The sequence below is a fragment of the Crassostrea angulata genome, chromosome 1 (genome assembly GCF_025612915.1).
Source record: "Crassostrea angulata isolate pt1a10 chromosome 1, ASM2561291v2, whole genome shotgun sequence".
Taxonomy (NCBI): domain Eukaryota; kingdom Metazoa; phylum Mollusca; class Bivalvia; order Ostreida; family Ostreidae; genus Magallana; species Magallana angulata.
The window spans coordinates 53,758,697-53,889,461 of NC_069111.1; the positions used below are offsets into that span (position 1 = coordinate 53,758,697).

The 130,765-nt window shown below is 34.0% G+C and overlaps 8 protein-coding genes and 1 long non-coding RNA gene across 14 annotated transcripts in view; 3 read left to right on the forward strand and 6 right to left on the reverse strand.

Moving 5' to 3' along the window:
- Window positions 1–1,080: 1,080 nt before the first annotated feature.
- Window positions 1,081–11,852, reverse strand: LOC128183544 (tRNA-splicing endonuclease subunit Sen34-like). Its single transcript, XM_052852636.1, has 6 exons — window positions 11,663–11,852; window positions 6,763–6,900; window positions 6,440–6,540; window positions 6,061–6,274; window positions 2,122–2,280; window positions 1,081–1,703 (listed from the first exon to the last, which is right to left on the reverse strand). The coding sequence occupies exons 1-6, from the start codon at window positions 11,736–11,738 to the stop codon at window positions 1,516–1,518; spliced, it is 876 nt and encodes a 291-aa protein (XP_052708596.1). The 5' UTR covers window positions 11,739–11,852; the 3' UTR covers window positions 1,081–1,515.
- A 16-nt stretch (window positions 11,853–11,868) lies between these two features.
- Window positions 11,869–21,680, forward strand: LOC128183222 (zygotic DNA replication licensing factor mcm3-like). The gene is made up of 20 exons (XM_052852201.1): window positions 11,869–12,026; window positions 12,949–13,061; window positions 13,180–13,302; window positions 13,447–13,532; window positions 15,138–15,268; window positions 15,431–15,589; window positions 15,815–15,894; window positions 16,047–16,155; window positions 16,380–16,510; window positions 16,822–16,976; window positions 17,260–17,468; window positions 17,744–17,833; window positions 17,972–18,056; window positions 18,470–18,596; window positions 18,889–19,042; window positions 19,284–19,424; window positions 20,130–20,245; window positions 20,449–20,546; window positions 20,755–20,869; window positions 21,160–21,680. The coding sequence occupies exons 1-20, from the start codon at window positions 11,958–11,960 to the stop codon at window positions 21,356–21,358; spliced, it is 2,490 nt and encodes an 829-aa protein (XP_052708161.1). The 5' UTR covers window positions 11,869–11,957; the 3' UTR covers window positions 21,359–21,680.
- A 305-nt stretch (window positions 21,681–21,985) lies between these two features.
- On the reverse strand, window positions 21,986–31,321 carry LOC128183483 (uncharacterized). Its single transcript, XM_052852517.1, has 9 exons — window positions 31,141–31,321; window positions 29,789–29,899; window positions 29,323–29,497; window positions 28,720–28,863; window positions 28,518–28,600; window positions 26,932–27,039; window positions 25,210–25,326; window positions 23,740–23,792; window positions 21,986–22,602 (listed from the first exon to the last, which is right to left on the reverse strand). The coding sequence occupies exons 1-9, from the start codon at window positions 31,234–31,236 to the stop codon at window positions 22,587–22,589; spliced, it is 903 nt and encodes a 300-aa protein (XP_052708477.1). The 5' UTR covers window positions 31,237–31,321; the 3' UTR covers window positions 21,986–22,586.
- A 109-nt stretch (window positions 31,322–31,430) lies between these two features.
- Window positions 31,431–42,349, forward strand: LOC128189420 (kelch domain-containing protein 10-like). The gene is made up of 10 exons (XM_052861027.1): window positions 31,431–31,568; window positions 36,063–36,193; window positions 37,174–37,258; window positions 38,201–38,355; window positions 38,713–38,855; window positions 39,015–39,099; window positions 39,262–39,328; window positions 39,741–39,788; window positions 40,119–40,258; window positions 41,273–42,349. Exons 1-10 carry the CDS (start codon window positions 31,481–31,483, stop codon window positions 41,474–41,476), a joined length of 1,146 nt encoding a protein of 381 aa, XP_052716987.1. The 5' UTR covers window positions 31,431–31,480; the 3' UTR covers window positions 41,477–42,349.
- Window positions 42,350–50,031: 7,682 nt separating this feature from the next.
- LOC128181754 (uncharacterized) lies at window positions 50,032–58,936 on the reverse strand. Of its 3 annotated transcripts, none has more exons than XM_052850273.1 (2): window positions 58,763–58,936; window positions 50,032–51,376 (listed from the first exon to the last, which is right to left on the reverse strand). In XM_052850273.1, the coding sequence occupies exons 1-2, from the start codon at window positions 58,908–58,910 to the stop codon at window positions 50,433–50,435; spliced, it is 1,092 nt and encodes a 363-aa protein (XP_052706233.1). In that variant the 5' UTR covers window positions 58,911–58,936; the 3' UTR covers window positions 50,032–50,432. The 3 variants fall into 3 exon arrangements, with proteins under 3 accessions (XP_052706233.1, XP_052706248.1, XP_052706241.1); XM_052850288.1 differs by lacking the exon at window positions 58,763–58,936 and adding an exon at window positions 53,572–53,701; XM_052850281.1 differs by lacking the exon at window positions 58,763–58,936 and adding an exon at window positions 53,138–53,234.
- Window positions 58,937–66,378: 7,442 nt separating this feature from the next.
- Window positions 66,379–81,362, reverse strand: LOC128181777 (uncharacterized). Its single transcript, XM_052850300.1, has 18 exons — window positions 81,323–81,362; window positions 77,807–77,866; window positions 76,554–77,723; window positions 76,048–76,307; window positions 75,711–75,797; window positions 75,240–75,623; window positions 74,739–74,891; window positions 74,342–74,551; window positions 73,842–74,050; window positions 73,085–73,147; window positions 72,602–72,878; window positions 72,330–72,479; window positions 71,758–71,941; window positions 71,242–71,426; window positions 70,375–70,632; window positions 70,207–70,231; window positions 68,064–68,160; window positions 66,379–67,812 (listed from the first exon to the last, which is right to left on the reverse strand). Exons 1-18 carry the CDS (start codon window positions 81,327–81,329, stop codon window positions 67,737–67,739), a joined length of 3,855 nt encoding a protein of 1,284 aa, XP_052706260.1. The 5' UTR covers window positions 81,330–81,362; the 3' UTR covers window positions 66,379–67,736.
- A 5,425-nt stretch (window positions 81,363–86,787) lies between these two features.
- Window positions 86,788–90,360, reverse strand: LOC128192995 (uncharacterized). The gene is made up of 3 exons (XM_052866152.1): window positions 88,975–90,360; window positions 87,294–87,448; window positions 86,788–87,103 (listed from the first exon to the last, which is right to left on the reverse strand). Exons 1-3 carry the CDS (start codon window positions 90,358–90,360, stop codon window positions 86,788–86,790), a joined length of 1,857 nt encoding a protein of 618 aa, XP_052722112.1.
- A 10,323-nt stretch (window positions 90,361–100,683) lies between these two features.
- LOC128158318 (uncharacterized) lies at window positions 100,684–104,026 on the forward strand. 3 transcript variants are annotated; one of them, XR_008239972.1, is made up of 4 exons: window positions 100,690–100,798; window positions 100,925–100,997; window positions 101,884–101,984; window positions 102,948–104,026. It is a non-coding gene; the product is annotated as an uncharacterized LOC128158318 (long non-coding RNA). The 3 variants fall into 3 exon arrangements; XR_008239979.1 differs by lacking the exon at window positions 100,925–100,997 and having other exon boundaries at window positions 100,684–100,798; XR_008239965.1 differs by lacking the exon at window positions 100,690–100,798 and having other exon boundaries at window positions 100,861–100,997.
- A 14,556-nt stretch (window positions 104,027–118,582) lies between these two features.
- LOC128187824 (serine-rich adhesin for platelets-like) overlaps window positions 118,583–130,765 on the reverse strand; it is a 25,003-nt gene continuing 12,820 nt past the window's right edge. The window contains exons 16-17 of one of the 2 annotated variants that reach the window (XM_052858444.1): window positions 130,262–130,361; window positions 118,583–121,028 (exon numbers count right to left, since the gene is read on the reverse strand). In XM_052858444.1, coding sequence (XP_052714404.1) covers window positions 120,908–121,028; window positions 130,262–130,361 — 221 coding nt within the window. In that variant the 3' untranslated portion in view covers window positions 118,583–120,907. Of the gene's footprint in view, window positions 121,029–127,309; window positions 129,319–130,261; window positions 130,362–130,765 lie in introns of those variants that run through there. The other variant, XM_052858453.1, reaches the window with a different exon arrangement.

A 130,765-nucleotide genomic window follows, 5' to 3' on the forward strand; every position in this document is an offset into this window, starting at 1 on the left:
TTCTGAGAGGAAGATTTTCAAAGATTTACTCTTTATATTCCTATATTAAACTTTGACCCCCCCATTGTGGCCCAACCCTACCCCCTGGAGTCATGATTTTCACAATTGTTTATCTACAATACCTGAGAATTCTTCCACACAAGTTTCAGCTTTCCTGGCTGATTAATTTCTGATAAGAAGATTTTTAAAGATTTACTCTATATATTCCTATGTTAAACTTCGACCCTCCCTATTGTGGCCCCATCCTATCCCCGGGTGTCATGATTTTCACAACTTTGAATCTACACTACCGGAGAATGCTTCCACACAAGTTTCAGCTTTTCTGGCTGATTAGTTTCTGAGAAGAAGATTTTTAAAGATTTACTCTATATATTCCTATGTTAAACTTCAACCCTCCCTATTGTTGTCCCATCCTACCCCCGGGGGTCATGATTTTCACAACTTTGAATCTACACTACTGGAGAATGCTTCCACACAAGTTTCAGCTTTCCTGGCTGATTAGTTTCTGAGAAGAAGATTTTTAAAGATTTACTCTATATATTTATATGTTAAACTTCAACCCCTCATAGTGGCCCCACCCTACCCCCGGGGGTCATGATTTTCACAACTTTGAATCTACACTACCTGAGGATGCTTCCACACAAGTTTCAGCTTTCCTGGTTTTATGGTTCATGAGAAGAAGATTTTTGAAAATTTCTCAAAATTGTTCATAAATTCCTAATTATCTCCCTTTGCAAAAGGGCGTGATCCTTAATTTTCACAACTTTGAATTTCCTTAGGCTAAGGATGCTTTGTGCCAAGTTTGGTTAAAATTGGCCCAGTGGTTCTTGAGAAGATGTTGAAAATGTGAAAAGTTTACAGACAGACGGACGACACAAAATGTGATCAGAATAGCTCACTTGAGCTTTCAGCTCAGCTCAATATATGTTTGTTATATTAAGAAGGGTCTGGATAAGGCTTGGTCCCTTAACATTAGTCTTCACAGACCAGTTTATTGGAAGTAAATCACGAAATAAAGTCCTCACAAATAAAAGTTGATTTACAGTATCTCTAATTATTAAATATAAGGTAGTCCTGGTCTAATGTTTGTTACACAGCTTTATTAAATCAACGTCATGCACAGCAATAATATCACTACTCTGTATAAATGTACAGACCCACTGAGTTCCCTGTCACGAACCAGTTCTGATTACAGCAGCCTCCTTGGGATTCCAATCTACAGTTCTTAACACTATATGTTAATTCAACCACTCAATATCTCAAAATTTTTAAAAATCTTCATTCTAAATAGAATAAGGAAAGTATTCACATGACATCTAGTGTTGTTCCAGCCGCATAAGCCATCGAGTACATGCATTCATTAGGATAAATGTTGTGGTAAATACTTTACAAAACCACAATGGTCATTGCTAAGTACCACTAACTAATAGTGAGATATCTTACATATAATTTAGCAATAACTCCACAGACAATGGTTGGATGTTGTCCTTTAATATATCAGATATTGAAGAGATATCAGCTGATCCCACTCCATTGCAGTGATATATAAGAAATCCTTTGATTGCAGTCCTGGGAACACATTAACACTGTTTTCCTTACATTGGATCCAAGTCTTCCCATTCTCACAATGTCCAGGGCAGACATTGGTTTATCATGTGGGATGCAAATTACAATGTAATGAGAATGATATCTAGAGGGGTCGCCTGTAAATAAAATCACCTATTTAGATATCAGTGAAGCTACAGCTGCTATTGTAATTTGTTAGATATCAGCTGAGGTAATAAAAAACAAAAACATAGATCTCACAGCTATTTCATTATATTTTAAAGGAAGGTTCATTTATAGATATCAAAGGTCCATTATATATCAAAAGGTTCATTAGATATCAGAAGAAGATTGGTAACACCGATTACAATTTACAACTGTACAAATCAAAACAATAGTTAGAAATAGCTGATTTTTAGTTATCAAAAAATCAATTTCAGTAATTCTCTTTTAAATCACTAGGAAACATAAAAGAGAGTACATTATCAGACATCAGTAGGTAGAGTCGGGTATGAGGATCAAGCCATACTAGTATGCTAAAACAGGATGAACCTTTTGGCCCAATGATTCCATTACCTGGGTAAACCAGAAAATCTCCTCCAAACTTGCTGCCATTTGAAAGGAAGAAGCCCTGGTTCCACAAGTCTCTGTACACATGATATCTCAGTTGCTCCTGCTTGCTCTCTGGATGTGACCACTCAGCAGGAATTTCTTGATCCAGCCGATAGGGGGATTCTGAAATGTTTGAAAACAAGGTCTAACTCATGCAACATATGGTATATGGCAACATATGGTATATAGTATAGGTATATCTCATGAAGAGGATGATTAATAATACAGTTGAACTTCGATATCTCGAACACTGATATCTCGAATACAATGGATATGTCGTAGTGATTTGTAAGTCCCAACCCCTTATATTTTAAGTATTTTACCCTCAATATCTTGAATACTCAGATATATCAAAGTTTTTTAACAGTCTCATCTAGTTCGAGTTGATGAAGTTTGACTGTACATGTTTTGCTTTTTAATTCATACCTAAAACTAGATGAGTCATTAGGCCAAAAAAAATTAATGATTTGTTTCTCAGGCACCGCCGCATCAGTAAAATCATCGCCGCATCAAACTTTTTTATCGTTATTTTTCCGGATTTTTCATATCTTATCAATATCGGTTTTCTCTTTTATAAAATCAATGTAAACAAACGCTCAGAATAACATATATGGCCAGAAATTAGTCCTGACTTTTACCCCTTTCTATTTGTAACCAGTAACATTGGTTACATCGGTCACAATGTTTGATTATGAATGATTTTCAAACTTTGATGTACTTTTGACAGGTTACAGTGGTTACTGGTAACATTGGTTACAAAACAGAGTTAGGTTTGGTTTAGGGTTAGTTTAGGGTTAGGGTTAGGGTTTTGGTTAGGGGTTAGGATTAGAGCTAGTTTAGGGTTAGGGTTGAATTAGGGTTAGTTTAGGGTTAGGGTTATGTAACCATTGTAACCAATGTTACCAATTTAAAAAAAGACCCCCTGTAAATCATGCAAATGACTGTCACCACTGTTACCCTATGTCACAAAGAGAATATAGCTGTTACCATTGTAACCAAATAAAATAAGACCCCCTGCTAAACAGAAAAAGGCTTGTCACCTCTGTTACCTCTTGTCACCAATAGAATATAGCTGTAACCATTGTAACCATTGTAACCACATAAAATAAGACCCCCTGCTAAACAGAAAAAGGCTCGTCACCTCTGTTACCTCTTGTCACCAATAGAATATAGCTGTAACCATTGTAATAAAATAAAATAAGACCCTCTATTAAACAGAAAAATGCTCGTCACCTCTGTTACCTCTTGTCACCAATGGATTATAGCTGTAACCATTGTAACCAAATAAAATAAGACCCATCTGTTAAACAGAAAAATGCTCGTCACCTCTGTTACCTCTTGTCACCAATGGATTATAGCTGTAACCATTGTAACCAAATAAAATAAGACCCTCTGTTAAACAGAAAAATGCTCGTCACCTCTATTACCTCTTGTCACAAAGAGAATATAGCTGTAACCATTGTAACCAATGTAACCAAATAAAATAAGACCCCCTGCTTAACAGAAAAATGCTTGTCACCTCTGTTACCTTTTGTCACAAAGAGAATATAGCTGTAACCATTGTAACCACATAAAATAAGACCCCCTGCTAAACAGAAAAAGGCTCGTCACCTCTGTTACCTTTTGTCACCAATAGAATATAGCTGTAACCATTGTTACTGGATGAAATTAAGCCATCCAGCTGAAAGAAAATAATCAGTTTTGTATTATATGTTACTTTTGTCACCAGAAAACAGTGCCTTGTTACTGGTTACAAATGAAATGGGGTAAAAGTCAGGACTAATTTCTGGCCATATCTACAGAATAAAGGCTTGACTATGTCAGTAAAAACGTTATTTTATCTGACACATCTACCTATTGACCAACCTAGGGGGCTACTTGGGCTAAATACAAGTTTATGTAAATATAAGTACTCGTTTTGTGGTCGGTAACTTCGCCAGAATTTCCTCAGAAAGAGAGGTTGAAGTTGCCCTGTATTCTGAGTTTACGATCGTGAAAGTTAACCCCAAAAGCAATAAAATGATAATCATCTAATTCAAAAGACATTTTCATAGCCTAATTTAAATCTTGTTGTGATTAATAACTAGCGACTGGCTTATTTTTAGAGGTTATAACTACGGTTGATGCATTCTCATACTGTGCACTGAAAATTACAACCGATGTTTATAACTTTAGGTGCTGATATTACAATTAGTTAGTAACATGTAATTAGTTAATAACTCTGCCAAGCTCGTGCTAAAATAATCTTAAAACCGTTTGTCTACAGTTATCTTTAAAATAAAACAGATCAAACTATATGACGGTTGTAATTGGGTCAAAGGGTTGGACTAATACCTCCAAAATACACTGAAACACATAGACTGATTTCGTTTGTCATTTAGCCAACACAATTACGAAACATTTCATCTACAAAATGTATGAATACATATAATGAATTAAATTTTAAAAAATGGATAAGATTTTAATTTTTTAAGGGGTTGTTTTATTTTTAATTGACTTGCTTTTAATCCAATTTAAATTAAGGTTGAATCTGTATATTCTATACATGTATTATCATTAGCATTATGCCATTTTCAAAGAATGGAAGTCTACCTGATTTCTCAAATTCCTCCCTACTTTTCTGTGAGGGAGAATTTCAGAAATGAAGTCTTCCTAAACTAAGTTTGCTCTAGGTAAATTGGTCCCTGTTAACACTACCACTGAAATTTCTCTGTTATCTTAAGAAATTGAAGCCTCTGTGATATTGCCTAATAGCAGGAATAAAGGACAATTGTATTGTTTGAGAATTTTATGATGACTAATTTACTTTTGCTTGATTTCTGTCCTCAAGGCACTGGAGATTAAAAAGAAAACACCCCAAATGAATGCTTTACTTGATAAATTTTTATATGGCAAATTCAACTAGTGAAATGCCATAGAAATTCCCCTATTTCAGTTCAGACTTGTGTTGTTATGTGGAGGGGAAAGATGGGCTGCAAAATGAAGCAGGGGCACAAACCATTTGTCATGTTTGTTCAATTGCAAAAACTCAACCTTTGATAAGGAAACAGAAACAGCTAAAAAGAACAAATTAAAACAAATATTTAAACTTTGCCAATGTATCAGCTTGATGAATATCTGCTGATGAGTACACAAATAAATCATAAAATATGGGTTAACGTCATTGTAAATTTTGTCTTTAAAAAAAAAAAAAAAAAAAAAAAAAACCCTGCCTGCCTCATCAAATTTTCAAAATTTTGGCCCGAGAAACTAATGATTAATTTTTTTTGGCCTTAATAATAATATTGTATTTGAGACACAAATGCCAACCCCCTCCCCTCTTTCAATTCGAAATACATATGTAAAGATTATCCTCACACCAGGGCAAACTTTTGTGAGTTGGGCCATGTCCAAAGAATGTATATGTATGTACAGCTAACGGTGGATTTCAACAAAACATATTACAAGTAATTCAGTCTCTCACAGAAAGACATTATTTGTACCATTTATATAGTAGTATTTACCTGGAAGAATATACAATATGGTCATTTATGGTACCTCACAATACCAAGACATGTTTTTAAAGACACTATGTCACAAGATGGCGATTAAAATGTTTTGTTAAACTGTTTGTATCACTCAAATCAGTTGTCTATCATCATAGCTCAGCAGTTAAAATATCGGACTTGTGAACTGCAGATCAAAAGTTTGAATCCGCCTGGGGCTTTTGTTTATATTTATTAAATCATTTTTTAAAAATAATACATGTACTTCTAACATGTATATCCAATTTTTTTTTCACCTATTTAGGTCATATACTTCTTATTCATCATGCTATCTTTCATAATCAAGTAATTTTCTGCTGGTTTGAGAAACTGAGCCACCTTAAAATCATATATTTTGTCATTCTGCCAGAACATGTACCGGTAAATATCTGGACAAGGCTGAACTTTCTGGGTATTGGAGGGATAGGCACTTTGTCTACATCAATACTGAAGTCCTCTTCTTTTTCCGATGGCTCTGTTGCTTCACTTGAGTCCTTTTTCTCTTCCTTTTGAGCCTTTGCCTTTTTCCCCTCTATTATGTTTGCCATGTTTTGGTAGATTTCCTTCTTCCTCTCTGCTCGAAACAGATCCACCTGTCCCAGATAACATCATATTGTGATAAGTACAAAGAAATCCATTATATCAAGGTTAATGAGTCATGTTTATAGAACCAAATTATCAAAATGATATGTAGGGCCCAGGAGATTGTGTTGTTGTTTAAGTTGGGATTGGTAGACATTATTCACTAGAGATAGCACCTGTGATTGGTAGCTGGCTTCCCTGTACTCAATAAACTCCTCCCGTTCCTTTTCACTAGGTTCCTTTAATCCAGTAGCATCATTCAGAAGCAATATTGCACCTATTTATAATTTTGCATGCATTACAAACTCATAATACATGTACAAATTACACAGTCTTGAGTGCCTTTGGATAACACTGATGTTACTCTTTCTGAATATTCAAAATAACAAGTTCATTATGCTTGAGTTTTCATACACTTCATTCAATTAAATTTTTTATTCTAATTCATTTGAATTTTAAACAATTTCTACAAAAATTACCTATTTATGATTTCATGTACCTTTTTCAAGCAAGAGAGTAACTTCTTCTTTAGAAAGTTGAAGGGGTAAACCAAGATGGTTGTTTTGTCTGGGTAGTCGAGGCAAGCATCCAATCAGACACCCAACAATCCTCCACTCCTCTCGTATTTTGACAGCATCTTTTAACATGGAAAATAAATATTCATAAATTTATGTTTTAGACCTTTTATTTAGAAATAAGAAATCAGTCTTGAGCATTATCATGATTATGAGGTGATAATTTTTGTTGCAGATGGATACAATCCAATAAAGCCAGAAAAGCTTATTGTGAGATTTGATCATGCCTCGACAATAATCATCACCTAATAGCATTCAATAATGATTTCTAATAGAACTAGAAAACTGACCAGTCAGGAAGGGCCCCTGGGATTAATTATCTTGCCTGCTGCAGAAAATTTAGAGACTTATCTCTATCTGTCATATGAAGATTAATGAACACCTTTGCCTGCAACTGATGTTTGTTTTGAAGTTGGGCATTTATTTTTCATCTTGTTAATATAAACAGGATGAAATTCAAAGTTTTTTTCACCTCTCTATATTAATATAGATAAGCCTCTAAATTTTCTGCAGCAGGCAAGATAATTAACCCATTTGAACGATAGAAACAGTTTAACAAGACATTTGAATCGCCATCTTGTGACGTAGTGTCTTAAAAAGTACAAGTCTAGGTGTAGTGAGGTACCTTAAGGCAGAAAAAAATAAAATAAATAATAAAAAAATAAAATAGTGAAAAAGGATATCTTAATATATATCTTGATTTTAGAATTCAATAAAATTATCATAAATCATTGTGTACGGTATTTTAACCAAAATAAAGTATGAATATTATATAATTTTAAATCCATATTTCAAAGAATGTACTCAATACTACACATCATTCAAAAAGCAGTGCAGTTATTAATCTCAATGTGACAGATAAAGATAAAGCTTAGGATTTTCTTCCTTTGGAAGGTAATTTAATCCCAAAGGACAAAAATTGCACAGCCTTCCATGTATACAATGGTAACATTCTCAGCAGTTATCTCTCTTTGCCCATTCATTCTCAGCAGTTATCTCTCTTTGCCCATTCATTCTTATGCATAGTTAAGGAATCTACCCCACCACCCCAGCTCCAAACCAGAAGACAAAGAGAACCAAACTTAGCACCAGAATATGTATTTCTGCCTACTGAACTACCATACCAAGTTTGAACTTGATTGGGCAACCATAAAAAAAGTTATTAGAAAAAACAGGGAATTTGTGGACGGAAGAGTGACAGACGGACGGACAGAAGGACGGACGGACAGAGTGATTACTATAGGGCACCCGCAAATCCTTGCGGGGCCCTAATGAATATTCCTTATTACTGGTATTATATTTATAAAACTTTCCTCAATTGTATTATAAAATTATTAACATTTTAACATTATTTTCATTTTGTATAATATTTAATGTATGATAGAGCAAGATTTTCATTAGATTAGCATCTCCTCTGCTTTTTTTTTGCACCTTGACCATCCTTCTGTCACAGAATTAATCATTTTAGTTAATTATTATTCATAATTACATTATTCATTTCAACATTCATGTTTTCATTTCCCATTATTCATATGTTTCCATTCACACTGCTTCATTCATACATTCGTTTATAGTATAAACGTACAAGAAGTCAAGTGATTGCGTTTGGGGGGTGGATAGGTGGTTTCTCGCATTTAAGTGAGTGCACATGTTAGTTTATATAAACAAATTCATATCATGAACTTCAAGAATTAATATCATGACGCCACACGAGACAGACGGTTGATGTCTGCTTTATAGCTCGTCAACTCGACTAACTACTGTATACGTATTGTATTTGGCGTGTACGATATTTGGCGAAAATTAGTTTTCGAACAAGTTGGCGTGGATTTGAATTAGCTTATTCCTGAATGTGACTATTCTTATACATAGATGTATGGCATTTAGCGATGTACTTGATTTAGCGGAGGGCCGCATTCCACCAAAAGCGCGAAATAGAATACACCGCCAAATGTAGTACGTTTACAATATTTATTAGTCCTAAATCCCTGTTATACATGGTGAGTTATTTTAGTTAAATTTATGTAATTCAAATACCATCTATCTAATGATAAATTTAATGAGTGAATGCAGAGAATGAGAGTGTTTTAATAATATTATAATTGTATATGATTATAGATCACTTGTGAAAACCATTTATACAATAAATTCAGGATCATTCTATAAAAGGCCTTGGATTTCTGGTTCCCAATGTAGCTCAGAAAATATATATATCAGCTACCCCTTTGGGACTCCAAGTTGGAAAGGAGAACTTTCGCACAAGAACAGATCAAAAGAGGTATGTCGCATTTAATATACAATTTGGCCTCAAATATAGCCTTTTGCAAACATCAGACATTTTCAATATTATACAATATTTAGTTTAAACATATTCAAAGAAACGCAAATTACACAATCACCATGCTCTAAGAGTCTTAATTATCTTACACGACATCATTTAAATATTCAGGTTTTGTTAGGGATATATAGGAAAGTAGTTAGTATACGATAAAAAATTGGATATTTGAAAATTTGAACCACTCTAACCCAAAGACACCCGATTAAAATTATGTTCTACAGGTATTGTAGTACACGTTTACATTGAATTAGTTTTGGTTTAACGTGGTCTTCTTACTGAAAATTAGACAAATATTTCAATTTGAGTCTTTTATAATACAATCATGTTTATAGCCATATATATTGAAAATGAATCTGTTGAAAATGTTAGATGCGTGGCCTAGTGGTAACGCGGAGGTCTTTTTGATTTTGTGGTCGCTGGATCGAATCCACTAAGTAGTAATTTTTTTTCACTTAAAATGAAACATGAACAGAATAGAGAAATTCAAGTTACACGTATCTAACCTTCTGGGTTTTTTTTTTTAAATTATCTTGTTTAATTCAATCTGAGTATGAGTACACCCAGTATAAACAGTTCTCTTCATTAACACTGTACATGTACTCTATTTACACTTATATCCATTTCACTTTGCTTGAACTTATCACGGTTCAGAATATCAACTTAATACTTTTATACACAGAGTTTTCCAAATTTATGACAAATCAGTTGATACAGACACCATTATAAAATCAGTACAGTCTATCAGGTTTCGAAAATTATATTGCGACAGCTAGGTACCTGAAGCTATTTTTAGCAACAGGTACTTTCCGTCTAAACACAGGTGTTGGCGAAATAATGGGAAAAGGCGCTATACTTCTTTCTATCCAGAAAGCAATCACGCCACTATGGAAGTTCATTAATAAGTAAATTATATTTGCATTTCTTATCCTTATAAACAGGATTTCCCTGCAATTTATACAGTTGGTATGTATATTTTTTGATTTTTGTGTCTATATTTACTCATCATCCTTGGGAAGCTAAACACTGGTGCATAAGTGTACATTGATGTACAGCCTTCAAACTACTCTCATTTATTCATTGTTTTTAAAGTCACAAATACACCAGGTAGACAAACTCATACCTGTTAACCCTCCCGCATTGCGCGGGAGACTCCCGCAAAACGGCTTTAAAATATAAGATCTCCCGCATCCAACCTATCTCCCGCGCGGGAGACATTTTTCTCCGGCAATCGTATGTGTCTTCCCCATACCCCCCCCCTCCCAATTATGAATCTTTACATGCAAATTTCAACAACCACTGCGGGTTTTTCTCAGATTTTGAGTTAAAAAAGCTGCTGTGTAGCTTGACTATATCAAAATCCATCCAAGTACTGTCTACCGTGATCATAGTATGACATGTTATAGTCCAGTTTACTTTTTACGATTACTTCCGGTTTTGACTTGAATCAGTTACGTATTTAGTTATGCATAAAAATAAGTGAAAGCTTAAAACATCTTGATTTTATTCTGTAACACCATAGAAAACAATACACAGCCAGTGGTGTCACTTAACAGGTGCACAGGTAAAGCACCCAAGCCACGTGCAGTGAGTCGTGACTAATTCTGTCTGGACAGCACGGTCGGTAAAAATCAAAGTGAGTTTGGAACACTGAGTGTTTATACAAGCTACCGATAAAAGTGAAGCTCGAGAAAAGGGTGTAAAAGCATTTCACAACAGTTTTTAAAGTTTAAAGTACCGGTACTATGAATTACAGGGATGCTATAGACATTACAACAGAGATCATTTTTAAAGATACTGGAGAAATACATGTTGTCTTGTGAATAAAAAATCTTTCCTACATATAAGGCAAAAAATAATTTTAATGAATATTATTTACTGGTATTTTCTTAACTGGGTTTCACTGCATATTCAAAATACGCAAAATAGATTTTCTGTGTTTACCCTAGATGTCAGCATGTAGTGATGGTTCAATACTCAACAATAAGAAGACTTAATATAAAAAGTGGCACTATTGACTTCTTGTATTGTACTATGCAAACAAATTAATAGTTTTCTGAACACAACACAAGTTGTAATTGCACACTGGTGTTCATAGAAATAACAAAATTTATAATGATTGCAAATGCATTAATTACAATGGTAAAATAAGGTATCTATAGCAGTATTTCACGTGAAAAAACGTCGTTTACGCAAAATCTCCCCCTTAGCCAAGTTGGTAAGGGGGAGATTCTCCCACATAGCAGCTTCGAAAGGTTAACAGGTATGCAAACTTTTGGAATAACCGTAGCCTACGTTTTGTCGGTGGAGAGATGTGCACAGGAATTGTTGTCAATTGCGATCAGATCAACTTGCTAATTGAGAAAGTCTCAGTGTAAAGAGATTTTCAATGATGGATATTTTCCATGTCCTAACCCAACGGAAGAGCCACTTAAAAAAAAGTATACATTGATATATGTTTTCATTTTATAAATACGTGTTAAAAATACCTGTAGAACTCCAAATTAGGGGCTTGTCATTTTGTAAATAAACTTTGATTGGTTTTGTAGCTGACATGTTACACATTTCCTCACATAATGCACTCTATGTTTATAATCAATTCATAAATATTGGGAATCTAAATAACTTCGGTATTTTCATGGGCGCAGCCATCTTGGAATTTCGAGCACCTGAGATAACGTCCGAGGTATTGCCGAAAAATAAAGTCACGTGATTGAAACGGCGCGAAAGAAGCACATTGTCAACAAAGCAGGGAGGGAAAAACTGAGTAAAGGAGAAGGAAATATGGCAACTGATATTGATCAGCGCTTGATTGATATCCAGAGAGAGTATGTAGATTTCCTAGATGATGGGGTAAGTGCTGATTTGTTTACAGGATTGCAACCATGAATTAATATCATACAACAAAACGTCAGTTTCCTGTGTACAAAAGTCTAAAATAAATGCTTACTTAATTTGCCTAACAATAGCAGCTGATTTTAACTTCATAACTCTTAAAAAAATATTAAAGCTTTTTACATGTTTTATAGCCATATTTTGGATAATTTAACCATGCAAAATAAAGAACAATTCGACATTGAGTTTTCCAGGGGGGAAACCTCCCCTCCCCCCCCCCCCCCCAAAAAAAATATAGATCTGCATATTTGACATATATTCCAGTCTCTTCAAATTGAACGTATTTGACTTTCTGATCCTATGTCAAATCCTAACCAGCTACAAACACTGCAAATATCTAATTTTGTGTTAATCTGCCATGATCACTTCTATACTCTGTCCCGAGTTTTTGCTTCCACCACTTTTTGCTTGATATTTCAATAATAGTAAATACCTTTGTGCTCAAACTAAGTTCATCCACTAATATGAAAAATGTCCAGATTATCTGTTTTGAAGCGCCCCCTCTACCGCTTCAGGTTTCAATACACATCCCAAAATTGAAAGTCTACGGAGATTTTGCATTGCATCAGCCATTAATAAGCCCGGATGATAATGTTTAAAAATTGTGCGATGTATTCCGAGTGTATACCCAATGGAGAAAAGATGTAAACATTTCCCATTACAAATCTCCGTAAGAAAATTGTTTTCGTTCCTGTGAAATTTTATGAGTGAAAAGGGATAATTGTTCAATGAAGATATCTTGGATATATTCCCTTTCATCGATTTCAATTGTATTTCTTTCACAGATATATGTATTTTAATTAAATATCATCAAAAATTGATGGAAGCAATAATTTGGGACAGACTATAGATAAAGATTATACTAATTAATTTTTTGTAGGAGGATCAAGGTATATATCAACAGAAGGTCAGAGACATGATTACAGATGACAAGTGCCGTCTCGTTGTTAACATCAATGATCTTCGCAAGAAAAATCCCAAACGAGCTCAAAGGTTGTCGTTTGATATGAGAATAACTTAACTTTCTGTGTCACATGAATTGAAAATACCCAGTAGCTGCATTGTGTACATTTGACTTTGTTTTTGTTCACAAATATATCTGTGATTACAGCTTGTTAAATGAAGCTTTCGAAGAGCTGGTGGCATTCCAGAAAGCCCTGAAAGAATTTGTAGCCTCCGCAGACCCTGTGTACAGCAAACAACATGAGGAATTCTTCATCGGGTTTGAGGGCAGGTAAAAAAAAATTCATTCTCTCTCTCTCTCTCTCTCTCTCTCTCTCTCACACACACACACACAAAGTTTGTCTGAACTTGGTTTCATGATGACTCAAAAGATTTGAGGTTTAGAACTTATTTTTAATTATTTTGTGTTCTATAGCTTTGGTGCCAAACATGTCTCACCTCGAACTCTAACATCCAGTTACCTAGGCAACATGGTATGCTTGGAAGGAATTGTCACCAAATGTAAGTTGGAGTCATAATCCATTATCGCAAATCTTACATGAAAGTATTCGCTACGACCGATGTTGCATTGCGTTGAGTGATGACACTTTCTAATCGGTGTGTATTTCAATCGTGATTTGAAATAAAGATTCTGATTGGTGCATTTTTATAGACCCGCCCATTTATCAAATGCATGTTGAGAACATGATGCTAACACGTGGAAAGATATGTCGGAGAAAGAAAACATCTCATAAAGTTGCACTAGCAAGTTAAAATTTACGTACAGAGTTATTTGATAACAAACGGGGAGATGTTCACGTACATGTGTAAAATATTAATGAAAAGAAAAAGTTCCCTAAAAGCAGGGACCGGCGCATATAGATTATCAGTCACAGAATAAGATTGTACTTATCGAATAATGTCATTCAGTTCATTGTGAAAAAAAATCGCCAGAAACTGTTTAGTGAACAAATAAATTTAACGTTACCGTTCATAATGTACCATATACTGTATATATGGAAAATCGCATGAGTTGAACTGTTTTTCCTCATAAAAAACTTGTTGCAAAATGTAGATCCACGGGAAAATTCGGGTTGACACGCTGTGAAATCCATTAGACGTTTTACAGCACATGTCTTCACTGTTTTATTTACAATAAATATGTACTGAAATCTTTGAAACATCGTCAACAGCTCCGCAAAATGAAGAAGTGTGGTTTGTTTATATACATTGAAAACTGTAAAATGGCGACTCGATCTGCACGTGAATTATACAATCCGAGGTCGATTAGCATGATTAGCGTGTCAGTGTCAACATCAGAAGTAAATATTGTGTGATTAATATCGAAGAACATATAATAAAATGAATGTTTATACAGACTAAGTGAGTTACAAAATAACGTTGATCACAGATCAGTTCAAAATTGAAAACGTTTACATGCCGTAAAATTCAATTTTTTGGTATGTTTGAAAACACATGCACACTTGTAGTTCTAAGTGTGTCATATTAATCAGTCAAAGTTCAACAAAATGCAATATAGGCTATGTAATATTTATTGTCAGTATCTGTTGTGAATTCTTTGGAATAAGCTACAACAAAATAAATATAGCCTCATCTTAAATTGATGCGTTTAACAGCTAAAAGGATTTGAATTTTTCGATGAAGTATGTATTATATTTAAAAATGAATTGGGGATTGAACCTGTTTTAACAGCGTGTTTTTGACAATTGTTTACACAAAAAAAGAAGATGCGATTATTGTGAGAACTCTTAGTCAATTATTGCAGAAACGACACAAATACCACGTCAGCAGGTATGGGTGGGCGGGTACTAAAACGGCCAATGAAAATGCTTGTGTATATAACTGCAACTCGCAATCCCGATAGTGTCGTCACTCAACGCATCAGTTTATCACTCGCAGCGAATACACCCGTATAAGATTTGCGATAATGCTTTTACGTTATAACATATACTCTGAAATTATCTTTTTATCTGTAATCTGAATAGCTAATCAATAAGCAAGATCAAAATTGAAATAATTGTATGTGTTTTGATCTACAAACAAATGCTTTCATTATTTCTGCATTTCAGCTCTACAAATTTTAATTTTAATCGTTTTTATTTGAAGGTTCACTAATTCGACCTAAGGTGGTGAGAAGCGTCCACTTCTGTCCAGTGACCAAGAAGACCATGGAGAGGCGGTACACAGACATGACGTCTCTGGATGCCTTTCCCAGCGCTGCAGCTTACCCTACAAAGGTATAGCCTTGTGAGCCAGAGTTTGAAATGACATGTACAGGTTAATAAAGAAATGTGCTCATAGTTTAAGGCTGATGTTAAGGTAGAGGTGTCTTAAATGATCTTTGCCACATGTATGTTAAATGTTGCGATGTCATGCAGTAATGATTGCTCTGTCCCCAGGATGAGGAGGGGAACCTGCTGGAGACGGAGTACGGACTGTCCGTGTACAAGGACCATCAGACCTTCAGTATCCAGGAAATGCCGGAGAAGGCTCCTGCCGGACAGCTCCCCCGCTCTGTGGACATTGTTGCCGACAACGACCTCGTGGACGCCTGCAAGGTAGGCAGGATTGTGTTCTGGTCAAGTCTGCTCTGTTAGTACAAGACAATCATTTCACAAGGTAGTATTGAAATATCCAAAACCAACACTGATGATAATGAAAGCATTTTTAAAAGTGCAAGTTTTGTTATAGTTTACTTGGGACATGTAGCACTACAAGTGCTAGTTTATGTCTGACATTAAAATGTATACATACAGTACAAGTTCTAATATATCTGTTTACAGCCTGGAGACAGAGTGCAGGTGATTGGAATGTACAGGTGTATGCCAGGTAAAAAGAATGGATTCACTACAGGTACATTCAGGTAAGCATTAAAATTATTGATTTAAAATCAATTGGTAAATTATTGTAAATTTCATATGTTCCACATGTACAAGAAAAGTTAAGAACTTCTGTGGGCTTCATATGTACCAACATGTATTTTTGATAAGACATCTTCCTTTGTTTTTGCTACAGAACAATACTAATAGCCAGCAACATTCAACTCTTGAGCAAAGAAGTCACACCCTCCTTTTCAGCAGAGGATGTTGCCAAAATCAAAAAGTTTGGCAAACAGAAAAACGTTGTATGTATTTCATTATACAATTCAAATTTTGGATTTCATAAAGAATGTCAATTTTCATGATATTGATTCATAAACAGATGCATATTTACATGTGTTTAGTTTTTATACATATTATTTTAAATCATGGAAAAAGAAATATAATATTGAACTGAATGCTGAACATAATTTGTATGAGCTTTCCAAGGATGTATGGATAAATTCAGTGATTGACTTCATGTTTTTAGGATGTGTTTGATGTTTTGGGACGATCCCTAGCCCCATCTATTCATGGCCATGAGTACATTAAGAAAGCTGTTCTTTGCATGTTGTTAGGAGGCACAGAGAAGGTTCTGGCCAATGGCTCCAGGATAAGAGGGTATGCTAGTTCATGGTTGATTGTGTACATTGAGTTTTTTTTTTATTAATTGCATAAGGATTTTCTGATTAAGAGTTGTATGAATAGATGCTTTAGGCAAGTTTGTCAACATTAAAAGATGTTGTGTCTACTCTTTCAAATCCAATGATATTCATTCAAACCAATTAGTTTTCTTCTGATTATGAATTTGTACATTATATTAAACATTTGATGAACATCAGTGTGCTTGTGCTAATATTCATGTAAATGCCAGCATGTCATTGTTCCAATATATATACAACCCTGTTCAAATATTTTCCTTTCCTCTCCAGTGACATCAATGTGCTCCTTATTGGGGACCCATCTGTTGCCAAGTCTCAGATGCTGCGCTATGTTCTCCACACTGCACCACGAGCTGTTCCCACTACAGGGCGTGGATCTTCAGGGGTGGGTCTGACTGCTGCAGTTACCACAGACCAGGAGACTGGTAAGCCTGCAATATTTTCTCTGCCATTTTGTCAAGGTCATGTACATGTATGTACTTGTTTTTGTATTTGACAATACTTCTTTGATTTCAATTCAAAAAAAATTTTTACATACAGATGAATGCACATATATTAATTGCATCATTTTTTATTAACAAATGGAAAAAGATGCATTTAATTCAACTTGTTTAATTGAGTGGTGAAGATACTAGGCAAACTATCTATTCCCTATTTTAGCAGATGCATTTTGCTTAAATCTGAAACATCAAATTCTCTCTTCATCAGGTGAGAGACGGTTAGAGGCAGGTGCCATGGTGCTAGCTGACCGAGGCGTGGTCTGTATTGACGAGTTTGACAAAATGTCTGACATTGATCGCACAGCCATACACGAGGTGATGGAACAGGGGCGTGTCACAATCGCTAAGGCTGGGATCCACGCCAAGCTGAATGCTAGGTGTAGTGTCCTGGCCGCAGCCAATCCTGTCTATGGGAGGGTAAGGACCTCACAAGAAGCTTATTGGGGTTTTCTTGAAGAAATATTTCAGCTGTGATTTTTATTATTTGTTACTTTTTAATATTATAGGTTAGATGGATATTATTTAAACATCCTTATTCTGTCATAAATTCAATGGTATGAATTATTTGTATGTTATTTAAGATATATTAATGGTATTGACTTTGATAGCTGCAGCAACAGTACAATTAACACCTGCAGATACTTTTCCTTGTTAGTCAGTGCTTGTAATTTAACATCCCCTCTCTATTACAGTATGACCAGTACAAGACGCCAATGGAGAACATTGGATTACAAGACTCTCTCCTGTCTCGTTTTGATCTTCTCTTCATCGTTCTGGACAAGGTAAGTTATTGGAAAGCACAAAGGAAAAAAATAACATTTACATTTCTTGGTATCAATGGTCAACTTAATAGAAAATATACAAATAGCAGCCAGGATAATTTATAATAAGAAAAGAATTTTTTAACTTGTTCATCACAGATGGACCCAGAACATGACCGCATGGTATCTGACCATGTGCTGAGGATGCATCAATACCGGGCCCCAGGAGAGCAGGACGGGGAAGGTACAGTTATAATGACATGTTGTGGGATTGGAAGATTTTTATGATATAAATGAGTATTTCGTTATTTTGGTTAAAGTATTTTTAATTGCCACCAAAGATAACTCTATAACTGTTCCATTGTTAGGGTGTTAATCATTTATATTCGTTATGAAGCATCCATTCTTTCCAGGAATTTTTGGAAATGGGATATAAATGCTTTCTTTATAAATCTACCTTCAATTCATTTAGATAGACTCTATTTACTGTCAGTTTCACCTATTTTTTAATGTATTGTAATTTAGTGATAATGAACATTGAAGGATTCTCTTGTGTATTGCAGTTCTACCTTTTCTCTTGTGTATTGCAGTTCTACCTTTTCTCTTGTGTATTGCAGTTCTACCTTTAACATTTAAGGATTCTCTTGTGTATTGCAGTTCTACCTTTTGGGAGCAATGTGGAGATCCTGGCTACATCAGACCCAAATGAAGAGCGAGAAGACACAGAAACTCAGATCTACGAAAAACACAACAAGACTTTACATGGTCCTAACAGAGGCAAAAAGTAAGTCATTTCTTTGTTAATTAACACATGTACCCATTAATCAGAAGAACTGTTGGTAGTTTTTCAGATGATTCATGTCCAGAGGGATTTTACATGAAATACAAATTGTGTAGACCTGCTCAAATAAATACACTATTTATATATGTAGAGGTTGTCATGTAACATTTGTAACACATTTATTTTCAAGAATAACAGCTTTGAATAAACCCTGAAACATACATGTACATGATGTGTACATCAGTGTCTTTAAAGATGTGTATCTTACGTTTGAAATTAAATTCTGTCTTCGCAGTTTTAAGATAGTCAGCATGCAGTTCATGAGGAAATATATCCATGTGGCGAAGGCGCTGAAGCCGAGCCTGACCAGAGAAGCTGCGGAGTACATAGCAGAGGAGTACGCCAAGCTACGCAGTCAGGACAACATGCAAAATGACAACATTGCAAGGGTAATAAATTTATACTTCATCACAATTCCCTGCCAGTCAGGTTCTATTTGTATGTGTATGATGAACCTGAACATAGGGAAATTAAGTTAACCTTTGATACCTGTTCATTGACCCATTGGTACCCGAGATATTTTCCAATGACATCAATGAATTTGACCACAATTCCACATCATTTTACCTGTAGATTGTAAATAGATGTGCATGGTTGTATATCTTTCATTATTTTGTTCGATTCTTGTAGACAACACCTGTTACAGCCCGTACCTTGGAGACCATGATCCGTCTCTCCACAGCCCATGCAAAATGTCGACTCTCAAAGTCTGTCGACATGGAGGATGCCCAAGCAGCCATTGAACTCATCCAGTTTGCATACTTCAAAAAGGTACGGGCATTAAAATCACATTGACTTTGCATTCCACCATAATTTGTTGCCTAGCTCAAAGATTAAATTTCATTTTAATTGGTTAATATTTTGACTGAAAATTTGGAATCATTTTATATACTACACTATTAATAGTCATTTTACTATATACTTGTATGTAAACTGTTGGTTTTGAACTGTGACTCTTTAAATTCCTACTCCACAAATTATGGCAATTTTCCTTATTTTAAACGAATTTGAGGATATCGTAAATCCTTCTAGACCAATTGGTGATAGTAGCTGCAATTTGTCACAGATGAAATAATCTGAAGAGGATGTTGAAATTTATTATCCACCTGTGAAGAACTGCCTATCTTAGATTATTTTTAAATTCAATCAATAAGAAAGATCTCTCACTTAAAGGGACTATTACAACATATCTATTTCAAATATAAGGTTGAAAGATACATATCAATTAAATCATGTGAAATGTTAAAATTTGACAAACAATGGTCAAACTGGAAAAATATTTTTGAAATTTAATTCTCCTGTAAACAATTAGAATGTGTTTCTGATATTTATGTGTGCAAGTGTATGAAAGGGTGTGTGAGTGCCAATAAATATTTGTTTTGTCTTTTTGAATTCCTTGTAATAATTATGAAAATGACAATAAAAATTTAATAAAAAAAAAAAAAATAATAAGAAAGATCTCTCTGGCTTCTGTAGGTCTTGGAGAAGAAGAAAAAGAGACGACATAATTCAGAGGGAGACACAGAAGGAGAGAGTAGTCAAGATGAGGCCCAAGATGAGCCAGATGGAGAAGTTCCCAAGAGGAAGAAACAGTAAGACATTAACTCGAACATTCCTATTAATTCAGACATTCCTCAAATAATTCAAATATTCATCTTAACTTGGACATTCCTTGTTACTTGGACATTTATCTCAGAATCCTGTGAGGAGTTGTCAATTGATAGATTGCACCAAGTCAGTAATCATGGTTATTAATTCAAATGTAAAAAAAAAAATTTGTTGGATTTTTTTCCAGAAAGAGAACTGCCGCAGAGAAGCGAGTGTCAAGGAAGGAAGGAGAGGATGGGTATGATCCGTACGACTTTGACGAGAGCGAGGCTACGGCCAGTGAAGGTAAGGAGGACTCTACAGACCAAAACAATGAGCCAGTGCTAGATCAAGCATTTTAATTATGGGGAAAATATGTATTTTCTTCAATATTTGATAAACTTATAATTTTCACATTAATTTGAAGAAACTTGGAAATTGGTAGTCTGGTGGAAGAATTGTTATTCTATCAGCTGCACACCAAACTTTAACATACATCATTTTTTTTTCTCAGATGAGTCTCAACCAAAGAGACAGTCCAGACAAAAGAAAGGAAAAGCTTCTACCCAGGAGTCAATGGACACGGATTCCCCTGCACCCAAGACAGGAGTAGCTATTGATGAAACAAAGTAAGTGTCTTGAGAAACTCCTCACAAAAGCATTTGTAGATAGTAAATTTTCTTAAGCAAATTGCTTTAAACAATTTGAATATCTGTTGCAAATTTTCTTAAGCAAATTGCTTTAAACATTTGAATATCTGTTGCAAATTTTCTTTAGCAAATTGCTTTAAACATTTGAATATCTGTTGCAAATTTTCTTTAGCAAATTGCTTTAAACATTTGAATATCTGTTGCATGTGTAAGAAACACTGATCAGCACATACAAGGATATTTAAGTTTATATACAATTTTTATTTTAGGATGAAAAACTTCAGAACATCGCTGTTTAATCTCTTCAAGTCGGAGCATGCCCAATCAGTTTCACTTGACAAAGTCAAAGGTCAAATCTCTAAAGACTATGGAGATCAGTACTCCGAGGATGAAGTATTTGAAGCCATCAACAAAATGATGGAGGCCAACCAAGTGATGCTGGCAGATGATGTTGTATTCTTAATCTGATCCAAGTGTTGTCGAGAACAGGATGATCAAATATTGTACTCTCTGGACTTGCACTGTGCCACCAAACATCTGACTGCATATTGAGAACTTATTCAAGTGGACTTTCTGACAATAAACTATGATTTAAACAGTATGTAAATTTGATTACAGATACAAACTCAAAATGCATTATTTGGTGTTGAGCTGGAAGTCGGAACTTTGGATGGGATTACAAAATCTTGCTGTACAAAATAAATGCTCGGTTTGTAATATTTATAGCAGATTAACTAATGTCCTTCATTTGTATAAAAGATATAAATTATTAAAGAAAAATTTTCATGTATTTGAGATTTTTTCCTCATTTTATTTCATATGTAGTGCATGTAGAACACATTTAAAAAATTATAATAATGGTGTGCAGTGACAAGTTTTCCATCATCTAATTTTAACAAAATTTAACAAATTTACATTTCATTCATGAATACACTTTCATTAATGGACAGGTCAGAAGTTGCATTAGCAGATGTAATTGCTATCAATGACAGTGTGGTGGGATCACAACAAATCAAACTATGCCAAGTCTTGTTCATACTCTGCCTGTCAGGCATATATACAATAGCATGGCATTTCGGGTGGCATGTTTGTGGATAAATGTACAAAAATGTTACTGTATATCCTATTTTAAATTTGCGAAGTAAAAAAGGAGATGAGCATACAGTTTTATAAAAATGGCGAGTGAAGCAGTTTGCTCATAACAAAAACTGTAGTCATCATTACAGAGCCAATATAGTTGAGATGTTTATCCAGCAGTCCCCTATGGTCAGTGATGTACACAGGCACTTGTTATAAAACAAAATATAGTTTTCATTTCACCTTCAAAGCCATAATAGAGGAGCCATTGGACTTCAATGGATTTAAAATTGTTGATGACCATAAAACATGCACAAACATGTTACATAATGCACTGATAGACTGTGAAACGTGTTCAAACATCATAAGCCTACTTGTAATGTGTACCGTATATGACAGAACATTTTCACATACATACTGGATGCTACATAGCCACAATTCTGTCTATATGTCTATTTATGTCATAAATACCCTAATATAATCATCATTGTCTCTTTTACACAAAGTCAAACATCAAGAGACGTTTCTATTGGAATATTTTGGAACAACCTTGTGGAGGTTCATAGATGAATTTCACAATTGACTTGGAGGGATCAGCATCAATATTCGAATTTAACTCTCATTTCATCCTGAGTCTGCAATTAAAATGAAAATTATTACTTGTCTAAGTTTCAAGAGACTTAAAATACAAAACACATATATTTAAAAATTATTAAGTCTGGTGGAAAAGTATTGCACTGTATCATGATTGGACTCAAGTTTTTTATTACAAAGCAATAGAGTGATAAAATGGATGTTCGAATCAAATACATGTACTTTTGCCTGAACTATGTAAAGTAAAAGGGTTCAGAGTCAAGAGGCCATGAATCGAAATGACTTAATCCCATAGTGTATTGTGTGTAAATATCAGAGAAGCAAGACACGTAAGGACCTAAAGGATGCCCTGTATAAATGATACAATCCTACAAGGGATTCACAGCCAGTGGCAGTTCAGAATTCTCGCCACCAAGCAAGGTACATGTATTGCATTTCTATTAGTAAAATGTAAAGGAGAGATATTTCCTAAAATTCACAATACATGTGAGAACAGTACAGGAAGGTAATTGTTGTCAAGAGAAAAATCAAAGGACAACTTCTTTGCTGAAATGCCACTGTTAATAGCTATAAGTCTTAACATACCGGTAGCCCTCAAAAGCTAAAAATCTTTTATTGTATCACATTAAAATTTTTATATGCATAATATTCCTCTCCACCCATGAATTGCATTTTAACAGTGATAAATTATCCAAGAGGAATAACTCTTCTCGCAGACAAACAATAAATGATTCTGATTCTGCTGCATGAAATGTGTGGATAGATGCAATAGTTTCTCACTAAGAAACAAGAGAAATAACTCTTCTCGCAGACAAACAATAAATGATTCTGATTCTGCTGCATGAATGTGTGGATAGATGCAATAGTTTCTCACTAAGAAACAAGAGGAATAACTCTTCTCGCAGACAAACAATTAATGATTCTGATTCTGCTGCATGAATGTGTGGATAGATGCAATAGTTTCTCACTAAGAAACAAGAGGAATAACTCTTCTCGCAGACAAACAATAAATGATTCTGATTCTGCTGCATGAATGTGTGGATAGATGCAATAGTTTCTCACTAAGAAACAATTATAATGTGTGGATAGATGCAATAGTTTCTCACTAAGAAACAATTACCGGTATAATGTGTGGATAGATGCAATAGTTTCTCACTAAAAAACAATTATACATGTACCTTTGTACTACTGATCTTCCAAAAAACATTGGGACCATATAGGACTGGAGGCTCTGAAAGAAATACATAAAGTTATGCATTTGTTTTAAACAACAAAAGTATATGAACAACAAACACCTATTATACCCCCATTTGTTGTAAGAAGTATACCGTACATAAATGATGGTATAAACCAGATACTGACTTAACACCTATGAATCGTATGGTTCTTGGTAATAAACAATACAACCTCAGTCAGACTGACAAGGTAACTGCAGTACTGCTCTTTTGCAGGGCAAAGTTTTAATTGCTAAGGTTCATTAAATGATACAAATAAATCTATTACTGTTATGTTCATATTTACTGTCTCATAATTACCAAACTCTGTTATATTTACTAAACTAAGTGATATTTAATTAATAATAATATGGCTAAGTAATATTTAGTTATGAATGCATACTTTGTTTCTATCAAACTTGTTTTGGAGTAGAAAAGCAGAATTTCATATAGAGTTTTTTTTTTTTTAATATACCCACTTACCAATACCAGTACAATTTCCTTCATCTTTTAAAAAAAGCTTATAATCTTTAAATGCTTACAAACATTACACTATCTTGTATATGTACAGGTAGTTGTAGATCTGAAGCTTCACATGAAAATAATTTGACTGGTTGTGTAATTTCCTTGCATGCAAAAAACTTGAAAATGACAACACAACATAACATGCATTTGTTTACATCAGTGATCCGCACATGATGAATTTAAAATGCATGTACCAATACATGCATATTTTTCACTTTCTGAGGTTGGTGAGGGTGTTTAAAAGACAGTCTGAGGCAAGCATAGAGAAAAGTTCAGTAGTAAAATGTCTAAACAGTTATTTTATATCAAATATTTCCACAGAAGTCTGAGTTACAAGCTAAATATTTTATCCCAAGTTATTTGCAAGTTGTTTGTTAGTGAGGCACTATAGCTTTTTAGCTGTCATCCTGAATTTTCTTGTAGAGCTACAGACCTGCAGCTATAATGAATACAGGGCTGTGTTCAAGATCGTAGCTGCTAGCCTAGCCACTAGGTCATTGATATCTAGGTCTATTGAAAGGACCGCTAGGTCTCAGATTTGAAGTTGGAAATATTCAACTAAAGACTAATTACATCGACCTAATTTGTTAATTTCAAGCGGAAATATACATGTTAAAATTCATTATAACTTAAAGGATGAACAAAATATCAATAAGTAAATAGATTTAATGTTTGTTACAAAGTGGTAACTAAGGTAGCCATCTTGAATTTGATGCTTAGCATGAAATATTTAGGCTACGAATATCTATGTAGCGGCTAGGCTAGCTTTCCATTAACTACGTAGCCCTACGTAGCAGCTACGATCTTGAACGCAGCCCAGGTGTTGATGGGTCAATCAATGCCAGGTGACTTGACCTGGCAAATGTGTACATACACCTATAAGATATTTAATAGGAGCTTGATACTTACTATCGGAAGGAGAGCTACAAATAGCGCAGGATACAGTGAAAAGAAAAGTGGGGCCCACCAGTAAACATTTCCTGTGGCGGCTATTCTTGGAGAGAGAAGCATTGAGGTCCACATCATCTAAAACAACAAATCTGGCTGGTTATGACACCAACAAGCATATATAAAGTACAAACCTTAACACAGATACCTAGATTTTATTGAACACATAAAATAAATTAATGCTTGGTAATTACTAGGTACATGTATATAGGCCGGCAAATCCTAGACAAGCAATGCTTTTTTTGTGTTTAAAAAGGAAAATTATTGTTTAACCTCAATAATCATTGCGTTAAAATGCAATTTTTTAAATTTAAATGCTAAGGATGTACTTTGTTTTTAAGGTGGCTCACTACACTGTGAAATATTTCCACAAATTAGCAGAAAATTACTTGATTATGATAGATATCATAATGGATAAGAATTATATAAGTCTAATAGGCCCAAAAATATGCAATTTTGGATGAAAAATTACATTTTCAAAAATTTAATTCAGTTAACATGAACAAAAGCTCCAGGCCGATTCGAACTCGTGATCTGCAGTTCAGAAGCCCAATACTTTAACCACTGAGCTACAACCCAAATGAACCATATAAACAGTTTAACAAAACATTTAAATCACCATCTTGTGATGTAGTGTCTTAAAAAGTATAAGTGTGGGTGTAGTGAGGTACCTTAAAGGTAATCATCTTCGCATTTTAAATCGCAAGAAGTACTTTGCTTACTAATTCAATCTTTTTCATTTATACCAGAATACTATGCAAATGCAAATGGTTGCATTTATAAACAACAAGAATTGCATTTACTCCAAAAAACATTTTCTGTTTAACTGGCCTTAATGAGTTTCCTTTACCAGTTAATATAATGATTATTGTAATCTGAAACAATACAGACCAGCAAACATTCTTTTAGCTGCAAAACTTAAGCTCCACAGGAAACTCAGTCAGGTTGACAGACTGTGGAACTACAATTCCACCTACACAAAAAAAATGTAACATTATTGCACACAAAAATTTGCGTGGATTTTTTGGTCTTATTAAACTAATTTAGCAATATATTCTGGAAAATTTTAAAGCCAAAAGATTCCAGAGACATTTTACTAAAGATGTCATTACTTTACTTGCCTCTGAATATCTTTTGTACACCCTCACCAGCCCAGTACAATGAAACAACATACTTCATTTCCCGACGTCGGTTAGGGTGTTTAGGAAAACATTTGAGGCAAATAAAATGGTTAATCAGAAGTAACATATCTCATGAATTTTTTGGTATGAAAATAATTACAGAATATAATCCTAAATTACTGTAGAAGCACAAATTTTTGTTGGGTCAAAATTTCATTGTTTTAAAACCAAATACAATTTCGTTGACATTTAATTTTGTGATATCGTTATCTCTTGTATTCATTATTACTTGGGTTAAAAATTAATCATGGATTTAATTTTGTTGATTTATACTGCCCACGAAAATAACGAAATTAAATCCTCAACGCATATTTCTGCCTCTACAGTAGTTTAATAAGCTCAAAACCATGCCCAACTTTTTAGGCGCAATAAATGTACAAATTTTTGGATGGATGGAACTGTAGCTCCACGGTCTGTCAACCTGAATTTCCTGTGGAGCTACAGTTCTGCAGCAAACATTTTTTTCCTAATAAAATTGTAATTGAGAGCTAAAAAGACTTACAATTAAAAGAAAACCTGACCATTCCCAACTCACTGTAGAGAAATAATCTAATCCCAGTAGACTGATGATTGATTGGTAACTCTCACAAAAAACAAAGAGAGCAGCAATCTACAACAACAAAATATTGGAATTATCATTAGCCTATATAGCAACACATAGAAACCACTGCAACATCTATACCGTATTATCCCTAGTAAATAATTTCCCTTGGCAGTTAGAAAATTGCAGAGAGGGGTGGTTTTTTGTATACAAATCTTCTCTGCGATATATTCTTACCTGTACTTCAAGAGTGCTTGAAAAAAATATCTACTGGTAGATTCAGAAAACTCCTTAGTGATTGTTATACTTTCCTTCACTAAGATAATATATAGTAACAATATAACAATAAGAAAGTCCACTCATGTCACATTAATTTATTTCCATGAAAAAAGAAATATTAATTTGTTTTTATGAGAATTGTTATACCGAGTATTTGTTCTGTACTTATACTTTTTTTTATCAGAGTATAAATTATTAATTTGTTTATTAGAATTTTCTTGGGGGGGGGGGGGGGGGGGGTTTCAGTGAAAGGTGCAAGTTTATTTGACATTTAAATATACTGTATAAATAATTGCACTAATTTATCTAATACAGTTGGGTTTTTTTAATGTTTGATACATCAAGCATTACAGCATTCCCTGCATCATTGGATGTGCGTCATATTTTTGTCTTCCATCAACTCATTTTAATAAAAGGAGAAAATGTATTATTGCAAAAGGTGGTCTCAAGTTAAAAACTAATTCTACTTTCTTGTTGTACCTGATACAAATGTAGGTGGAATTTCTGGAACTCTCAGAATCAAATTCCTATATACAATCAAGCACAATAATTTTGCAATATCAGTATACAAAATTATAATGTCTATTATTTTACATGTAATATTTTAAAAAAGTTTGCACGTTTGCCATATTTTGTTGAATTATTATAAGTATGATTTATTTTCAAACAGCCTTTAACGTACATCAATTTTAATTCACAATGAAATCTTTAAATTTCAAAAAAAATGCCTCTTTTCTCCATTCAAGAAATATTTGAAAAATTGGCCTAAAACTTAGTAGATAACGACTATAACGTTAACTTTTTTGTGATCCAAATACTTTGTGATCCAAATACTCAGTCTATACATTCTAATGTTGGACAAAACAAATACATTTGTCAAATTTTCATGCCTTAATTATTGTGACACTATTCAATTGGAGATGAATTATTTTCATGCCTTAATTTATTATGACACAATTTAGCTGGAAAAGAAATCTTCATTTTATATTTAGATGTTTAGCATGTACTTATCCTGGGATTCTATAGTCTTTATCTCAACTGGTGTGTGCATGACTTTTTTTTATTACTTTACTTCTAGTAAAACATAATGTCAAAACCACATTGAAATGATTAAAATTATTATTTCTTTTAATTTGAGATAGAAAATCAACTTGTATGCTTTCATTGAATTATAACAACACAAAAATGAATTACTTCCCATAGAAAGGACAGAATATGTAACGGTTCATGCAGGGCCCTGTAATCCTAATGGACACACTTCTACTAACCTCAACTAAATTCTGTCCTAATGTAAACCAGAAAGCATCTTTAGGACCATGATTAAAAATACTGTTGTTTAATTTCACCAAATCTGCAAGTAAAACACAAAATTTATTGGTGAGATTATCTAAACTGAAGTGCCAAAATACAATTAATATAACAAAAATATTGATATATAAAAGATTCATCCATACATTTAAGTTACGGTACCTGTCGTTACACCTCCTTTTTTCTTTTTTATTGCTGTTAAATTAACACTCCTTTTCATTGTTGATAAAACAAAAAATTTTCTTTTCTGCAATTTACTAAGTGCCAACGTTGCTGGTATGATTGCTAATCTTAATAAAACAGAACCTGAAAAATATGAAAAATGGTTTTATTTACAATAAATTTTTGTCACAATTGCATGTTTGTTATTATTTTAATTTCAAGTACTGGACTAATACAGGACATGTTCTAAAAAGACTTCCAAAATCTACAAACAGTCTCACACTGCTTGGTTTTTCTTGTTCAGATGAGTAATCCATGCTGTATTCCGATAGATTCCTTCACAAAAGTTCACTGTCAGAAAATGCATGCGAGACTGACCGTGGGTTTCTGATAATGTACTTGCAGGTATATCAATTGGCAATTTATATATTCATTTACCTGGTTAGTTTATGATGTTAACCATTCCTGTACAGTACATGTACATGTACCCAGTAAATGTAATTGTACCATCCCTGGAATTTACTATTGAGCTTACTGAAGGTCATCTTAAATTCTAAACTGTTTTCTCTCTTATAGAAAATATATTCTCCAAATAATACTTACTTAAAAATATTGAAATCTGCCAGTTTATGTCTAGGGATTCATGCAAGGTTTCTAGAAGATATATGTAAGCTCCCTTGGGAGTAAATGTACATAGTTCAAGGTCTGATGGCAATATTTCCTCTCCATTCTCCAATAACTCCAGAATATTTTTATCTTTGTGGCTTGAATGAAAACTCTGTAGTAAAGAAACAGATGATTATAAAATGCTGAGTGAGTGCCTGAAATAATACCCATGCAATTTGCTTCAGAGAGATGTGATGTTGCCATTTGCGAAAAAAAAATTAATTAATAAATACCAGTTAATAAAACTGAACAGCACTAAAATTTCCTCAAGCATGGGTAATCATATATTGTAGTCAACCACCAAAGAAACTCTGGGAACCTGAATAAGAAGCTGATTTTTACAGAGAGATGCTTGATGTCTACGCTACATCAATATCTTGTTTGTATATCAAATTATACTTACATGGAATGAGGTTGAAAAGGGTTGACTGGCACCACACAGCCAGGGGAGTCTGGTCCCTCCATGTGTGTTAAAAACGCTAGTCAAGGACTTTTCTGGCAAGTATCTGTGTTTCTAAAATCATCAAGTCTCACCATAACACAACTACACAGAATGCGAGGACAGAATTTTGGATTACATATGCACATTTTCAAAACTAAAATGTTTCTAAAACTTCCACATCTGTTTCAGATAAGGGATAGAGGTTGATATTTTACCATTTAAGTCCTCATAAGCTGTGCTTTGGCAAATGACTTTGAAACTTGTAAAAGTGATACAACATTGAAATGTAAATTGTGTTTTAGCAAAGGACTTTGAAACTAACCCCACCAAGTATAAAATACCCAATTGTGAAAATGATACAACTTTGAAATGACTTCAAATAATTGTTTTGTACAGTTTTATATTTTTTGCTCTTTTTTCATCAACAAGAAACCTGAAACTCTTGATTTAGCTATATAGCTTGAATTATCCACTTAGAATAACCGCCATTTGTTAATACGTATACACTCTTCTTAAAAGTGCAGGTATAAAAAGTCACACTTTAGTGCATTGGTAGTTTTTAACTTTGAACCTGTAAAGCAATGCTAGTAATGATCCCTATCAAATTACATCTCAGAGGCTTCAGCATGTTCAGATACTTTAATCTTTAAAGTGACAAATTGATTCATGACCCCATATTTACTTCTTGAAATATAAAATGAGGCCAATTCTGGTAAACAAGACTGATTGGTAATAATTTTGCACAATGGGAAGAGATCATACATGTACTTAATATCCATACCTCAAATAGTACACAGTGTAGTGAGCAGTTACCCCATAATGTGGTGTACATTTACACTATCATCAGAGATGGTAAATTAAGGTAATTGGTACATCGGTAAATTAAGTATGATTAATTTTCATGTGAATGAAAAAAAGTTCAAGGAGTTGGCCCATGATTAGAAAGCGCAAGCGTATGTGAGTCTGACCATGTATTTCCGATGATGCAGTTACCAAAACAATGGAAATATACCTTTGCTTAAAAGTGTTAAAAAGCTGCAATGTTCAAAATATCCTTGAAGTGGGTTCCTTTTAACAGTTCAGCTAGACTAATTGCAGTTATAATGGTTATATGAGTAGTCACAAACTTGCAAAATTTGTCTATTTCTGAATTTTGGTGAAAATGTGAAAGATTGAAAATACATAGTAATTAACTAAGCGTTATAGCTAAATCAAGATATTACACTGGACCTGGTTACACTTAACACAATTTCATTCTTACGTTCGAATTTACTCTGTTATTATTGCATATGAAATACTGTTATTAGTCTCACGTGAAAATGAATAGTTGAGAGATTCCGCCTACAAAAGGTCTGAGACAACTTAAGGAATTCGCTTAATATTCTCGTCTGCATCTTGACAAATGTCATAAAAAAATGGTTATCAAACGGCCGCGACACATGTTGACTGAGGATTACGGTAAAGTTGGTGCGATAAATCGTAGCCCCTCGGTTATTACCCACTCTGGTAAAGTAGAAGTGTAACGCCGGTTTTGAGTGGCTGGATTGATTAAAAACGTGCCAATCAGCGAATAGATTTTAGTGCTCGTCTCAGTTATAGAGATGCGTTAGTCACGGTTAACTGAGCGTTTTCAATGACAGATAAACAGAAAAAATGGCAGTTAGGGGACTAGTCGTAGAAAAAATAGGTTTGCCAGAACAGGATGACGAATCTACTGAAAATATAGACAGAAACAATTTAGGTAAGGATGTTTGTTTCAGTTTTATTTGCATGATATATTTGGTTACGTAGAAGATGTACAATTTGTTCGTGGAGTAACAGCTGATTTGACGGATCGTGGGTGAGGACTAATCGCCGGAATGGCGACGGAATAGACGTAGTGACATGTATAAAAAGGTCGATAACTTGTGTTAGGTATAAGCTATCATCATTCGGTTTTCAGTTTTTTAATCTGTGGATTGAGGGCTATCGAAATATGTAAAAACTTTTTTGATAGGTACATGTTTAATACATAAAACCTTGACCGGAATGAGCTATGGTCGCAAAAATCAGCTGCCGGAATGACGAAGTCGACTTCAGAAAACACCTAATATCTCAAAAAGTTTTTAATATTTTTTCATTCGGAAACGATTTTTTTAATCACAACAACCAGGCCTATAAAATGTGAAAAAAATTAAATCGATATCTTTAGATTTAGTATGCAAAACCTTGACCGGAATGGAAAATTTTCGTTAAAAAAGAATGCTGTAATCGTGCAGTCATCTCTAAATAATCACCTGTATCATAAAAACCATTGATTTTATTTCCATTCGGTCAAGATTTTTTTCATCCCTAGTTATACACCTTTCAGATAATATATAGTTTTATATATCAAACTGGATTTAAATGCTCAAAACCTTGACCGGAATGGAAATTTTACACTCAAAATTTACAAAATTTATTAGATGCACTCAGGTATCGCTCAGGTAAAGAAGCCGTACTACAAGAAGGTGTGAACAACACAAGTAATAAAAACACAGAGGGTTTATTAAAACAACAAATTTCAATAGAACAACACAAATTTAATCACGACAATGGTCAATACATAGCCAATCTGTACAATCATTATTTACATCTGCACATTTTGAATGTTTCCAAACATTACAAAGCTTTTTCCCTAATTTAAAATCACAGCCTACCATTTCATCCACCCAATCTGGAAATCCACAAGAACAACAGCAATTAATTGTTAAAATCTTATGTTTTAAAACTGTAATGTCAGGAGTTTGTGATGAATTTTGCGGAAATTGCGTAAATAAACCATTTTCTAAACATTCTACAAGATGGTTTCTCATACTTTCTGATTTAAAAGAGGTTTTAGTTTGAAATGAATTATCGGGATTAAAACAAAATTCTACAAGGTTAGCAATTGCAAATAATCCACAATCATAGCCATTTTCTTGTTGTTGAGAATCTAAAATTTTGATAGGAATAGAAGTCTTATTACGCCCATAAATAAGAGAGAGTTGAATTTCAAGAGATGGAGTGTTTACTGTTTGGTTCTTGCTCTTGCTAAGACTATCTAAAATACAAATTTCGTTATTGTTATTTTGAAAAGATGTTACCCAATGACTTCTACCCGTATGATGTATCTGAACTGAAGGTGGTTGAGTATGTTCAAATTTTTTATCGCATTTCCATGATTTAGTTTGTTCGTCAAATAGTGGTGCAAAATTTGTTAACTGTAACCCATGTATATGTTCAAACTGCTTTTTGATTATATGTAATGAATAATTCACAATATCGGAACACAACCACCCTTTTGGATCTAAAATATTTTTCTTGTGCGAAACTGTAAGCCCAGAAACCCATTTTTCGTCTTGAATAACCTTATCGGAAGCCTCTTTACATTCTAATTTGATTTTTTTAACGGGAATGTCGTCGCCAACATCCTCTTGTTCTAACGCGGCGGCGGCGGAATCCGGAGCTGGTATAACTTCCTTGTCGCAATCATTCGGTCGCGGTTTTTTCCTACCGGATTTTTTATCTTACTGTGATAAAGCATCGTTGATATTTATTTTTAATAAATAATATAAAAACCTTTTAAATAAAAAGTAAATAACTAATAACAATTTCATCTTAATTTCGCGTATATATTGTTTCTTTTTAAAATGATGTTTAAAAAAGCAGATGTAAGATTATCTACGTATACGAGTTCATGTAGTACATATATGTTTTTATTACAGGTGTTGTTCACACCTTCCTGTAGTACGGCTTCTTTACCTGAGCGATACCTGAGCGCATTAATAAAATTTGTTAATTTTGAGTGTAAAATTTCCATTCCGGTCAAGGTTTTGAGCATTTAAATCCAGTTTGATATATAAAACTATATATTATCTGAAAGGTGTATAACTAAGGATGAAAAAAATCTTGACCGAATGGAAATATAATCAATGGTTTTTATGATACAGGTGATTATTTAGAGATGACTGCACGATTACAGCATTCTTTTTTAACGAAAATTTTCCATTCCGGTCAAGGTTTTGCATATTAAATCTAAAGATATCGATTTAATTTTTTCACATTTTATAGACCTGGTTGTTGTGATTAAAAAAATCGTTTCCGAATGAAAAAATATTAAAAACTTTTTGAGATATTAGGTGTTTTCTGAAGCCGACTTCGTCATTCCGGCAGCTGATTTTTGCGACCATAGCTCATTCCGGTCAAGGTTTTATGTATTAAACATGTACTTATCAAAAAAGTTTTTACATATTTCGATAGCCCTCTATCCACAGATTAAAAAACTGAAAACCGAATGGTGATAGCTTATACCTAACACAAGTTATCGACCTTTTTATATATGTCACTACGTCTATTCCGTCGTCATTCCGGCGAATAGACCTGCCCCGGATCGTGCAATGTTAGGGGAGCAACTCCACGGTTTTAGAACGCAGCCCCAGGCGGAGATCTACGAGACGTGACGGAACTGGTCTTCTATCCCCACTGTAGAACAAGAAAAATATGCATGATGAAATAAATTCCTCAAATTTCAAATTATATTTACTTAGAGCTGAAAATAAATAGCGTAATCATGATAAAGATGTAGCGTAAAATTTTTTGTAATGCGTTTTAACGGTACAGATGACCATGAAATTTGATAAATCGTTCCCTTATGGAAAAGTACTTTGGGTTTAATATTTTTAGTTGCTAGGATTTACTTTCAATGAATATTCTAAAAAATTGGAATTATTTTCCAATTTGCTAACACATTCCATGGAATGTAGAAATTTTTTGGGGTGTGCAAATGTCTCTCTCCTTGCCTTGGAGATTCTTTTGATCACCCATCAGCTAGCTCATACACTGAATAGCTTAGAATAGCTTGGTTCAAAGATAATATAATTTAATGACTTTTGGTGTTATTAATACTGCACTTGATTTTAACACATATCACTTTGAGATGCAAGTTGTTAAGAAGTGAGAGAAATGTTTCATAAAGAAGCACAAGTTTTCCTGAAAAATTAATTATATGTTTTTTGTTTTTTTTTACAGAACTGCATTTACTGGCAGCTAGAATTTTAGAGCTACATTTAGTAACCACATTATTTCAAATTTTGTAGATTTTTATAAACATTTAGAACACAAACATTAGGTAAACAATGTCCATGAGACATTTATATATTGTAAAATGTAATATATGATTATATATTCATAACATGTAAATTCAACTTTATTTGGTAATGTTATCAAAAACAAGCTGGGTTTTTTTAATAATCCTTTCTAAGAATTTGGTTTGACTGTAAACTGAATTATTTTAAAATTTGATCCTATAAATGGTTTTATTCGCTTAGATTAAGAATGATTTACAAGTCAGGAAGTCCATTCATCCTCAGTGGGAAAAGGAACCTACACTGATGTTATATATCTATGACAGTAGTAATGACAGAAGAATTGTGTAGTATTATCAATAACTTAAAGATGTTACATAACGCATCTCGCTATTTACATGTCTCAGAGGGAGGGTACTGGATCACAGTTTAACACAGCTACAGTGGTGGGGACCCTGCGTGTATGTCTACCACAGACGTTCAATTCTAAAGTAACTAAAAATAATCTAAATTCTACAGCCTTTGAACAAATAAAAAATTATAAATTAAAGAGGAATATAAGAAAAAAGTAGATCAAATAAAATCTTAGACAAATGAAAATTTAATTTTCAATTGATAGTTACAGTACAGTATCTCCTTTTTTGCAATAAGTTGACAATGTATTGTTTAGTTCTCTTTTAGAATGACAGGCATTTAATTCATAAGCTCCAGGTTTAGAAAAGCCCAATTACCCAACTTATTTTGAACCATGTCACATAAAGTTCACTGTAAATTTTACACAAAGAGGATATCATTTGTCTGGCAGTATTGTTGTTAATTAGGATTGTTAACTTACTGTCTATACAGATTGAAATACCAGTATACAGGGTGAAGCCAAGGCTTCTATGGACCTATACATTGAACTCATATATATCAGAGTGTGTAGACAGTCAGTAAGTGAGTAACAAACCTATTGAAGTGTCTTGTTTTAAAATTTAAAAAAGAAATGCAAAGAAAAGATGTGGCCACCACTTCACTGTCTGTAACTTGAATTTTGCTACACTCCATCTAAAGAAATGTAGACGACAATCATGACACATTTTATGAAATGACATCGATTTCCATACATGAGATACTGGTATTTGATTTTGTGATTGTTTGCGTACTTCCAGGTTTCCTGTTTCCAAGAAGTGGTCACAGAGTAGTAGTGGATGACAATAATCTGTATGTCCTCGGGGGCTACAACCCAAAGTTCCACAATATCCCCAACACGGAAGATACCTACTACCCACTGTTTAAAGAGGTAAACCAGCCACGTCCACTGACAAAGTGTACCTCATGGATATCACGATGAGGTCACATACTAAAATAGCTAGACCCCTTCACTGTAACTGCAGTACTGCTTTTTTGCAGGGCAAAATGACATAGTTTGGTGAAATATGACATAACATCAATTGTTTCATTTTCGTCATTTAATTATTCATATACTAAAACTTTCACAAAGTATATCAATTTGCCCTGCAAGAGAGCAGTAACACAGTTATCATGAAAGGGTCTACATCATTTAACGTTGAGAGCATATACTGAAATTGGCTATTATGTATGACTAATATGTTAATTTTGTTCTATGTCAAAAATTCCAAGGGAAAAATGTATGCTTCAATATCTACATTCTCCAGTGTCTTTGTCTAATGTACAGACCAATGCATTTCATCAATGACTATTTTAATATCTAACAGTACAATTGCTGAAAATTATATAAGTAATGAGGAATCATTCTTTGAATATTATGAGGTGATCAAATATGGTAGGGTGATCATGCAAATATATCATTAAGCCATTCAAGCTTTATTGGATTTGTTCACATGATCTGGATTTGTACCTGCTATTCTCAGATGATTGATATTCTACATGTATCAGTGATTTACAGAGTTGTTGGTATTCTACATGTATTAGTGATTTACAGAGTTGTTGATATTCTACATGTATTAGTGATTTACAGAGTTGTTGGTATTCTACATGTATTAGTGATTTACAGAGTTGTTGATATTCTACATGTATCAGTGATTTACAGAGTTGTTGGTATTGTACATGTATCAGTGATTTACAGAGTTGTTGATATTCTACATGTATCAGTGATTTACAGAGTTGTTGGTATTCTACATGTATTAGTGATTTACAGAGTTGTTGGTAGTCCTGACTAGAAGTTCATTTTCAAATAAAAATCTTGATCAGTAATTATCACTAAGACAATTCATTATCTTCTTCTGTGTTTGTTATTAGTTATGGAAGTTCAACTTTGCCAGAAGAGAGTGGTCACTTCTATCAACAGACGGCAGCATGCCCATAGAACTAGCCTCACATGCAGGTACTTCTGTCTATATCAATGACATCATACAGGCACGTAGCATCAGGGGGGGCCTGCCCCCCCCCCCCCCCCCCCCCCCCCCCCACTTTTTCTCGCAGCAACAAATTTTTGAAAATTTACATATAAAAAATGGAATAATCATGGAGTTGGCCCCCCACTTTTTTGGGAGTATGTAAAAAATTGATATGAAAATAAGGAAATGAGGAGTGAAATTGAAGTTATATAGTACGCCAGCTCAGGATTTGATCATATGACCAAGTTTATGTCCCAGTGAACTTTTTAACATACTGTTTATTTCTTAATTAATATAATGAAATTCTCTCTGAATGACAAAATTTTACCCTTTGAGGTGATACTAGCTAGCATTGGGTAATTTTTATTCAGAAAGGGTGCACATTATTTCTAAAGTTACAAAATCTGAACTGAAATTTATGTTCATAGACGTCTGGTAGAAACAGCTAGAGGTGAAAAACTTCATGTTAACTTGACAAGACTGATCAGTTACAACAAAATGATTAGATATATACCTACGTAAATAGGCAATGTCCAAAAAATTACGCATCATCAAAACTGTATTTTACAAAACATACAAAGAAGTGGACAAAAATAAATGTAATCTCAGTTAATGTAACGAGCAGCTTTGGCTTTAGGTATTCAATGCTGTATAAGTTTTGATTTCAAATACCACTAATCAATGCTGTATTAATTTTGGTTTTAAGAAACCAATGCTGTATAAGTTTTGAAAATTTTTAAGAACCGCTACTCAATGCTGAATAAGTTATAGCCTTAGGAACCAATACTGTATCAGTTTTAATTATAAGTACCGCTAATCAATGCTGTACAGGTTCTAGTTTTGTGGACTTTCACTATCTTGAGGTTTGTTTTCGTTTTTAAGTATGTGTAATGACTAGAAATGCTATTCACAGGCTTCGTTATTTTTAGTCTTAAGGGCGGGAAGGAACCTGCTGTGTTTCGGGGGGACAGGGGTCCCCTTCGGCTCCAACAGCAGCAACCAGCTCAATGTGTGTAACCTGGACACACTCAAATGGAGGCATATGAAGTGTTCTGGTCAGACACCACAAAAAAAATATGGACATGTAAGTTGTGTACGGTATTACCATTTAAACAGAATTGCTTGAGAGGTATTGTAGCAACATGTGGGAGTTGACCCTAGCATGAAGGCGTTAGTTAGAATAGCATTTAATCTGAAAGTCAGCACAAAAATAAACCTCTATCCTCAAAAATATGAGCCAAATGCAAATTGGTGCTTGACTCTCTCATGATTTTGGCATAGAATTTTTTAGGGTTAATATGGAACAGTTCTATGTAAATTGCATGTTATATTTGCATTTTTTGTTTAAATTAGAATTAGATGGAATGCATATCACTTACAAATGCTGCAAAGATCATATATTTTTGCGGGTTCCTTTTATTTAACGTTGATTTCTCCACAGACTCTTACAAAGATTGGTAAACACATGTATGTCTGTGGCGGCACATCAGGCTATACGTACGACCTCCATATTCACAGACTTGACCTTCAAACTTTGACCTGGGAGGAGTTGCCAGCCCAATCTAACTTTGTACCTGAGAGCAGGTATACTGTTTACTGCTTCCTATCTTACATTGGTATTATACAATCTGTAAAACTACAGAAATTATAATGGAAGTAGTTGTATTTGTTTTACTTAACATTCTTTTTGTTGAACAGATACTTTTACATACCGGTACTTTCATATTATGGACTTTGTTTTAGGTACCGCCATGAGGTGGCGTGTGATGACAGTCATCTTTTTGTGTTTGGTGGAGGGACAGCTTCGTCAACATTCGGGTTTGAATTTGTAAGATGAAAGTAAATCTAAATGTTATAAACAATAAAAACATACATTTTAGAGTCAATGTTGTCTATTAAGGCCATAGTTGAAATGTTTGGATCTCAATGGACTTGTGTGGGTTTGTTCATAGCTGTACATATGTGCTGAATGACTATATTGTTTTGCTAGGTACCAGCCTTTCACATTCCAACCTGTCAATGGGAGAATATAAAATCCATTCCAGACCCCAAACATGGTAGGTCTGACCACTACACAGTGCCACCGAGATACAACAGTAGATCAAAGCTTACAGTCTGTCAGCTGTCAAACAAATCTCAGGCATTGTTTCTGTAAAGTTTACCCCAATAGTAATAGTATTAACACAAGGGTTCTATCTCCATATTACATGTAGTACAATGAACGTTGCCCTCCCCAGATTTGCAGTTGGAGGAAATGAAGTGGAAAAGTGCAAAGTTATACTTTACAAATGCTTTAGGGGTAAACATTTTATAGAAACAAGTGAAGAAATCAAGTTCTTATTTGGTTATTTTTTTTGTTTAACAAATTAATAGAGGTGTAATTATGTACGTGGATAAGGAATATCAGAACAATGAATGAATAGTACATTGATGTATGGTTTCTTTGTAAAATGAGGCTTGTTTTTGCAGGTTTCCCAGCTCTCAGGAAATGCCACAGCTGTGTGAAATTCAAACAAGGTCAGGGGCCAACAACAGTATTTCTAACTTTCACTTCACTGTGTGCATCATCAGTGATTAATTACACAGTTTTTATCATAAAATTTCAAAATGGATTCCCAGTTATGGATTACAAGACACTAAAGGAACGATGAAAGAATATAACATAATTATAAAATTTAAAAAATCAATTATCTATGTAGTGTTTTTCTTTGGACACATTTTGATTTCCAAATTATAACAGTTATGTAAATAACATATTTTGGTAACTCATTAACAATAAATATTACCTTTGAAAATCTCAACCAAATGAGATGCCATATGTTTACAACATTGTCTCCCTCTTTGTAGATGTGTACATCTGTGGTGGCTTTGACACACAAACAATTTTCGGAGACATTTGGAAGTTTTCGCTTCAGACAAACACATGGTCAAAGTTACCATGCTCTCTCCAAGTTCCAGTGTACTTCCACTCAGCTGACATTACTTCGGTAAAGCAATGAATTTACTTTACTTTAAAGTCTTGTGTATAGCACTTACGGTACTCTTTTCAAAGTGGGGTGTGCGTGTTTTACATAGGAAGAAAATTTTACCCCATTTTTTCAGGGACAGTGTTTCTTGGTATATCACAGGAGCATGACTGCCTATATCGCATGTTATGAAAGTTGTATGAGTGTATCCTAGACTAATTTTGTCAAAAGCACCTTATTCTTAATTTTATTTCCATATATTAGAATATTTATCCACTCAGACCCTGTTCTTTGCATCAAACAATTCTTTGCCAGTGTATTCGTTGACTCGTCATGTGGTCATTGTTCGACTTTTACAGTTTTATTTAAGTGCGGAAAATTAGCAATAATTAAGATTTGATATAAAGCCTATTTACTTTGTCTCCCTTTATCCAGTTAAACATTATTGCTTTAATTAGACACTGTTGGATGCATATTAAACATAAGAACAGCAGTTTTTTCATCATTTTACACCTAGATTTGAGGGTGCTTTTTATACACAGGTGCATGTAATACTGAGACTTTATGGTAATCAATTAATTTCTATGAAGATTCACATTTTACTGTTCCATGTCACTCATTTATGTATGTCATGTTGGGTCATATTGAGCAATTTGAAAACTGATTTTGGGCAGACAGAAAATACTTGTCACCTTCATCAGAGTTGTTTAAAAACTTAAAGACAAGTAGTAAATAGTGTTCATTATTGAAATCAATAGTACTGAGGTTCTTGCTACCAGTGATAAGTTTTATACTATAAAATGTTTAATTTAAGACACAAAACATAGTCATTGAAATAAGACTCACGATGTCAGCAATAATGCTGTCAGTATCAGAAACAATGTCTGAAAGAGAGACTTTATAAGTAAATTCCTATATATTGATATGAAACTCATGCATTTTAATCCAAGGCATACTGAGATGGATTGTTGCTCTTTGAATGACTTGCTTATAATATGTACCTTATTGTAACTTATCTATGGGGTTTTTTTTCAGGATGGATGTATGTATGTGTTTGGAGGGGTATCCAAGATTGATCGGGTCAGAACGAACTGTTTACAGAGAGTATGGCTGGCCACCCCCACACTACAGGAAATCTGCTGGGAGAAGATCACGTCTTGTCTGGATTCAGAGACCCTGAAAAAGACTGCATACCTCTCCTCATTTCTACCTATGCAATTCATTGAGAAGCTGTCTTGACACAGCAAAGACAAGCTTTCCTAAGGCGTACACCAAAACCAGTGATGCAGTTTGATGGAACTACAGCTGGTGTAATATTGTCCTGAAAATCCCAGTGTAAGAATTCTACAGCGCCATATCAACCGTAAAATCCACACTTTGTCATCCAGGATCACAAATATCCATAATTTTGTTTTGTATTATTGTCGTTGTCATTTTTTTGTTAGTTTGTTTGGATTTTATGTTTATCATTAATTTTTTATTGCCAAATTGAACGACTTTTCCGGCATTATGTACAGTATTTCAAATTTTAATTGAGTGTCTCCAAATGACTAAAGGAAGTTTTGTTATAAACAGAAGTTTATGTATATATCAATCTTAATGTGATTTTATTTTTACATTATTTAGAATTTGTCTTTATTAAGAATATACATGTACAATGTAAACATAGATTTTAATATTGGAGACAGATGAAGCATATTTAGTTTTAGAAATTCAAGGAATTTTGTAAAGATATAAATAACAAAAGTCGTTTATTTTTCTTTTACTTTGTACATGTTTAATTTGGTTTTATTGGGTTTTTTTCTGTGTCAACTATGTGCATGAAAAACCATAATGTGAATTGGTGCATACTTGGCTTTATAGTTAGAAACACGAGAAATATACACAGACATTGCCTTTCACCCGATCCCACACTCTTGTGCTTTCTTTATTTTGTTGTGTAATGTGACACCAATTTGAATTCAAGCATACAATGAACATGTATGTAATATATGATTCATTTATTATGACAATATTGTTTATCTTAACGCAAAACCTGTTTCTCAAAAACGTGTGTTTATACAAGTTTCATTTTACATGTAATAACAACTGCACTGCTCAAAATTATTCATCAGCACAGAAAGCCATCTTTATTTCATAAAAAAGAAGAAGACATTTTAAAAAATTTTCTTTAAGTGTTTATGTGTAGATTTACCTCAAAATTTAATAATTTCTGAAGTACATGTAGATATCAGTGTCAAGTCACGATTTCATGAGGAACTGGGACTCTCTCTGTTTATGTTTTCATGAATTGTTGTGATTAAATTTTTGCAAAGCACTTAGCAATTTATTTTTGTTGGTGTGACTAGTGGCTTCCCTGAAAAAGAATTGATTTTTTGCATAATACAATGTACACTAAGATTACACTAACTCTTGTATATTGTGCATTGATCCACTTATTCAGATTAATTGGCCCAATCCTCTTTTATGTTGAAATGATAATGGTATGTTATTGTTTGTTGAAGTGTTAGTAGTTTAATGAAGGTTATCCATATATTTGCAGTGAATCTTGAGCAAGTCTAGAGGGTATTTTAAACAATGTCACCCAATGTTTACCTGCTTTTACCCCATATAGTGATAACAATATTACATTTTACATTAAAACTTTTACACCATTACTATATACTTATGATATTAATACACTCTAGATACCTAAAAATTATTACACTTCACAAGTTTATCATTATAATGTCATATGTTTTAGATTTGTTTTCACAGTTACATCTCATTGCATTAGCATTGCCTGTTGTTTCAATTACAGGTAGATTACATTGTAGAATCTTTTGCTTTGGCCAAGCCATGTTTAGCAAAGTTCTCTGATAGCTTTTTCCACTAGATGGAGGTAACAAAAATGACATTTGCATGTTATAATGGCAGTAGGGAGTGATTGTAGGGAGTGAGGAAGAGATGCATCAGTGCCATCATTTCTTCTGTCATTCTGTCATCTCAGGGAGAATAGTACTTCTTCATAACTACAATTTTCCATGTCAAATGGATGATTTGTATTGATTATTAACAACCGTCAAAGATTTAATAGCCACATTAAACACAAAACATTGAAACATGACGAGATTTGAAATTCTTTCTTCTGTCCCATTTTGGATAATTTCGTACCACCATGTTAGTATTGCTTGTACACACTTAGAAACATTGTCAGTGACATGCATGTAGAATGGCTTCTATTTTTAGGTACGAACAGTTTATGAAAGGTTGTGGACTTTTACCTAACTTTAATTAGTCGTTGCTGTGATATTTGAATGAGAGTGTCTTCCTACCAAGTTTTATGCAAATCCATTGAGCACCACATCTTGTAGTAATTTTTACTGTCACAGGTTTTCATTGTTTGTTTTAGTGTGACAGGTGAATGGATGTTTAGATTGATCATTAGGCCAGTTGATGATGGTTTTAGGCTGTTCGAATTGGAACAAAAACAAGACTAGTCAAAAGTATTTTTTTTACTCTTCATTACTGCATAAATGAATAAAAGCACAAAATCGGGTAGCTGCATTTAAAGTCGTTTTTTTTTTAATTTAATTTAAAATATTGATTTTAGTCTCTAGAATGGAAGCAGTCCTTATTTTCTGTAAAATCTCCACTAAACAGTTAAATAAAAAATCCATATTTTCCTTGTAATCTTTTCATTGTTTTTATTTTTTTGTTATTTGAGAAAATAGAAAAATTGTTTTTTATCCATATATTTTATGCTATTTCTTTTTTCAAGAAGTCTGAATGAATAGAATATGTAGCGCTATGTTTAATCAAGTGCATAAGAAAGAGGGTATGATTAACCATATCTGTTTGGAGATGTTATTTTGGGGCATTATTAATCTATAATTAATCCTGCTTTACGTGTATGGGATTGTATTCAAATGTCACCATCAGGCCACCTTGAAATATGTTTGCCCTCTCTCGACTAATTAAATTTATAGATAATGAAATGTTTTTTAAGCTGCATGAAAAACTGATGATAAAAATGATACTCAGAATGTAAATAAGATACCATAGTTAATTACTTTTTTGTTTATCTAACAGGAGAGGGCAAACAAGTGGTCTCAGATTTTCTACAAATTGATTATGTTATTTCATTAGATTTTATTATTATTGCACAAGATTGTTATGCAGTTATGCAATCTGTAATCTGACAATAATTTTGAACCTGTTATGAATGTACTGTGTGTAAAAGGTGTTGCAGCATGCACAGAATTGAAAATAATTTCCCTAGAACTTTGTTTATTGAATATTAAAGGAACTTGTTAATTCATGTTAGATTGTGAGTTATTATTTACCCCCCCCCCTTCCAAAGTTTTATAGGAGTTATTAAATGTAGTATAAATATATAGAGAAAGTTAATATACGTATAACTTCCTCCACAGAGTTTGGAAATGGTGTTAGGTGTATAGGAGTCATGTCTGTCTCCGTGTCTGAACTACACAACTCAGCAACCGATATTTTTGGAGGGTGTGTCATGAACCTGTTCCGATCCAAGTTCAAAGTCATCTAAATGGCCAGACAGGGGAGTTGGTCCTTCTTCGGTAGCTCTGGTTTAAGAGGGTGTATGTTGTATTAAAATTATGCAATATTCTCAACATGATCTATAAGTAGAACTTTTCTTTTTAAAAGAAAAAGAATACATGTTTATAACCATTAAAAAACTGTTATAGTGAACAGGCCTATATTCAATTCAATTTCAATTCAATTTATTTACCAATTAAGGGCCTTCAAGGGGCAACATGAAGGTTGTACATGTATACAGCATCCAATGTACCTATAACATTCAATAAATATGTACAAAAGGACAGGACAGACATAAACATTTATTAGTATATATGTATGTTTCTATACACTCAATACAATGTCTTCTGTATTTATGTTAAACACCATACATAAATATGTCAAAATACAAATGTACATACAAATCTGAAATAGTTTATCATATGACTGAAAAGTTAACAAACCAATATTTGACTAGGAAATACAAATTAAGGCAATGCCTTCTGAAAATTTACCAAGAGCGTTTAATATATCTAATTCTTCACAGTTTAAAATCCAATAATTTTTGTTTATCTTGCAAACTAGTAAAATGCTTTGCTTTAGATGAAATTAAATCAAATAGTTCTTTTCTTTCTTTTGTAAATTTGCTGCAGTGGATAAGAAAATGTTATTCATCTTCAATTCTATTAAGTGTACAACTTTTAACCGGGTTTTCCAACGGAAAAATCCGGTTATTAAAATGGTGAAAATGGAGGGCGGGCGGCTGCCAAAAGGGTACCTTCATTGTACGGATAACTCCTCCTACAGCTTTGAAGTTAGGAAGTTGTTCTTTTGCAGATCAATTCTACATATATCAGAGGTGTGCATATTGCTAGGATTTTGATTTCTGATTATTTATGAAAAAAATACCAGCTTTTGAACTTAGTCATTTTTTGGCAAAATATTGCATATACATGTAGGGTACTCCATTTCACTGGATACGGGTTGACATGGATTATGGATACAGTTTACATAAAAGAAAACCCGGTTTGCTGTCACATTGACAGCTTTTCACTTGTTACATATTCTTTCTGTTCTAGGTGTGTTATTATATCTGCCCAATTCAATAAAAAGTATATGCGCTGATATCAGCAGTCTACAGATTGGCTTTCTGTATTCAGGTCTGTGGAAGAATACTTTTCCACTCTGAAGTTAGTTTTCAAAAATATGTAAGTAACAAGTTTGCCATCTTTAAGTGTTTCATTTGAGTGCTGCCAATCCATCAAATATTTTTTAGTCTGAGATTGTTTTAAAGAAGTAACAAAGTCCTTTTTAGAATATGTCTTAATGTTTTGAATATTAAGAATGCAACTTTTCAATAGAGGAATACCAAGTTGCATTTTGGGCGAAATGAATTTACGCTTACAGCAAAGTTACATTCGTTCCCCGTGACCAGTGGCGTAGCTAGACCAGAAACGAAGTGCATGCTTAAATTGGCCGGGGGTGTGGGGGCCGCCATGAGGCCCCCAGTGGGTCCAGGACGAAGCCTGGTGGGGGCCCAGGGGGCGAAGGCCCCGGAAGCTCATGAATTCTGACGATTTTTAACACTAACAATCATCGCAGAAATTGAAAGGAATGCTCACTATTTAAGCATATTTTTAAGCATTTAAAATTGTTTTGGTTATAGTTTAGGCATGAAATAAAATCACAAAACTTATTAAAAGCTTATTAAAAGAAGAAAACACTTTTGACGCTTGTTTTTGACCCACTCAAATCTTTTATTCTTAAGTTCATTTTCACCTAGTTTATGCTAATGAATATCTCAATAAAGCTGTGATATCTATGGGGAAAATTAAAATGATGTGCTTTATTAGGTACATGCATTGTGTACTGTTCTTTAATAATTATGATACTGTAAGACAACATTGCGTGTCTATATTTGGTACTTAAGACGTCTTTCTTTAGCATTTATTCCGGATAAAGTAGGATTGGGTGACGGAAACCGGTTGAAGGGATAGCTAAGTATGGACCTTAATACTTGAATTCTTTTTTTTCTTTTTTTCTTTTTTTTACTGAGTTTCTTTCTTTTCCCCCCAAATGATGTGCATGCTCAGGCATATAAGCATACATGGTAGCTACGCCACTGGTGACTTTGTTTAATGTTGTAAACTTGACGGAATTCAATTTAGGTTTATAAGGAAGTTAAATCTCCCGTCCCTGGTACTTCGTTATAATTAAGCGTGTACCCCAATTCAAATTGATATTACATAAAGCATGTGATGATACTTTTTTGATATTAAGGATATAAAACAATACATTGTTTGTGGATGATAGATTCAACTCCACCTGAAACAAATTAATGTCTTGAAAAATAACACCTCGGGTAAACTGAGACAGCAGTGATACCTTAAATGGAAATAAACCAACGACAATTACTTGTAATCATGATAGAACTCTTAAATCATGGCTGTACTACCCCCATCCCCACCCCCTGCCATGCTGCAGGTGTATCATCAGCGTTATGATGAGATAAAAAGATACTCGATACTACACCTGTCAGCAATCAATAGATCCACGTGAAAGAACGTATGAAATCTGAACACCTGACACGATATCAAATTTCAATGATTTCATCTGTAATCGATGAACAGATACACATGATTGAAAAGGAGAAGCAAAATTAAACTTTAGGACATGCTGCCACACGTGGGTTTACTACTAACTGCAGCCATGTAAGGACCTATATCTCTTGTCAATAAAAAGAACATGGAAACTGAGATGGCTAAAATTCCAAGATCCGACCCTGTCAGGCACGTAGCATCGGGGGGGGGGGGGGGGGGGGGGGGGGCAGCCCCCCTCCCCCCTCCCTTATTTTTGCGCATCAAATTTTTTTGTTAAATTTACATATAAAAATTGAATTAACATGGAGTTGGCCCTCCCCCACTTTTATGGGACCATGAAAAAAATTGAATTGAAAATAAGGAAATAAATAGTGATATTGAAGGTAAAAGGTATACTACTGACCCCCCCCCCCCCCCCTCCTCCCCCCCCCCCCCCCCCCCCACGGATTAGGATTTTCAGGATTTTGGAAAGAAACCTTTTTTCTTTGTTTGTCAAGATTTTTTGGACAAGTGTGCCCCCCCCCCCCCACTTTCAAAAACGATGCTACGTGCTACGTGCCTGCCTGTGGCCACGAACGTTGTATTTTACTTTTATTAAAAAAGTTTAAATTTGAGTAGAGTAAAATTAATTTAACTCTGCTGAGTTTTGGCTTAAAATAGACTGCTATTTAAGAAATATGCTATGGGGTAATCATTTGCAGACTATCAGTTAAGGCCAAAAGAATAAAATGTGATTAGTATCACGTCCTTTGTATGTAAAAGAATCTCATTTTCGAAGAAAAAAAATCATAAAAATTAACGAATAAAATACATCTGTTTTTCACTGTGGTAACTAATTTTCATGACTTAAAAAATAAAGAAAAAACTGGAGAGGTCAAATGTGTAACAACGGGTTTGTAACGTTTACTAAACTCTAGCTGGAGGAAAGATAATAAACTTGTCAGGTTACTTAATTTAACTTACAATTATTGCTGGTTTTTTTAGGTCAATACGATGATTTAGCTACCCGAGAAGTACACAATTCACCGAGCCGGAGCCGAGATAAATACATGTATTGTACTCCGATAGTAGTTAAATAATCGGATTGACCTAAAAAAAAACAAACCCTGCAATAATTATTTCATTATTTGATTCAGCGTAGAATTGATACTGACATACACTATCTCCCTGGTGTTTTCAAGCGAAGATTTTAGTTTGAAGACTGAGAAATCCAACGTAAATATATATAGATATACTCAGTAGATAGTTGGATATTAGCCAATCAGAGAGCTAGATATTAATCAATCATAAAATGGTATATAATTATTGCTGGGGGTTTTTAAGGTCAATACGATGATTTAAACACTGTGCCGGGTTATTGTTCCAGTGCCAAGGTGGCTTTTTTTGCACCCGTCTTAGCTGTATGTATCGAAAAATTCAATTATTCCATATAGATCATTGCTTGAGGAATTTATAACCACCTTTGTTATTATTGTATTTCACCTGTTAGAAAAACAATTTTCCTATAGGATATTTGAAATTTCCTACCGGAATAAAAAATACTTCCTATAGAAATTCAAATTTCGAATGAATTTGAACAAAACTCTCATAGGAATTTAAATTCCGATAGGAAATCTAAATTTCCTTTACGAAAAAAAAACCGATCTGAATTAAAATCCTGCATGAAATACTTTTCTCCTATAAAAAATTTAATTGCTATAGTGAGGATTTAAAGAAAATCCTATAGGATTTTCAATATTTCCTGTAGGAAAGTTATTTCTACTATTGGAATTTCTGTTTTTCTACATGATATTAATTTTTAAAGGTAAATATCTCACCTGCCATGTGAGACACACTTAAAAAAAGAGGTTATATACTCTCTAGACAATGGTCTATCATTTGATATATATTGATTTTTACAAAACTGCCTACTAAGAGGGTGCAAAAATGCCATCTTGGTACTGGTATAGTTATCCGGCACAGTGTTTTTAGCTACCAGAGAAGTACAATACTCACCTCGCTTCCGGCTCATATTGTACTTCTCGGGTAGCGAAATCATCAAATTGATCCAAAAAAGCTATAATCATTTTAAAATTGTTGTCTGTTTGCGGTATAAATCTATTGTGTGTTTGTGGTTCGAGTCGATAGTCTGTAGAGGGAGTCTATTGTCTGGCCGTTTGTGGTAGTAACCGATTATTTTCTGTGGTACTTGTCTGTGGTTTAACTGAAGTTCAAATCGACTGTTATATGAGTCTAAGACTTGTTTGAGGTACGGATCTACTGCCTGTCTGTTGTTTGAGTGTATGGTTTGTTAGTTGGATGATCTTCTGACTGTCTGATGTTCGAATTTAAGATATGTTTTTGATATGAATCTATACATTGTCATTCTGTGGCTCTACATTGTCATTCTGTGGCTCTACATTGTCATTCTGTGGCTCTACATTGTCATTCTGTGGCTCTACATTGTCATTCTGTGGCTCGAGTCTATACATTATTGTGTTTACATGTCCTTCACTTTCTTTCTTTTTTTTCGTTTTGAGCATGTCTGATAAACTCCAAAATACAACACGTAGATGTTTGATTTATAGTTCTTAATCATGTTTGAACAAGTAACTACCATGTTGGGAAAATATAAAGAAAATCAAAATGAAAATACAAAATTGAAAAAAAACCACAAAACAAAACGACAAGAACAATAAAGTTATAGAACTATGAAAATACTGTTACATGTATGAATATCATATCATAGTCTTAGAGTATTCGTGTATGATAAAGTTACTAATAAAGAGTAATACGACCAAAGAAACTTTGTTCAAATGTTTGATCAGACGTATCGCACTGTATAATACACCCGTCTCTGAGTTGTCCGAACGTTGTTAAAGTTGTTCCTGATATTCAGACCATGTTTCATTAGTCAATTGCAATACAACTATTATCTGTAAGATGTTGATACCCTCTTGTTTCGCTGTGATACGTGAGACGATTAGTTTGAATGACGTTAGGAATCATGGGTTTGCTTACAGTGCTACGTTATACACCAGATTATACTTCCCAGCCAACTCAAGGAAACTTAACTGGCAGTTTGTTTAACTTATATCCTTTCTTTTCCATGTTTCCCAACAAAATTTGAATTGGTAGTCAATGACATGAGTTCGAGCTAACCTCTCTTGGATTTCACAATACCGCTGTACGGGCTTTTCTAGGTGGGACAGTAATGGATGAGTTGCAAATTGCACATGTCGGAACTTTGAAATAAGTCCACTTGAAATCAAAGTTTCCAGTATTTCAAATTCACATCCCTCACAATTAATTGTGATCAGATCAATATCGAGACAGGGAACACCTAGTCGGTACATGAAATTAGTGGTATTAAATACCTTTAACTCACAATTGCCTCCCTTGTTTCCTTCGAAAACGGAAGTCGCGTCACCGCCATGTCCGAGAACGTTAACGTAGAACTTACTGTCTTTGGCTGCTAATCCAAAATTATACAGGACGACATTTTCATTCCTCTTGAACTTCTCTACTAGTAATGTGAACAGCGAACTGATTGGTTCTAGGATTACGTAGATGCCCGGATGGTAGGCTTGAATCATGGCGTCTGCGTCCTCTCCTTTGTTGCCACCAATGTCGAGAACGAGGCTTTGTGAAGTCAAATATCTATGATGCTTGTGTCGGATATACTGTGTTTCTCCTTTCCAGAACTCGCCAGCACCGCGAGCGTGGTCCCGTTTAAAATTCTCTACACATCTACTCTTTAAGTGTTTCTCCTTGTTTGAAAGTTTTCTGACTTGGTTGGGAACAGCACATTCTTGGTTCTTAAATTTTGGAGATCGCTTAGAAAGCAATGAGGACACAGACTCTATTCTGGACAGCCCTGTTGTGATATTCCCACATGGCTGGCTTTTCATAGTCAGAGTGGTCGGGTCATTAAGGGACCTGCTCCATGAGACCCATAACCAGAGGACAGCAGCTCCACTCACACACACTAGGGCGAGTTTCAGTCCCTGTTGAGCCCTCATTCTGTTTCCTGGAAATAAAAAAAAGAACAGTTAGTATAGATACTACAGTATAGAGATAAATACATCTCAGTCAAATCGTAGGTCTAATAAATCAACTGAAATTAGACGTCGTTGATATGGTGACCAACCAATGATCCCGTCTTTTAGCAAAAAAAATTTTAAAAGGGCTAATTTTGAAAAAAAATTATCATTTTGTACTGAGAAAAGTTGTGGGTAAAGGCTAAATTGCATCGACATTTCCCTTTTTTAAGCTCCCCTGAGCCGAAAGCTCAAGTGAGTGTTTCTAATTACTTTTTGTCCGGCATCCGTCTGTCTGTCCGTCCGTAAACATTTTACATTTCGACTTCCAGAAAACTGTTAGGCCGGAAAAGCTGAGACTGGTATGAAAGTATCATTAGGTACTGTTGAGAAAAAAAACTCTTTAAAATCTTTTCAAAATCCAATTGGTCAGAAAAGCTGAAAGTTGTGTGTGAGCATGCTCAGGGAATGTAGATTGAAGTTTGTTCAGAACAAAGTATGATCCTCGGGGATAGAGTTGGACCACAAAGAGGGAGGGGGTCGAAGTTTTACATAGGAATATATAGAGAATCTTTATTTCATAAACCATTTGGGCTGAAAAGCTATCACTTGTGTGGAAGGAGCATCAGGTACATGTAGTATAGATTCAAGTTTGTTCAAGTTATGACCCCTAGGGGTAGGGTTGGGCCCCAATGGGGGCAATTTTATTTCAAAGGAATATATAGAGAAAATCTTTTAAAAATCTTCTTCTCAAAAACCAGTTGCGTGAAAGCATCCTCTGGTAGTTTGATTCAAGTTTCTTTAAATTATGATCCCCGGAGATTGAGTGGGGCAACGATGGGAGGGGGTCAAATGTTTACTTAGGAATATAAAGAAAAAGCCAATTGGCCAAAAAAGCTCTCACTTGTATCAAAGCATCCTAGGTAGGATAGTTTCTTTGTTTAAATCACGATCCCCAGGGGTAGGATGGGGTTAAATTCTTACACATAGAGAAATATTTTTATAAATCTCTCTTAAATAAACATTCGCCTAAAAACCTGTCACTTTGTGACATTCATTGATTGTGTGGATTTAAGTTTACCAAAACGTGATCTTCGGGGGTAGAGTGGGACCACATTGGGGGACGTCAAATCTTAACATAGCGAAAAATTTGCAAATTGGGGATAAGAAATGAATATCTCAAAAAAATCAATGCATTAAGTAACAACAAAAGCCCCTGCAGGATTAGAACTCGGTATGTACGGATCACAAGCCCGACACTTTATCCACTCGGCTATAAAGTAAGTTGTATGTTTCCGTCGATAAAATCCTTTTAATAAAACAAAATGTCGTTTCGATCAGAGGTCAATCATTTTATGACGATGTGTTATTCAACCTTAAGATCTTCTTAAGAACTGCAATATTCAATATGTGATATGACTATGAAATCATCTTGTTACCAAAGGGACTCAATGTTTAACATGAGAATATTACTTTAAAAATCTTTAAAATCTTGATACAGGACCTATTCCACTATACATTGTCCAGATATTTTGTATATGACTACATAAATCTAATTAAGTTATGACAATTGTTGCTCAGGGAAGCGATGCCTCTTTTTTACTTTCGTTCGATAATATAGATACAAAAAATGGTCCAAACGAAACGAAATTAGAACGGTTCCATCTTAAATCGTTTAAATCGTGTCCGCGCTTATTTGAAGAGTAAATTGTCTTTTCTGTGTAATTTCGATAAAAAGCTTGACCACTGACCTGTGTAATGGCGGGCTATCTCGTCCGGTCGACATTCAGTTCAGTCATTACTTGCATGACTCAGGGGGAATGTGGATGAGGCGAGTTCCCTTGATTTCCTTATGAAAGGTGGAGTGTTAAGTCAATAAACCGTTAGAGGGTTGTTATCCAGGTCAAGCCGAGATTTGATAGTGGACATCGTGCATTCAGTAATGCTTACAGACGACGGGTGTTAAGAGTTGAATGTCCTATTGTTACCGCTCATTACACCTTGACACAGAGTAAGAGCATTAAGTTAATCAGTATTAGTTACTAGTATTATATTAGAACCAGTAAATTGCATTTTCTTAATATGTATTTTTTTAAATGCATTGATATACTCGTCGTAAAGAATAGACTTTTTGTAAAATTGCTCAAGTAAAGTTCTAAGCAAGTTCCATTCAAAACAAATATACCTTTGAATGGAAAGGGTGGATGAAGATAATGCAAATAGTGGTATGTCTAGAAGAAATCGCACACAGGCAGTCTTGTAATACAGCCGATTGTGTCGCTTTCATATATATGTAGATTTCCTGCCAGTTTGCAGTAGTTGATATGAAGTTTTCCATTCAAATTCTTAACCAGGAAGGAACTATCAAGTCTGAATTATTTTAAGCAGCTAGCGAGTGTGCGACACGGACCAGACACGGGGATTGTTGGTCATCACTGAGTTATGCTCAATGGAATATGTCCTCAGAAATTGCCCGTGACATATTTTTTGTCATTGCATGGATACTTTATTGCATTTTTAATTTGACTTTGAATGAAGACCACACATATTTTGAAAATTATCAAAATTGACAATTTGTTTCCATTCAAATCGTTCCCATACTAGATTATTATACCTTTTACAAAACTAACTAGCTAGTTTTCCAAAAGGTGTAAAAGAGGCTTTACATGAGGTCTCATCGATGGGCCACATTGCTCAATTAAGTAAAACTTTGCTCTCTTGGCTGTTTTTTTTTTTTCGTCTTTTAGCTCCGGTGAGCTAATGTTGCGCAACGTTTTGATTTTTGAAGAAGGTCGTGGGATTTTCAATCAATTTATATAGATCATTGCATCATACCGGTAGTACATTTACATGAATGGCCTATCAAAATGTAACTCTAGAAATAAATAACACGGAATATAAAAATTTAAAATTTGATAAGTTTAGAATTTAGACACCATATATTTACTACAATGATTTAAGAAGCTCAATAGATTAGATTAGATTAGATTAGATAAGACTAGATTAAAGGAATTGCTGTCTTAATATAAATAAATAAAAATAGGTTTCCCTGATCGTGACGCACAGAAAGATTCGTAAGTAATACATACAGGTTTTTTTAAACAGCGTTCTGCTACTAGAAATAACTATAATACAGTAATGAATAGTTTCACCATTATATCTTAATTTACACTTGATCAATAAAAATAAATTATGATTTAGGTAACATATTTTCCACACATTCAGCGTGGTTTCTGTACTATGCATACACAATTGATGGATATTAATTATTTTCCCTTGCCTAATGAAAGGACAATTTATTGTATCTAAACGTAGTTGTAAAAAAAAAATGCCTGGTACATCAGTTCGTAGTAGCAGTTCCAAACTGAGGCTCATAGATTTACTGAGCCATAAGAATGCACAAACTGTTAGTTTTTTTCCGATTCGCGGAAGGATATACACTACAGTCAATCCGTTACAATAGCTATACATTTGTAGAAGAAAGGAAGGAAATTAACAATGATAGCAGATTGTGATTAAAAGGGGGCATGGCCTGATAATGACCATTAGTTTAGTTTAGTTGGAAAAATTTAAACTACATGTAATAGATTATCCTTGAACATAATCTGAGAATAGATATTGGGAAAAAAATACCTGGTCGATGTCAGAACAGAGTCTTACAGTTTGACACTGACCAATTGTTATACCTTTGAGCCACATGATTTCTTAGGTAAATAAGGATCGAATGAAGTCTAATTCGTGAACTACGAGTGTATTTTTTTAATTTTAGTCATCGGTTTACGTGATGAGACATGGATTTCACAGAATGCATGAATTAACGTTAAACCTCCAAACTTTCATATGTGCCTCTTTCTTCCATTAAGGTGGCTCACTACACCTTGAAATATTTTCTCAAATCAGCAGAAAATTACTTGATTATGATAGATTTCATAATGGATAAGAAGTATTTAAGTCAAATAGGCAAAAACATGTACAATTTTGGGTTTAAAAATTACATTTTCGAAAATTGAATTCAGAAAACATGAACAAAAGCTACAGGCGAATTCGAACTCGATCATGATCTGCGGTTCAGAAGCCCAATATTTTAACCACTGACCTAGATGACGATATACAACCTAATCGAACGATATGAACAGTTTAACAAAACATTTAAATCGCCATCTTGTGACGTAGTGTCTTAAAAAGTATAAGTCTAGGTGTGGTGAGGTACCTTAAACCACCGTTCGATGATAACAATAATCCTGGCACTTATACTCAATTTGTTATGAAGGGATGCAAAATGTAAAGGCCCTGTCACACCAAGCTGCGTCCCCACGGCGTGTTCACGGCGTTGTTAAATTCATGGAATCGCCGTAGGATCGCAAGGAAAATTCAGAAAAAATGTACAGTTTTATTTGAAAATTTTACAAGCGGAGTCGCCACGGCGTCCTGACGGTGACCGAGGCGTTCTTACGGAGCTCCCACGGCGTGTAACTGCGTTTCCACGGAGTTCTACTTGGCGATTAACTGCGCTCTCGCTGAGTCTCCGCCGAGCGCTCATGACGTGCTAGGAGATTTTACCGCGCGTCCACGGCGTGCTCTGCGCGCTGACTGCGTGCACAAGACGTTCTTTTCTTCTTGGTTGGTTAATATTAATTTGTACAATTGTATGGGAAATAAACAAGAATTTACATCTAGTAAACAAATGATTAAAAAATTGTTTTGATTTTATGAAAAGGTACATTGTTATTGAAACATAGTTAATTCTAAACAATTTGTGAAGGACTGGGATTAAACTCTTAGTAGTCAGGTCTACAAAAAAGATCCGCTATTAGTTGTTAAAAAACATAGAAAAGATTTGAAAACAACAGAACCAAATGGCATGAATTCCATCTACGTCCATTGATAGGTCTTGGAATATTAACAAATGCTACTTTTTATATAGTCATCTACATCCAGTTTGATAATTATTACATCGCTTGCTATTGTTCAACAGCCATTTTTCGAGTTTTCGTGGTCTTGATCGTGGGAGCGCGGTGTGAACGCAGAAGAAACGTCTCGAGAGCGCGATGAACGCAGCAACAGCTCTTTGGGGTCGTTGTGTGAACGCAGCCAAATGGAAAACAACTTGTTCAAACGTTGTGGGTGCGCAGTGAGCGCGCGATAGAGACGCAGTGAGATCCCAAAGGACTCCGTGAGGTCTCCGTGCAAGCGCAATTGACTTATCACTGCGTCTACACTGCGATTAGCTGCGTTCCTTGAGCGCGCCGACGGAGCTCTCGTGGCGCTGTTGGAGATCTTACGGCGCTGTCACGGCGATCTCACTACGCTTCTAAGGCGTGTATATCAGAACGCCGAGCCACGGCGCGTATTTTGTGCATGTTCTAAGTGCGCGCCGTCGCATGGCGTTCTTCAATATTCAAGGCGATCCCACCGCGACGGAAGAAGATGCCGTTGCGTTGTTACGGCGCTGTAGGAGACTCCACTGCGTTTACCTTGGCGTTTTACATTATTTAAGGACGCAGCGGGATCGCCGTGAGGACGCAGCTCCGGTTTGACAGGGGTTTAACAGTTAAATGCATGAACCATCAAAGATTGATTATTAAGTCATCGCAGTTGAAAATATTTTCAACAGGGTGCTGATCGTTTTCCGGGGATAACTGGGGGTTGGTGAAGGTGGGGTGGTTGGGGGGGGGGGGGGGTTACACACATAATCCGTGTGTAATATATTTACCTGTGTGCATCACGTTGGCCAAGTGGAAAACGTTCGTATCTGTGCTGTAGACTGATTAAGAAGTGTATCATTATATAAGTTTATCTTTATATCTATCTCTCGGTCCTCGACTGTGTCTTCGTTTGTTTTGTTATGTTTTCTTCATAAACTCATATATTAAATCAATATTTACACGAGTTTTGTCTTTCTTAGTGGTGCTATTTGAATACTATGAGGTGATGGAGTTCCTTAAGCTTGTCTGAAATACTATTAGATCTAATGTAGTCCTTGATGCTTTTATCCAATGTTTTCTTGTATTCTTTGCCACAAATTAAGATTATTTAATGTTTCATTTGATTTTTCGTTATTATGTTAACGTTTTTCAATGTGGAACTTTCTTCTGGCTGTGCGACAATTAAGTATTATTTAACTATGGTTTATAAGCATAGTTTTGTCTTTTCTTCGGGTTTATTTTATTTTTCAAATGTCTTTCCTGCTGACGCACGTAAACATTACAGACTTCCCTAATAATTTTGTCTACATCGTGCTTTTCTACAATGGGTTTATCTTGTAAGTATTCAATATTTCTGACAGTTTCCTTTAATTTATCGCTATTGATATTATGTTCAAATTCTGTAGCTTTTCCAGACTCTTAAATGAATAAATTTGAATCTACCTTTTCGGTTGATTGGCCAGTTGATTGTTTCTCTATTCGTATGTGATATAAAAGCTCAAAGGTGATTGGCCTATAAGCATCGAAGTATAAGTTACAAAAATCGTGAATAAAAAGCCTTTTACTGACTGCAATAAAGAAGCATTACATAATACATAATCTAGAGCACCTCTTTCTTTACAGGTTAACCGAATCTCTCCGAGTTGGCCGTTGACAATAAAACGATTGTTATTCTTACACAGTTCAATCAATTTGTATCTATAGTTATCACAACTTGACCTTTCAAGTGAACTATCTTAGTCCAACAATATATTAACCTGTTCTAATAATTGCCGTTTTTCTGTTGTTATAGTTTGCCAATTTTTTTTTTATCTAAACATACATTCTTTCAACTTGCCAGTTCTTGCACTGAAATCGCCTTAATGAACACATATTCTGAGTATTATTTTTTTTTTTACATATTCAGCATTTCTTGTTCTATATCAGTAAAACAGTGGACGTGTATCTGGTATTTTCTGAGGGGACATATGTGATTACAAACAATAAATCTGAGGAACTGTTAGATAAGTTTCACGTGATCAACCAAGTTCATATCCCAGTGAACTTTTTAAATTGCTGTTTATTTCTTAAATATACAAATACATATGTGCGTCGGGAGTCACCTTTCAACACGTTGTGTACACACAGACACATGATGGGGGCAGCACTAACCGCCGATGTGTGCACAGTTAACATATATATAACTGCATGTATCACAACAAAAATCACAGACAGATGCACAACATTTAGTGGGGCTAACGGGCTTCTTTCTATCTATGTTTCATTATTCATTTGTTATAATTATGATATTATTGTTTTTAATTATGAATATGCCCCCGAGAGCCCTTGATTGGTGAATAAACACATTCCACATATATAAATCACTTGCACGCCTATACCGGCTGACTCCACGCTTCTAAAACACAATTTGGGACTTGTAAATCTGCATCCATGGCATGTTTTAACACTCACCTTTCTCTACTACAAGGCCATCACTTGTCCAACCACCTCTTTCTGAAACCGGGTAGGTACACCTAAGTCCTTTGTCGCTAATCTCCGTTCTCCGTTCAGAGTACTTCACAGCTGCCCCGAATACAAATATTGAGCCACACTCACGCATCCCTCTCTCTCTCTCTCTCTCTCTCTCTCTCTGTTAAAATTATTTATATCTGATTGTAATTTTTTTTGTTCTCTAGCGGTCACTCGACATCACGAAGAGCGTGTGCACAGTCTATAGAATTATAACCTTCCTTGTAATGTACATAGACAATTAAATAAATAGTATCATGACCTACGACTTTAGTAGTATATCATAGTATATCTGGTCGTATATTAAAGTGTAGTAATGATAAAGGTTTGATGAATATAAAAGTAAATTTCATAAAATATTCTCAAAAATTCTCAAACACAATTAGAGCATGTTAAGCTAATTATAATTTCCCTTGCTCCCCCCGTCTTCACTCCCTAAGTTCCCCATCTGTGACTTCTCATTATACCGCTAACATTGTCACTCTTGTAACAGAGGTTTAAAGCAATATGAGCTGTATTGTTTAGAATTTTATTTTGCTGCAAAGACCTGCTAGTATACTAAGTCTGCCTGTAACTTAAACTTTTATGATGAATAAGACTTGAAAAAATCATTAATTTTTGTCAAAGGAAATATTTCACGTATAAGGAATATATAGCAGATCAATTTTTGTACAGGACGACAATGATTCAATTTTGCTCCAATTAAGGCTTCTTAATGGCTTTTCCCACAAAAAAAGAGCTAACAGAAATTTTAAAACCATGATATTTTTTGTCATTTTAGTAGAAAATAACATTTTCTTCAAAAAAAATTTCAACATGAAAATTTCAGCTTATATTGCTTTAACCTTCCTGCATTTCCTCTATCACAGATATTCCCTTTATGATTTCACCTATTCATATTCTATCTTTTCTTTATGGAATTACTCTTAATTATGTCCTTACTTTTACACAGCCTTTGATTTTCCCCGTTATATCCTCCCTCTGAAACAGTTATTCACCTTTGTGTCCCTCTGAACAAGAGTTTGTTATTCCGTTCGTTTATTAATGAAATGGACTGAGATGTGTATTTTTTTTCTTGTCGCGTCTGGTAACGTGAGTGAGTGATGTATCTCCTTACATAAGGGTTTGAGAACATGGAGATTGGCCAGTTGATCAACGATAATGTAGTAGGCACGCTGCATTGAACTTTTTGAAAACGCCACACATTGCCGTATCATAGAGTTTACGGGATTCTTTCAATTGTCACCCTAAACACTGTGATTTCAGGCGTGTGTGTGTGTGTGTGTATATATATATAAGTTATATAATATATATATATATAAGTTTATAAACTCGTATAATATTATATATATTGCTTACCCATTGATAAATCACACATTCACGTACCACACGTCACTTGATGTATACATTTTTGTGCATTACTCATAAAGTTGATTGATCATACATATATAAACAATACTTACAAAATTAAGTGAATTTCTGATCAATGCTTTCAAAAAAAGACAGAATACTTTGAGATCTAAATGACCGGTGAATTACTTATACAAATCATGATACTATCTTTATATTTGTATAAACTACCTGTATGACTATATATTATATGCACACTGTTCATATGTTTTGACATACTGATGTACATTTGCCCGGCTGTTACAAGTTCATGTATGTGTATGGACTATTTTTTATAAGTACAATCTCTCTTTTAGGCATTTCTATCTAATATCTGTAATCTTGTATCCCCTCTGGGCCCAAAATTGGAAATAAACTACTATTATTATTATTATTATTATTATTAAGGTCTTCCGTTTTCCAACGGAAGACCTTATTGTTTTCGTACGGTTTCTTTTTCCCTATTATTATTAAGGTCTTCCGTCTTCAGCGGAAGACCTTACTGTTTTTCTACGCGTTCTCATTCTTCTATATTATTATTTTTCTTCTTGGTAGTCACCCTTAATTTCTCAGCCATTTCTCAATCGATTTTAATGATTTTTACAGGGATGATGTCTTAGGTGAATATCTCTTTGCATCTTACTTCCTGTTTGAAAATTCACTTCCGCTTTTTAATTATCTCCCTTTTTCGTGTATTTTGGAACATGATATTGTTCACGCATCTCCTCAAAAACTGTTATAGTTAGGGACTTGAAATTTATATGCAAGATAGAGTGGTTATGGTAGATTTGCTTGCTTGTTTTAGATTTGACCAGAAGTCATCATCCTTGAAGCTAGACCGGAACTGAAAATGTTGATGTTAAATTTTTTTGACAATTTTTACGAAATTTGAGATTTGATCACGAATATCTTTCTTCTAATCAATATTTTGCTAACACATGTAGAGCACCAAAAATTAATCTATAAAAGATCTTTCAACTGACACCAAGTAAAAGGGGCTGACCCCTCATATAAGGGGCCAAGAGGGGTCTAAAGTCTTTTATCTATATCTCTTTAATGAAAAATATTTTGTAATGTATTATAGAAGCAAAAATGTGTATCTTCCAGTTATCTACCTATATTTGTTAAGAGTTTTCTGATATGTTACATAATTTGGATTTTAAAGGGGCTAGAAGTCCAATATTTTGATCATTTATTTCTAAAAAAGGAGAAATATTTTGAAATCCATTATAGAAGAGAAAATACTCAGAATAATATTCGTAATAATATTTAACCACCAAAGTTTCGTTTAATGGTCCTTATAAGGAGATAAAGAGTCGGCCCCTAAAACAATTTTTCCCTAATATCTCAAAAACAGTAACAAATTTCTAAACACTTGTTGAACAAAATGTGTTTAATATTAAGGGACCTTTCATTGATATCAAGGAAAAGGAGCTAGCCCCTCAAATTACATGATAAGAGGGGTCTAAATGTTTCAATCAAAGCTCTTATACATATATCAGAAACAAAACAAGGGCGAGAAGTCCAATAAATTTATGATTTATTTGTAAAAGAAAAAGAGGATATAGAAATTGAAGAAAAGAGTCTGTTTAAAATCAAAGGATTTTTCATTCTATTTCCAAATCATGTTTAGCTGGTAAGTAGCAAAATAAAGGTCAAGCATGTATCTCAAACTCTAGTGATATTGGGAATTTAGTATTTTCCGTTTAATATAGAAGTCACCGACCACCCCCCCCCCCCCCTCACCCCTTTATAAAATCATTTAGTTTTTCTGGCCCGATTTTACTTGATCTTTGATCTCGGACCTTTAATTTCAACTTAGTACCATTCTAGATTACCGCACTAATTACCCGACCAATTCGTTTATTATTAACAGAGTTATGAACTTTTTGGCATTTGAGTTTTAATTTTCGTGTTTGACATGTACTGTAGAAAAACATTCTAACTCCCGAGCCCTTCATTCAATCCTCATGAAATTTGGTGTAAATGTACCTCGGACCTCATTCTGTTTTTCAGCCAAATTTGCAGCGGGTTTAACAATTAAGAAGAAATTTCCGAAGAAATTTCCGATATCAAGCCGCGAGTATAGCCTGTACGGGGACTTAAAATTTACACAGTGCAAGGGATGTAAGCAGCCGCGTAATATTTCTGTTGCATGTATATTTCTTGTTTTCCGTTTAGTCTGTATCAACGATAGCGTGTGAACTACTTTTGAATGTTAGAACTGTGGAAATTACTGTCATCAACTTTTTTATGAATAAATTTACGTGTTACTGATTTCGTTATTTCTACATTTATAAGAATTTTATCAATCCTGTTGATATAAAACAGTCAAACATAATAGTAAACGACACAAAAAAATCACTACTCTGAAATACATGTGTAAAATGCATCAGTCATTGTTTTAGGACTTCCCCTAATTGTCGTTAACCGAATCCGAGATCCACACCTCAAAATTCTACTTTCGATTTATTTACGACGAAAATCAAGCTCGGTCCTTTTCATCCCCCTCCAGACACAAACACGCATCAACATTTCAAATGACCTCGCACTGTTACCAAACCTGAGTAGTGAGACATCTTACACGTTGTTTTTCATCTCATACAAAAATTCAGCTCCTGTCCCGGGCGGAAACGCCCCAAATTCAAAGAGAAAATCGGGAATTATTTCGCGTCAGCCATGTTTTGACGTGAGCCTTCGATGATGAAATATAGACTGGCAATGCCTGTCTGATATGTGCGATATATATTTCGTACGATAGAGACAGAGGACCAGTCTACGATGAAATACTGTTATGACACATGCAAAGGCTGTGTGTTCGAATCTCGACAGAGCCAAGATTTGTTCTTTCTCTCTATTTCCTTCCCTCCATTTTTTTTTTACTTTCTAACTAAGATATTCAAAATAAAGGGGTTGTTGGACTGAAGTACAAGTTGAAAACACTCGTACATTAAGATTTTGACAAAAACATTCTTTAATTATTAGGGTCTTCCGTCTTCAGCGGATGACTCTTCTATTATTCTATTGTTTCTTTTTCTCTTTTCTTATTATTAAGGTCTTCCGTTTCCAACGGAAAACCTTATTGTTATTGCTTTGTTCCTTTATCCCTATTCTTCTATATCATTATTTTTTGTCTTACAAATTTTGTGCACGCAAGATCTCGAAAATTACTCAATTGATTTTTATGAAACTTGTCGATCTAATAGACTACGATGTGAACCGTATTGAAAATTTTTTTTATTGATGACATCACTTCAGGTTTTGAGATATAGTCGTTTTGTCGATTTTCAGAAAGGTATTTTTTCGGCAGTACTCCTTTTAAACTATAGCAGACATACACTTAAAATTTTCAGTGATGGTAGACGGAAGATTGAAATTGTGCATAAAGGTTTAAAATAATTTCGATCGCAAAAAGCGCCGAAGCTCGCCTGGACCCAAAAATTGAGATTAAACAAATATCATAATTTTTTCTGGTTTTCTTTGTTTATCTCTTTTCTGAATAATATTTTGTTAAAACATATAATGTTAATTTTTTTTATATTTATAAGACCTTTTATTTGATATCAAGACAAAGGGGCTGGCCCCTAAAATTAGGGGACCAAAGGGCTCTCAAGTCTTTCATCTATAGCCCCTTTACTGAGATATATTTTGTGAAAGATTATAGAAGCAAATATGTTTATCTTACAGTTATGTATCCAAGCAGTGTCATGATTTTATAATGTGGTACGTAATTAAGGTTTTTAAGGGGTCAAAAATCCAAAACTTTGATCACCGATATCTCAGAAAGGAAAAATATATTTTGAAATGCAGTATAGAAGAAAAGATACTCAAAATGATCTACTAAACAATATGGATTCTTCAAAATTTCGTTAAACGACCCCAATAAGGAGATAAGGTATCGGCCCCTAAAACGCTCTTTCTGAGATATCTCAAGAATGGTAACAAATTTCTATACACTTAATAAATATCTTTAAAAGTAAATGACTTTTCATTTGATACGAGGAAAAAGAGGCTGCCCCTCGAATTAGATATCTAAATGTTTTCAACCAAAGCTCATACATCTAAAACAAAATAATATCTGGCCCTTAGAATGTAGACCTTTGTCTTATATGTTAAATCACGTTTAGCCGTTAAATAGCAAAACCAAGGTCGTACATGTATTTCATGTTCTAAAACACACGGAAGACCTCCTCGTTGCTCGCAACGAGATCGTGTCTAGTTATTTTTCTTTTTTTTTCTTACAAATTTTGTGCCCGCGATTTCTCAAAAACGACTCGGCCGATTTTCATGAAACTTTCAGATCTAATAGACATTGATCTAAACTTAATATACATTTTTTTATTTTGATGACGTCATTTCCGTTCTTAAAATAGTGACGTTTTAGCGATTTTCACAGGGTCGGCTTGTCCAGGGACCTCCTCCTAAACGGTAAAAGATATTGAGTTCAAACTTTCAGGGATTGTAGACAATAGATTGTAGATGTGCCATTTGGCATTCATATTTGTCATGCTCAAAAAGCGTTAAAGCTCGCCTGGTCCCGAAAATTGAGACTAAAAAAAGTCATCATTTTTCATGGTTTTCTTTGTTTATCTCTCTTCTGAAAAATATTTTGTTAAAACATGTATAGTAAAACTTTTATATTTACAAGACCTTTCATTTGATATCAAGAAAAAGGGGCTGGTTTCTCAAATTAGGGGACAAAAGGGCCCTAAAGTCTTTCATCTGTAGCCGTTTACTAAGAGATATTTTCTGAAATGTTATAGAAGCAAATATGTTTATCTCACAGTTATATATCCAAGCAATGTACTTATTTTATTATGTGTTACGTAATTAAGGGTTTATAGGGGCCAAAAGTCCAAAATTTTGATCACCCATATCTCAGAAAGGAAAAATATTTTGTTATGCAATACAGAAGAAAAGTTGTTCAAATTAATGTTCTTAACAATATGCAACCTTCAAAATTTTGTTAAACGGCCCCTAGAAGGAGATAAGGGATCGGCCCCTAAAACATTCTTTCTTATATATCCCCAGAATGGTAACAAATTTCTAAACACTTGTTGAATAAAATTTGTTTAGAATTAAATGACCTTTTATTTGATATCAAGAAAAAGGGGCTGGCCCCTCAAATAAGGGGACCAAAGGGCTCTAAAGTCTTTCATCTGTAGCCCTTTATTGAGAGATATTTTGTGAAAGGTTTTAGAAGCAAATATGTTTATCTCACAGTTATGTATCCAAGCAATGTAATGATTTTGTCATGTATTACGTAAATAAAGGTTTTTAGGGACCAAATGTCCAAAATTTTGATCACCCATATCTCGGAAAGGAAAAATATTTTGTTATGCAATACAGAAGAAAATTTGTTCAAAAAGATGTTCTTAACCCATATGCAATCTTCAAAATTTCGCCGAACGCCCCTATAAGGAGATATGGGATCGGCCCCGTAAACCTTCTTTCTCATATATCTCCAGAACGGTAACGAATTTTTAAGCACTTGTTGACAAAATGTTTTCAGAATTAAATGTCGTTTCATTTTATTCCAAGAAAAAGGGGCTGGCCCCTTAAATTAGGGGATCAGAGGGCTCTAAAATTTTTTATCTATAGCCCTTTAATGAGAGACATTTTGTGAAAGGTTATTAATGCTAGATTAGGTATAATACGCTTCTATATCCTAACAATATAATGATTTTCTCTTGCGTTACCCAAATAGGGGTTTTAGGGACCAGATGTAAACAAAATTAATCTTTTCAATCTTGATTGGAGGAAATGCAAGCATTAAAAAAAGCAATGTAAAACTCAGAACTTATACAAATAGATGCAATGAAGCATAAGTACTTCACTCCTTTTTCCATATCATGTTTTGTTGTCGAAAATCAAAGTCGATGATGTCATATTTTCTTCTAAAAATCGGACGGAAGACCTCCTCGTTGCTCGCAACGAGATCGTGTCTAGTTATTATTATATTTGTGTTTAGGCGTGTAAATGATGAATGATTCGGATTTCAGTCTATTTTAAGAGCAGTTGTTTTTTTTTTTATCTAAAATAAAATTATTCGTGGATTACTATAGTTTTCATACAGTGATATTAGGTTATACAGCGATTTTTTTATGTTAAGTATGTATTTTCATTATCACTAGTTATCATTATAAAAGCAAATTAAACAAAGAAAACAATTTTAAGCATGAAATTATTTAATAAAAACTTTGATTATAAAGAGATGAAATAATTGAAATTACAAAACAACTCAAAAATACATAAAAACACGTATATACTTTATAAATGTGGAGGTCTTAAAGAGGGTAAGTGGTAGATCCACGTCTCATAATCATCTTCTGATATTTACACTCAATTTATATTTCCCCTTATGTTTGCATTGGAAATCTGCGACGTTTAATTTCCTTTGAATTCATATAGCCAATCATGCGTCATGAGCACAAATATAAACGTTATCACGTGCTTTGAGTCTACAAGACAATTTTTTTTTGTTTATTTTATTAAATTCAAGTCATGCGTACTTTTATCATTTCATGACGTTACTTAACAAAAATGACGTATGTTCTACATTTTTTCATCAAAACAGTGTCATATTGTTCACTCTGTTTATAAAAAAGTATAATAGATAACGACAAAAGAAAAACGGGTAATTATGAAAAGCTAAGATTATACACAATATTTCACCACAATATGGTGATTTTTTATAATAGGGCAATTTTTGATGCTTCTTGGCTCTAGCTCTTTATTGTTGTAGGATTAAATAAAGCGTTCAAACTTACATGATAACCAATTTGATATGAACTAATGGAAGATAATCGTTAAATCATATCGATTCGACAATACCAAAAAAAAAAAATTCGACAAAGTTCCTGGCACTAAATCGTCTCTATAAATGACAGCCGAGTTTACTGACACCATAGATCGTTGAGATTACATGTGTTCTATTATATTTCAATCACCATTTACATATTACATATGCTTGAATTAATTTTAAGGTGTAGAAAGTTACTTTAAAATGGCAATTATTTCCTACATGTAGATCCACTAAGTATAATCCATGTACAATGTGATAACAATGTACATGCGCGGATCCAGAGAAGGTTAGGTGGTTCGGACCCCCCCCCTTTGCAAATTCAAATTTCTTTAAATTTACAAATAATTACAAAAAATATGCATCAGACTTAAAAAATCAACATTTGAAGAGAAAAATCACAGTTCCTTGGACGAATATATGTTGGCACAAAGACGTAGACATATATTCTAAGAATATGGTAATAATGACAAAAACTTATTAATATCACAGCAAAAAATGGGACGGATAGTGCGCATGCTCTGAGGTTCAGAGGAGGTACATGACACAAGAATTGCGATGATGAAGCCACAGAATTGCAGTGTTGTCGACATTCGGTTAAGTCTAATGTTCCGATGATCAATTAAAAAAAATATCACAAAATATTTTTTTATCACAATCTCTTTCAGATAACGAAATGCTTAAACCCATTACTCTCCTTGGTCCATTCCTTCCTTAGTTCCCTGATTAAGGTGAAGAGCTTGTTAAGGGGTCGGAGTCCTTGTTACGTACGTTTTCACTCGAACCGACCCGTCCTTTCACCCTAAAAACGACCAAGTTCCAACAAAATAAGTAAACTTATTGTTTAATGAATGATGGAAGCATTTCACCACATTAACTAATATTGTGGTACATGTATATATTAAAAAATAACTGGCGCAAGAAAATGTCGCTAAGAAAACATATATATAGGCATTCTTTTTATGCCCAGCAAAAGGACGAAAGCACATATATTATGTATTACTTGGGTAAAATAAACGATTTTATAAAAATGGTTAAACAATTAATTCTTACCTTTTGTACATCTTGATGTAGATGATTATTCCTACGATGACAGCCAGCGCGACCACGCCCCCTACCACGCCTCCAACAATGACACCGGTGTTGTCCGCTGTCAACACAGAAATAGAGACACATACACATTTACCCTAAACCATCCCACAGAAATACAGACACATGTATACATTAACCATCCCACAGAAATACAAACACAGATATACATTAACCATCCCACAGAAATAAAGACACGTTTATAAATTAACCATCCCACAGAAATACAGACACGTATATACATTAACCATCCCACAGAAATACAGACACGTATATACATTAACCATCCCACAGAAATACAGACACAGATATACATTAACCATCCCACAGAAATACAGACACAGATATACATTAACCATCCCACAGAAATAAAGACACGTATATACATTAACCGTCCCACAGAAATACAGACACAGGTATACGTTAACCATCCCACAGAAATACAGACACGTATATACATTAACCATCCCACAGAGATACAGACCTACATATCTTTACTATATCACAGAGAACCATATACTGATATATATACCAGAGGCGGATCCAGCAATTTGGAAAAGGGGGGGTTCCATTTGATGAAAATCAATTTGTGCAAAATTCATCATTTGTCAATAAACAAGGACTTTTTGAACGTTTTCCGTGCGTATACAACTGTATTTAATAAACATTTATCTCATCACTATCTATTTCACATCTATATCAACAGCAGAGTGCACTGCATTATTGAGTGTTTTGCCTTTTTGGTTTAGATAAGGAATATTTGCATTATATCTAGCCTTAAGAAACCCAACTTTCCAGCAATTGATAAATTCAGTGCGTCTATGCTTGATAGAAAAGAAACACTAAGAAACAAAACACAACTCAGACTAATTATGACAAACTATTAATAAATGGATATTTTGGTAATGTTTTTTATGACTTTGATGTTTTTAAATTCTGAACTATTTATCGATTTTGATTTCTATTGATTGCCTTCTTAAATAAAGGTCTAAATGACATGATATGACAAAAGAATGGGGATAATTTATCTGCTGAAAATATGGTACGTGTGTAATACAATGGTAAAAGCAATTGTCGTCCCAGGGAACTTGATGTGACCTCTGTAATGGGTGCGATACATCATCCGGACTGGTACAGACGCGAGCATTTTAAAAAAGAAAAGTTTGAAAAGTTGTGCATTTTCATAATGGTTTACATATAAACCCTTTACAAGGTATGTTTGTAACAGAATTTCCTATTCTTGGAAACAAAACAAAAAAGGCTTTCTTTTGTGTTTAAAAGTGGGTATGAAGGTAGCTAGCATTCCAGAAAAATAGCATAACCCGCATAAGCGGGTCATGTAGTTTTCTTTGTATTTTTCGTATGAAACGAAGTAAAACTCATCTATTATAATTATTTAGGTTAATTAACTAAACAATACATTTGAAAGCGGCTTTTTAAAGTAAAACGAATGCGTGTACTCGTATTTGAACCGTTAAGTCGTTTTACTCGATGGCTTGTCAGTTCAAAACTGTACGAACTATATTCGATTAAAAAAAAAAGAAATAGAGTAGAAGATACATTGTAAATGTTATTATAAATCTATGATACTGCTTAATTTTATGTATTTTTTCTTTAATTTTCCACATGTTTACTCAGTGTAGTAAACACCGGATGCTAAAGGGGAGTACAATGTACTTTATTTCGATAAAAAATCGATAGGGTTTTTTTTTATATAAGAAAAAAATTATGGGACGTAATACGAAATTATTTAAATAAGCAATTTTAAAAGCATTTATTTGAGATAATTACAGTATTTCTATTATAAATGGGAAAAATTGTCTTTAAATAGGCATTAAACGTTTTCAAAAAAATTCATATGTCCCAGAGAAAGGGGGGGTTCCGACCCCCGGAACCCCCCCTCTGGATCCGCCAATGTATACCATTACTATCATAATTAAGTCAAAGCTCAATTATGTTTTAATTGCTTTACACGATACACTTTTCTCCATCTTTCTTCAAATGATGAACAGAACAATATTTTACCCCTCCTATATCATCTACAATATACCACAAAAATATTGAAGTGCGTTGTCTTATTTTCTGATGATTCACCATTCCAACTTACCCGGCTCAGATTCTGCCGCTGTTACCTGAGAAAAAAATGAATATGTTTATATACATTGTACTTAGGTCTGAGAGAGAGAGAGAGAGAGAGAGAGAGAGAGAGAGAGTTTTAAAGACTTCGGTCATAGTCTGATACAATGAAGTCTTTGACAGTTCCAATGAGGGGTACCTTGCTGACACACACTAAAGTGGTCGTGTCACATGATGTCTTGGTGCTGTCAAACAGTAGAATGACGGCAGAATCTCCGTACGTTTGGTTGTCGTAACTCAACTGGATCTCCCACCCATGAACCTCACCACTGGCAGAGCGTTTGCGCCTGCGCGAAGATGGCGGACTCGGGATGGTGACTGTGATGAGGTTGACATGTCTGTATTGGACATCAGCCAGAACTGAATAAGTACTGTTCTCCTTGCCGCTAGGTGTTCCCTAAATAACAGACAATATATCTATTGATATTAAGGAATTAAAAAAAAAATTAAGTACTAATACGGTGTATGGTACGGGAACAGAAAAGGAACTTAAAAGTTTTAGAAAGCTTTCTTTAATTAATAATGCCTTATGACGATGGCTTGGCAAAATAACATCTGCATTTTTTCAGTAGCTCCAGAGAAAATTATGAAAACTTGAGAAATTTGATTAGAAACTCTCACTTGTACCTGTAGGCCTGGTTAGCTAAATCATGCGGGCAAAATAAAGTCATCAGTTTCATGAAAAAGTAAAAAATTAACACGGGGAAAATCGAGTTTCCATTACTTTTACGTAAGACTTAAAAGGCTTGAGAAAAATTGATTGTACCTTGTTTAATGACGTTAATTATTGTGATGCCGTGATGGTATGTGGGATACTTATCTAATGACAAAGCATGTATATATCGATAGAGCAGTGCAGGTTACAAAAATAACCACGTAAAGCATTTTAAAGATACAATGTATGTAAAATATGACACTTGAATTGCCATGAGAATGGCGTAACAATGCCGGTACTAGCCCACTAGTCATGCAATTAAATTTCTGTATCCAGACCCTAGTTCCTCACCTTGAAATAGCTACACTTGGCGTAGATAGTCTCGCTGTGAAAGACCCCATACAAGTTGGTTTTTTGACATGCTCGAGCACTAGTGTCACAGGCTCCAGTCTGTGGGATCGTGAAATTGGTCGGTGGTTGGGACAGCTCTTTGGAACAATCCTCACCCATATAGTTAGTGTTACAGGAACAGGTCTCTGTACAGTGGGAAATAATACTCGTTATAGCAGAGAGAGAGAGAGAGAGAGAGAGAGAGAGAGAGAGAGAGAATATTTTATAAAGAAAAAATACGTTCATATCATAATATCTGATGTATTATTTTCTGTCATAAAAGTCTCCGACTTAAGAATATATTGGCCATGACCATAACAACTGTTAGGATAGACCAACTACTAGTACTCACCAGTTCCAACATAATGCCATATTTGTAGATAGTAGACTGGTTGTGTTATTTCCCCTCATATAAACATGTGTATGATTTTAAAACAATTGATTAGTAAAAAATATGTCTCCGATTTCAAGAATTACCATTTGCGCAGACGCCATTACCAGAACAGTTGTTGGGACAAACCAGAGATTTTAACAAATCCAGAATGTTTTCTCCGCCGTTAGAGGTAGTGTTACTGAAGGACGAATCACGTGATGCTGTGGTCACGCATTCCTTTTTCAAGGTATCCAAGGTGGCCGTCACAAAGTCCGCGTTTCCGATCATCTACAATGATAAATTTACTACCTCAAAGAGCAATGGAAAATGGAAAAAGAAAATTTATATTAAATTTGTTCCTCCTGAAATAAAAGTAGTAAGTCTTACGTTTGTTTGGTAATGAACGAGAAGCTACGTTTACCTTTACACTATATAACAAAATGGTCATTTTGACATTTTTATGAATACTTCTGCAAAAAATGCGACATCTCTCACCTCTCGAACTGTAGCCACTGTGTCATATATATTATAACGAGAAACTTCTATTTTACCAATATTGCAATTAAAAAAGAATGGTAAAGTTTCAATTCATAAAATGTTTATTTAAACAACATATGAATAGGGGAGAAATCTTAGTTTAAGTATCAGAAAAATAGAATGATTTTGATGTACATGCCTTGATATCTTCTACACAGCTGGCTATGTACTCGCTGACGCTGGTGTTCACTTTCTCGATGCAAGTGGACACAGCGATGTCTTGAGTAAAAGACTCGTTGCAAAATCTGGTAGCATTTTCTTCACTCCATGGGGCCACCCAGTCGGTAACCTGTTATAAATGTAAGTGGAGAAACTTGAGTTGCACAGGGCATGTATATTTAAACACATTATCAACATGAGACTCACATGCTGTGCGCGTTCAGTTTAATTTGCGATTCACAAAAATCTTACATTTAGTTCGATACTCTCATCAAATGCAGGATCAACACTGAATTCTATTTCATCGATGACGTCATCGGATTCAGCTGTGCTTCTCCGTCGTCTGCTACTTGACGAGCAGACGTTTACGGTCTGCCCGCTCTTCTCGGAGCACGGCTCTGTGGGGGCGTCAAGGTTGCACTTTGCATAATTTGGATCAAAAGGAACGTTGTACCACTGGTCGTAGTACTGGAAGTAGGAGGAGCACGTGCAGTACCTCTGAAGGCTCTGCGGGGAGCTTCCGCCAGACCTGTGTGTATATATATATATATATATATATATATATATATATATATATATATATATATATATATATATATATATATATATATATATATATATATATATATATATATATATATATATTCAGAGGAAAACCTCAATCAAATTATTTTTAAAATACAAATGTAGTTAAATACAAGAGCCTTATCTTATGAGTTCAAAATGTTCACTTACGAGGACCCATAGATGACGTCAGGTTTTTTCTTGAAAAGGCTGTCTGATGAACCTATGGTGACCCTGCAAAAATTGTCAAATTTTAGACTTTGTCGAAAAACCAATCAAGCAAGATTAACTAGCGTTACTATAGCATTGAATGATTTATTTTTGACGTCGTCGTGTCAATAACTGCCGTCAGGTGAGCAGACAAATTGAATAACGCGCGTTAGCGCGTTATGATAATCTGTCTGCTCACCTGACGGAAGTTATTGACACGACGACATCAAAAATAAATCATTCAATGCTTATATTTACATTCCCTTACTGAAGAAATCAATTGTTTACTTAAATAAATCGATATAAAGTGCAGATCACGGAGGGAGTGAATAAGTAACAGCAAGAACAGCTGTTTTGTAAAACCGGTTTAAACTGGTTTTCACATAGACTGTTGAGATGAGATCGACGAGCATGAAAATATAATTCATGATAAATAACTCTTGAAATGTTGCTTTTAATAATATAGTCAACTTTTTTGTTGAATAATTATAAAACATGGTGTTTTGACAACATTCATGAAATACATTTTTTAACTGATAACATAGAAATCTCTGTTTGAGAATTACTTATGTAAATTACTCGTTAATTCATACGCAGTGAATAGGTGTTGCATTTAGAGGCATTTAAACATCACGGAATTTAATGGGAAAACACAGTAGAATGTAAATATATGTACTTGTATAACAACTGACTACACATAGTGCTTCAACCCACTCACCGCCAGGACAGGGCAAAACGCTTCTCATCGCTGATGGGAGTATTCTCGTTCTTAGGTATGAAGTCGTTGCTTCGGTCGTAGTCATAGTAACCACATATGCCCTCTGTGTTTTGAAGGTCAGTAGATGAAGCGACGATCTGTATGTAGTCAATCCAGTGGGACCACGAATTGAAGGAGAACGACACCTCTGTCCCGCTCGGTAACGTAACCTTAAAAGTAGTTACACACATATATTACTATAAATATTACAAAATATCAAGATGGCGTCACCTGGATATTTAAGTTACAGATATATATACCATGATTATGTGAGAAAGAATATATGGCACGTTAACGGCAATGTTAGATGGTGTAAATACCCAATGTAGGTGTTATCATTAAGTGCCCTTAAATGTGATTTTAATCAATTTGTAACAAACAGTCCAAAAGTTGGGGTATTACAATATTTTTTAGTTAGGGAGTGTGTTTCGTCTAATAGAGTCTCGTCTCTGTGCACCTACCCTGTAATTAGTGCCCATTTTTTGTACAGTGATTTCGTCCTCCTGACTACATCCGTCATAACGTTCATAAGGATAACTGAGGAGGGAGACCCTCTGGAGGGACACCTCTATGCAGGTTCGAACCACATACAGATTTTTCCCTGACCTTATGGCCACCCCACAGTTACAGGCCGCGCGCCAGGGGTAACAGGTGGAATACAGAGCGTGCACCTACAAAACAGTGATGAACAATAGTATGTATTTACGTAAGGTAAAAAAAATCTAGTCTTCCATGCACAAAATCGGGAGAAACAACAAACATATTTAAACAACAAATTTAAAATAATCGACTCCAGACCATTTTCTGGGGTCTTAACTATATTTTTTTTAAAAATATATGTATATAATAAAATTATACCGCTAAGGGTTTAGTTTTGTGCTGGTACATGACGAATTCCCCCACTCGCTGATTCTCCCAGTACCGCCGGTCAAAGGTCACCATGTGGGGATCGTTGAAGCCTCCACAGATTCCCCCAGTGGAGCTGTAGGGAGTATTGTCCCAAACGGATACCTGGAGGGAGCAATTGCAAAAAGTAACATCACATATCGATTTCAATATATGCTAGCGTCCTTAAAGCTGTTCTAATGTTATTAAGTTATCATGTGTAAATGCCTGATTTTCTTAAATAATATTTCATCGCATTTCATTATGCATTTTCAAGCCATATTTACTTAATAATTTTTTTACTTAACTGTACATTTGTCATAGAAAGCACCATCTGGATGCTTTTTTTGTTAAGGAAGGGTCAAAAGTACTAGTTAACAAAGCTTCGTGAAAGAGCTGACTTTGTTTTTGTTTTTCTTTAGCTATATATGTTTCTCAAACATTAGAAAGATTCGTCAAGGATCGTGTTCTCACCGACACGGTATCAGTAACTTTCACATTGTTCCACGCGTTCGATGTGTCTGTGGGGTTGGTAGTAGATTTGAATTTAATCCTGGAGTAGCGTCCCCACCAATTCTTCATGCTGTCGACATACCCGGTAACATTCAGGTAAACTGGCTGGTCCCAGTACTTGTAGGGAATTGTCACGTGACATCCGTTGTCAGGGAAAGCCACGCCCAGGTACTTTACGCCATTCCAACACCAGCTCCATTCACTGGTGATTATATGCAAATCAGCTTTACACTGAGCCTCCTTTTGAGCGTCTGTGAGTGAAGCAGAACAACCAACCGGAAGAGAGCTCGTCAAAGTTATTGCCGTAGATTCTCCCTCATCGATCGATAGAAAGGTATTGCTAACCTAAAATACAACAACGAAATTATAGTCATTCATTCTTTGAAAACATTGCACCAAGATTAAGAAGATATATCATGGTTAAGATTTTACCGTTACTCCTGCGAGGAAGGGCGGACTTGTAGATGCGGGGCTTGGGCCACTATCAACGAGATACTGGGCGCTTACACTGCATTTCACCTGTATTACAAAAATAAAGACTGAATAAATCTTCTAAATTAAACACTCCGTTTCAAATTATTCGTATCAAAAAATTGAGACTAAATCATTGATACAATTTTAACCATTTTAACCGTTTATCAAGTAATTAACCATCACCTTGAGTCCTGTATATTTATTCCTCTGATATAAACCCTTTATAAGGAAACAACTGGTTACCTGAATGATTAACGGGGTGTATTATTTGATAAATGTTATAACAATGACCTACATTCATGTTCAGACTGTAGTTGCTGGACCAGTGCTGTGGTCGTAGCGCCGCTGTGGTGTTAATACTAGGGTGGAGGACTGCGCCGTAGGACGTCGTGGTCAGCGGACTGTCGTTGATGAACCACTTAATCAGAAAGTACAGGTTACTTCCGGGCTCAGGGAACACGCAGACCATGTGCGGCTCGTGGCGGGAACCGTCATCAGACATACCCAAAACAGCCACCACTTCCGGGGAAACTGACACGTTACTGGGGATTCCCACTTTAAACAAACAAGAAGAAAGTAATAATAAACAAATATGTGGAAATTTGATTGTGAAATATTTGTTTATTTAGGAGGCTGGTTGTTTAACAAATTACTCATTATTTTTGGCTATAAACTATTTTGACTTTAAAATTTTAATGATATTTTTATATATCTTAGTGCACCTAAAGAAGTTTATATAGTCTTAAAAAGACCAAAACTATTAACACATAATGATATTGAAATTGAATTGAAATCTCATACCGGAAGATGTTGTTTCAGGTGATTGTGATGACGTCATAGATGCCGAGCTGGTTGTATCATTAAACATCGGATCCGTTGTTGTTGAATCAGGTACCGTGGATGTTGTGCTATCAGAAGTTGATGTAAGTCCAGAACTAGCTGCAGTTGAATTTGTGACGGTCACAGTTTCCGCTGTAGTACTGGTGTCCGATGAAGTTGTGATGACCGTTGATACTGGACTTGTTGTCGATTGGTAGGAACTTGTTGTTGTTGGACTAGTTGTCGATTGATAGGAACTGGAAAAAGACGTCCCCGGATCGGTGCTGGTTGTTGATATTGTTGTCTGGTTGTCGCCAGCCGTACTGGTTTCGTTCATTGTTGTTGCTGACGTCCCCGTTGACACTGATGTAGGTGTTTGTGTATTGGTTGTTGTAGACAAAACATCCGTGGAAGCAGAACTCGACATCGTACCCTGTGATGTTATCCCCGCATTACTCGTTGTTGTCGTTAACATAGCTGTTGTTGCATCTGAAGTACTACTCATGGCTGATGTTGTTGTATCTGTTTGACCCGCTGTTGTCGTAGTATATTCTTGTGTTGTTTCTGTTTGACCCGTTGTTATCCTGGCAACTCTTGTTGTTGTGGTTTCTGTTTGATCTGCTGTTGACATGGTATGTACTGGTGTTGTGGTTTCTGATAGACCTGCTGTTGTCGAAGTATATACTATTGTTGTTTGATCTGTTGTTGTCATGTTGTTTTCCTTTGTTGTTTCTGTTCCATTCCCTGTAGTCATGGTATATCCTGTTGTTGTTGTTGTTTCTGTTTGATCCGTTGTTGTCATATTATTTCCTGATGTTGTTGTTTCTGTTTGATCTGTTGTTGTCATGTTATTTCCTGATGTTGTTGTTTCTGTTTGACCCGTTGTTGTCATGACATTTCCTGTTGTTGAGGTTTCTGTTTGACCTATTGTTGACATGACAATTCCTGTTGTTGTTGTTGTTTCTGATTGATCTGCTGTTGTCGTAGTATATCCTGTTGTTGTCGGTGTTTCTGTTTGATCCGATGTTGTCATGTTATTTCCTGATGTTGTTGTTTCTGTTTGATCCGTTGTTGTCATGTTATTTCCTGTTGTTGCTTCAGATGTTGTTGTTTCTTGAGTTGTTTCTGTTGTTGTCGAAGACTTTGTCGGTTCTGTTAAAACAATGTTCAGAAAAACTTGACTGTTTCATGAGAAACAACTTAGTTTGAATAATTTTTGAAAATTCAATAGTTACCGAAAAAGCTGAAGAGAACCAGGGACACGACAACTAACGTTTGCAGCTTCATCTTCTGATCTGTAAGAAAAAAAATCTTAATTAAACCTAAAATGTGCATGACTACACCAACGATTTTTAATCCGTACATGTATTTTATCATGCATTCTTTTCACCATAAAAACTTCCCTGGTATTTGTTGCGTTAAACCGCGAACAATGCAATTAGAAGATAACTAAACCAATATGTTAATTATTCATTGTCTAATGACTTTAAACATTCACTTGAAATCTAACATAAGCATGTAATTATAGGTTATATAACGTACCTTTGGGGATATTCAGGATAAATGAACAAGATAAACGGGGCATCCTATAGTTTTGTTGATTTGTTGATAACTTTAAAAAACGTTAGTGCGTATACACCAGATTTATAACAACTGGTCTAATTAGATAGCGGTTAATAGCTAATTAAAAAGTCGGATAAAGTCGAACTATTTTTTAAAATACATGTACTATATTATAATTTAAATCTCGTTGTATTTGAAATTGGTAATAAAAATGCACATATTCTAATGTATCACTTAGAGATTCCCATCAAATATTTAAATACCTCGACCAAACGGGCACCTGTTCTCATTTTCCGTCTTATCTCTTTTTTACGTCTTAATTAGGTTAAGATTATATGTCTTAAGTGTAATTAAGACTGATGAATATTTCATTAAAGATTTCAAATTTTGGAATCCCGGAATATAATACACCTGTCCTTTGTTTTGGACTGTGAACGAACCTTTAATAGAAACATGTTGCAACGCTAGGTATTTCGGATAAATTTTGACAAACGTTATCTTAAACCCCTGTCACACCGGAGCTGCGTCTTCACGGCGATCCCGCTGCGTCCTTAAATAATGTCAAACGCCAAGGTAAACGCAGTAGAGTCTTCTACAGCGCTGTAACAATGCAACGGCATCTTCGTCCGTTGCGGTGGGATCGCCATGAACATTTTAGAACGCCATGCGACGGCGCGCACATGCACATGCACGAACATGCACAAAGTACGCGCTGTGGCTCTGCATTCTGATAAACACGCCGTAGAAGCGTAGTGAGGTCGCCGTGACAGCGCCGTAAGATCTCCAACAGCGCCACGAGAGCTCCGTCGGCGCGCTCAAGGAACGCAGCTAAGCACAGTGTAGACGCAGTGATACGTCAATAGCGCTTGTACGGAGACCTCACGGAGTCCATTGGGATCTCACTGCGTCTCTATCGCGCTCTCACTGCGCACCAACAGAGTTTGAACAAGTTGTTTTTCATTTGACTGCGTTTACACAGCGACCCCAAAGATCTGTTGCTGCGTTCATCGCGCTCTCGTAACGTTTCTTCAGCGTTTATACCGCGTTCCCATGGCGTTTCTAGTGCGTTGTCATCAAGACCACGAAAACTCGAACAGTCGCTGTTGTACAATAGCAAGCGAAGTCATAATTATCAAACTGGATGAAGATGAACTTGTAAAAAGTAGCATTTGCTAATATTCCAAGACCTATTAATGAACGAAGCTGTAATTCATGCCATTTGGTTCTGATGTTTCACATCTTTTCTATATTTTCTAACAACTAATAACGGATCTTTTTTGTAAACCTGACTACTCAGAGTTTTGTCCTAGTCCTTCACAAAATTGGTTAGAAGTAATTATGTTTCAATTACAATGTACCTTTTCATAACACCAAAACAATTTTTTAATCATTTATTTACTAATTAAAAATTTTTGTTTGTTTCCCATACAATTGTCCACATTAATATTAACCTACCAAGAAGTAAAGAACGTCTCGTGAACGCAGTCAGCGCGCAGAGCACGCCGTGGACGCGCGGTAAAAAACTCCTAGCACGTCATGAGCGCTCGGCGGACACTCAGCGAGAGCGCAGTTAATCGCCAAGTACAACTCCGTGGAAACGCAGTTACACGCCGTGGGAGCTCCATAAGAACGCCTCGGTCGCCGTCAGGACGCCGTGACATCTCCACTTGTAAAATTTTTAAATAAAACTGTACATTTTTTCTGAATTTTCCTTGCGATCCTACGGCGATTCCATGAATTTTAAAACGCCGTGAACACGCCGTAGGGACGCAGCTTGGTGTGACAGGGCCTTTATATAGCATTAGTGTACTTTTCTATATCGGTAGTACTTTACATTTTGCATTATTTTGAGCAATTACACAAAAGAGAAAAATTATGGACATCTTATTTTACTATCATCAATATTTTTTTTTTTACACCTACAGATGAGCACAAATGTTAAGTGTAATTCTACGTAATACACAAACATGACATAAACTTGTATACAGCACGAACAATCTTGAAATGAAATCAAATACAAAAATTGAGATGCAAAATAAAACATTAGTTAATTAAACAGGCTTTTTATAGTTTTTAAAAAATGAAGATAATCCATATTGAAAAATTTCAAAGTTTTCTAACAATAAATGAATAATTCAGTTCATTGATTCACAAATTTGCACCCCGCTCGATAACGTACAATGTATAATGTATTTTGTGAATAACATTAAGCAGCTTTTGTAATTCATGTTATGAATTATGAACAATTTGAGCCTAAAATAATAGAAATGTGTTTTGAGGATGAGAATCAATGAAAACGATCTGCATAAAATATTCTCCAAATGACAAATGGGCGATGCTGGACAAAGTATCTTAATAATTAATTTTTTATATTTATATTTTCCAGTGTCTGTGCCTGTAATAACACAACATATCGATTTTGTACTTTATAACCCATAACATCAAATGACGTGTTATTAAAGCGCCAGCAGGGTTTGCTTATTTATATTTGAATATTTAATCGTACAATTGCTTAAAATTATATAAATATAAGTAATAAGAAATCATTCTTTGAATATTATGAGGTGATAATTTCTATCGGGGCGTGATCATATCTATCATAAAGCCCTTCGGACTTTATTGGATTTGATCACGCCCCGACAAAAATGTTCACCTGATAATACTCAAAGAATGATTCCTTATTACGTTTATAAATACATTCCGTATCTATATACATAAGTAGCCATTGCAAGGTCAACCGTTTTGAGTTGATTGAAAATAAAACCTTTTAAGTTGAAACATAAACTGTATACTATTGAAAATTTGAAATTATTTGATTAAGTAAGCCTAACAATCTATGTTAAATCATATTCGTTATGAACTATAAAACTTTATTGTATAATCCTCCCGATATTAGACCTGAAACCCTTTGTTGAAGAAGTGCGTCCTTATATGAATATTTGAAAGTGCGTGCGTTTAACCATAATGTGAACAATAAGTTAAATTACAGACGCCAACTGACGGCTTCCCTTGGCCAGTGCTTAAGGACAATTTTGCAAAATCTCTTGAATTAACTGAAGTAAGTTTTATATTTCAAATAAGCAACAATAAACGCGCTTCTGTTCATCATGAACAATAAGATGCAATTTTAGATAATTTCACAGGGTAAATAAATTATAGAAGCGGAGCTGAAACTATTGGCCACATACCTTCCATCTGCCCGGCAGGTCCTTTAATGTCACGGCGCCCCTTTAACAAAACCAGGAAGTTTATTTATCAATATTGCCATAGCTACCACCAAACGCCAAAACTGGAGTCAAACGTAATTAAATAATAAATATTTCACCAGATAATGTACCATGCGATTAAATATCGCTTCTTTTGTTACCAAGAAGAATTTCGGAGTGGCACAAAGACAACAGCAAACTATCCAGTTCGCCACAGGATCGGACTGACATTGTGGTGACCGTCACGCAGCAGTTCTCATCATCTCGACTGTCTCAACAGCACAGACTGGCCGCACCAACATTAATCAGGACTAAAGTATATGGAACCTTATTACAAAGATCTGAATTATGGTTCTGTCTGAACACAGGATCCCTTCATATCATTTTTACAAAAGTACCCCGAACAAGCTATTATTGTAAAATATATACATTTTTCAGTGTTTTTGTCTGAAAAAACACAACTCAATGTTCTGATGCATCATTCTTTGAGTATTATGAAATGATCAAATACGGTCGGGCGCGATCAAATCTACCATAAAGACCTTCAGGCCTCGTTGGATTTGATCACTCTAGACCGTATATCATCACCTCATAATACACAAAGAATGATTTCTTATTCCTTAAATACATTAAATTTCATTATAGGCTTAGAAATGTAAGTTTTCTATTATTTCATTATCAACTCACGTATTATATAATAAACGACTTACAAGAAATCGAATCCATTGTATCTTGCAAATTTGCTTTACATTGTATATTGTTTAATTTAAACTATGCTCAGTAAATCTGTGAATAAAAACTTTCAAAACCAAGCTTATCGAATGTAAAGCAATGTTCTGGATTTTTAAAAAAAAAAACAAAAACTGAAAGGCATGATTTTTAAGTTTTCAGATTAAATCGTGACCCTGTACTTTTAATGCCTTTCCGTACCCTGCTGATGGTACAGAACGAACACGGCCGTGTCTCGCTATGTTTGATCTCTCAGCACCAATCATCATGTAGGAAATTTTTCGTATTGTATTTCCAGTTAGTATCTGTAACTGAAGACTGGCATCTATCTCTTTATATAGATATCTCTTTATCTAAATAAGATGAACCGCACTAACCAGATACTAGAATTCAAGGCATCAAAGCTTGAGTTCATCCGGAACCGATTCAACGGTATCAAATATTGACCAGAGGATAAATTTTTTAAAATTCTGTTTATTAAGCGTTTAACTATTAAGCCATGTTACTGATACTGATATAATTCAATATATTGATTGTGAAATAATTACGTGCAGTCAATTATGCATTTATGAGTATAACTTATTAAAGTTTTTAAGTAAGTCAGAACTTGCTGAATTGATCGAGTTTTACACTTTACTGCTGTTGATACATGTTTATTATTTCTGAAACCTAATTATGCGTTCTATTTATATCAAAATGGCTGACACTATTGTACACAAATATTAAAATAATTTGTTTATTCTTCCTGATCTGCGGACATTTGAACGATATCAATAAATATGTTTTTAGCTTTTCCAATCTTACCTATGCGTCCACATTAAAGTTTTGTTTATGACATCACTGGATACTTATTCATACACAATGTATGACAAATGTATTTCTTTTTTTACAATTATCTTACTCAAAACAGAAGACCAATTTTCAAACAACAAACAAGCAACAATTTCCCAAAGAACGTCTATCTTATAAATCTTCAAGGAATGCCTCATGGGATATAAACATCAAATTTCAGGTATAAATCGGCTAAAAAATCTTTTTTTCAAAATGTATCAGAATTTTCGTTTCATTGTTGCCCAGAATGTTGTGGATATCATAAAAGTTCATTGAGAATTGTCAATGGTTCATTCTGAATGATGTTTCCCTTTTTCATTTTCCAGAAGCACTGATCAACAAAGTACCAATCCTTCATGGCTATATATAGCAATGACTATTTCATCATTGTAAAGCGTGCATTAAGTTTGACAACAATCTTGGCAATTACCAAGTATAAGGCAACTTATCTTGAGTTATGAAAATTTAATAACATTTTACAAAATACCTGTCGGATAGGTTTCTTTATAACCTTTGTTGTCTCCATACTCGTACGATCAATTGAGTAATTGAGTCTAAAGGATGAAATAAATTTCTAACTCTGTATTATTCAATAAAAATGTGTCATTCACAGGGAAAATGGCATGTTCATTCTAATCTTATAAGCCCTCTAGTTTTTTTTAGCAACTTGTGGTTGATTTCGTTTGGGAGTAGTTGTGGCTTTAAATATTGATGCGATAAGAACCTCAATGTTCCCGCCGTGTCTCGCAGCGTATCATCCAAAGTTGAAGGTTTTGCATAACACTCATTTGAGTAACTATCTAAAGCAATTATACCGGTGAACCGAAAAAAACTTTTAAAATAGAAGCTCAAACTTCCTTTTTTGTTGGTTACCAAGACATTTGAAAGAAAATTGAGGCCCAGTTAATTTATGGTAACTAGATACGAAAATAATTCACATCCTTTTGATGGATCCTGCTGTAGACTCAAATTAACGATGTTCCATTATTCTGGCTGTATCATTTAAACCAATTGGTATTTTTTTTTTTTTTTTTTTTTACAAAATACCCCAAATTGCATGCTAAAACAAGTTGCATATCATTTATACCTGTTTATGGGCATTTTCTTTGGGTTTTTTTAGATAGATATATAATTTGATTTTATTAAATGTTTCTTAGGTGGGGAGAAATAAATATGTATATGTCGATCCTGTTTTGATAATAACCTTAAATACCTGATATTGAAAACTCCATAAAAATGCAAGAATTACCGTTGTATTCTCAGAAGGGAACTACAACTGACATTTGTAGATCTAAAATCTTTATTATTTTCCGCACTGTAGAATTCATCTTTAAACTTGTTTAGCAACTCAAAATGGGAATTTCTGACTGTGGGAAGACTTTTAATAATACTTTGAAGTCCTTATCTATACATGTTCCAAACAGTCTAAATAAATCTCTGTTTGAATGAATTTCTTTTTTAACAGTATCAAAATATCTCTTGATAAGTATATAAATACATGTACTTTCTGAAACTTATTGAGAATTATGATGTACGTTATCTGTATATAAGAATTTTTAGCACCTTTGCCGTTTATAGACAAACCGGAGGGCCGGAGTATAAATCAAACCTCTTTGGATTTCAAGAACATATATAATAAAACATCCAACTTACACCCATATCAATGTGAATTATTTCAGAAGCAAAAGTCTCTGAAGAACATTGTTGTCAACTTTTCTAAAATATGGATTGGTATTATTGAATATGTTTGATAAAACGTTGTTTCAATTCTTTAAGAAGTCCAAGATTCCTAAAATGTTAATTCCTGCACTTTCAGTAATGACAAAAGAATAATTGGTATGTAGTGAATCGTCCAGAAATGTCACTGTTCAACGATTGTCTTCCAGAGCCAGGAACAGAAGTTCTGAGCGTATGGTGTATCTTTCAAAGCCGGTGACAGAGGAAGGAAGGACAGGTACTTGTTAACTGCAAGATGTTTCTTGTATTTCAAAGCTGGTGACGCGAGGATAAGAGCTAAAATTGAGACGTATTCGTAGAGAAACCACTGAAATTTGTCAGCGTTCTTTTTTTTTCATGGGGCCAGTTGCGTCTGATAAGTTGGAACGAAGTTTAATAATAAATTTTCTTTACCTAAAAAGTATTCTTGATAATCAATATTTGTCAATTGACAATTGATAGGCAAAAATACAAGTTTTTAATGAATACAGACAATAAAGCTTGTTTAAACTCCAGAACAAACTTGCAAACTCTCTCTGAGTTTTACAGTGTATCGTAAAGTATATTCATAACTTAAGATGTGGAAGCTATGTACATTGTATTGTGTTGAAACGTTGATTTTGAAAGTTCTGAGTTATACACCAAACACACTGTTGTTTTCCTGCACTCAACAATGAAGCAGGTCTAACATTGAATAAAGGTTATTTTACCTCGGAAGCCACGTTTCGATATGATATTGTATAAATTTATAAAAGTAAAAACTGTTTAGACCGTCTACTCCAGGTCAATACTACCCTGCTTGGTAACTATTACCCACCTCCTCTTTTATGAGTCTAAAATGTGCAATAAACGCATTAAAAGATAAAATAAAACTTGTGTGCCAAGCAACAATGAAGATAATTGACAAATTCGTGTCATAGAGTTGTTGTAATTGTGCATTTATGATTTGATAGACAATGTTTGGGAGCGGTAGAGCCAAACCTGTTTAGGCAAATCCAGTATCTTATATCTTTTTACAAGACCACTTTCCCTAAATATCTCTACTGCATATAATCTTACATTCTAGTAAATTGCCACATAACAGAATTTAACGTTTACAGTGAGGCATTGTTCCTTTATAAGCATATACTAGCGCGCATGGTACCGGCATCAAAAAGATTAAAGATCAAATTTGATATACATGAATTTAAAAGTGTATTTTTTAGTTGCGTTAATGATGTGTTATAGGAGTAACCGATAATTGGACAGAAATGGGCATGATTTAACGAATATTTAACATTTATTTTAAAAGTAATGACAATATACACAGTTTTAACCAATAAGTTGGCGTCGCAGTGTGACCTTGCTTACCGAGGCCTTGAAGTTACCTGTATTTGGAAAGCTCCAGAGGTATTGTGCACAGGTATCAAACGCACATACCGGTACAGTTACATTAACAGGTTTGATGCAATGAACACTTGATGAATAGGGGCTATTTTATTCTCAGTATTTTATTCTTCCTTTTTCTGACTAATGTGCACGAACTGCATGATATCCCGATCAATGAGCAAAATATTGATTTATTATACCCGATATATATATATATATATATATATATATATATATATATATATATATGTATATATATATATATATATATATATATATATATATATATATATATATATATATATATATATATATATATATATATATATTGAGTTTTACACGATGTATCAACAAACGATACGATGAAGAAATTTATCTTATTGGAGTTTTACAAGATGTATCGACAGATTATGAAGAATTTTTTTTAAAATGACTCATAAATAAATATCATAGATAAATACAAGCCCCACGACTCGGACTATTCTCCTTTGTGCAAAAATTTCAAGTTTTAACTTTTAAAATACGTAATGTGACAAAAATATCAAAAATGAAAAATTAACAGATCATTCATTTATTCATCAAATCCTCGTGCATTTGCTTCATACCTTTTTCATCACGTAAACAGTGCATGTAGTTTTGCATCTATACTACTATATTAAAATAATACTCGAATTTTTGGTCTTTAATACCGATAAATCGGAAGAATACTCTCTTTTGTTTTATATATTCTAAACGTCATTGGTATTTGAAGATTACCAATTTGTTTTTATTTTTTCTCAGTTCACTTACTTCACTTATTCCTGTTAGCTCCTTGGGGAGCAAAGGGCCGCAACCACTCCTCGCCAGCGGACTCTGTTTTGGGCGACTTTCTTTAACTGGGCCCAGGTGAATCCTGCATCTTTTGTCTCTGACTCTACTGATCTTCTCCAGGTTTGCCTAGGTCTCCCCACCTTCCTCTTTCCCTGTGGGTTCCAATCCAGTGCCTGTCTTGTGTTGTTTTCTGGGGATTTACGTAGAGTGTGGCCTATACATCCCCATTTCCTCCTCTTTATTTCAATGTGGATGGGATCTTGTGTGGTCTTTTCCCATAGGCTTGCGTTTGATATGGTGTCTGGCCATCTGATGTTAAGAATATGGCGGAGACATTTGTTGACAAAAGACTGGACTTTTATTGATCGTTTTCGTTACCTTCCAGGTCTCCGAGCCATGCAACAGGACTGATTTTACATTTGTATTAAAGATTCTTGTGTTGGTGTTGATGGAGAGTGCTTTTGAATTCCAAATTTGACGTAGGGTGTTGAATGCATACCTTGCCTTGTTGGTACGACTTTTAACATCGCTGTCAGCGACCCCGTCCTTGCTGACAATGCTCCCAAGATATGTAAATTTGTCGGTTTCTCTGATGTTTTCTCCATTTAATTGGATTGGTGTATTCTGTTTGTTGTTCATTCTCATCACCTCTGTCTTTTTAATGTTATTTTTAGACCAGTCTTTTCTGCTTCTGCTGCAAGGCGTGACAATTTCTCCTGTACATGTTGTCGTTTGTGGGATAGCAGGTCAATGTCATCTGCAAAATCCAGGTCCTCGAGATGTTTGGTGAAGGTTCACTGGATTCCAGTCTTGTTGCCTTGCGTTGTTTTCTTCATGATCCAGTCAATTACAATTAAAAATATTGTTGGTGAAAGAATGCAGCCCTGCCTTACTCCTGTTTCTACTTTAAATGGATGTGTGAGTTTTCCATTGTGGATTATGTGACATCGTCGTAAAGGTTTCTAATGATGCTAATGAACTTCGGTGGTATTCCATAATGTTTCATTAGCGTCCAGATGGTTGACCTATCCAAAAAGTCAAAAGCTTTTTCAAAGTCCACAAATGTTGAATATAGTGAAGTCTTAGTTCCTTGTTCAATGCTTCTTTCATTCTTTCCAAGATAACTCTTGTTAAAACTTTGCTGACAATGGATAAAAGCATGATACCTCGCCAATTTCCACATTGCGACAGGTCACCTTTCTTTGGTAGTTTAACTAGGTATCCTGTTTTCCAAGCATCTGGAACTTTTTTTCATCCGATATCTTTTGTAGTAGACGTTGTAACATCTCTGCAGACTTTGTTGGGTAGATTAAAGAGCCTCTAGGGGAATGCCATCTGGACCAGCTGCTTTTCCGTTTTTTCAGTGTTTTAATTGCCTTGGTAATTTCTACTCTAGATGGGGGTCCAGTAATGATTTGAAGTTCATTCTTTATTGTTGGTATGCTTGCAGTACTGGGTGGTGGTGACCGATTTAGAACTTCCAACACTGTGCCGGATAATTATGCTAGTGCCAAGGTGACATTTTTGCACCCGCTTAAGCTGCATATATCAAAAAATTCAAATATGCCATATGATAGACCATTGCTTAAAGAGTTAACAACCACCTTTGTTATCAGTGTATCGCACCTGTCAGGTAAGATATTTATCTTTCAAAAATAAATTCCTATAGGAAAATAATTTTTCCTATTGGAAAATAATTTTTCCCATAGGAAAATCAATATTCCTATAGGTAATTTGAAATTTCCTTTCGGAATACAAGAACTTCCTATAGGAATTTCAATTCCGATAGGATTTGATAAAATCCGATAGGAAAACTTAATATCCTATAGGAAAACTACATGTCTGAATCAAATTCCTACAGGAATTACCATTCTCCTATAGGAAATATAATTCCTACAGGACTTTTTAAAAATCCTATAGGATTGTCAATATTTCCTGTAGGAGAGTCAATTCTCCTATGGGAATTATCATTTTCCGATGGGATATTAATTTTTAAAGGTAAATATCTTACCTGTCAGGTGAAACACACTAAAAACAAAAGTGGTTTTATACTCTCTAGACAAAGGTCTATCATTTGGTATACATGGATTTTTCCTAAACTGCATCTTAAGCGGGTGCAAAAATGCCACCTTGGCACTGGCATAATCATCCGGCACAGTGTTTTCCTTGAAGTGCTCTACCCATCTAGCTTTTTGTCCTATATCACTACTGATCATCTTTCCCTGTTTGTCTCTCACTGGGGTAATAGTGTTCACATTCTTTCCTGACAGCGTTCTGCTTATTTCATACAGCCTTTTCATGTTGTTCTGCCTGGCTGCTGTCTCTGTCTCTTCAGTCATGTCATGGACAAACTGTCTCCTGTCTTTTCTAGCATTCTTTTTTACTTGTTTATTGGCTTTCCTATATTCTTTTTTCAGTCCCTTTTTTTGTTGAGCATCCTTACACTGGTTAATTTTCTGCTTCAACTCTTTCCTTATTTTAACTATTTCCCATGTTTCTGCTGTCATCCAATCTTTGTGCTCCCTCTTTCTCTTTCCTAAAACTTCACTGCATGCAGTTTTCCAGGTGTCTTGGAGCTTAACCAAATGGTCATCTATAGATGTTACTGTCAATCCCTCTAGCGCATCGAACTTGTTGCTTATTGCGATGTTAAACTCGTCACTTTTTTCTTTGATTTTAAGAAGGTGGACATTAAATTTGTAGTGAAGTGTTTTTGATTTATCTTTAAATGCTCTGAGTTTCATTCTAAGCCTAGCTGTAACAAGTTGGTGATCTGAGGCTGCATCTGCTCCTCGTCTTGTCCTAACATCTAGCAAACTTCTCCATTTTCGCATGATGGTAATATGGTCTATTTGATTTTCTGTCTTTCCATCTGGAGAAGACCAGGTTGTTTTATGTATCCTTTTGTGTTGAAAGATGGTGCCTCCTATGACAAGGTCATTGAAATTGCAGAAGTCTGTAAAAAGTTCTCCATTTTCATTAATGTTACCAATGCTGTGCTTTCCCATGATGAGTTCTTTGTTCGTGTTGTCCTCTCCAACCTTGGCATTCAGATCTCCCATCACAACTTTTATATCTCTGCGAGGTGCATGGTCCATGTGGTCTATCATTGACTGTAATGCAGCGTAAAATTCGTCCTTCTCCTGCTCCTCTGCTGCATTTATTGGGGCATAACACTGAATGATTGTGATCTTCCTTCCCTTTGAGTTGAACCTGTCTGACATGAGTCTTGGCGACACTGGTTCCCATGCAATCTTCTCTTTTGTTGCTTCTGGTGACAACATAAGGGCAACCCCTTGAGTGTGTGCATGATCCTGGTCCTCATGTCCAGAGTATATGATGGTTTCTCCTGATTCTAAGCGAACTTGTCCTCTTTCATTCCATCTAACTTCGCTTAGGCCAAGTACCTTGATGTTGTACCTTGTCATTTCCTTTGCTACTTGGGCAGCTTTTCCGACCTCGTATAGGGTTCTGATGTTCCAGGTCCCTATCCTGGTGTTGGCCTTTATCGACAGAAGATTTGTCGGTGCACTGACTCTCTGATGGCTTTCACCTGCACACGTCATGAGCTCATCTTGCAAGCCATCTTCCGGATCTAGGTCTCGCTCTTGATGTGGTGTTGTTGCGGTTTCTGTAGCACTCTGGTTTTTTTATGAGGTGGAGTTGCTAACCCCACGCCCAACCCCCTGGACCCGGAGGGCCGGTGGTTTTCTGTTAGGGTTTTCCTTTCCTTAGTCATTGGTTCCGGTTATTTAAAGGCGCCGGAGGCTCGCCTTTCGCCACTGTCACTCAGCTGCCGAGGCATTCCCAGGGTCACTATGGCGAGGAGGTGTGACATGTGACTTGCTGACGGAACCTATTTGAGACGGTGGTCATTGACTCAAGGTTTTAGTGATGGCACTTAGTGACACTTAGTGACATCCCTCGAGACCCATACCAGCATTTGACCCCTATTTTCTCAGTTAAGCTTCGCTTATAATAATCAACAAAAATTCCTCAAAACATCTCGGAAATCATCTGTATTTTTTGCATTTTACAATACTTTCAAGCTAACGGGATCTTTAGTTCATGTTTCCACAATATCATAACTCAGAACAGAATACAAATACGGGTAAATTTTCATTGGAAATTTGCTTTATATTCTGTTCATATATATTAATAATTTCTTATGAGAGTAAGTATAAAATAACAAATATACATTTCAAATAAGTACTTACTTTTGTCTTCGTGATGACAAAAAGTATTTTATTACATGCAAAAAAAATTCACATTATATTTCTAAGGAGAGTGAAGATAGAATATGTTTTATCGTAAAAATGAATAATGTCCTACGGACCCAGCTTTACGATAGAATGTTTCCGTGTATTGTCTCTGTAGGAAATAAAATACGTGTACGTTGGTGAAAATGTGTTGAATTCTTCCATTATATGGATATAAATTTTTAAATGAAAGGTATTTAATTTTACAGTCTAAAAAAGGTTTATTATGATGAATTTGGTTGTTATTTTCTAGGCAACTTCATTGATTTTCTCCAAAATCGTTCCGGAGCGAATCTGCAATTTCCTGCTACATTACGGGTATATGGAAGGCATTCAACTGTGGCGAGGGCCTTTACCGAGACACAGTTAGATTACTCAAACTACGGAGAGTGTAGTGAAATTAATAGCATTATTGTAGGCTTATAGCTTTGTTAAGTAAATGTCAATAATACGGTGTGTCGATATATCTATTTGGTAAATGTCCGATATGCAATGTCAATCCGTGCACGCACGGGTCAAAGTCTAGTATTCATTAAATTTCCAATGGAATGGACAAACAACGTCAACAATTATCATAGCAAATATCTGACGACATTTCTCTAATAATAATTACGTGATACCAGCCATGGTTGTGGGGGTTTTTTTATCTGAGGGTTTTTTTTTCACTGCGAAGTAAATTTCAATAGATTCAAACACAGCACAGAGTTTGTTTCACTATTTTTATCGACCAAATAAGATACTGCAATGACATGGTCTGTCGCCATAGTTCCTGATCATCATTATGGCAAGTTTAACGACGCATTATACCCGGTATGTTTGCATGGGATATGATATTAGGGTAAACAAGTTTTAATGGGAATTAATGTAAAAATAACCGGAGAGATCCCCTGGGTACAAACATGCATTATAAAGGCATTCCTTTACTCTATTATTGTATCAAATTTAAACCAATAAACAATTTGAGGTGTAACATGAGTCTTTATCGTAATCTTTAATCTGAAAACGTAATTATTTTCTTATTTTATTCAAAGCGTCTTAGCCAATCAGAGCAATGTCATCTACACACGCAGCTGCGCGTTTTGTCACGTAGTTACTAAGGAGCCCTTTAAACGGTGTTCAACAAATAAGAACCAACATTAACTTTCATCTCAGAAAAAGAAATATTCACACCTTATTTGTGCATTGTAATTTTTTTGGCCTGAAACAATATTTTTCCTGGTATGCATTTCGACATTACCTGGCAAGCCAAGCTGATAAATGTATTTAATTATTTTTCTATTATATTATTATTACAAAATATATTCAATCGAAATGATTTAATTGTGCAAAAATTGGACAATGCAGTCCCAAAAACACAATTGTCCTAGCATCATTAGTTTAATAGCCGCATTGATTAACAATTAATTTTTACCACGTTGAATTTCTTTTTAACCCCCCTTTGCCTCCCGCCTCACCTGCACCCCCCCCCCCCCCACACACACACACACAAGCAACATAAAAAAAAACCAACCAAACAAAAAATAGCCAAAAAAAAACCTCTCAACCTGTCTCGATATCTGTATCTTCAGCAGGCATGTTCACAAAACTTTCCTAAGATCGTAAGATATGACTTAGGAAATAAAGTTAAAAACATCCTCAGATTAACTTAGGACACGTCTTAAGATGTAGCTCGACGGTAACTTAGGAACGTGTACGTGTAGTTAGTTAACATATTAGGCCTAAAAACAGTTATTTTAACGTATACATTTCTAAAAATTTACATTTACTTAAATATATCAGCGACCAATGGCAACTTAGTTAGAAAACAAACAAACAAACAAAAAAACAGATACAACGACACCCCCAGCAATCAATTTATTTCTCTTTTTAGAATTGGCTTACAAGCAAATAATTCTTTAAAAAAACATGTGTGCAGTCTTTGAGTGTAAATTAACATTTGATAAACTTATTATTACATGTTATACATAAACACGCGCTTTTCATTGAATTTAAAGTTACATGTAGAAACACAATAAATTTCCCTTTATTCTGCAATATATTAAGAAACACATGAAACACATAGACAGTGCTGTCATAAACAAAAATTGTTTGGAGAATATGATGAAAACAATGATTTCAATATATATATATGGATGAACTGCTTAGTAAATTCTCGTTTTCAAATTTTGTTGTCATTTTTCTAATAATTTCAACTTTTGCATCGCAACATTTAAATCCTACTGAAATGCTTTACATTGGTCCTTTTTTAATGGAAAATTTTGACACTGGGTGTTTGGCTTTCACATAACATTGACATTCCATGAGGTGTTCTTTGAAGAGCTTGTGAAGGACGGCGCTGTCTTCCTGTCTGAAGTAGGCCACTCTTCTCCTACACTCGGAATCTGCGTAAATGGCCAGAGCGCATTCGTCCTTCGGGTTATTGGGCACTCATTAACAGTAATGAACCACGTCTATTTCTCGAGGCCCCCAGTGATGCATGCCAACAGCAAAAATATTTCGAATGATAACGTTTTTCATAACCCTGAAATTTTAGAATTAAGGCTTCATGTGAATTATTTTCAGTCAATACAAATTAGTATGCATTTCAACTTTTCACTTTCCACCAATATATATTAATCAGTGTCTTTACGTCTTTCTCTTTATACATGTAAATGTTTAATTTTTTTTTTAAAAGAATTCAATCTTTAATAAATTTTCTATGTAAAACGAGTGAAACATAGGCAAAATATTTTCATATTCTCCAAACAATTTTTCCTTGTAATCTTATCAGTTGATATGAAGTCGGACAGAGTCCGACTTTGCATCAAGTTACTGAATTTTACTTTGAACTTGAACTTATCAAATCAAAATAAAGCATTTTAGAAAAATCGCAAATACTCTGATTTCAAAATACTAAATGTATGATATTTTTGCATCAAAACTATTTAAATTGATTATCTTTACCCGTTGTGCAAAGTTTAATATCTTCTATCAATCAAAATATTACCTGGCGGATCTTCGAATTTCCCGGTGCTCTGTACTTTTGAAGGTCAAGAGTAAGACAGTGATATCGTCATCAAAGAAAGAAAGATATCTCTTAAAAGTTTGATATGTGTTTATTAAGTCGATCCAAGTTGAGGATGCATTTAATGACCCAAATTTATTCAAATTAGCTCTAAGTTGTCCGACTCTAGATCATGTCCGACTCTAGATCAGCCTACCCTAATACACTTTATTTAACATAATGAATTTTCAGAGTTTATTTTTCCAGAATGTAGTAATTAAAAATTAAGAATGATCACGCATGGCTTATATGAACCAATGCATGTAAATTTACTTTTAAGCCAATGAACTTTGAATAAGTTATCCAAGGAAAATGGATATAACTTACGTTGTGTACATTGTAGATATTAAGAATAAGTGAATAATTTTCATTTGTCAAACAGTGACGGGATTTGCAAAACATAATAATATTTCTGCTGATTTTATCAGCTCCCAGGCAGGCATGTAGCAACGGGGAAGGGGGGGGGGGGGGGTCGGGGTCCATAATTTTTAACAAAATCAACATACATGATAGAATAAATGACTATGCCCCCCTCTCGGATTAGTCATTTGAGGTTTGTCGGAAATGTTGGTACTGTAAAAAAAATATTGTACTACCAGTCATAAGAAAACTTCACAAATGTCCCAATATCCCCAAAAATCGTGATTTTGCAGCCTTAGAATGGTCTTAGGACAAGGTAAGTTATGGCAGTTCCTAAAGATAGGAGAGCTCCGAAGATCAGACTTAAGACTAAGACGTATCCTAAGACGTACTTAAAGGGACTTGGACACGATTTGACTTAAAATCTTAAAAATTTATTTTTCCATTTTCAATGTTTGTACTGATAAATATAGAAGTTAATAATGCTATGTCAAAATTTGAAAGTCAAATATCAAGTTAAAAGCAAGATACAGAGTTCATGAATCTTTGTTTGTAAACAAAGCTTGAATGGTGTCATTTTTTACCTGTGTGTTGTATTGGTGTAAGTTTCAATCAAATGTATCTTTCTGTTGTTGATGATAGTATTTATGAAGATATTGAGTTAGTTTAAAAAAAATTTTACATGTCATTTTGTCAAAGAAATGGTAAATCTCTACTTTACATTTTTTGTAAAAATTATAAGACACGAGCTTTGTTTACATAACAACCAATTCTTACCTCTGTATCTTGCTTGTAACTTGGCTTTAACATTAAACATTTTGGTCAATCATTTAAAATTCGCCAGTAAACCATTTTATACATAAAAAATAAAAAAATTTTTTTTGATCTCAAATCGTGTCCAAGTCCCTTTAAGACACACCACCGTCCTACGACAGCTTCTTGAGCATGCCTGCTGGTCATTATTCACGTACAAAAAGTTTGAAGATGACGATGTATAATTTGATGCCCGACAACTTCTATTACCAGGAAAGGTTTTGTCCCACAGTTATGTTAAAACTTTCGCAATATCAGGTAAGGTGTCGCACCCTGAACAGTATGTTACCAGGTTTCCCTTACCCAGTTCAATACAGCTTTCTTTACAGGGGCGGAGTAACCTTCACCTGTTTTATTTGATAAGGTTCATCTGTCGTAAGAATTTAATTTTACACTTTATTACATTATTTCGACCAGCCATGGCATGTACATCATACGATATACTCAATTGTTATTCCATTGACAAAAAGAAGAATTCTCGCTCAAAATAGTTTAATGGTCTTTAGTTTATTGTGTTATGAAGCTTTTGTGTTATTTTTAAAATAACCGAAATTAGATGTTCTGACTTTGCGCTTAATGTGTCAAAGATATATGGTATTTGTAACATTGGTCTTCCGTATATAGTGAAATATTGCATAACCATATTGCCCGATATAAATTTACAGTAGTAAAATGATAAAACTATCGAATAACGTTACATGAATGTTTGCTGAATCTGGTTGTGTATTACGTAATAGAACGGTTTCTGTATATACATATGGTGTCTAATCCACACCTACTGAAGATACACATGTATTCTGACAGATGTCGGACAAGATGATACAACACAATTTCAAAATTTAAATATTTGTTTAAAACAGATAAAGTAAAATGTGACACTGAAAAGTTTTCTCACATACTGTTCAAGACTTCACACATTTGTTGCTTACTTAAACCGCAAATTTGAAGAGCATTTCAACACTTTTCATTGCAATTATTGGAACCAATTGAAGCAAGTCTCTGTAACAAAAATTGAAATTTTTGTGTGTTTTTCATGCATTTTCAATGAAGCAATTCCTTGTGATTTTCTTTTTCCCGCTAAGTCTTGTTTGAGCTATTCAAAACAGATTTTCTGGATCGCAATTGACATATTTTTTCAGCAGGGTTAAATTTTGAAGAGATTATTTTTCTTTCATTCAAAACAACTGTCCTTGTGTGCATCGTATAACAAACATAATAAAAATAATGCTATTTTATTAAAATATGAAATTCCCTTCAGAATAAGCATACTATAAAAAACAGGATTAATAAATAAAAAATAACAGAACTAAGATTGATCTTTTAAGCAGCGGACGGAATCAAACTTCATGTAGATTTTACTAAAATTACAGAAATTAAACTAAATGTTTATGTGCATACAATTCGTTTTTCTCCAATTTTCATTACATCGTAACTTTACTATGCAAGTGTTATATATATTGCAATGTCATCCTCATTATGTCAGCCTTTGCCCAGGCGTCATTTCTATAGAATAGAAACAAAATGGTTGTTTTGCTTTTACGAAGTGAGATGTATTAGCAAGGCATTATGCTTCAACGTTAACGGTACATTACATATCATACTCTATACACACAAATACGTATATTCAACAAAAAAGGTTTGGTTTAAATCTGAAAGCAATGGACAACGTTCACGGGTTTGCAAAAAATATATCCATCAAGAGAAACAAAGAATATCCGTGCATTCAGATTATTATTATATTGAAGAGAACAGTTGGTTATTTTCAATGGCATGGTGAAATTGTACAAACAAAAATATTACAGGCACAATTGATGGTTTTTTTCCCTTTTGATTGCCAGTGATAAATATGAATACATTTATTTTTAAATTAAGTACACCCCTCATAAGCATTAACATTCCAATTAAAAAAAATATTTCATATCAATGTATTTATACACAGACCAGCTGTTAACAGATATATGAAAAGATTTAAACATATTAATAAAAATTAAAAATCAAAATATCACAATAACATATCATAGAAAGTAACCAGTATTATTGCTACATATGTAGATCTCTAAATGGACGGAGGGATCATATTTCATGAGTTTAATTTGGACGGCTAATTGGACAGAAATACACAGTGCACGTGAAATCATTATATCCCACACCCTATTGCATTGTTCCTCGTCACTGGATACATACCTCAAATTCATTGTATAACCAGATTTGAATTTAAAACTCACGGGCGACTGAGTATGAATCATTTTGATATTTTATGAGTTTAACTTGGACGGCTAATTTTGAATTTAAAACCATTAAGAAAAACGCTGTAATGAATCTCACTGGGACTTGATTATAAATCATCTTCCTTGGGTTTCAGTGCAACATTTTGATGTCCTGGTAGCTGTTATTAAAAGCACAAAGGCACATTCAGCATCAACAAAGCCAGAAATTACAGCACTAATAACGCATTACGTCATGTTCATAAAAAAATGATTATCCTCTTGTTATCTGTAGAACAATTCAGTTATAAACAATTATGAAATATAAAACGTCATTTGTCTCATGCGTGTAAAATGGGCCTCATTAATACACATAAAAATCGTACCCATCGATCAAAGCTATTAGGAAAAAGTTTTTCATACAAAACATGAATAACTCAAAGAACAAGTCCATAGAAATATTAACAAAGAATACATCACTAAATTGATTTTTTTTTTCAAAAATGAAATAAAACATATCTCATGGTAAAGACACTTTACCGAGTCGTCTCGCCTGTGGAGGCTATAAATGCTATAAACGTCTAAACATGCTAATTAGCTGCTGGAGATTCTCGTTTAGTTTCTGTTGGGGTCCTGTTATTATTTTCTGGTTGACACCCAGGTGTTGACGGACGGGGGGCGAGGGGAACCCCCCTCCTCTGCTCCACGGGTCAGCATTTCTCTATCCTGGTTTGACACTTTCGCAGACTGTGGTCTTTTTCTATATCAAACACAAAAGCGATATTAACTGGTAATAGGACATCATTCCTTTTTTCCATGTTGTCTTAAAGTTAACAAATGACAATCCAATATAACTAACGAGTGAGCTCTGTATCTGCGTATCTAGATCTGATTATGCTCTTGATATTAGATTGTTTCAGTGCTGTTATCCTTGAAAATTGTACTTTTTGACATAGATTAACAAAAAAATAATGAAATTTACAATTTATTGACAGTGCTTTAAATACGATACATGCTGTATACAGTATATCGGACAGTTTTGGACCCCATTAGGACCGTAACTATCTGATATGCAATCATACATAACTGTACATAGCATACATGCAATATTTGTTTATAACAAACGTTAAACAATTACATGTATTGTTCAGAGTGATTTTATTCACGGGCATAATATCCCTTGCATGCGAGTCATGTAAAAAGACCCATTTCCAATTTAAAATTGACTGGGTTTTTTTTCATTCCCAAAATTTAAAACTGTGTTGTGATATCGATGTGTTATAAAAGTTAGGATGCTGAATTTGAAAGTATGAGTGAGGCATACTTATATATGTCAATTTAAATAACTGAGTGTTCTACTAAGTCTGGTTTATTATGATAAAAACATTAACTTAATGATTATTTTAGTAATATGCAAATGAATACCAAGAAAACTATATAGAGTTATTTTTTGCCAACTTGCATTGAGCCATATTTGTTGAACTTATTTTTTAAAAAGAGAGCAATTCTTTGACGGAAAATTCTCAATTAAAAGGGTACAGGACCCTGTATCAAAATGTGTCAATTAAGCCCATATTTAGTACGCAATGTCTCACATTTTGATGATGTTAAACCAACATCGGTCTGAACAATTTTTAGCATTCTTTGGGATACTAGTACTCTGAAGTATGTTGTAAACAATGTCTCATTTTTAATTACCTTGATGTAAACCACCATTCCCACGATAACCGCCACCGCCACCACACCAACCACCGCACCCGCTATCGCCGCCGTCATCGAGCTGCTCTCCTCTATAATCAAAAGATTACAATTTGTTTGGTATCAACATAATTCATTATTTTTTTTACTTATATAGTCTCTCTTCAGTTTAATATAATGAATCATTTTTTATCTGTAGTTATTGAATATGTTGTTCTTTTAAATTGGTCACGTCAAAACAACGGTTGTGGACCTTATCTTGCTTCATTTGTTCTTAAAAGCTAATTTGCAAAGTTTAAAAACTTAATTTTATCATTACAAGATCAATATATAGATACTATATTTAGCTTTTAATGTTTTCTTCATTAATAATACAAATTCATACACTGTGATTATGTTGCGGCATTTATACCGAGCGCAGCGGCCGAAATTCATTAACAAACTATATTATCTGATATTAAAACTTTTGTGATCATAAAATAAAGATTTTAATGATATGTCAAAACGTGACTGTCAATTTTCTATAGAGATTTCTTATGGAAGCCTTCAGCGGTAATAAATGTATTTATTTTGTTCTTATGTCGTACCTAGAAATATTCGTTCATTATTGTATTCATTTTATAAGAAAACATATTTTCTATCATCAATTTTTGATTATGCATTGCTTTTTTGAAAACCAAAAACAGGAAAAGACGGACGACGGACAAAATGTGATCAGAAAGCTCACTTGAGCTTTTAGCTCAGATGAGCTAAAACTGAAAAATGCTTTGCATTGGCCCTTTTTGGATGGAAAATTTTGACATTGAGTGTTTGGTCTTCACATAACATGGACATTCCATGAGGTGTTCTTTGAAGAGTGTGCGAAGGACGGCGATGTCTTCCCGTCTAAAGTAGGCCACTCTTCTCCTACACTCGGAATCTGCGTAAATGGCCAGAGCGCATTCGTCCTTCGGGTTATTGGGCAATCATTAACAGTAATGAACCACGTCTATTTCTCGAGGCTCCCAGTGATGCATGCCAACAGCAAAAATATTTCGAATGATAACGTTTTTTATAACCCTGAAATTTTAAAATTTAGGCTTCATGTGAATTATTTTCTCTAACCTACAACATGCACGGATCCAAAAAAAAAATTTCCCGGGGGGGGGGGGGGGGGGGGCACGAATATTAATTGCACATGTTTTCTTTGGTTGGGGGAGTGCCGGGGGTTATTCGAGTCATATTTACGATAATTTTACTATGTAAATTTAATAACTTTTCATTTTCCGGGGATGGGGGTCGTGGGAACCCCCCGAATCCCGTCTAAAGATCCGCGCATGTACATATTTTCAGTCAATACAAATTAGTATGCATTTCAACTTCTTCACTTGCCACCAATACATATTAATCAGTATTTTTACGTCTTTTTCTTTATACATGTAAATTTAATTATTTTTCAAAAGAATTTAATCTTTAAATTTTCTATGTCACACCTCACAGCCTTATTAGCATAATCGGAACCTTTCTGGTTCTTATATTCACGAAAGAATGAAAAAACCCGAGAAAGTCAAAACTTCGTATATCTCGGGATTTTAACGAGACCAGTCTCATACTCGTGAAAATCGAGAGAGGAGTTTAAATGGAAAAAGTAAGTAAAAGTTTTTGTTTCTTATATTTGCAAGCTTTTAAATTATTTAAAGTTGCAGAAGAATTGTTTATTAATGTGATGTCGAAGTTTGGGGTGATTAGCCTTATCTCGTTAAATTTTGTTCAGCATGAAACAGTCTGAACAGCAATCCTCGATTTTGTCAACAATCTAAAACGTGCTAAGGAGTAGTCATTCGTCGGTAAGAACATACTTACTTACATTGTTAAACTACTCAAAAACTCTTTTAAAAGCCTACAATGCATTAAGTCTAGTACACATGTTACAAAAATGTCGATAATTAATGGTCGTTGATGAAATGTGACTTGAAAGACATGTTTTAGTATGAAATGTGTATGCAGGTGTATTATAGTCAGTTTTTACACATATTGTTATGTAGCATACGTTAAAAAATATTGTATGTTTTTCCTAGAATATTGAGTTTGTATCAATCATGCTTTCAGTCATTTCCATACAGAATTTCCTCGACACGTACAATGTATACACTGTACATGTGGTTTTGATATCTGTATCTCATTCACACTGTTAACTTTATGTCTTATTTATCTATTAACGATGAGAGTGTTTATGAATCAAGGGTCTGCATTTGTCATGTAAATATAATATTATACGATTGAGAGTATGAGAGAGAGATAGACTCAGAGAGAGAGAGAGAGAGAGAGAGAGAGAGAGAGAGTATTTACAGTGTACATGTAATTGTTATTGATTGTCTTACTTCCATGATTGAACCATATATATATTTCAATAATGCCACATTGCATTAGAAATATTGCTGACAAAGATGTGAGAGAGATCATGGAGAGAGAGAGAGAGAGAGAGAGAGAGAGAGAGAGAGAGAGAGAGAGAGAGAGAGAGGGTATGACAAGCCATAACAAATTTTATAGTTATATGTCATTTCCCACTTAATGAGTTGTTATAGCTGTTATCATGGTAATGTTTTGACCATGTCTCAGATACTGCATGTGCCCATAAAAAAGTGTAATCTAGGACACACCCTTTTGTTTTGATAATGACAGCATTTAGCTTTGTAATGATAGCTAGTGAATCTTTTCTCTTCTAATCTACAGATTTACCTGCGGCTTCCAGATGATCTGAAGATCGGGAATATAGAAAATATTGTCAATTTGATATTGCTAATGACCCAGTCATATCTGCTGAAGCCCAGAAGGTACTTCTTTGTCATGTAATAAACTTACAACTTGTCTTCCATATGTAGATATATTTGGTTTAAGATGATTGAAAGCTAACCAAGGTCATCTAAATAGCTACAATGTCTTGTGTAAAAGGGAAAGGTTTATATGGGCATCTTGTTGCAAATATGCTTGATTATCTGTATTTTAAGGGGTGGGAACCTCTGAAAGGAATACCAGGAGTTTGAAAATATTATGAACTTTAAGAGATGTGTTTTACACTCTCTGAGAAAATGGGATTTGCAGAAATCCCATGAATTTCTTATGCTGGAAATATGTTTTTCAGATTAGTTTTTGTTATTGACGCAATCATATTTTGGTGTACATAGAATGTTGATAGTTGAAACTCATACAGACAATCATATGTTACATAAGTGTTACATAAGTGTTTGTGACTTTGATCTTTGTTTAATATATTTAATATCTTTCCGTCCACTGGATATCTAAATATCTTTGAAGTTACACCATTGAAGTTACACATTCATTACATTTATCATGTGTGTGCAGACTTGATTGAGCCAGGTTTCCTGATGTTGTCTTATAAGTGATACATTGTACTGCTTTAAAAAGTATATATCACTTATGACTTACTGGTGTATTAGTACATATTACATTTGTAAAATCATTTGACAAATTTAAAGTGTTTTGTAGTACTGAAATGTTTTACGGCTTTTAAAATTACTGAAAGTACATGCACATGATGCAACTATCTTTTGACGCTCTATATATAACAAAAAGAAACTGTCAGCTGGGTTTAAAATTAGTGGCAAAATGATGTAATACATGTATGTACAATATTAGAAAAGATTACATTGTTAGTAATTGCACATTCCGTAAATAACGTCATTGAATATATACATGTAAGTATTTGATGAGTGCATGCACAATGTTTGCAAAATTACATGTAATTCTCTTAACACTTTATGTTTATTCTATTTTAGTTTCCAGACCATGACATTAATGAATATTTCTTGAATGGAATGCATGAGGATTAGAATGGAACCTTATTCTGCCTTTTTACCAACTCACACCATCTTTTCAAGATTTATGGAGCCAACCACAGAAGAATTTGTTCTAAACACATCATTCATAACATTCTTATTTATGTTGCATAACTTTACATGTTACTGGATGAATTGTGTTCACATAATGAAAACCAGCAAACTTTTTATCGAGTGCACTTAATTTGTATTTTTCCTACCCATCCATCTAACATATGTTTTTATATAACATATTCATATACATGTAACATTTTTGGAAACAGCTATTTTTTTTAAATTGGAATTTAGCCTTACTATTTTATACAAGTTTTTTTTATAGGGACTTGAACACGATTTTAGATCAAAATTTTGATTTCAATTTCTTTATGCATTTAATGATATACTTGCACATTTTGAATAATTGACCATAATTTGAATGTTAGAAGTCAAGTTATAAAAGAGATACAGGGGTAAGAATATATTGTTATGTAGACAAAGCTCGAGTCTTATGTTTGTTTAAAAATAATATAAAGTATGAAAATAACACTTCTTTGAGAAAATGATTCATAGAAAAGAAGGTAAACTGATTCGATGTGATCATAAATGATATTATTAATAAAAAAAAGCAACATTTGAATGAAACCTACACCAATAAAACACATTCTTTTCATTGTTTAAATGGTATGGAGTTTTAATTACCTTTCATATGAAAAATGACATCTAAATCTTAAATTGCTGTACATTATATCCTATTCATCTAATGTATCACTTTATTTATGTTGAACTTCGTGTCTATTAGTATAATGATTTTTTTAGAATGATATATGCAATTTCATTAATTTATTTTTCATTTTAAGAAAATTCATTTTAAAAAAGATCTCTAGACTTACAACCTGTGTATTTTTTTTTTCAGTTTAAATCACACAGTGTATTAATTGAATGTAGTTGTGTAGATTTATGTACATGTACCTACAAGCAATATACATTTAATATTCACCAGGTACATGTACCGCTTACTATATTTGATGAATAAATGTACTTCTTTCATGCCTTTTTCATGCCTTTTACTCATTGTTATATGTATTAATTTATTTATAATTAAAATACTTTGAAAACTTTTGTCAATTTATTTATTTTAATAAGATTAAATGGGCATGGTCACGATTTTGGTCAAATTTTATTTTTCTGTTTTTATTATTTGCAATGCTTTAGGAATGCATTTTTAATTACCAAATAAAATTTGAGTGCCAGTCATTGAGTTTTAAGCAAGATACAGAACTCACAATTCTTCGCCATGTAAACAAGGATCGTGCCCTGTTTTTGTTTACCTAGGTTCAATATACCAGTATAAAATCTTTTTAAAGCTGGTTTGTCTATCTTATTATTCATTTAAAGCATAAATAAACAGTCCCTAACGATTAATACCTTTATTTTGGGTCTAAAACTGGAATTTTTACTTCAACATTCAAAATGTAAACAAACGCTTTGTTTACATAGCGAAGAATTGTAAGCTTTGTAATTCGCTTATAACTCATCAAAATGACACTCAAATTTTGGTTGCCTATTAAAAATGCCTTACTGAAGCATTGTAAACATTAAAATCGAAAAAATAATTTTTGACCAAAATCGTGACCATGCCCCTTTAAGAAACGGACTATAGTTAATGCATGTTTTCAAGAGTTGTCTCTCTTGGGGACAATAATGAAGGCTCCCCAGGGTTCATGACCCTGAATATTGAGTAGGCTCTGAGGTGTGTATGTAAAACGAGTTAAACATAGGCAAAATATTTTCATATTCTCCAAACAATTTCTCCTTGTAATTTTATAGGTTAATATGAAGTCGGACAGTGTCCGACTATGCATCAAATTCCTGAATTTTACTGTCCGACTTAAGATCACATTTGTCTATTTCCTCTGAACTTGAACTTATCAAAACGAAATAAAATATTTTAGAAAAATCGTAAATATTCTGATTTCAAAATACTAAATGTATGATATTTTTGCATCAAAACCATTTAAATTGGTTATCTTTACCCGTTGTGCAAAGTTAAATAATTTCTATCAATTAAAATATTACCTAGCGGATCTTCGAATTTACCGAAGATCTGTACATTTAAAGGTCAAACGTCATAAAGACAGTGTTATCGTCATCAAAGAAAGAAAGATAACTCTCAAAAGTTTGATATGTGTTTATTAAGTCGATCCAAGTTGAGGGTGCATTTAATGACCTAAATTTATTCAAATTAGCTCTAAAGTTGTCCGACTCTAGATCATTTCCGACTCTAGATCAGTCTACCCTAATACACTTTATTCAAAATATCGAATTTTTAAAGATTATTTTTCCAGAATGTAATGATTAAAAATTAAGAATGATGACGCATGGCTTATATAAATATAAACCAATGTAAATTTACTTTTAAGCCAATGAAAGAAGATGGGGGAACAAGATAGCACAACTGCCCATTTGGTTTTGTTTTAAAAAAAAATTCAAATTAATTTTTCCCAACCAAATATACTATACGATGTTATATTACAATTTTACAAAAGCACGATTTCTAACTATATTCAGTTTTGAATATTTTAACAAATCGGAAAAAAAATAAAATTCTAAAGTTTTGGTGGTATCAAACCCACAAACTAAAAACCCTAGGTCTATACTGTTACCTAATGTCTGGTGCTCTAACCACTGAGACATTTCAGTCACAACAAACATCAATGCAACTTCAACTACGAATTCACGGACTTGTTGTATTTCTCTTAATTGTTCAATTGTTGGGATACAAAATGACATTTTTAAAGTATAGTGGGTCATCTCTCCATATTTATGTTGATTAAAATCGGTTTGATTTCCTTTAAACTTCATATGGACTATGACATAAATTTGGAGCCCAGACCCACTCTATAAAAGAAAAGGCATTGAAGTTCTTAAACTGACACTATTTGTAGGTTCTGACACGCATACACCAGTTTAAATCAACCTACTCTAAATATTTAACATATTTAAAGGTTATAGTAAATATACATTCGTTTTTAATAAATGAGAAAAAAATTATGAGATTTGTTCATATTTTAATTAATTAAAAGTATCTTTTCTATCCTCATATGGGCAGTTTACATGCCTTATTCACCCATCTTCTTTGAATAAATTATCCAAATTAAAAGTAATCGAGAAAATTGATATAACTTACTTTGTGTACATTGTAGATATTACGAATAAGTGAATAATTTTCATTCGTCAAACAGTGACGGGATTTGCAAAACATAATAATATTTTCACTGATTTCATCAGCTCCCAGGCAGGCATGTCGCAACGGGGAAGGGGGGATTCGGGGTCCCTATCCACATAATTTTAAACAAAATGAACATACATGATAGAATAAATGACTATGTCCCCTCTCGGATTAGTCATTTGAGGTTTGTCGGAAATGTTTAAACTGTACAAAAATACTGTTCTACCAGTCATAAGAAAAAGCTTCACAACTGTCCCAATATCTCCAAAATACGTGATTTTACAGCCTTAGAATGGTCTTAGGACAAAGAAGTTATGGCGGTTCCTAAAGTTAGGAGAGCTCCGAAGATCAGACTTAAGACTAAGACGTATCCTAAGACGTACTTAAAGAAACTTGGACACGATTTGACTTAAATTTTAAAAACTTATTTTTCCATTTTCAATGTTTGTACTGATAAATATAGAAGTTTATAATGCTATGTCAAAATTTGAAAGTCAAATATCAAGTTATAAGCAAGATACAGAGTTCATAAATCTTTGTTTTGTAAACAAAGCTTGAATGGTGTCATTTTTTACCTAAGTGTTGTATTGGTGTAAGTTTCAATCAAATGTATCTTTCTGTTGTTGATAATAGTATTTATGAAGATATTGAGTTAGTTTAAATTGTTTTTTACATGTCATTTTGTCAAAGAAATGGTAAATCTCTACTTTACATATTTTGTAAAAAACTATAAGACTCGATATTTGTTTACATAACAACCAATTCTTACCTCTGCATCTTGCTTGTAACTTGGCTTTAACATTAAACATTTTGGTCAATCATTTAAAATTCACCAGTAAACCATTTTATACATAAAAAATAAAAATAATTTTTTTGATCTCAAATCGTGTCCAAGTCCCTTTAAGACACACCACCGTCCTACGACAGCTTCTCGAGCATGCCTGCTGGTCATTATTCACGTACAAAAAGTTTGAAGATGACGATGTATAATTTGATGCCAGACAACTTCTATTACCAGGAAAGGTTTTGTCCCACAGTTATGTTAAAACTTTCGCTATATAAGGTAAGGTGTCGCACCCTGAACAGTATATTACCAGGTTTCCCTTACCCAGTTCAATACAGCTTTCTTTACAGGGGCGGAGTAACCTTCACCTGTTTTATTTGATAAGGTTCATCTGTCGTAAGAATTTAACTTTACACTATTTTACATTATTTCGACCAGCCATGGCATGTACGTCATACGATATACTCAATTGTTATTCCATTGACAAAAAGAAGAATTCTCGCTCAAAATAGTTAAATGGTCTTTAGTTTATTGTGTTATGTAGCTTTTGTGTTATTTCTAAATTAACCGAAATTACATGTTCTGACTTTGCGCTTAATGTGTCAAAGATATATGGTATTTGTAACATTGGTCTTCCGTATATAGTGTAATATTGCATAACCATATTGCCCGATATAAATCTACAGTAGTAAAATGATAAAACTATCGAATAACGTTACATGAATGTTTGCTGAATCTGGTTGTGTATTACGTAATAGAACGGTTTCTGTATATACAGATAGATATCGTGTCTAATCCACACCTTCTGAAGATACACATGTATTCTGACAGATGTCGGACAAGATGATACAACACAATTTCAAAATTTAAATATTTGTTTAAAACAGATAAAGTAAAATGTGACACTGAAAAGTTTTCTCACATACTGTTCAACACTTCACACATTTGTTGCTTACTTAAACCGCAAAGTTGAAGATCATTTCAACACTTTTCATTGCAATTATTGGAACCAATTGAAGCAAGTCTCTGTAACAAAAATTGAAATTTTTGTGTGTTTTTCATGCATTTTCAATGAAGCAATTCCTTGTGATTTTCTTTTTCCCGCTAAGTCTTGTTTGAGCCATTCAAAACAGAGTTTCTGGATCGCAATTAACATATTTTTTCAGCAGGGTTAAATTTTGAAGAGATTATTTTTCTTTCATTCAAAACAACTGTCCTTGTGTGCATCGTATAACAAACATCATAAAAATAATGCTATTTTATTAAAATATAAAATTCCCTTCAGAATAAGCATACTATAAAAACAGGATTAATAAATAAAAAAATAACAGAACTAAGATTGATCTTTTAAGCAGCGGACGGAATCAAACTTCATGTAGATTTTACTAAAATTACAGATATTAAACTAAATGTTTATGTGCATACAATTCGTTTTTCTCCAATTTTCATTACATCGTAACTTTACTATGCAAGTGTTATATATATTGCAATGTCATCATTATGTCAGCCTTTGCCCAGGCGTCATTTCTATAGAATAGAAACAAAATGGTTGTTTTGCTTTGACGAAGTGAGATGTATTAGCAAGGCATTATGCTTCAACGTTAACGGTACATTACATATCATACTCTATACACACAAATATATTCAACAAAAAAGGTTTGGTTTAAATCTGAAAGCAATGGACAACGTTCACGGGTTTGCAAAAAATATATCCATCAAGAGAAACAAAGAATATCCGTGCATTCAGATTATTATTATATTGAAGAGAACAGTTGGTTATTTTCGATGGCATGGTGAAATTGTACAAACAAAAATATTACAGGCACAATTGATGGTTTTTTCCCTTTTGATTGCCAGTGATAAATGTGAATACATTTATTCTTAAATTAAGTACACCCCTCATAAGCATTAACATTCCAATTAAAAAAAATATTTCATATCAATGTATTTATACACAGACCAGCTGTTAACAGAGATATGATAATATTTAAACATACGAGGGTTGTTCGGAAATTATTGAGACAACTCGAATATTTTCTTTCCTAATTGACGAATTTTGGAAAAATTGGCATAGACACTGAAGTTACGCCAACAAATAATAAAACAAAGTGATATTAAATGAATATCTAATATTTTGTTTAGGACGATAGATACACAAGTCGGTGATCGGGGTACCCGGCGCAGCCATGAACTTGGAGATTTAATAACTTAAACATCTACTTTATAAGTGTCCGTAGAATTACAGTTAATGATAAAAGAAATCAAATTAAATATGTCCATTTTGCTATTCTTTGCGACTAACTTTTGATTAAGTTTCACTGATGTTTGAGTTGAAATACGGATATGGTACACATATATTTACCAAACAATAGAAATCTGACAACGTATTTACATTGAATTTTGACGTCAAGGCGGCGCATTAAAAACCGTCAAACTGGTGGAAATCTCAGAAGAAGACCTTTTAAGGCCAAGCAATTGCTTAAAAAAAACTATACGACGACAAGACAAGGTATAGAGCTTCAGTTCATCATATTTTTTTCACTGATTGTTTAACTAGAATTAAGCCAAGGGATTAATTATCAAGTACTTTTGACACAATAACTGTTGTCAACAGTTCTAACATATATAAAAAAATAACTGCAGGAGACATTCGGAGTAATTAGACTTTCGGGAAAAATAACTAGATTTTCACCCTGAACAAAACAAGAATGACAGAAAATGTAAATGATGACATCTTGAAATGAAAACAAAAGATGATAAATAAAGAATAGTTCTTATTTCCGTTGGTTTGTAAGGTGTTTAAAACACAGGAGCAATAAGAAGCGTTAAAATGACGTTGCGAAAAGTTTGCGGTTGCGCCGGGTCATTGGACGAAGGTAGGTTGGTCAGCTTACCAGGAATGATCTATTCATGTCATAAACAAGAAACTTTTCACATTGCTAGTCTCTATCCTGATTTACGTTTTGGTGAAATTTCAATGGTTTATCTTTTTTACTAAAAGAATAAGAGGAAATGTCTCAAAAATTTCCGAACAACCCTCGTATTAATAAAAATTAAAAATCAATATATCACAATAACATATCATAGAAAGTAACCAGTATTGGACGGAGGGATCATATTTCATGAGTTTAATTTGGACGGCTAATTGGACAGAAATACACAGTGCACGTGAAATCATTATATCCCACACCCTATTGCATTGTTCCTCGTCACTGGATACATACCTCAAATTCATTGTATAACCAGATTTGAATTTAAAACTCACAGGCGACTGAGTATGAATCATTTTGATATTTTATGAGTTTAACTTGGACGGCTAATTTTGAATTTAAAACCATTAAGAAAAACGCTGTAATGAATCTCACTGGGACTTGAATATAAATCATCTTCCTTGGGTTTCAGTGCAACATTTTGATGTCCTGGTAGCTGTTATTAAAAGCACAAAGGCACATTCAGCATCAACAAAGCCAGAAATTACAGCACTAATAACGCATTACGTCATGTTCATAAAAAAAATGATTATCCTCTTGTTATCTGTAGAACAATTCAGTTATAAACAATTATGAAAAATAAAACGTCACTTGTCTCATGCGTGTAAAATGGGTCTCATTAATTCACATAAAAATCGTACCCATCGATCAAAGCTATTAGGAAAAAGTTTTTCATACAAAACATGAATAACTCAAAGAACAAGTCCATAGAAATATTAACAAAGAATACATCACTAAATTGATTTTTTTTTTCAAAAATGAAATAAAACATATCTCATGGTAAAGACACTTTACCGAGTCGTCTCGCCTGTGGAGGCTATAAATGCTATAAACGTCTAAACATGCTAATTAGCTGCTGGAGATTCTCGTTTAGTTTCTGTTGGAGTCCTGTTATTGTTTTCTGGTTGACACCCAGGTGTTGACGGACGGGGGCGAGGGGAACCCCCTCCTCTGCTCCACGGGTCAGCATTTCTCTATCCCGATTTGACACTTTCGCAGACTGTGGTCTTTTCCTATATCAAACACAAAAGCGATATTAACTGGTAATAGGACATCATTCCTTTTTTCCATGTTGTCTTAAAGTTAACATATGACAATCCAATATTAACTAACGAGTGAGCTATGTATCTGCGTATCTAGATCTGATTATGCTCTTGATATTAGATTGTTTCAGTGCTGTTATCCTTGAAAATTGTACTTTTTGACATAGATTAACAAAAAAATAATGAAATTAACAATTTATTGACAGTGCTTTAAATACGATACACGCTGTATACAGTATATCGGACAGTTTTGGACCCCATTAGGACCGTAACTATCTGATATGCAATCATACATAACTGTACATAGCATACATGCAATATTTGTTTATAACAAACGTTAACCAATTACATGTATTGTTCAGAGTGATTTTATTCACAGGCATAATATCCCTTGCATGCAAGTCATGTAAAAAGACCCATTCCCAATTTAAAATTGACTTGGGTTTTTTTCATTCCCAAAATTTAAAACTGTGTTGTGATATCGATGTGTTAGAAAACTTAGGATGCTGAATTTGAAAGTATGCTGAGTGAGGCATCCTTATATATGTCAATTTAAATATCTGAGTGTTCTACTAAGTCTGATTTATTATGATAAAAACATTAACTTAATGATTATTTTAGTAATATGCAAATGAATACCAAGAAAACTGTATAGAGTTATTTTTTGCCAACTTGCATTGAGCCATATTTGTTGAACTTATTTTTTAAAAAAAAGGGCAATTCTTTGACGGAAAATTCTCAATTGAAAGGGTACAGGACCCTGTATCAAAATGGGTCAATTAAACCCTGATTTAGTACGCAATGTCTCACATTTTGATGATGTTAAACCAACATCGGTCTAAACAATTTTTAGCATTCTTTGGGATACTAGTACTCTGAAGTATGTTGTAAACAATGTCTCACTTTTTGATTACCTTGATGTAAACCACCATTCCCACGATAACCGCCACCGCCACCACACCAACCACCGCACCCGCTATCGCCGCCGTCATCGAGCTGCTCTCCTCTATAATCAAAAGATTACAATTTGTTTGGTATCAACATAATTCATTATTTTTTTTACTTATATAGTCTCTCTTCAGTTTAATATAATGAATCATTTTTTATCTGTAGTTATTGAATATGTTGTTCTTTTAAATTGGTCACGTCAAAACAACGGTTGTGGACCTTATCTTGCTTCATTTGCTCTTAAAAGCTAATTTGCAAAGTTTAAAAACTTAATTTTATCATTACAAGATCAATATATAGATACTATATTTAGCTTTTAATGTTTTCTTCATTAATAATATAAATTCATACACTGTGATTATGTTGCGGCATTTATACCGAGCGCAGCGGGCGAAATTTCTTAACAAACTATATTATCTGACATTAAAACTTTTGTGATCATAAAATAAAGATTTTAATGATATGTCAAAACGTGACTGTCAATTTTCTATAGAGATTTCTTACGGAAGCCTCCAGCGGTAATAAATGTATTTATTTTGTTCTTATGTCGTACCTAGAAATATTCTTTCATTGTTTTATTCATTTTATAAGAAAACATATTTTCTATCATCAATTTTTGATTATGCATTGCTTTTTTGAAAACCAAAAACAGGAAAAGACGGACGACGGACAAAATGTGATCAGAAAGCTCACTTGAGCTTTCAGCTCAGATGAGCTAAAACTGAAAAATGCTTTGCATTGGCCCTTTTTGGATGGAAAATTTTGACACTGGGTGTTTGGTCTTCACATAACATGGACATTCCATGAGGTGTTGTTTGAAGAGCGTGTGAAGGACGGCGATGTCTTCCCGTCTAAAGTAGGCCACTCTTCTCCTACACTCGGAATCTGCGTAAATGGCCAGAGCGCATTCGTCCTTCGGGTTATTGGGCACTCATTAACAGTAATGAACCACGTCTATTTCTCGAGGCCCCCAGTGATGCATGCCAACAGCAAAAATATTTTTTATGATAACGTTTTTTATAACCCTGAAATTTTAAAATTTAGGCTTCATGTGAATTATTTTCTCTAACCTACAACATGGCGGATCCAAAAAAAATTTCCCGGGGGGGGGGGAGGGGGAGGGGGGCACGAATATTAATTGCACATGTTTTCTTTGGTTGGGGGAGTGCCGGGGGTTATTCGAGTCATATTTACGATAATTTTACTATGTAAATTTAATAACTTTTCATTTTCCGGGGATGGGGGTCGTGGGAACCCCCCGAATCCCGTCTAAAGATCCGCGCATGTACATATTTTCAGTCAATACAAATTAGGATGCATTTCAACTTCTTCACTTGCCACCAATACATATTAATCAGCATGTTTACGTCTTTTTCTTTATACATGTAAATTTAATTATTTTTCAAAAGAATTTAATCTTTAAATTTTCTATGTAAAACGAGTTAAACATAGGCAAAATATTTTCATATTCTCCAAACAATTTCTCCTTGTAATTTTATAGGTTAATATGAAGTCGGACAGTGTCCGACTATGCATCAAATTCCTGAATTTTTCTGTCCGACTTAAGATCACATTAGTCTATTTCCTCTGAACTTGAACTTATCAAAACAAAATAAAATATTTTAGAAAAATCGTAAATATTCTGATTTCAAAATACTAAATGTATGATATTTTTGCATCAAAACCATTTAAATTGATTATCTTTACCCGTTGTGCAAAGTTTGATAACTTCTATCAATTAAAATATTACCTAGCAGATCTTCGAATTTACCGAAGCTCTGTACTTTTAAAGGTCAAGCGTCATAAAACAGTGTTATCGTCATCAAAGAAAGAAAGATAACTCTCAAAAGTTTGATATGTGTTTATTAAGTCGATCGAAGTTGAGGGTGCATTTAATGACCTAAATTTATTCAAATTAGCTCTAAAGTTGTCCGACTCTAGATCATCTCCGACTCTAGATCAGTCTACCCTAATACACTTTATTCAAAATATCGAATTTTTAAAGATTATTTTTCCAGAATGTAATGATTAAAAATTAAGAATGATCACGCATGGCTTATATAAATATAAACCAATGTAAATTTACTTTTAAGCCAATGAAAGAAGATAGGGGGGACAAGATAGCGCAGCTGCCCATTTGGTTTTGTTGTAAAAAAAATTTCAAATTAATTTTTCCCAACTAAATATACTATACGATGTTATATTACAAGTTTACAAAAGCACGATTTCTAACTATATTCAGTTTTGAATATTTTAACAAATCGAAAAAAAAAATAAGATTCTAAAGTTTTGGTGGTATCGAACCCACAAACTAAAACCCCTAGGTCTATACTGTTACCTAATGTCTGGTGCTCTAACCACTGAGACATTTCAGTCACAACAAACATCATTGTTAAATGCTAAATGCAACTTCAACTACGAATTCACGTACTTGTTGTATTTCTCTTAAACGTTCAATTGTTGGGATACAAAATGACATTTTTAAAGTATAGTGGGTCATCTCTCCATATTTATGTTGATTAAAATCGGGTTGATTTCCTTTAAACTTCATATAGACTATGACATAAATATGGAGCCCAGACCCACTCTATAAAAGAAAAGGCATTGAAGTTCTTAAACTGACACTATTGGTAGGTTCTGACGCGCATACACCAGTTTAAATCAACCTACTCTAAATATTTAACATATTTAAAGGTTATAGTAAATATACATTCGTTTTTAATAAATGAGAAAGAAATTATGAGATTTGTTCATATTTTAATTTAAAAGTATCTTTTCTATCCTCATATGGGCAGTTTACATACCTTATTCACCCATCTTCTTTGAATAAATTATCCAAATTAAAAGTAATCAAGATAATTGATATAACTTACTTTGTGTACATTGTAGATATTAAGAATAAGTGAATAATTTTCATTCGTCAAACAGTGACGGGATTTGCAAAACATAATGATATTTTCACTGATTTCATTGGCTCCCAGGCAGGCATGTCGCAACGGGGAAGGGGGGGATTCGGGGTCCCTATCCACATAATTTTAAACAAAATGAACATACATGATAGAATAAATGACTATGTCCCCTCTCGGATTAGTCATTTGAGGTTTGTCGGAAATGTTGAAACTGTACAAAAATACTGTTCTACCAGTCATAAGAAAAAGCTTCACAACTGTCCCAATATCCCCAAAATACGTGATTTTACAGCCTTAGAATGGTTTTAGGACAAGGTAAGTTATGGCGGTTCCTCAAGTTAGGAGAGCTCCGAAAATCAGACTAAAGACGTATCCTAAGACGTACATAAAGGGACTTGGACACGATTTGACTTAAATTTTAAAAACTTATTTTTCCATTTTCAATGTTTGTACTGATAAATATAGAAGTTTATAATGCTATGTCAAAATTTGAAAGTAAAATATCAAGTTATAAGCAAGATACAGAGTTCATAAATCTTTGTTTTGTAAACAAAGCTTGAATGGTGTCATTTTTAGACGGAGGCTCTATGAGCCTCCTCTATTGCTACCGGTCAGCTCACATGTGACGTCGATAGTGGATTTGATGGACACCACCTAGCGGCAAAAATTGCAATATTCGTTTGGGATTCATATTTCAATATTTTTATTGAAATATATATCATATTTGCAATCACAATAAATAGAACTATATAATACATATTGCGATAAATAAACATAATTTCTCTCGAAAATTTTAGTCCATATGTCAAATTCCAAGTTAGTATGAATATGCATGAGTTTAAGAATAGCAATGGTGTGTAATCGTTTAGTGGCTATTTATACTTTTTATACAGCTTCCTGTCCGTGACGTCAAATAATGAGGATTCCTCAAGAATCATCTTGTGCTGACCGAAATATTGAATATTTATGAGATTCAATGGATAAACACGGCGTGGTTCTTAGTCAGTATCGTATATTACTTGCGCATTATCAATTAATCTCCTGCGGAGATATATCTTTCTTTGTATTGCTACACTCCCGCCCCCGGCATCGATACAGTAAAATGATTATTGAAAAAGTTGAACCACTGCTATGTGAACTTGAGTATTCCCCCAATTAAGTACAGACAACCGTGATCGTATTATGGCACATTTTAGTTTAGTTTAGTTTTAGTTTAGTTTTACTTGGCATGCATACTAAACCCACTATAAAGATGGTGAAACAAATAAATTAAACATCCAGATTACATCCTTTAACGCAACCCCCCTCCCCCCCCCCCCCCCACACACATTCAGTATGTGCATAGGTAGAGTACCCAGGCCACGTGCTGTGAAGCTTGATTAATCCTGCATTGTCTGGCCAGCGCTGTCGATTTCAAAGTAAGTTGGGAAGTCAGTGTGTTTTTGCAAGCTGATAAGAGAATTTCGCGTGAAAAAAGTGTAAAAACATTTGACAGATTGTACATGTATATGTACGGGGTATTACAAGATCTACCGCGGTATATTATTTTAGATTTAGCTTTCAAGAGATATTACAGCGAATTCTCTTCATCTTGGATTTTTCCCTTTTTAAACATAGTTAGATAAAAGAATAGAAGTCGTGCATATACTGAATGATTGAATCCATTTACAGCAAATAAAAGCTCGCAATTGCGTGTTAAATATTTTCCGGAAATTCTAAATATATACCTCTAAAATTTTATTTACACCACAAGTAAAATCTGTACAAATTCGTAATATTTTCATCCATTGCAAAAAGTCACAACGAAATGTTTACAGCTGATGCGCTAAGCTGTTGATCAAAAGGCTGAGCAAGCAATATTTACTTTTTGGACCGCCTGAAATGATTAAGTCAACGGTTATTTTGAGCAAAATTTAGCAAAATGAGCTGTAGCGTTTCTTATATATAAATATTTCATCTCCATAACTTTTTGAAACGCTTAAAAATATATTTGATCACTCTACAATCGAAACGTACATTCTGCAAGAGAAAAAGAACAACAACTATGCGAGATTGAGATCATGCATATATTACCTACATGTAACATTAGGGGTTTTAATGCAGGAACGATTTTTTTCCTATGAAAAAAGTTCACTGTTCAAAAGTTTTTATTGATTATATATCATAAATTTTAGTATGTATTGTGAATCATTAGGTATAGTACTTACTAACAAAATATTTTTATGTTTGTAATTTGTTTTTGCATATTCCATAAAGGAGCATGAATATGTTAGCAAAATAGTTTCTGTCCTGTAGTATTTAGTATTGCAAACAATTAATACTCTAAACCTTCTATACCTTAAAATTTGAAGAAGAAAAGCCATTATTATTCTTGGGAGTTGATTTTTATCAACTCTCCTATGCAGCTACTCTGGCAAACTGGAAGTGAAACTGTGTTTGGACCTAACCACAGATCATCGTCGCTGACAAGACCTTGTTCTCGAAAATAATCGATGAATTCGATGTAATGCATATGTTTTCCTAGAATTCTTAAAATTGTCGGAAAAGCCCGAAAATTCATATTATGAAAATATGCGTTATTCAATTACCGATAAGAAACTACTTGGCATGAGAAATTACATATCGTTGATCTTAAGATAAATAGCAATCGATGAAATGAACTCCCGTCGGTACTTCAATACTTGGAATTATTAGATTAATTTCCTCCGCAATGATGCCTCCGTCCCTCAGTACTTTCAGTACTTTGATTTACCTGTGTGTTGTATTGGTGTAAGTTTCAATCAAATGTATCTTTCTGTTGTTCATAATAGTATTTATGAAGATATTGAGTTAGTTTAAATTGTTTTTTACATGGCATTTTGTCAAAGAAATGGTAAATCTCTACGTTACATATTTTGTAAACAACTATAAGACTCGAGCTTTGTTTACATAACAACCAATTCTTACCTCTGTATCTTGCTTGTAACTTTTAAGACACCACCGTCCTACGACAGCTTCTTGAGCATGCCTGCTGGTCATTATTCACGATCAAAAAGTTTGAAGATGACGATGTATAATTTGATGCCAGACAACTTCTATTACCAGGAAAGGTTTTGTCCCACAGTTATGTTAAAACTTTCGCAATATCAGGTAAGGTGTCGCACCCTGAACAGTATATTACCAGGTTTCCCTTACCCAGTTCAATACAGCTTTCTTTACAGGGGCGGAGTAACCTTCACCTGTTTTATTTGATAAGGTTCATCTGTCGTAAGAATTTAATTTTACACTATATTACATTATTTCGACCAGCCATGGCATGTACGTCATAAGATATACTCAATTGTTATTCCATTGACAAAAAGAATTCTCGCTCAAAATAGTTAAATGGTCTTTAGTTTATTGTGTTATGTAGCTTTTGTGTTATTTCTAAATTAACCGAAATTAGATGTTCTGACTTTGCGCTTAATGTCTCAAAGATATATGGTATTTGTAACATTGGTCTTCCGTATATAGTGTAATATTGCATAACCTTATTGCGTTATATAAATCTACAGTAGTAAAATGATAACTATCGAATAACACGTTACATGAATGTTTGCTGAAACTGGTTGTGTATTACGTAATAGACCGGTTTCTGTATATACATATGGTGTCTAATCCACACCTACTGAAGATACACATGTATTCTGACAAATGTCGGACAAGATGATCCAACACAATTTCAAAATTTTAATATTTGTTTAAAACAGATAAAGTAAAATGTGACTTACTGAAAAGTTTTCTCACATACTGTTCAAGACTTCACACATTTGTTGCTTACTTAAAACGCAAATTTGAAGAACATTTCAACATTTTTCATTGCAATTATTGGAACCAATTGAAGCAAGTCTCTGTAACAAAAATTGAATTTTTTTTGTGTTTTTCATGCATTTTCAATGAAGCGATTCCTTGTGATTTTCTTTTTCCCGCTAAGTCTTGTTTGAGCCATTCAAAACAGATTTTCTGGATCACAATTGACAGAGTTAAATTTTAAAGAGATTATTTTTCTTTCATTTAAAATAACCGTCCTTGTGTGCATCGTATAACAAACATCATAGAAATAATGCTATTTTATTAAAATATAATATTCTCTTCAGAATAAGCATACTATAAAAAACAGGATTAATAAATAAAAAATAACAAAATTAAGATTAATCTTTTCAGCAGCAGACGGAATCAAACTTCATGTAGATTTTAGTTAAATTACAGAAATTAAACTGAATGTTTATGTGCATACAATCCGTTTTTCTCCAATTTTCATTACATCGTAACTTTACTATGCAAGTGTTATATATATTGCAATGTCATCCTTATTATGTCAGCCTTTGCCCAGGCGCCATTTCTTTAGAATAGAAACAAAATGGTTGTTTTTCTTTTACGAAGTGAGATGTATTAGCAAGGCATTATGCTTCAACGTTAACGGTACATTACATATCATACTCTATACACACAAATATATTCAACAAAAAAGGTCATTTGGTTTAAATCTGAAAGCAATGGACAACGTTCACGGGTTTGCAAAAAAATATCCATCAAGAGAAACAAAGAATATCAGTGCATTCAGATAATTATCATATTGAAGAGAACAGTTGGTTATTTTCAATGGCATGGTGAAATTGTACAAACAAAAATATTACAGGCACAATTGATGGGTTTTTTTTCCCTTTTGATTGCCAGTGATAAATGTGAATACATTTATCCTAAAATTAAGTACACCCCTCATAAGCATAAACATTCCAATTAAAAAAAATATTTCATATCAATGTATTTATACACAGGCCAGCTGTTAACAGAGATATGAAAATATTAAAACATATTCATAAAAATTACAAAATCAAAATATCACAATAACATATCATAGAAAGTAACCAGTATTATTGCTACATATGTAGATCTCTAAATGGACGGAGGGATCCTATTTCATGAGTTTAATTTGGACGGCTAATTGGACAGAAATACACAGTGCACGTGAAATCAATATATCACACGCCCTACTGCATCGTCACTGGATACATACATCAAATTCATTTTATAACCAGATTTGAATTTAAAACACATTAAGAAAAACTCACGGGCGACTGAATATGAATCATTTTGATATTTCATGAGTTTAACTTGGACGGCTAATTGCATGGACACATATACTAGTAGTTCATGTAAATCAAGATTATATTGCATGCTCAAAATCCTTCGCTCTAGGTGACTGAATACATACAGAAAAATCATTTTGCAACAGGAAAATTTGAATTTATAACACATTTAGAAAAACGCTGTAATGAATCGCACTGGAAATTGAATATAAATCATTTCGATATTTTTGACGAATAAAACAAGATGTTTTGAAATTTCGATGCATAAGGAGGAAGTGCCTATCAACCGATATAAATACCCAGTCTATCATATGTTGCGGTGGAAAGTGAGCAACCTATTGATTACTGTTCTCACAAAATAAAGTTATTAATTATTAATAGTTTACTATGATGGCGACCACGCCCTTTATAAAGTTAAATGCCTCTCCGTTTGGTTTCAGTTCAACATTTTGGTGTCATTAAAAGCACAAAGACACATTCAGCATCAACGAGGCCAGAAATTAGAGCACTAGTAACGCATTGCGTCATGTTCATAAAAAAATGATTATCCTTTTGTTATCTGTAGAACAATTCAGTTATAAACAATTATGAAAACTAAAACGTCACTTGTCCCATGCGTGTAAAATGGACCTCATTAATTCACATAAAAATCGTACCCATCGATCAAAGCTATTAGGAAAAAGTTTTTCATACAAAACATGAATAACTCAAAGAACAAGTCCATAGAAATATTAACAAAGAATACATCACTAAATTGATTTTTTTTTTTCAAAAATGCAATAAAACATATCTCATGGTAAAGACACTTTACCGAGTCGTCTCGCCTGTGTAGGCTATATATGCTATAATCGTCTAAACATGCTAATTAGCTGCTGGAGATTCTCGTTTAGTTTCAGTTGGAGACCTGTTATTATTTTCTGGTTGACACCCAGGTGTTGACGGACGGGGGGCGAGGGGAACCCCCCTCCTCTGCTCCATGGGTCAGCATTTCTCTATCCTGGTTTGACACTTTCGCAGACTGTGGTCTTTTCCTATATCAAACACAAAAGCGATATTAACTGGTAATAGGACATCATTCCTTTTTCCAATGGCATGTAGTCTTAAAGTTAACATATGACAATCCAATATTAACTAACGAGTAAGCTCTGTCTCTGCGTATCTAGATCTGATTATGCTCTTGTTATTAGATAGTTTCAGCGCTAGTGTTCTTGAAAATTGTACTTTTTGACATAAATTAACAAATAAAATAATGAAATTTACATTTTATTGACAGTGCTTTAAATACGATACATGCCGTATACAGTATAGCGGACAGTTTTGGACCCCATACGGACAGTAACTATCTGATATGCAATCATACATAACTGTACATAGCATACATGCAATATTTGTTTATAAAAAAAAAGGTTAAACAATTACATGTATTGTTCAGAGTGATTTTATTCACGGGCATAATATCCCTTGCATGCAAGTCATGTAAAAAAAAACATTCCCAATCTAAAATTGACTGGTTTTTTTTTTCATTCCCAAAATTTAAAACTGTGTTGTGATATCGATGTTATAAAAGTTAGGATGCTGAATTTAAAAGTATGCTGAGTGAGGCATCCTTATATATGTCAATTAGAATATCTGAGTGTTCTGCTAAGTTTGATTTATTATGATAAAAACATTAACTTAATGATTATATTAGTAATATGCAAATGAATACCAAGAAAACTGTATAGAGTTATTTTTTGCCAACTTGCATTGAGCCATATTTGTTGAAGTTATTTTTAAAAAAGAAAGCAATTCTTTGACGGAAAATTCTCAATTAAAAGGGTACAGGACCCTGTATCAAAATGGGTCAATTAAACCCTGATTTAGTACGCAATGTCTCAACATTGGTCAATAGCAAAGTTAAACAATTTTTAGCATTCTTTGGGATACTAGTACTCTGAAGTATGTTGTAAACAATGTCTCACTTTTTGATTACCTTGATGTAAACCACCATTCCCACGATAACCGCCACCACACCAACCACCGCACCCGCTATCGCCGCCGTCATCGAGCTGCTCTCCTCTATAATCAAAAGATTACGATTTGTTTGGTATCAACATAATTCATTATTTTTTTTTACTTATATAGTCTCTCTTCAGTTTAATATAATGAATCATTCTTTTTATCTGTAGTTATTGAATATGTTGTTCTTTTAAATTGGTCACGTCAAAACAACGGTTGTGGACCTTATCTTGCTTCATTTGTTCTTAAAAGCTAATTTGCAAAGTTTAAAAACTTAATTTTATCATTACAAGATCAATATATAGATACTATATTTAGCTTTTAATGTTTTCTTCATTAATAATATAAATTCATACACTGTGATTATGTTGCGGCATTTATACCGAGCGCAGCGGGCGAAATTTCTTAACAAACTATATTATCTGATATTAAAACTTTTGTGATCATAAAGATTTTAATGATATGTCAAAACGTGACTGTCAATTTTCTATAGAGATTTCTTACGGAAGCCTCCAGCGGTAATAATATACACATATTACATGGCATCGAGGGCGACATACCAGAATATTTGCCCCGAGGTGACAGGAAAGCCCTGGAGAGTTATGTCACTCGATGCCGAAGGGAGAGGGCGACATAACACTCCAGGGCTTTCCTGTCACCGAGGGACAAATATTCTGGTATTGTCGTCCGAGAAGACATGTAATATTTGTTATATATCATTTTTAAACAAATCAAAGTCGGGTTATGAACATATTTATTTAATTCACAAGGCAGAGGCAAATATTTTTAAAACACTCACGCTTGAGTTTATCACTTTTGTCGTATTTGCAGAATTTTTTTCATCAATTAAACTATCGAGTTCATCTGAATTTACATGAACAAACCGCAGATTTTGCCTGACATGTTCAAAATTCGCGGATCTGTTTACGTTTGCTTAGCAACTGGCTCGTTGAATTTCGAACCCGACGTAATAAATATGCAGAATTCTTGCACGCGATGGTGATATTACAGTTTCGGGAGGGCAATATAACTATTTCCTGTGAAATATAACTGTTGCCGGGAGGGCAATATAACTGTTTCCGATGTGATTCAGCAATTTTCAGGGCATAGTAATAAAATTATCTCATTTGTGACATAACGAGAAAACATATTCAAAAATGGTATATATGTATTTATTTTGTTCTTATGTCGTACCTAGAATTATTCGTTCACTATTTTATTCATTTTATAGGAAAACGTAGTTCGCATATTTTCTTTTATCAATTTTTGATTATGCATTGATTTTTTGAAAACCAAAAACAGGAAAAGACGGACGACGGACAAAATCTGATCAGAATAGCTCACTTGAGCTTCCAGCTCAGATGAGCTAAAACTGAAAAATGCTTTGCATTGGCCCTTTTTGGATGAAAAATTTTGACACTGGGTGTTTGGTCTTCACATAACATGGACATTCCATGAGGTGTTCTTTGAAGAGCGTGTGAAGGACGGCGCTGTCTTCCCGTCTGAATTAGGCCACTCTTCTCCTACACTCGGAATCTGCGTAAATGGCCCGAGCGCATTCGTCCTTCGGGTTATTGGGCACACATTAACAGTAATGGACCACGTCTATTTCTTGAGGCCTCCAGTGATGCATGCCAACAGCAAAAATATTTCTTATGATAACGTTTTTTATAACCCTGAAATTTTAACATTTAGGCTTCATGTGAATTTTTTTTCTAGCCTACATCATGCGCGGATCCAAAAAAAAATTCCCCGGGGGGGGGGGGGGGGGAGGGGGCACGAATATTAAATGCACATGTTTTCTTTGGTTGGGGGAGTGCCGGGGGTTATTCGAGTCATATTTACGATAATTTTACTATGTAAATTTAATAACTTTTCATTTTCCGGGGTTGGGGGTCGTGGGAACCCCCCGAATCCCGTCTATAGATCCGCGCATGTACATATTTTCAGTCAATACAAATTAGTATGCATTTCAACTTCTTCACTTTCCACCAATACATATTAATCAGTATTTTTACGTCTTTTTCTTTATACATGTAAATTTAATTATTTTTTAAAAGAATTTAATCTTTAAATTTTCTATGTAAAACGAGTTAAACATAGGCAAAATATTTTCATATTCTCCAAACAATTTCTCCTTGTAATTTTATAGGTTAATATGAAGTCGGACAGTGTCCGACTATGCATCAAATTCCTGAATTTTACTGTCCGACTTAAGATCACATTTGTCTATTTCCTCTGAACTTGAACTTATCAAAACAAAATAAAATATTTTAGAAAAATCGTAAATATTCTGATTTCAAAATACTAAATGTATGATATTTTTGCATCAAAACCATTTAAATTGATTATCTTTACCCGTTGTGCAAAGTTTAATAACTTCTATCAATTAAAATATTACCTAGCGGATCTTCGAATTTACCGAAGCTCTGTACTTTTGAAGGTCAAGCGTCATAAAGACAGTGTTATCGTCATCAAAGAAAGAAAGATAACTCTCAAAAGTTTGATATGTGTTCATTAAGTCGATCCAAGTTGAGGGTGCATTTAATGACCCAAATTTATTGCAAATTAGCTCTAAAGTTGTCCGACTCTAGATCATCTCCGACTCTAGATCAGTCTACCCTAATACACTTTATTCAATATAACGAATTTTTAAAGATTATTTTTCCAGAATGTAATGATTAAAAATTAAGAATGATCAATATAAACCAATGTAAATTTACTTTTAAGCCAATGAAAGAAGATGAGGGAACAAGATAGCGCAACTGCCCACATGATTTTGTCGTAAAAAAAATTTCAAATTAATTTTTCCCAACCAAATATACTATACAATGTTATATTACAAGTTTACAAAAGCACGATTTCTAACTATATTCAGTTTTGAATATTTTAACAAAACGAAAAAAAAATAAGATTCTAAAGTTTTGGTGGTATCGAACCCACAAACTAAAACCCTAGGTCTATACTGTTACCTAATGTCTGGTGCTCTAACCACTGAGACATTTCAGTCACAACAAACATCATTGTTAAATGCAACTTCAACTACGAATTCACGGACTTGTTGTATTTCTCTTAAACGTTCAATTGTTGGGATACAAAATGACATGTTTAAAGTATAGTGGGTCATCTCTCCATATTTATGTTGATTAAAATCGGTTTGATTTCCTTTAAACTTCATATAGACATAAATATGGAGCCCAGACCCACTCTATAAAAAGAAAAGGCATTGAAGTTCTAAAACTGACACTATTTGTAGGTTCTGACACGCATACACCAGTTTAAATCAACCTACTCTAAATATTTAACATATTTAAAGGTTATAGTAAATATACATTCGTTTTTTATAAATGAGAAAGAAATTATGAGATTGTTCATATTTTAATTTAAAAGTATCTTTTCTATCCTCATATGGGCAGTTTACACGCCTTATTCACCCATCTTCTTTGAATAATTTATCCAAATTAAAAGTAATCAAGAAAATTGATATAACTTACTTTGTGTACATTGTAGATATTAAGAATAAGTGAATAATTTTCATTCGTCAAACAGTGACGGGATTTGCAAAACAATAATATTTCTGCTGATTTCATCAGCTCCCAGGCAGGCATGTCACAACGGGGAAGGGGGGGGGATTCGGGGTTCTATCCACATAATTTTAAACAAAATGAACATACATGATAGAATAAATGACTATGTCCCCTCTCGGATTAGTCATTTGAGGTTTGTCGGAAATGTTGAAACTGTACAAAAATACTGTTCTACCAGTCATAAGAAATAGCTTCACAACTGTCCCAATATCCCCAAAATACGTGATTTTACAGCCTTAGAATGGTCTTAGGACAAGGTAAGTTATAGCGGTTCCTAAAGTTAGGAGAGCTCCGAAAATCAGACTTAAGACGTATCCTAAGACGTACTTAAAGGGACTTGGACATGATTTGACTTAAATTTTAAAAACTTATTTTTCCATTTTCAATGTTTGTACTGATAAATATAGAAGTTTATAATGCTATGTCAAAATTTGAAAGTAAAATATCAAGTTATAAGCAAGATACAGAGTTCATAAATCTTTGTTTTGTAAACAAAGCTTGAATGGTGTCATTTTTTACCTGTGTGTTGTATTGGTGTAAGTTTCAATCAAAGGTATCTTTCTGTTGTTGATAATAGTATTTATGAAGATATTGAGTTAGTTTAAATTGTTTTTTACATGGCATTTTGTCAAAGAAATGGTAAATCTCTACTTTACATATTTTGTAAACAACTATAAGACTCGAGCTTTGTTTATATAACAACCAATTCTTACCTCTGTATCTTGTATAATTTGATGCCAGACAACTTCTATCACCAGGAAAGGTTTTGTCCCACAGTTATGTTAAAACTTTCGCAATATCAGGTAAGGTGTCGCACCCTGAACAGTATGTTACCAGGTTTCCCTTACCCAGTTCAATACAGCTTTCTTTACAGGGGCGGAGTAAACTTCACCTGTTTTATTTGATAAGGTTCATCTGTCGTAAGAATTTAATTTTACACTATATTACATTATTTCGACTTGCCATGGCATGTACGTCATACGATATACTCAATTGTTATTCCAGTGACAAAAAGAAGAATTCTCGCTCAAAATAATTAAATGGTCTTTAGTTTATTGTGTTATGTAGCTTTTGTGTTATTTCTAAATTAACCGAAATAAAATGCTCTGACTTTGCGCTTAACGTGTCAAAGATATATGGTATTTGTAACATTGGTCTTCCGTATATAGTGTAATATTGCATAACCTTATTGCCCGATATATTGATAACCATCGAATGACGTTACATGAATGTTTCTGTATATACAGATGGTGTCTAATCCACACCTACTGAAGATACACATGTATTCTGACAGATGTCGGACAAGATGATCCAACACAATTTGTTTAAAACAGATGAAGTAAAATGTGACCTACTGAAAAGTTTTCTCACATACTGTTTAAGACTTCACATCAAACGCAACGTTAAAAATATTTTTAACATTTTTATTGCAACTATTGGAACCAATTGAAGCAAGTCTCTGTAATAATATTTGAAATTTGTGTGTTTTTCATGGATTTTCAATGAAGCAATTCCTTGTGATTTCCTTCTTCCAGCTAAGTCTTGTTTGAGCCATTCAAAACAGATGTTCTGATCACAATTGACAGATTTTTTCAGCAGGGTTAAATTTTGAAGAGATTATTTTTCTTTCATTTAAATTAATCGTCCTTGTGTGCATCGTATAACAAACATCATAAAAATAATGCTATTTTATTAAAATATAAATTCTCTTCAGAATAAGCATACTATAAAAAACAGGATTAATAAATAAAAGATAACAGAACTAAGATTGATCTTTTAAGCAGCGGACGGAATCAAACTTCATGTAAATTTTACTAAAATTACAGAAATTAAACTGAATGTTTATGTGCATACAATCCGTTTTTCTCCAATTTTCATTACATCGTAACTTTACTGTGCCAAGTGTTATATATATTGCAATGTCACCCTTATTATGTCAGCCTTTGCCCAGGCGCCATTTCTTTAGAATAGAAACAAAATGGTTGTTTTTCTTTTACGAATTTTTAAGGCATTATGATTCAACGTTAACGGTACATTACATATCATACTCTATACACACTAATATATTCAACAAAAAAGGTCATTTGGTTTAAATCTGAAAGCGATGGACAACGTTCACGGGTTTGCAAAAAAATATCCATCAAGAGAAACAAAGAATATCAGTGCATTCAGATAATTATTATATTGAAGAGAACAGTTGGCTATTTTCAATGGCATGGTGAAATTGTACAAACAAAAATATTACAGGCACAATTGATGGTTTTTTCCCCTTTTGATTGTCAGTGATAAATGTGAATACATTTATTCTAAAATTAAGTACACCCCTCATAAGGATAGACATTCCAATTAAAAAAAAATATTTCATATCAATGTATTTATACACAGACCAGCTGTTAACAGAGATATGAAAATATTAAAACATATTCATAAAAATTACAAAATCAAAATATCACAATAACATATCATAGAAAGTAACCAGTATTATTGCTACATATGTAGATCTCTAAATGGACGGAGGGATTCTATTTCATGAGTTTAATTTGGACGGCTAATTGGACAGAAATACACAGTGCACGTGAAATCAATATATCACACACCCTATTGCATTGTTCCATGTCACTGGATACATACATCAAATTCATTTTATAACCAGATTTGAATTTAAAACACATTAAAAAAACTCACGGGCGACTGAGTATGAATCATTTTGATATTTCATGAGTTTAACTTGGACGGCTAATTGCATGGACATTCATACTAGTAGTTCATGTAAATCATGATTATATTGCATGCTCAAAATTCTTCGCTCTAGGTGACTGAATACATACAGAAAAATCATTTTGCAACAGGAAAATTTGAATTTATAACACATTAAGAAAAACGCTGTAATGAATCGCACTGTAAATTGAGCATAAATCATTTCGATATTTTTGACGAATAAAACAAGATTGTTTGAAATTTCGATGCATAAGGAGGAAGTGCCTATTAACCGATATAAATACCCAGTCTATCATATGTTGCGGTGAAAAATGAGCAACCTATTGATTACTGCTCTCACAAAATAGAGTTATTAATAGTTTACTATGATGGCGACCACGCCCTTTATAATGTTAAATGCCTCTGCCTTGGGTTTCAGTGCAACACTTTGGTGTCCTGGTAGCTGTCATTAAAAGCACAAAGACACATTCAGCATCAACGAGGCCAGAAATTAGAGCACTAGTAACGCATTGCGTCATGTTCATAAACAATGATTATCCTCTTGCAATCTGTTGAACAATTCAGTTATAAACAATTTTGAAAAATATAACGTCACTTGTCTCAGGCGTGTAAAACCGGCCTCATTAATTCACATAAAAATCGTACCCATCGATCAAAGCTATTAGGAAAAAATTTATCTTACAAAACATGAATAACTCAAAGAACAAGTTCATAGAAATATTAACAAAGAATACATCACTAAATTGATTTTTTTTTCAAAAATGAAATAAAACATATCTCATGGTAAAGACACTTTACCGAGTCGTCTCGCCTGTGTAGGCTATATATGCTATAAACGTCTAAACATGCTAATTAGCTGCTTGAGATTATCGTTTAGTTTCAGTTGGAGACCTGTTATTATTTTCTGGTTGACACCCAGTTGTTGACGGACGGGGGGCGAGGGGAACCCCCATCCTCTGCTCGACGGGTCAGCATTTCTCTATCCTGGTTTGACACTTTCGCAGACTGTGGTCTTTTCCTATATCAAACACAAAAGCGATATTAACTGGTAATAGGACATCATTCCTTTTGCCATGTAGTCTTAAAGTTAACATATGACAATCCAATATTAACTAACGAGTGAGCTCTGTCTCTGCGTATCTAAATCTGATTATGCTCTTGTTATTAGATTGTTTCAGTGCTGTTATCCTTGAAAATTGTACTTTTTGACATAAATTAACAAATAAAATAATGAAATTTACATTTTATTGACAGTGCTTTAAATACGATACATGCTATATACAGTATATCGGACAGTTTTGGACCCCATACGGACCGTGACTATCTGATATGCAATTATACATAACTGTACATAGCATATATGCAATTTTTGTTTATAACAAACGTTAAACAATTACATGTATTGTTCAGGGTGATTTTATTCACGGGCATAATTTCCCTTGCATGCGGGTCATGTAAAAAGACCCAATCCCAATTTAAAAATGACTGGGTTTTTTTCATTCCCAAAATTTAAAACTGTGTCGTGATATCGATGTGTTAGAAAAGTTAGGATGCTGAATTTGAAAGTATGCTGAGTGAGGCATTCTTATACATGTCAATTAAAATATCTGAGTGTTCTGCTAAGTCTGATTTATTATGATGAAAACATTTACTTAATGATTATATTAGTAATATGCACATGAATACCAAGGAAACTGTATAGAGTTATTTTTTGCGAACTTGCATTGAGACATATTTGTTAAACTTTTTTTTCAAAAAAGAGCAATTCTTCGACGAAAAATTCTCAATCAAAAGGGTACAGGACCCTGTATCAAAATGGGTCAATTAAGCCCTGATTTAGTACGCAATGTCTCACATTTTGATGTGATGATAAACCAACATCGGTCTATAGAAAAGTTAAACAATTTTTAGCATTCTTTAGGATACTAGTACTCTGAAGTATGTTGTAAACAATGTCTCACTTTTTGATGACCTTGATGTAAACCACCATTCCCACGATAACCGCCACCGCCACCACACCAACCACCGCACCCGCTATCGCCGCCGTCGAGCTGCTCTCCTCTACAATCAAAAGATTACAATTTGTTTGATATCAACATAATTCATTATTTTTTTTACTTATATAGTCTCTCTTTAGTGTAATACATGTATAATGAATCATTTTTAGCCGGGCTCTGCTGAAAGCAGAGTCCTGGCTATAGGCAGGCAAATCGCCAATGTTACTATAAATAGCACAAGTAAACAAAAAACCAAACAGCGTCAAGGTAAAGCTTCCGCTATACCAAATAGTTACACAAAGAGCCACGTTTTGTCAAAAGTGTTGGCATTTTGTTTCTTTTTTTTTAAATTTTGAATGAATTGTCTATCTTTTTTAGTTTTCTTAGTAATAACGTGTTTTTAAAACATTACTATACATTTTGGACACATACAATGCGCATGAATTTCCATGAACTACTTTGCTGCGC

Coding starts and splice junctions, on each gene's coding strand:
- LOC128183544 (XM_052852636.1), bottom strand. CDS start 11,738: ATGTGTAACATGTCAGCTACAAAACCAATCAAAGTTTATTTACAAAAT. Junction 6,541..6,762: donor TACTCTCTTGCTTGAAAAAG/GTACATGAAATC, acceptor AATTATAAATAG/GTGCAATATTGCTTCTGAAT. Junction 2,281..6,060: donor CCTTGTCCAGATATTTACCG/GTACATGTTCTG, acceptor CAAACATTTCAG/AATCCCCCTATCGGCTGGAT.
- LOC128183222 (XM_052852201.1), top strand. CDS start 11,958: ATGGCAACTGATATTGATCAGCGCTTGATTGATATCCAGAGAGAGTAT. Junction 15,269..15,430: donor CTGCAGCTTACCCTACAAAG/GTATAGCCTTGT, acceptor CTCTGTCCCCAG/GATGAGGAGGGGAACCTGCT. Junction 16,977..17,259: donor TACCACAGACCAGGAGACTG/GTAAGCCTGCAA, acceptor TCTCTTCATCAG/GTGAGAGACGGTTAGAGGCA.
- LOC128183483 (XM_052852517.1), bottom strand. CDS start 31,236: ATGACATTTGTCAAGATGCAGACGAGAATATTAAGCGAATTCCTTAAG. Junction 28,864..29,322: donor GCAGATTTCAATATTTTTAA/GTAAGTATTATT, acceptor CATATTTTTCAG/GTTCTGTTTTATTAAGATTA. Junction 28,601..28,719: donor AAAAGGAGGTGTAACGACAG/GTACCGTAACTT, acceptor TTTTACTTGCAG/ATTTGGTGAAATTAAACAAC.
- LOC128189420 (XM_052861027.1), top strand. CDS start 31,481: ATGGCAGTTAGGGGACTAGTCGTAGAAAAAATAGGTTTGCCAGAACAG. Junction 37,259..38,200: donor AGAACTAGCCTCACATGCAG/GTACTTCTGTCT, acceptor CGTTATTTTTAG/TCTTAAGGGCGGGAAGGAAC. Junction 38,356..38,712: donor CACAAAAAAAATATGGACAT/GTAAGTTGTGTA, acceptor ATTTCTCCACAG/ACTCTTACAAAGATTGGTAA.
- LOC128181754 (XM_052850273.1), bottom strand. CDS start 58,910: ATGCGTGAGTGTGGCTCAATATTTGTATTCGGGGCAGCTGTGAAGTAC. Junction 51,377..58,762: donor TGGCCTTGTAGTAGAGAAAG/GTGAGTGTTAAA, acceptor TTTTATTTCCAG/GAAACAGAATGAGGGCTCAA.
- LOC128181777 (XM_052850300.1), bottom strand. Junction 72,480..72,601: donor ATGAGAGTATCGAACTAAAT/GTAAGATTTTTG, acceptor CATTTATAACAG/GTTACCGACTGGGTGGCCCC. Junction 71,427..71,757: donor TAATGGCGTCTGCGCAAATG/GTAATTCTTGAA, acceptor CCCACTGTACAG/AGACCTGTTCCTGTAACACT.
- LOC128192995 (XM_052866152.1), bottom strand. CDS start 90,360: ATGACGTGTGCAGGTGAAAGCCATCAGAGAGTCAGTGCACCGACAAAT. Junction 87,449..88,974: donor TAGGACAAAAAGCTAGATGG/GTAGAGCACTTC, acceptor AACATTAAAAAG/ACAGAGGTGATGAGAATGAA. Junction 87,104..87,293: donor AGTCGTACCAACAAGGCAAG/GTATGCATTCAA, acceptor TCTTAACATCAG/ATGGCCAGACACCATATCAA.